This window comes from Lathyrus oleraceus, chromosome 6 (genome assembly GCF_024323335.1).
Source record: "Lathyrus oleraceus cultivar Zhongwan6 chromosome 6, CAAS_Psat_ZW6_1.0, whole genome shotgun sequence".
NCBI lineage: Eukaryota > Viridiplantae > Streptophyta > Magnoliopsida > Fabales > Fabaceae > Lathyrus > Lathyrus oleraceus.
In genome coordinates, this window is record NC_066584.1 from 315110861 (window position 1) to 315255039 (window position 144179).

At 35.4% G+C, this 144179-nt stretch overlaps 2 protein-coding genes, 1 long non-coding RNA gene and 1 other non-coding gene across 17 annotated transcripts; 2 read left to right on the forward strand and 2 right to left on the reverse strand.

The window, feature by feature from the left end:
- Nucleotides 1-45557: 45557 nt before the first annotated feature.
- Nucleotides 45558-98070, reverse strand: LOC127098559 (myosin-9). 14 transcript variants are annotated; one of them, XM_051037186.1, is made up of 35 exons: nucleotides 97833-98070; nucleotides 96420-96548; nucleotides 91113-91256; nucleotides 90883-91028; nucleotides 90643-90799; nucleotides 90458-90516; nucleotides 89956-90115; nucleotides 89732-89881; nucleotides 89499-89635; nucleotides 89273-89419; nucleotides 89042-89143; nucleotides 88838-88895; nucleotides 88653-88754; nucleotides 80432-80469; nucleotides 80124-80250; nucleotides 79876-80046; nucleotides 79601-79732; nucleotides 78918-79027; nucleotides 78735-78795; nucleotides 78305-78482; nucleotides 77948-78153; nucleotides 77756-77875; nucleotides 66902-67000; nucleotides 55501-55599; nucleotides 55116-55340; nucleotides 53600-53739; nucleotides 53349-53415; nucleotides 53237-53249; nucleotides 53097-53144; nucleotides 47863-48116; nucleotides 47621-47776; nucleotides 47050-47239; nucleotides 46413-46550; nucleotides 45934-46260; nucleotides 45558-45828 (listed from the first exon to the last, which is right to left on the reverse strand). In XM_051037186.1, exons 1-27 carry the CDS (start codon nucleotides 97833-97835, stop codon nucleotides 53391-53393), a joined length of 3225 nt encoding a protein of 1074 aa, XP_050893143.1. In that variant the 5' UTR covers nucleotides 97836-98070; the 3' UTR covers nucleotides 45558-45828; nucleotides 45934-46260; nucleotides 46413-46550; nucleotides 47050-47239; nucleotides 47621-47776; nucleotides 47863-48116; nucleotides 53097-53144; nucleotides 53237-53249; nucleotides 53349-53390. The 14 variants fall into 14 exon arrangements, with proteins under 14 accessions (XP_050893143.1, XP_050893141.1, XP_050893135.1 ...); XM_051037184.1 differs by having other exon boundaries at nucleotides 53097-53166; XM_051037178.1 differs by adding an exon at nucleotides 46800-46845 and having other exon boundaries at nucleotides 53097-53249.
- On the forward strand, nucleotides 59154-59846 carry LOC127098562 (uncharacterized). Its single transcript, XR_007793377.1, has 2 exons — nucleotides 59154-59270; nucleotides 59446-59846. It is a non-coding gene; the product is annotated as an uncharacterized LOC127098562 (long non-coding RNA).
- Nucleotides 98071-104261: 6191 nt separating the features above from the next.
- LOC127098563 (GRF1-interacting factor 1) lies at nucleotides 104262-105898 on the reverse strand. Its single transcript, XM_051037191.1, has 4 exons — nucleotides 105474-105898; nucleotides 105299-105375; nucleotides 105000-105084; nucleotides 104262-104857 (listed from the first exon to the last, which is right to left on the reverse strand). The coding sequence occupies exons 1-4, from the start codon at nucleotides 105555-105557 to the stop codon at nucleotides 104483-104485; spliced, it is 621 nt and encodes a 206-aa protein (XP_050893148.1). The 5' UTR covers nucleotides 105558-105898; the 3' UTR covers nucleotides 104262-104482.
- Nucleotides 105899-118176: 12278 nt separating this feature from the next.
- Nucleotides 118177-118282, forward strand: LOC127098803 (small nucleolar RNA R71). Its single transcript, XR_007793498.1, has one exon. It is a non-coding gene; the product is annotated as a small nucleolar RNA R71 (small nucleolar RNA).
- Nucleotides 118283-144179: the final 25897 nt, after the last annotated feature.

A 144179-nucleotide genomic window follows, 5' to 3' on the forward strand; every position in this document is an offset into this window, starting at 1 on the left:
TTCAACATTTTTTTTCTATTTTAATAAAAAAAATTCTTTTTCTTAAAAAAAAACTGACTCGGGAAAAATAAAATGACAAAACCAATCAAACCTCCCTTGGGTTGCCTCCCAAGCAGCGCTTCGTTTAACGTCGCATGGCTCGACGGGACACCTCATACTCAGATGAGTTTAACAGTTTCAATTGGTCCCCCTTCACCGGGATTGTATGGTTTCAACCTCTGACCATTAACTTTGAAGGTGTCGCCATTCTTCTCATTTTTAAGCTCTATTGCTCCATAAGGAAGTACTTTGTTAATGACGAACGGTCCAGACCATCTTGACCTCAATTTCCCTTGGAACAGCTTCAACCTGGAATTAAACAGCAGTACAAGTTGTCCCTCCCGAAATTCCCTCTTCTGGATCTTTTGATCATGCCATTTTTTTTTGTTCTTTGTAAATTTTGGCATTTTCATAAGCTTGATTCCTGAATTCTTCCAACTCATGAAGTTGAAGAATTCGGGATTCACCAGCTTTGAAAAGATCACAGTTGAGGAATTTGGAGGCCCAGAAGGCTCTGTGCTCGAGTTCGAGTGGTAAATGACAAGCCTTACCGTAAACTAATTGATAGGGGGACATACCTATTGGTGTTTTAAATGCAGTCCTGTATGCCCACAATGCATCATCCAGCTTTACTGACCAATCTTTCCGAGAAGCACTTACCGTCTTTTCTAAGATCTGTTTTATTTGACGGTTGGATACTTCCACTTGCCCACTCGTCTGGGGGTGATATGGTGTGGCTATCTTATGTTTGACATTATACTTCTTCAACAGATTCTCCAAGAGTTTATTTATAAAATGCGTACCTTGGTCACTAATTAAAGCCCGTGGTACCCCAAACCTAGAGAAGATGTTATGCCTCAAGAACTTCACCACCACTTTAGCATCATTTGTTGGTAATGCCACAGCCTCTACCCACTTTGACACATAATCGACCGCAACCAATATGTAATTCTTACCAGATGATGGCGGAAACGGTCCCATAAAATCAATACCCCAAACATCAAACAGCTCCACTTCTAGCATGGAGTTTTGCGGCATCTGATTCCGCTTTGTAATGTTACCTATTCGTTGGCACCTATCACATTCTCGGACTATAGAATTTGCATCCTTGAAGAGCGACGGCCAATACAAACCCGATTGGAGGACTTTTGCTGCAGTTCTATCTCCACTGAAATGTCCACCATACTCCGAATTATGACAAGCTTTCAGAATGTCGGCTTGCTCTCTTTCTGGAACACATCTTCTGATCAAACCATCCACTCCCTTTTTATAGAGAAATGGATCATCCCATAGGTATAACCTGCAATCATAAAGAAACTTTTTCTTTTGGTGAGAATTAAAGTCATCAGGTATAACCCCACCTACCACATAGTTGGCATAGTCAGCAAACCATGGTATCTCCTGAACAGCAAGTATTTTCTCATCAGCGAATGTGTCCTGAATAGGATGTTCCTCCTCCGTTTCTTTGATTGGGGACATGCGAGATAAGTGGTCCGCGACCGTGTTCTCGCACCCCTTTTTGTCTTTGATTTCCAAATCAAACTCCTGAAGGAGGAGGATCCATCTCAAAAGTCTCGGCTTTGATTCCTGCTTAGCAAACAAATACTTTAAAGCAGCATGATCAGTATACACAATAACTTTTGAACCAAGCAAATACGATCTAAATTTGTCAAAAGCATAAACCACGACCAACAACTCCTTTTCGGTAGTTGCATAATTCATTTGGGTCGGGTTAAGGACATGACTAGCATAATAAATCACATGCAATAATTTGTCCTTTCTCTGTCCTAGGACAGCCCCCACAGCAAGGTCACTTGCATCACACATTATTTCGAAAGGCAAGGACCAATCGGGGGCGATTACAACAGGTGCACTGATCAACTTACTCTTTAAAGTTTCGAAAGCTACCATGCAGTTTTTATCAAAATTAAATTGCTTGTCCTTGACTAGCAAATCAGTCAATGGTTTGGCCACTTTTGAGAAGTCCCTGATAAACCTGCGATAAAAACCTGCATGACCCAAAAAACTCCTTATCCCTTTTTCATTCACCGGAGGGGGGAGGTTAGCTATAACCTCCACTTTGGCTTTGTCCACTTCAATTCCTTTGTGGGAAATTTTGTGTCCTAGCACAATTCCTTCCTGCACCATGAAATGACATTTCTCCCAATTGAGAATAAGGTTAGTTTCCTGACATCTTTGCAAAACAAGAGACAAGTTAGCTAAACAATTATCAAAAGAAGAACCAAATACAGAGAAATCATCCATAAACACCTCCATATACTTTTCAAGCATGTCGGAGAATATAGATGTCATACACCTCTGAAAAGTAGCTGGGGCATTGCATAGCCCAAATGGCATCCGTCTGTAAGCGAAAATACCATAAGGACATGTAAATGCAGTTTTTTCCTGATCTTCCGGGGCTACAGCAATTTGATTGTATCCCGAATATCCATCCAGAAAGCAATAATACTCATGACCTGCAAGTCTTTCTAACATTTGATCAATAAAAGGGAGAGGAAAATGATCCTTTCTTGTTGTTGTGTTCAGTCTTCTGTAATCGATGCATACTCGCCACCCTGTCACTGTGCGAGTTGGGATCAGTTCATTCTTTTCATTTAAAATTATTGTGGTTCCTCCTTTCTTTGATACCACGTGCACTGGACTTACCCACGAGCTGTCAGAAATGGGGTAAATCATTCCCGAATCTAACAACTTTACAACCTCTTTCCTTACCACTTCTTTCATTGCTGGATTTAACCTCCTTTGTGGTTGTACTACTGGTTTCTGATTATCCTCCATCAGTATCTTATGCATGCATACTGTGGGGCTAATACCTTTTAAATCCTCAATAGTCCACCCAATAGCACTTTTATGTTTCTTTAGTACCTGTATCAACTTTTCCTCATCTATTGCATTTAGCTCAGAACTGATAATAGCAGGATAATTTGTTCCAGATCCTAGAAAGACATATTTAAGATTTACAGGTAATTGTTTTAATTCAAAATTTATACCTGGTTTACATACCTTTTCATTTTCTGATTCTGGTGAAGATCTCAGATCCTCCCACCGGCGTGGTTTGGATTTCATCCAAAGAGGTTGTGTATCCAGCATGGCAAGCACTTCTTTTTCTTTTTCATTATCATTCTCTTCAATCTCTCTGACCGACAGACTAAGAACTCTTTCCAATGGTAATTTAGGAAACTTCCTTTGCATTGTGCTAGTTACCATTTGATCAATTACTTCCACAGAGTGGTTGTAAGAACAAAAATTGTTCTACAACAGATTCCATGATTTTGATGATAACAAAGGATGAAACCAAAAATGGCACCCTAACGAAAAGTTTCTAAGTGTGCAGGGTTCTAAGGAAAGAAGGAAGAAATCATCAGATACAAAATCTTATCAGATACAAATTATCAGAAGACCAGGAGCATCTGAAGTAGAAACACGTTCAAGAAAGTCTAACTCTGAGCAAAACAGCAAAATATCAGAAGCATCTGAACAAGAAGTACGCTCTAGAAGTTCTAACTCTGAACAACCGTATGTCAAACTCCAGAAGCTCTCAGCGCTATCTGAAGAAACCATCAGAACTCAAAAGAGATCAACATCAGAAGTTAGATAGCAAGATTCCAAGATTCTCAGAAACATGAAGACTCTGATCATGGATTTGCTAAATAAAGGAAGAGTAACGTTAACTTCAAATAAAGGTATGGAAATGGATTTCCTAATACAGAAAGAGACGTTAAACTCCAAATTCAAATGAAAAGGAACTATATTTGGAAAGTAGTCATTCGAGGAGAGAAAGTTGTCTTGGCAAGAAGCTATATAAGTTATGGCATTAATTCAAATTATTGGCCATCACCCTCAACGACTACTTCACTCCTATATATAAAGGACTGCAAATCAACATTAATACTACAAGCATATACTGAAACATCAACACACATAAAAACGTTTTATTCTCTCAATCTTCACAAAGCTTTTGCTTAAAAACGTGAAACAATTTGTTCTTACTGTTGTAATATTTGCTTATCTTAGAAGCACTCTAGATTACACAAGTATTTATCTTTGTTGTATTTCCTCAAGTGACTCTGCGCAGTCTGTATACTTGAGAGGACTAAGAGATCTTTTTCTTAGACGTTGTTTGTAATCAATCTTTCAAGATTAGTGGATTAAGTCCTTGTTGAAGGCAAAATCACCTTGGCCGGGTGGACTGGAGTAGCTTTGTGTTATAAGCGAACCAGTATAAATTCCTTGTGTGATTTTCATTTTGTAAAAGCGCTTATTTTCCAAAACAATTCAAACCCCCCCTTTCTTGTTTTTCTCACCTTCAATTGGTATCAGAGCTCCGGCTCTGTTATTGATTTTCTAATCAAACACTTAACAGTGTAGAGAGATCCAGAACGAGAAAAACTATGGCTCACACAAATGAAAAGGATAGTTACAATGCTAAGCCTCCTGTCTTTGATGGAGAGAAATTCGATTACTGGAAAGATAGAATTGAAAGTTTCTTTCTAGGCTATGATGCTGAACTCTGGGACATTGTCACAGATGGATACAAACCTCCTGTCACAGAGGATGGAGCTGAAGTTCCCAGAAGTAAGATGTCAGATGATCAGAAGCGAGTTTTCAAAAATCATCACAAGGCCAGAACCATACTCCTCAATGCTATATCTTACAACGAGTATGAAAAGATCACCAACAGAGAAACAACCAAAGACATACTTCACTCTCTGAGGATGACTCATGAAGGAAACTCTCAGGTCAAAGAAACAAAGGCTCTGGCGCTTATCCAGAAATATGAAGCTTTCAAAATGGAAGATGATGAAGCCATAGAGGCAATGTTCTCTAGATTCCAAACTCTGATTGCAGGTCTCAAGGTTCTAGACAAAGGATACACAACTGCAGACCACGTCAAAAAGATAGTCAGAAGTCTGCCAAAGAAATGGAGACCCATGGTTACTGCTCTGAAGCTGTCAAAGGATCTGAACAATATCAGTCTTGAAGAACTTGTCAGTTCCCTCAGAAGCCATGAGATAGAACTAGAGGAAGATGAGCCTCAGAAAAGGAACAAGTCTGTAGCATTAAAGTTCAGATATGAAAGACGCAAACCTGACAGAACCAAAGCTCTCCAGACAGAAACTGAAGATACTGATGACTCTGAACCAGAAGATTCTGATGATGAAGAAGAATTGTCCCTCATGACCAGAAGAGTTAAACAACTCTAGAAAAAGAGGAACAACAACTTCAGAAGACCAAGACCCAGAGGGGATCGATCAGAATCAACCTCAAAAGGTAAAACTAACAAAGATATTACTTGTTATGAATGTAAAGAAACAGGTCACTACAGGAATGAATGCCCCAAGCTAAAGAAAGACAATTCTAGAAAAGAAAGCTTCAAGAAAAATACCTTCAGGACAAAGAAAGGATTAATGGCTACCTGGGATGATAGTGAATCTGGGTCATCAGAATCTGACTCTGATGAACAGGCCAACGTGGCACTTATGGCTACCATATCCAGAAGCAGCTCAGATGAAGAATCTGAAGAGGTATTTTCTGAACTCTCTCGATCTGATCTAGAATCATGCTTGTCAGAAACTCTTAGCTCATATCAGAAATTAAAACAAAAGCTTAAAAACATAAAAGGCTGTCTTAAAGCAAAATTTGAAGAATGTAGCAAGCTTGAGATGACAATTTTAGCGCGGGAAGATACAATCAGATCTTTAACATTAGAAAGAGATGGAGCAAAAAGAAAAAGCTTAGAATTAGAAGAAGCGTTGTCTCAAGCACCACAAACTTCAAATAAATTAATTTATGAATACGAAGAAGCCTTTCAAGAATTTCTGAAAAATGGAATAGGTAGGAGTATTATGGCATCCATGATTTATGGAGTCAGTCAGAACAATAAAAAGGGAATTGGGTATGATCCTAAGGAAGATAAAACTCCTGCTAGTGACCAACTTAAATCTCCATTTTCGTATCATTATACACACACACAAGAACAAAAATTTGAAAATGCTAGAAAACCCAAAGTTATAAGAAACTCTGGGAAAACTAATCAGAAATGACCCAAGAGATTCTGGGTACCGAAAGATAAGATTATTTATGTTGCAGATATCCTATGCAGCAAAGTTCAGACACCAGTCATGGTACCTGGACTCTGGATGCTCGCGACACATGACGGGAAGAAAGTCTATGTTCCAAAGTCTGGAACTTAAAGACGCTGGGTTTGTAGGCTTCGGAGGAGATCAGAAAGGAAGGATCAGAGGCTCCGGAACTATTGGTAATGGTACTCTTCCCTCTATATCTGATGTCCTTTACGTAGAAGGATTAATGCATAACTTGTTATCCATAAGTCAATTAAGTGATAACGGTTATGATGTAATCTTTAATCAAAAAACATGTAAAGCCATTAATCAGAACGATGGCTCTGTCCTTTTCACAGGCAAGAGGAAAAACAACATTTATAAAATTAATCTTTCTGATTTAAAAGAACAAAATGTTAAATGTCTGATGTCGGTTCATAAAGAGCAATGGGTATGACATAGACGCTTGGGCCACATTAGCATGAGGAAACTTTCTCAGCTAAATAAACTCGAGTTAGTCAGAGGCCTACCTAAACTAAAGTTTTCTTCAGATGCTCTATGTGAGGCATGTCAGAAAGGAAAATTTTCAAAAACGTCTTTCAAAAAGAAAAATGTTGTTTCTACCTCTAAGCCTCTGGAACTTCTCCACATCGACTTATTTGGTCATGTGAAAACAACATCAGTCAATGGAAAGAAGTATGGACTAGTTATTGTTGATGATTATAGCCGCTGGACATGGGTGAAATTTCTAAAGCACAAGAGTGAGTCTTACTCTGTATTCACTAGTTTCTGCTCCAAAGTGCAAAAAGAATTTGACTCAAAAATTATTAGAGTCAGAAGTGATCATGGTGGGGAATTTGAAAACAAAGATTTTGAGGAATTATTTGACTCTAATGGAATATCCCATGATTTCTCCTGTCCTAGAACTCCACAACAAAATGGAGTTGTAGAGAGGAAGAATAGGACACTCCAAGAGATGGCCAGAACCATGATCAATGAAACTAATGTGGCAAAGCACTTTTGGGCAGAAGCTGTAAATACAGCGTGTTACATTCAGAATAGAATCTCTATAAGACCTATTCTGGAAAAGACTCCCTATGAATTGTGTAAAGGAAGAAAACCAAACATTTCATATTTTCATCCTTTTGGATGTTCTTGCTTTATCTTAAACACTAAAGAACATCTGAACAAGTTCGATTCCAAAGCACAGAAAGGTACTATGTTAGGATACTCAGAACGCTCTAAAGGCTACAGAGTATACAACACAGAAACCAAAATTGTGGAAGAATCAATTCATGTCAGATTTGATGATAAGCTTGACCCTGAAAAGTCAAAGCTAGTTGAAAATTTTGCAGATTTAGAAATCACTCTTGCAGGATCTAATAAAGCTCCAGAAGTAACTGTCACTCAGAACTCTGAAGAAATTAAATCCCCAGAAATCCCAAAGAAAGTTAAAAGTCGTATCAACGTATCTGAAGATTTGATTCTGGGAAACAAGGACGAACCTGTCAGAACCAGATCTACCTTCAGGACCTCTGAAGATACTCCTCTGGGACTAGTATCTCTGATTGAGCCTACGTCCTGTGATGAAGCACTTCAAGATAACGACTGGGTTTCAGCCATGCAAGAAGAATTAGATCAATTCACAAAGAATGATGTCTGGGATCTTGTTCCAAAGCCCAGAGGCACTCACGTTATTGGAACCAGATGGGTATTCAGAAACAAGCTGAATGAGAAAGGAGAAGTCGTCAGAAATAAAACTCGACTGGTAGCTCAAGGTTATAGTCAACAAGAAGGTATTGATTATAATGAAACCTTTGCTCCAGTCGCAAGGTTAGAATCTATTCGTCTTCTTGTATCTTTCGCTATAAACCACTATATCAAATTATATCAAATGGATGTCAAGAGTGCATTCCTTAATGGTTATATATCAGAAGAAGTGTATGTCAACCAACCTCCAGGTTTTGAAAATCCAAATTTTCCAGAACATGTTTTTAAACTTAAAAAATCTTTATATGGACTTAAACAAGCTCCCAGAGCTTGGTATGAACGTTTAAGCAATTTCCTTCTGGAACACAATTTTATCAGAGGGAAAGTTGACTCCACACTCTTCTGTAAGAACCTTAACAATGATCTCATGATATGCCAGATATACGTTGATGATATTATTTTTGGTTCAGTTAACGCCTCTGTTTGTCAAGAATTCTCTGAGTTAATGCAGGCAGAATTTGAAATGAGCTTAATGCAAGAACTAAAGTTCTTTCTGGGAATTCAAATTAACCAAACTTCAGAAGTTACATACGTTCATCAAAGCAAATACATTAAAGATGTTCTAAATAAATTTGATATGGCTGACTGCAACTCTGCAAAAACTCCCATGCATCCGACATGCATTCTTGAAAAGGAAGAAGTAAGCAAAAAGGTTTGTCAGAAGCTCTATCGAGGTATGATAGGCTCTCTTCTCTATCTGACTGCTACTCGTCCTGATATTCTCTTTAGTGTCTGTCTCTGTGCCAGATTCCAATCAGATCCTAGAGAATCTCATTTAACAGCAGTTAAGAGAATTCTCAAATATCTGAAAGGAACTCCTAACCTGGGCCTGATGTATGAGAAAACATCAGAGTATAGACTTTCGGGTTACTATGATGCAGATTATGCAGGAGATAGATTAGAACGAAAAAGCACATCTGGAAATTGCCAGCTTCTGGGAAACAATCTGATATCCTGGGCTAGCAAGAGACAGTCAACTATTGCTCTATCTACTGCAGAAGCAGAATATATCTCAGCATCACTGTGCACAACTCAGATGCTCTGGATGAAGAATCAGTTAGAAGATCTGCAAATCTTCGAGAGTAACATTCCTATCTTCTGTGATAATACTGCTGCCATTTGTCTAAGTAAGAATCCCATTCTACACTCCAGAGCTAAGCACATTGAAATAAAACATCATTTTATCAGAGACTATGTTCAGAAAGGGATAGTAACATTGAAGTTCATTGATACAGATTATCAATGGGCAGATATATTTACTAAGCCTTTAGCTGAAGATAGATTTCTTTTTATCTTAGAAAATCTGAACATTCAAAATTGCCCTGAATAAATTGTGCCTCTGAAGATGTAAAATGAGACTCTGACATAAACAAATGTGCTTCTGCCTCTGACTCTGATACTTCTACCAAGTTAAGAAGATATCTGAGTTAGAAATCTCCAGAAACCAATCCCTTGGTATTCCTGAAGATCAGATACATCAAAACACGTGGAGCACTTAGCGTCTAACCTTGGAACTTCTAGACAGTTGTCCAGAAGAAATTCAAAGGCCAGACGATTGAGATCTCCTCGAGCAGTGTGCATACTGTTGGGATTAGACATTCATTAATGAGCCTTAATCATTTTTCCCCAAGCGTGCTAACTTGTGTTTGTGCCAACGCTGAATTGTATGTCGTTTTGCATGTGTTTTTCGTTTAGGGTATTTAAACACTCCTCTCACATTTCACACACTTATCACTCTCACTCACTCTCAAACCCTCTCTGAAGCATTTCTACAAACACTTCATCTTCATCTTCTTCTTCATCAACTATGGATGCTCAACAACAACAAGTTTTTAACTTCTCTCAACAAATGGAATCCAACCCCACTGCCCAAAGTTCAAGCATTTCCACTCCAACCGTTACAGGGGTTTCCATTACTCCAGTGTACAAGGAACCCCATGTTCTTGATCGTCAACCTCATATCAACCTAGCAACTCCCTTTGAGGGACTGGATGTGTTATGTGAAACACTGGTGGACTTCGACAACATGAGGAGAAATGGAGTAGATCTTACTGAAGAACTCCGTCAACAAGGGTGGGAAAACTACTTTCAAAGGCTTTATGGTCCTGTTTACCCAAATCTCATCAAAGAATTCTGGAGATTTGCTGACGCTGATGACCATTTCATCGTCTCCTTCGTATTGGGGGTAAAGATAGTGATTACTGAAAAGTCAATTGCTTCTTTATTGAACATGGAGAAAGATGGAGGAATAAGGATTTACAACATCAACCCTAGATCAAGGCACGTTGCTCAGGAAATAAATCCAACCATTTTCAAACTCAACACTGAAGGCAATCCTTCAAAGAACAAAGAACTTCATCAGAACCTCAGAGTATGGCTCAAGATCATTCTGGGAACCATTCATCATCGCCCAGCATCAAACTCCTCTGACTACATCAATACAGATCAAAAGTGCATTCTTTATTGCATTCACAAGGGTTTGAAGCTCTGCCTTCCTGCACTACTCTTCAGATATCTCAGAGACTCTGTAAGGGAGACAAGAAACAACATGAAACCCAGAACCTACATCCCCCTGGGAAGACTTCTGTCTGATGTCTTCATCGAAAATGGGCTTGTAGATCATCTGGAGAAGAACAAGCTTATGGAAGATCTGGCAATAGATACTGGAAAGCCTCTGAACGCCAGAAATCTCAAGAGCATGGGAATCTTGAAGAAGATTCAAGTCAGACCCACAATGGACACCTCCTGGGATGCCTTGAAAGATCAGAGGAAGCTGCCCCATGGTCTTGCAAGGTTCTATAAGAATGAACCCAGAGACGCTATCCTCTTCTATATGCAGCGTCTGAAGGATGAAGGAGTCGACATTTCTGACTTCAGACTGGATGATTGTCTAGATTCAGAAGAAGATTTTGTTAGGCTCAAAAGAGGTCCCTCTTCAAAGAAGTCTTCAAAGGCAAAGAGAGCAAGGCTAGGAGAAACTTCTGAAACAAGATCTCCAGCACCTCTGCAAGTGACTACTGGTACGTCTGCTCCCTCTATTCCCTCTGAACATCTTATGGCTTCTTCTAATCCTCTCCCAACACCACCTATATACACATCCTCTGAAACCCCACCTTCTACAACCAGAACCTCACAACCTCCACCCAATTTTAATATCGCTTACACTACCACTTCCTCTTCATCATCTTCAGACCCAGAATCACCTCCATACCTTATCCTTTCCTCTGACCCAGAACACTCTGACCCTAGCTCTCCAACCCTAGCCCAAATTCAGGCTCAAAACCTTGCTTCACAACAACCAACACAATCTGAAGTAACTTCATCTCCCCCAGAACAAACAACCAACATCCCTTCTGAAGACCAACCTTCTGAAGATCAACCCTCTGACCTCCACACCTCTGATATCACCCTGCCAAACACCTCCGCTGAACTTGAACCTGAACCTGAAGCTGAACCTGAACCTCTAACACTAAACCTCAGCCCTCCAACCTCTTCACCTCATACCTCTGAACCTGACCTTTCTATACCTACCCTTGAGGAAGCCATAATGCTGGTCGCAGGGGCTTCAGTACAAAAGGTCAAGTCTCTGACCATTAACTCTGAAGTCAGTGATGATCCTGATTCTGTAAGGACATACTGGAACAGAGTCATTGGCTGGATGACCTCTGAGGCTTTTAAACTGAAGAACATCTCTGAGCAAGTCAGAAATGGCTACATCAGAGATGCTGAGGCAAGACTACAGGAGAGACTTGCAAGAGAAGCTGAAGAAAAAGCCAGAAGGCTGGAGGAAGAAAAAGCAAGGGAAGCTGAAATCCTAAGGGCAAAGGAAGCTGAAGCTAAAGCTCTGGCCGATGCTGCTGCTGCTGCCGAAGCTGAAGCACAGGCTGCTACTGAAGCTGAAGCAAAGGCTACTGCTGAAGCTGAAGCAAAGGCTGCTGCTGAAGCACAGCAGGCTCTGACTCAGGGGGAGTCCTCATCAGTTGTTCCTATGGTTCTTCAGACGCTGGAAGAACTGAAGAAAGATCAGAAGGAACTCCGTGCCAGAATGGATAAACAAGACTCTGTCAACGACAACATTCAGAACATGCTAGCTCAATTGCTTCAGAGAATGCCTCCGCCTCCCAACCCCTAGGCACTTAGGATTTTTGTTTGCTTGTTGTTTTGCTTTCTTTGTTTCTGATGTTTACTTGTTCTTTTTGACCTTGTCTCTGTTGCCTTTTTATCTGAATACAATGTTTTTCTCTTGAATTATTTTTTGCTATGTCTTTTTGATTCTGACAAAAAGGGGGAGAAGTCATTAATAGCTCTGATGAAAATACTGTCTAAAAACCCTAAGCACTCTGCAACATATTTTTCTTAAAAATAAATTTATCTAACACTAGACTTAAGAAATTGCAGAAGGTATCAAGAAACCTCATTGCTTGGAAGCTCTGGTAAGAACTTCTGAACTCCCTAGCCTATCTCAGGGGGAGCTCTTGTCTATCTGATCTGATATTGTTTACGTTTCATCTGCTAAATAAGTTTGTTTTATCATCATCAAAAAGGGGGAGATTGTAAGAACAAAAATTGTTCTACAACAGATTCCATGATTTTGATGATAACAAAGGATGAAACCAAAAATGGCACCCTAACAAAAAGTTTCTAAGTGTGCAGGGTTCTAAGGAAAGAAGGAAGAAATCATCAGATACAAAATCTTATCAGATACAAATTATCAGAAGACCAGGAGCATCTGAAGTAGAAACACGTTCAAGAAAGTCTAACTCTGAGCAAAACAGCAAAATATCAGAAGCATCTGAACAAGAAGTACGCTCTAGAAGTTCTAACTCTGAACAACCGTATGTCAAACTCCAGAAGCTCTCAGCGCTATCTGAAGAAACCATCAGAACTCAAAAGAGATCAACATCAGAAGTTAGATAGCAAGATTCCAAGATTCTCAGAAACATGAAGACTCTGATCATGGATTTGCTAAATAAAGGAAGAGTAACGTTAACTTCAAATAAAGGTATGGAAATGGATTTCCTAATACAGAAAGAGACGTTAAACTCCAAATTCAAATGAAAAGGAACTATATTTGGAAAGTAGTCATTCGAGGAGAGAAAGTTGTCTTGGCAAGAAGCTATATAAGTTATGGCATTAATTCAAATTATTGGCCATCACCCTCAACGACTACTTCACTCCTATATATAAAGGACTGCAAATCAACATTAATACTACAAGCATATACTGAAACATCAACACACATAAAAACGTTTTATTCTCTCAATCTTCACAAAGCTTTTGCTTAAAAACGTGAAACAATTTGTTCTTACTGTTGTAATATTTGCTTATCTTAGAAGCACTCTAGATTACACAAGTATTTATCTTTGTTGTATTTCCTCAAGTGACTCTGCGCAGTCTGTATACTTGAGAGGACTAAGAGATCTTTTTCTTAGACGTTGTTTGTAATCAATCTTTCAAGATTAGTGGATTAAGTCCTTGTTGAAGGCAAAATCACCTTGGCCGGGTGGACTGGAGTAGCTTTGTGTTATAAGCGAACCAGTATAAATTCCTTGTGTGATTTTCATTTTGTAAAAGCGCTTATTTTCCAAAACAATTCAAACCCCCCCTTTCTTGTTTTTCTCACCTTCAGTGGTTTGTACACATATCCTCTTTATGTTTCATAGTATCTCGGACATCAATTATGAGCTCTTCATCATATACCTTTAGGGTCAAGGTACCTCCCTCAATGTCTATCATGCATCTACCTGTTTCTAAGAAAGGTCTGCCCAGAATCAGAGGTATCTCTTCATCTTCTGGCATTTCCAAAATTACAAAATCAACAGGAAAAACAAATTTATCAACTTTGACCAGAACATCCTCAACTACCCCAAAAGGTCTCTTCACTGAGTGGTCAGCAAATTGAAGTGTCATTCTGGTATCTTGAACATTTCCAATTCCTAGCTTCCTGTAAATAGACAAAGGCATAAGGCTAACACTAGCCCCCAAATCAATCAGCGCCCTTTTAAAAGACCTATCTCCAATGGTACACGGGATGGTCACAGAACCTCTATCTGGCTTCTTTACTGGAATCTTCATACCCTGCAAAATAGCACTACAAGTTTCAGTTAATATAACAGGGTCAGTGTCAGTGGTGCGCTTCTTGGAGATGATGTCTTTCATGAACTTCGCATAGATAAGCATCTGCTCGAGTGCCTCAGAGAATGGAATATTGATTTCTAATTTCCTGAACAACTCCATGAATTTCTGAAAATTTTTCTCATCTTGCTTCTTCTTTTTGTTTCTTTGTGGGAATGGAAGCTTAATGATGGGTTTTGGTTCAGGTAGCTTTTCTTGTACCACCGGCAGTGTCACACTTTCTTCCTCAGGTGGTGTCTTGTTTTCTAAGATTTCCAGGTTCACTTCAAGCAATTGATCTTCTTCTTCATCCTTCTTCTTAAGATCTTCAACAGATTTCCCGCTTCTTGTTGTTACCGCACTCACATTATTGTGCTCCCTCGGATTTGTCACTGTTGCACTAGGTAATGCGCCTGGTGTTTGGGAATTTGTTATCTGTTGTGCTATCTGACCCAATTGAATCTCCAGATTTTTAATGGATGCATTGGTGTTCTTCTGATTATTCCTGGTTTCTTTCTGAAATTGCATACTCTGAGTTGCCATCTTCTCTATAGCAATCTCCCAATCCGCTTTCTTAGGTACTTGTTGCTGATAAGGTTGCTGTTGGTACGGTGGTTGTTGTTGTGGAGGTCCTTGGTTCTGAATATTACCTTGCTGATCTTTCCAAGAGAAATTAGGATGATTTTTCCACCCCGGATTATAAGTATTTGAGTAGGGATTATTCTGCCTCAGGTAATTTATTGCTTGCACCTGTTCTGCGGTTGCAACACAATGCATGGTAAAGTGTGGTCCACTACAAATCTCACAAATCATGGTCGGAACCGGTTGCACTTGAGCAACAATCTGGGTACCTAAATTCATAGCTTTCAATCTTCTTTCAACCTCAGCAGCAACCTGGTCTTCCATTTTCACTACCTGATTTGCTAATTTCAAGTCAATTTTTCCCTCCGGCTGATTCACAGTACGGTCATATAATTCCAAATGCTCATTCGCTGCAATAACTTCGATGATCTTTTTGATACCGGTTGCTGTTGAAAAATTAGATGAGCCACCAGCAGCTGTATCAATGAGTTGCTTAGTCTTCATCTTCAGCCCGTTTACAAAATTCTGCATTTGTTCAGTTTCATCTAGATTATGTGTAGGACATGCAACTAAACATCTCTTGAATCTTTTGTATGCATCTCCAAGTGTCTCTCCGTCTTTCTGTTTAAAATTCACAATTTTATACCTCTTACGGATATACACAGAAGCAGGAAAATACTCGTTCAAGAATGTTGTTTCCATTTGTTGCCAAGTAGTAATGCTTCCTGCAGGTAGGGAATCGAACCATTCCTCAGCGTCCTCAGATAACGTGAATGGGAACATGACCAATCTCTTTGCCTCTTCAGAATGCCCATCAATTTTTAATGATGTAGTCATAGTCAGAAACCTCTGCAGATGCTTGTTTGCATCCTCATTGATCTTTCCTGCAAAAGGTTTGCTTTCTAACTGACGGATAGTTGAGGGGTGTAACTGGAAGTGAGCAACATTAACAGGTTGGTTAACAATGGTCAACCGCACTGCTGGGTTATTCTGTCTGCCATAGTCACCTAAAAGTCTTTCCGCTGGGGGTGGGTCTGCAGCCATGTTTACAGTGTCTGGATGTGAATCTGTGTCTGACTCAGATTTTTCGGAGTGAACAGAGACTGGTGTGCCAGGTGTGACCGGTTCTTCGGTGTCAGAGTTTGCCAGTTTCTTTCTTCTAGCTTCTCTGAGCTTTGCACGCAATGTTCTCTCTGGTTCTGCGTCAAAATGAAAATCAGCTGAGGCCTTACCTCGCATACACAGATTAGAAAGAAATTAGTTATAATAACAATAAAAATAAAAATAAAATTAGCAGTAAATAAAATTTTGGATGCAGAGCAACAAAATTCTAATTGAAAATAAATTAATAAACTCTATTATCTTTGGCAGTCCCCGGCAACGGCGCCAAAAACTTGATGGGAAAATAGCAAGTGTACTATTTTTCTCACTGTAGAAATAAAAGGGAAATTCCCCGTTTGTCGATCTCAAGGACTGCTTGACGACACAAAGTCTATAGATTGTTTCAATTAGACAAAAGCCTTTGGTTTTTGTGTTGTGATTAATTATACTACCAATTGCAGATAAATAAAACAAGTAAAAAGGTTGAGCGAGATACAAATGAGAGAAGATTGCTAGGGTTTGGTGAATGAAACTTCTTGCAACAGATATAATTTATGAAGGTTTAGACAATATTCCTATCCAATTAAGTCCGGTCCTCCAGATTATCTATTCCTAATTCCTTAGTGAAAAGACCTTTGATTATGTAACCTAATTACTATGTCCATAAATAATTAAGTTCATACTCAAGCATTCAAATATCAAGAATTACCGGTCAGATAGAAAATCCCTAGTCCTAGGTTATTTTTACTATCCAAAGTTCTTATCCAGATCAATGAATAATCGCTGTCCAGCTTAAACTATTCATATTACTCATCATTCGTTGGTCCGACGAATAAAGCATAAAGAACAGTAATAAGAACAAATCAAATGAAAAGAAGAAATAATCAATGCATTCATAAACATCAAATCTGTCACATTCAGAATCAGGGTCATCCCCCTAGCAATGGGGGGTTTAGCTACTCATAATCGAAATAAAAACAAAGATTAACATTGTTGTCATTACAGAATTTCGTGAGGAATCAATCTTCAATCGTCGGGAAACTCTTGAACATATGAATCCTTTGATAATCGTAGAGTCTCCAACTCTCAAAACGCGTCTCTTTTCTCTCCAAATCGTCCAACCCCCGGAAAATCGTGTTCTGCCCTCTTAATAGCTATTCAGTTGGACTTTTCCTGATTTTGTGCTCCATACGCGTACTGAGCTGTCCCATACGCGTACTGCACGTAAGGCAGCCTCTGATACGCGTATTGCCCAGGCTGGTACACGTATTGCCTAGTCTGGTACGCGTACTGCCCAGTCCCATACGCGTATCACCAGAGGCTTGCTATTTTGCTTGATTTTCCATCCCTCTGGTCATATGCGTATGCTATGCGTACTAGGCAGGTCCATACGCGTATCATGTAAGGCCATACGCGTATGGACAACAGGTTCTCCAAAAAATGATTTTTTCTTCCGTTTTCTTGCTCGGGCTCAATTTCGCATCTGACGTTTGATTCCCTGAGCTTCCAAACTAGTTTTTTACCTGCTAACATACCAAAAAGTGTAAAATATCCTCAAGAAACTCATAAGTAACAACACACTTAATATTATAGAATTGAGCTTATATCCAACTAAAAATGCTTCAGTTTACACAGTTTACCTGACTTATTTACGGTTAAATAGTGGAATGTCTAGCATAAATGGTGACTGATCAGTGGACCATTGTCATGCTTTTTCTCATTTTCATCTAGCAATTGCATTGGGCTTAGGAACCTCCTAGAAGCATTGTGGAGCACATGATCACTTGAGCTTCAAAACAAAAAGAGTTAGTAACATATTTTTGTGCTTTTGGTTAGTAATCAAATAATAAAAGTAATAACATACAATACAAGCATGCTTGGTGATCTCAAATCACTCAAACAAGTCCCAACCCTAGGGTTAAGGAGCCAAACATGCTATGATCCTCGAGGCAATGCACTTGTGCAATAACATGATGCCATGAGGGATCTTAGGGTAAAAATTAGGGTCTTAAAGTTACACATGACGGTGTTCCACCACATGCAGACCCTTTTCCAGGAGGGCCCTCTAACACCTCTTTACTGATATATATACTATAAATATCATGTTGTTGGGCATGTCTAGGCCGGAGAGGTATTTTTTATATATATTATAGAGATCGTGTTTATTAATATTTGAATCAAATAAAGGCAATGTTAATCTAATCAAAATGAATATGAATTCATAAAAAATACAAACTTAGGACAATAGAAACATGCAGAGAAGATTTCGGAGATGCATCGGTGAATTCACCCCAGAAATCCCCGCAAATGCATCTTCGAACTAAACTTTTACAAAAATATTCTTTGGTGTGTTCAGAGATGCTTCTAAGAAAAAATCTAAAGATATTTTTGGATTTTCAAAGATATGACCCATACCATAAGAATGAAAAAAGAAATTGTCATTTTTTTTGAATAAAGTGTGTAACCATATAATTCTTCGAAACTTATTAACAACTTATTACTTACTTATATTTGTTAATGTGCACTTGCTAAATATTTACAGTTAAACTTACTATTTGAAAGTATAAACTTTGAAGTATAAAATATTGATTACCGTTATTTCTATTTTAAATATGCAATGTTCGTTTTGAATCTTGTGTAAATCTTTGTGATTTTTTATTTAGTTATAAGATGTCAATGTAAGGTCATATTTAACAAGAATATTCTTCGTTTGATTTGCGACCAAAAAAAAACATGAATGAGTTTTGGAACAACCATCATTTAATAAACTTACAACATTCTTATAATTACTATATACAATTATCAAACATAAACCTTCACTCCAACTTATCTTATGACTACGATAGAATCTCTAAAATTATGCTTCCACCACAAATACATAATTTCCATTTCCATGATAATATCAAAGAAGACCCTCACAAGATGCATGATGTCGCATTTTAGAATGAGGCATAAAATGTAGGGATGAAGCAACCCAAGTGATGTTAGATGTGCTTATTTGAACAAAGTTGGTATGTATATAATTCTTTTACTTAAGTTGTTTTGATGATAATAATATAAAAGAATAATTTAGCACCTGATATTGTATAAGTGTGTAGATATTCATATCATATCAAGCAAAGTCAAAAAAGATATAGATAAGATCTTTTAGGGCTCATATTATGTCCATCAAAGTGCAATTTAGTACTTAATATTTATTGACAATAACTACAACACATAACATGATTGCCACAATGAGCATTAATCTTTTGATATTTATTGTCAACTAACATTAAGTAAAACACTGAGTGGGGGAGTGAATTGAAATTGAAAGTAGCTTAAGTGTTAAATGCATATGACCTAAATTTGAGTCCAATTGATTTTGTCATTGTTAACGTTGAAAGACTTCATCACACCCCTGTTTGAGAATGGTTTTATTTAATTAACTTTACATTTGGTATTGCTTTGTCTTCTTGTTTTTTTTCTTTTTAGGAGCCGTTGTTGAGATAAAGAGGAATAAGGTTATGTATTGCTCTTTGTCTTCTTGTTTACTTGAATTTTAAGTCTTCTACTTAGGGAATTTTTTTTATTTTCTTTTTATACATTTTTCTAAAAAACATTTCCAATCATTTTGTCTATTTTAGTATAAGGAGATGATGGGAAATTGAGACACAATAAAAAAATCAATAAGTAGTGGATATAAAATTCCTCACACTTGTAGGAATCTTGAGGATCAACAACAAATATAAGACAATAAATCCGATTAAATTTTCATAGGTTCAACATAGTCAAACAAACTTTGACTAATTTTCTCACAAATTTTTAAAACCAGAAAGCAATTAAAACCAATTAAAAACAACCAAAAATAGCATAATATGAATCACAATCTCAAAACAAACAAGAAATTGCTGAGACTATTCATTGACTTATCATGATCCATAGATGCTATGAAAATATTTTTGTATTTTTCTAAAGTCAGAAAGCATTTTAAAATGAATTAAAATTATTAAAAACCAAATAATTCATGAAAATTATCAAATGAGGTCACAAAAGTAATTAAAAATCATAAGATGAAACTAGATTTTTCAAGAAAGAATTTAAAGTTGGTCTCATATTTTTCTGACCTCGTATGATTTTTTTATGAATTATTGAAAATAGAATGAATTAAAAGAAAATAAAGAGAAAATGAAATAAAGCGAAAAAAGCTGAGCCACCGGATCCGTCTCATTAAATGACGTGGCGTGTTACACGGCCTGGATCCGAGGGTGCATGATGTACTCAAGTCAGCAGCGAAACACAATGAATTAAAAAAGTAATTAGAATGGATGCACGAGATTAGATCGTGAGGGAGAGATCCAATGGATGTGATAAGTACACATGGTGGTGGTGGTGGAAACCACCACCTTCTCGGATCAACCAAGCAGAATCCGGCCAGATATTGCAGGAAAACGAATCTCATCAAAAATGAAAAACAATGGCATGGAAATGAAGCTTATGTGATGTAGATCATCATTGTACCATTAGATTCCTCTCATTCTTCCTATATTGAGAGAAAAATGAAGGATAAAATCATGGTGTCCACACGAATTGATCTTGAAATGGAAAATTAAATGCACCAAAAGTTTGCCTCAAGTATGAGGACTTCAAAGAACCACAAAAACACAAGAATACTACATTGAATTGTGAGTTTCATATCCAAACAGTTTAAGCTTATACATTCAAAAATGATGAATTCCTGGCCACGAATCCTTCAAGCTTTTTGCTCCTTTTTGATCTCTGAATATAGGGAAGATGATTGGCTAAGGAATCTAGCTTTGAAACTCAACTAATGTTGCTGAATTTCAAGCTCGAAAATATTGAAAAATGGTGAGTGATTCCTTTGGTGAGGGTTGTGGTTTCAATTCAGAAGCATGTGGGATCTCTCAAGGGTCTTGAAATGAATGAGAGCAAGCCCTTATTTATAGGTAAATGCATCTGATCATCACACTTTGCTCATGTGCATGAGAATTGCAATTTTGAATGCATGGGCCTTTGTGGACGTGTGAGAGGCCCATGAATGGTTGAAGGGACTTGTTGAGCTCATGTGGAAAGCATGTGGTCATGCACATGGAATGGAAAAGGCTTGCATCTCAAGTTTTAACATAAAATGTCAAAAATACACATAAATGAAGAAAAATTCGAATCTCTCAAATGGTAGATCCAAATGACTATTGTGATAATGGTTGGAAAGCTCTTGAAATAAGGAATAAAAGTCATGTTGGTAAAAAAACATTTGACATGTTCAAATTGATCAAAACTGGCTTGGAAAGTTCAAGTGTAAAACATGTTCAAATCACTTTGAAAAAGTCAACCAAAAGTAAGCTTGATTAAACCCCTCTGACCTTATGATAAAAGCTTCAAATGAAAACGTCTCCAACATAAAAGTTGTATATCTTTTCAATAAAGCCAATTTAGACTCAAAGTTTACATCATTTTGATTTTCTATGACAAAGTTATGGGCATTTGAATTTGGGTACTTTTTCAAATTCAATGAATTAGGTCAAAGATGACCTATAATGTTTTGCAATGGAACATGTATTTAATTTAGTATTATGAAATTGTGTTCAATAGAAAATTTGAATTAGACATCTCAAGCTTTCCAATTCCTTCAGCCCCACCTCAAAATCATAAAAATTGAGAAAGTTATGCCCTTGGCAAGTTGACCCAAATTTAGGATTTCAGCCAAAATGACCTATAATGTTTTGAAATTAATGATGACCTTCCAAGCTTCAAATGGATTTTTGGTGAACAGGAAAGTTGTTCATATGTTTCTTAGGAACATTTTTTCTTTTGAGGTCATCTTCATTTCACAAACACATCAAAAGTTATAGCTCATTGAACCTCAACTTAGTCAGATGACTTAACTGATCAACTTTTCAAGGTCAAACTTCCAATCTTGATGAATAAATGATTGAAGGGACTCAAATAGGCTCATATATTCATAAAATTATAAATTAAATAACTTCCCTTGATTAAATTTGATCAGAGGTTGAGATTGCTTCATGGGAAAGGCACAATCAAAGCATGGTGAAATTAGGGTTTCCTTGGGAAACAATCTTCAAGCCCTTTGGGTTATCTTGATCAAATTGGCAAATTTAGATACTTGGGAGACATATATGATGATTAGGAACTTTGTGGACCATTGTCATGCTTTTTCTCATTTTCATCTAGCAATTGCATTGGGCTTAGGAACCTCCTAGAAGCATTGTGGAGCACATGATCACTTGAGCTTCAAAACAAAAAGAGTTAGTGACATATTTTTGTGCTTTTGGTTAGTAATCAAATAATAAAAGTAATAACATACAATACAAGCATGCTTGGTGATCTCAAATCACTCAAACAAGTCCCAACCCTAGGGTTAAGGAGCCAAACATGCTATGATCCTTGAGGCAATGCACTTGTGCAATAACATGATGCCATGAGGGATCTTAGGGTAAAAATTAGGGTCTTACAGTTACACATGACGGTGTTCCACCACATGCAGACCCTTTTCCAGGAGGGCCCTCTAACACCTCTTTACTGATATATATACTATAAATATCATGTTGTTGGGCATGTCTAGGCTGGAGAGGTATTTTTTATATATATTATAGAGATCGTGTTTATTAATATTTGAATCAAATAAAGGCAATGTTAATCTAATCAAAATGAATATGAATTCATAAAAAATACAAACTTAGGACAATAGAAACATGCAGAGAAGATTTCGGAGATGCATCAGTGAATTCACCCCAGAAATCCCCGCAAATGCATCTTCGAACTAAACTTTTACAAAAATATTCTTTGGTGTGTTCAGAGATGCATCTAAGAAAAAATCTAAAGATATTTTTGGATTTTCAAAGATATGACCCATACCATAAGAATGAAAAAAGAAATTGTCATTTTTTTTTGAATAAAGTGTGTAACCATATAATTCTTCGAAACTTATTAACAACTTATTACTTACTTATATTTGTTAATGTGCACTTGCTAAATATTTACAGTTAAACGTATTATTTGAAAGTATAAACTTTGAAGTATAAAATATTGATTACCGTTATTTCTATTTTAAATATGCAATGTTCGTTTTGAATCTTGTGTAAATCTTTGTGATTTTTTATTTAGTTATAAGATGTCAATGTAGGGTCATATTTAACAAGAATATTCTTCGTTTGATTTGCGACAAAAAAAACATGAATGAGTTATGGAACAACCATCATTTAATAAACTTACAACATTCTTATAATTACTATATACAATTATCAAACATAAACCTTCACTCCAACTTATCTTATGACTACGATAGAATCTCTAAAATTATGCTTCCACCACAAATACATAATTTCCATTTCCATGATAATATCAAAGAAGACCCTCACAAGATGCATGTTGTCGCATTTTAGAATGAGGCATAAAATGTAGGGATGAAGCAACCCAAGTGATGTTAGATGTGCTTATTTGAACAAAGTTGGTATGTATATAATTCTTTTCCTTAAGTTGTTTTGATGATAATAATATAAAAGAATAATTTAGCACCTGATATTGTATAAGTGTGTAGATATTCATATCTTATTAAGCAAAGTCAAAAAAGATATAGATAAGATCTTTTAGGGCTCATATTATGTCCATCAAAGTGCAATTTAGTACTTAATATTTATTGACAATAACTACAACACATAACATGTTTGTCACAATGAGCATTAATCTTTTGATATTTATTGTCAACTAACATTAAGTAAAACACTGAGTGGGGGAGTGAATTGAAATTGAAAGTAGCTTAAGGGTTAAATGCATATGACCTAACTTAAGTGTTAACGTTGAAAGACTTCATCACACCCCTGTTTGAGAATGGTTTTATTTGATTAACTTTACATTTGGTATTGCTTTGTCTTCTTGTTTTTTTTGTTTTTAGGGCAGTTGTTGAGATAAAGAGGAATAAGGTTATGTATTGCTCTTTGTCTTCTTGTTTACTTGAATTTTAAGTCTTCTACTTAGGGAATTTTTTTATTTTCTTTTTATACATTTTTCTAGAAAATATTTCCAATCATTTTGTCTATTTTAGTATAAGGAGATGATGGGAAATTGAGACACAATAAAAAAACCAATAAGTACTGGATATAAAATTCCCCACACTTGTAGGAATCTTGAGGATCAATAACAAATATAAGACAACAAATCGAACAAATAAAGGCGCTAAAGAATATTGATATTTTAACGTACAAAACCCCACAATATGAGAGTAAAAATTACGAGTCGTACAGACCAAAGAAATAGCTCCACTATAATCAATTAAGGGTACAAAAGAGTCTTAAAGTGATTCACAAACTAGTGCTAACAACCACAAATCACAAAGCAAACTAGCTTACAAATAAGAATAAAAAAAATTGAAAAACTACCAAAATATGGAGCTTCAGTGCGAAGCAGATATCTCTGAGCTCAAACTTTGTTTTGATATTATGGACGGTCAAATGTTAGATATCAGTGTTATGCACCTGCCCTCCAAATTTAAGCTCGATTCGACGGTTAACGAATTCGGGATCGTTGATTTAGTGAGACTGGTTGCAGAAAAATAGGAATAGGTTTCTCTCATATTTTCTCTCTTTTGAATCCTTATTTTCTCTTTATATCTCTCAACCCTAAATTGATCTTCTCAACTTAAATAAGTGAGATAAATGGACTAATCATATTTGGACATTTCTCTACATAAGAAGAGAGCACAAACCCAACAAATCTTCCTCTCATAACTATGCGGAGGAAATCGTCAAACCGACAATATCACAACAAGCTTCAAATTTTCCTTTTGGTAATGCTTTAGTTATCATATCGGAACCATTATCATCTGTCTTAACTTTAGCTAACTCCAACAACTTATTCATGAAGGAGAATAGCCATCCAAGGCGCAGCGGAATATAAAAATTTCTCCTTTAATGATCCTTACGAATGGGCATGATCAGTAATAGAATCGTTTCCTCTTGTGGCGATTCAAACCTTTGGTGCAGATTCCTTATAACGATCAAAACCTTGGATATAGATCCACGGGGCGATCACGAACGTTTAACGATGACAACGTCTCTACTCAGTCCACACGAACAGATTCCTTCAATCTCAGTGCTAGCTGGTACGAATGAAGGCTTTGAGTGAGAGAGAGAAAGAGGAACAAAATTCCAACTCTTTCACTTGAGTTGAGTCTGAATGGAGTGACAATGCTTCTACCCAAGGGGTTCTATTTATAGAACCACTTGTGTGGGCTTCAAGCTAAAAAAACCACTTAAGTGTATTTTGGCTCATATCTCATAATATGCCAAAATCACTTAAGTATTTGGTACCTTACCATATCGTCTCCCACTTAAGTGCACCGTACCTTACGGTGTTCATTAGTTACTCTATTTCTCATCAATCCGTCCTTAGTGTGTGACCCTGTAGGTTTTCGCGACGTTGGCAATTATATTAAATCACGCATTTAACATAATAAACATTGAGCGGTATCTAGCAACACATCACTGCTACCCAAGACACGAAAATGTCATGTGATCTGACAAAACCTCCTGTGATAATAATTATGTGTATAATTACCCCTTTGCCCTTATGTCTATATTGAACACAAGGTATAGACCGTGTCACCCTTGTCTAGTTCAATATTGGGCCCATAGACATTTATCTTGTTACGCAGGATGAGCAAATTCCATCTAGGACACTCATGTCCCTCAGCATGCTTTGTGGAGTACCCATCAACTGTCTTTATGGTTATCCAGTTATGGACAATGTTGGATCAGCAATAAAGCACTCGACTCTACATCTAGGATCCATAGTGGTTTCAGGTCGAAGAGTGGTATACACTATTATCACCATGAGAATAACTTATGACACTTTGCATAACTTTCTATATAGTATTCTTATAGCGGGTCAATCCGGTATAAATATTACTCCTAATATTCATACCTATGTTTAAGACTTGATAACTCTTTATCTATGATCCATGAGATGTGATCATCAGTCTACAAACATAATAGTCTTAATGCTTTAATGTTATCCCACTTCACACTAAAGCTCGACTACAGATACTTTAAGAATAGTGTCCTTATGTTTAATGTGTTCTCATGATTAAGTCACACTTAATACATTAAACGGACTATCTATTCCAGGGACTTTATTAAACAACCATAATAAAGAAAAAAACCTTTTATTATTAATAAATAATTCGATACAAGTGCCAAAAGTATTGGCCTCTAGGGCTTACACCAATAATTCAGAATATCATGTATCCAATGATATCTCACATCATTGTGTTTGGATCTATTATGAAAAGGCATATTCTTACCAAGATGAATAACGCTTTGACTATCAACAAATAACACATATTTGAATTGACAAAACCAAGCTCCTGCAAAAATTTCTTCAACCGCAGTAACTCTTTGCATGTTTCGGTAATAGCAATGAACTCAACCCATGTAGTAGAAAATGGTACACACTTTTAAAATATGGATTGTCAAACCACAGTTCCCCTTGCAAATTTAACCATGTAGTCAAAAGTGGACTTTCTAGAATCAATATCTACAGTCATATTAGAGTCAGAGTATCCTACTGAGTAGGCTTATATCCTTCTAAACAAAGCCTCGCAAAAGTAGTACCGCGAAGACCCCTTAAAATCTATTTTACAGGATTCTAATGCTCTTTATCTGGATTTGACAAATTCTACTGACTGTACCAACATCATGTATTATATCTGGTCTTATACAAAAATAGTTTGTTATGAGTATTTTCTATTTTTCTGTTCAAAAATAGTTTATTGAGAGAGTTTGCAATTTTCCATCCAAAAATTGTAGCTGAGAGAGGGTTTACAATTTTTCCTATAAAATATTGTAATTGATAGAGGGTTTGCAATTTTTATGTTCAAAAATGACAGTTTTGAGGGTTTACAATTTTCTCCTAAAAAATTGAAATTTAATGAGAGAATTTATAATTTTGTTTTGTAAAGATTAGAAGTTGAATAAATAATTTATGAATTTTTTTTTTGAAAATTATTGGGGTCATCACGAGGATCATCCACATTGGGTCAAGAGCAACACACAAGTGAGAGAGATATCACATATTCATCCAAAAGGTTTTGGGTGAATATGTGATGTCTCTCTCACTTGTGTTTTGCTGTTGACCCAATGTGGATCCAAAAACTTGAAAGGTCTGCAAGTGCACGCAAATATCGTAGTAATAAAAAGATCGAACCCATAAAGACCAAATGTCAATCGTATAATTATCTATCACTTTAGTGTAAATCTAAGGCTAATAGTAACAATGTTTGGTGCAAAGGAATTAAAATAACTCGTGTGAAAAATCAATTAAAGTTGAGACCGTAATGTGGCTCGCATCGACTAACAGTGCTCGCAAGATCATAATAATAATTAATTAAATTGGGATAGTATTTTCTTCGTGTTCAACGTGTTAAAATGCAAAACTTATGATTTTGAAAATTAATTACTTTTATATAATCAAAAAGTTGTTAAAAGTGAAAATATAAACTTAAAGGTATTACCGATTTTTGCTCGTCTAATACCGAATTTCGTGTGTTCGTTTATGGTCTTAAAATATCTTTTTGAAAATAATAATTTATACAATTTAAAGAAAAGTTGTTTTCGCATAGCAGTTAATTAAATTTTGAATTTTTACCTAAGTAAGATACATGTCTTGTTCTTTTGAATATAAACCAGTATCTCTGAATTTTTCTTTCGCAGTGAGTATTTAAGTTAAAAACACATAAAAAAAATTGGTCCATAAACAAATCCAATTTTATTCTTTAAATTACAACTTAAATGCGAGTGTCGGTCCTCACATTCTAGGCTCTAAGAATTTAGTCAGACATAGTGTAGCCATAACCAAAAGAGTCGTTGGAAATAAAATACAACATACAAAACATATTTAATATATTATAAGAATAAACTAAGTACATGTAAGTAGTATTATGATAAGTAGTAGTAAAAAAAACAGTAAAATAAAGAACCTATTATTGTAGTGATAATTTACGTAATAGAATATAAAATGCTCAAAAACAAGTACTGAATAAACTTTGAATTAAACTCCTAAATTCTGATGCCGACAAGATTACAATACGAACTATCTAAGAGTATATTACAAATTTTCAGAACTTAATTCTAAACTGCATTTTTCATTCGGTGTGACCAAATAAGCGATGTTACAAAACTGAAATTTCTGCTTAAAAATAAACTCGAAAGACTTGGATAGAAAATCTGAATTTTAAACACCTAATTATATAAGTAAAATTTGTGTACAAGTGTCCTAAAACGTGCATAAAGTAGTGGAGAGATGGGTGGAAATTCGGAGGCAAAGTCACAAAACGTGGCTGATTTTTCTGAACTGTAGAGAGTCATGACGAGCGACATGGCCCTGACGTCTTACCCGTCATGGATCATGGGGAGATGACGGGCGTCATCTGTGTGACGGAATACCCGTGACCTAGTTGGCGCTTAATTTCTTCAAATTTTGTCCTTCTATGCTGACGCCTTTACTTGCCACGTCATGAAGGGCGTCACCCATTCATGGAGGGCGTCATATTTGTGCATAAAGGCATTTTTGCTCCGATTTTTATTGTTTTGCATCATTTCTTCACCTGATCGCTCCAGTGACCTAAATACCTGAAATAAAGACAACGTACAAGCATAATACTATTAAAAGGAAAGGAAAAAGACTCGAATTTGCATGTGAATTAAGTCGAAAATGCGATACTTTTATGAGTTATTAAACTCCTCTACACTTGATCCATTGTTTGTCCTCAAGCAAGTTAGCTAACATATAATCGATGAAATGCAACAACATAGGAGAAAAGACATAAGGAAAAACAAAGCTTCAAAATTACTCATATGTGGCTGATAAAAATTGGTTTAGCTAAGATCAACTCGATAGGTACTAATGTGACACTAAGGATATTGTAACAACACAAACCACTCTTGTGGACACAAGTCTACATCATATGCATATTATTTCCAATCATGCCATTGAATAAAAGTCTAATGTCTCTATTTACTCCATCCTCTTTCGTTCGAGACAGTCACATTAATACTTTTTATCTTACAGACATGGCAGGCGGTTTGTTAGTGATTATGATTAAAAAATAAGATCTCATTGGATTTTCACATTTTTTTCTCTTGCTTTTTCAAAGATACATTTTATTCTTTTTGCAAGTTCAACCATTTGTTGGGCTAAATAATCGTGTGAGTGTCACCTAATTTAGTAAATGTTGTATCACATTTTATACAATTATTAGCACGAGATCATTCACTTATTATTCGTCAACCAACTCAACTCAGATGTGTGCATATACATTGTGTATGACTGGATATAAAAACTACTTTGAGGATTAATAACAAATAGGAGCTTAAGACTAGAATTCAATGGGGATTAAACTAACATGCATAATTGGGAGGCTTGAGGTGTTAGGACAATATCAATTTTGTCGGATTTTCCCAAGTCTACTCGACCTGACCTCTCAGTTTTTCATAACCTATATACTTTCAAATCAAACTAAGCATCCTAAGTTTTTTCAAAAAATTTGGTAGGGCTCAAGAAAACACGAAATTTAATAAACAACAAAAAACCACACACAAAGACTCGACATCACATGCATATGACTCAAAGCATACATTACGCTATGAAAAAAAAAACTAAGAAATAAAAATAGTAATAGCATAAAATAATCTAAGAAATCAAAAGAAATATAATAATACACGATAAAATAAATGAAAGCAATAAAATACCCCCTACACTTAAATCCGACATAGTCCTCAATGTCAATAAATAAGACCAAATGAGGGAGGTAGAACTTGATGAGAGAGAACTCAATGACGACCACGACCTCGTCCTCGATGGCATCCGTAGTGAGGAGGCGACAACTGCATACCCATACCCTTCCTAAAATGGAGCATATCCTGCATCATGTCGCCATGGTAGGTCTGGCTCTACAGGTCCATGAAATTCCTCTGCTCTAGGCCAATCATCATCCCTTGCAGCTGGTCAATCAGGTTTGATATCATATGTTGGCTCCCCGGCTGAGAATCATGCAACTGCTCCTATAACTACTGAATTATCGTCTGGATGTGCAAGTCATAGAATGCAAAGTCTGCATATGAGTCATCATGTCCACCTGTTGCTGATGCATATCACGAAATAGCAGGTCACACTCCATATCAGTATCGTTCCACACCTGCACTCGAAACCTCAAATCATCGATCTCATGCCTAAAGGTATTACAATTGTATTCAGCAACCGACTGGTAGTTAGAATATGTACCTGCATAAAGGTCAGAATAATGGTGTGATGTGTGTGCATGTGAATAATGCTGATGAGGGGAAAAGAATGGTGAGGGAGATGGAGTACAGGTGTGGTGTAAAGGTGCCAGAAAGTATTGCTTTCTCCGGTCTAATTCATCATCAGTGTCATCGCGGCCACCTGCTCTAGTGTCCATGGGTACGGGCTCGGCGGCTTCTCCGCCTCTAAATCATATAACTAGTTCCCCATAATTGTCACATTGGTGTGTGAGGGGAAAGGAAGGATACGCTCTTAAAAATCTTATTATTAACAACTAAATAATAGCTACCCTTCCTCTTATTCTTAATAAGTCTCTGTGACTGGCAAGCATGCAAGTCTAGGACGGTACTATCGTGGACGGGTACTAACATCACCAACTCAGCCTCTAAGTGCAAGGCATGAACTATATAGGTAATCAATCCGCTAATGGCGGTGGATCATCTCTTAGAATTTGAGATCGAACGCATGTGAGCCAACATGAAAGCAGTGGTATGAATCGGTATATTTTCAAACACATAGTAAGTGAAAAATAACTCTTTCGAGTTGACACTACCCTTATCATCTCTCCCAAAAATGGTATGAGCTAAAATATAATCAAAATACTGGATAGTCAGGTTATGGATGTGGGAAGATTTCTTCCCTTCCATATCATCGATAAAAACTCCAGTCAGCCTCTCCCAAAGATGGCCAAATTCCATAACCCAAGCTCCCTCCCGGAGGACCTTGCACAGGATCCATGTAATGTGTGGTATGTGCAGAAAATTAGCTATATGGTTGTGGTTAAATGAATAGTCTTGTTTGAACATACTAAATTGAATAGTCCATTGCGAGCCTTGGCTCGCGGGATGAATGATATATTTAAAAGAGCTTAAGAACTCTAGAGTTATATGCTCATATGAGGGATGTCTAAGAGCTACAAATTGATCCCAACCTAGTCTAACAAGCATAAAATGAACACCATCTAATAAGCCTAAAGTACGAAGAAAGTTTCATCAATATACCATATATGAGTGATAGTCTGCTGGTACAAGTAGTCGAAACGTTGCCTCTGGTCAATTCCTTCTTTAAAATTCGGTGGCGACTCTTCTAACTTTGCCTCTCTTTGGCATCTCTTTAGTCCTAGTTTCGTTATCGTGAAAACCCGGTAGCAACAGCTGACGACTCTGCTGGGGACACCAAAATTCCCTAAGCAAGTCTAGCCTAATTTGGGTTGTTTCTCTTTTACGTACGTGGAGATTTATTTGTTATCTACTTTTTCTGTATATATTGCTTTCTTTGCTAACCTGTGCATATTTTCTTTGTTTGTCTGTTGGTCCGAAACCCTGACTCTGTGACGAAGAATTTTGAAGGCAATAATGATTGCAAAGAAAAAACCTTGTGTGAAAGACTCTTCACCCGAGTCTGAGAGCTTAATAGGAGAGGTTGAGTAGTATTGGTCCGCGAGGTGCCTTCCTCGTTAGGGTCGTACGAGAACCTCACTTAGTGGTAGATTCTCTTAAGAGGATTGATGAACGTCGCACTTTCGGCGTAAGCATCTTTTCTTTTACTAGAGTCAATGACCCTAAGACCCCTTTTAGAACCTTTTAAAACTATGGCTAGCCTAGACCGATGGTCGTGTAGTATAGGCCACCGAGGTGCCTTCCTCGTAAGGGTCGATACGAAGATCTCACTTAGAGTAGATGACTTTGATGAAGCAGTCGCCTAGCAAGTAAGTTGACATAAGCGACTGACAGTCAAGGAAGTCCATGACTCTAGGGGCAGTGTCTTACACCAAATTTTCCAAAAGCCTTAGATTACACAAAGCGAGAACCTTGGTTTACTAAGCAGTCATTATTAACTCCATGCTTCGTCACGATGGTCCAAAACCATGAACCCATGCCTAAAAACCTGTGGAAATCGTATCACCAATTCATTCACAAATAAACATCGCATTCATCATTTGCATCTCATAAATAGAACCTTATACCACCTTCTGTTTCTACCCCACTAGCTGATTTCCCGACGTACGCTTAGAACTAGAAGCATGTCTCAAGCCACTGTGGAAGAACTCCAACAAGGCCAAGCTGCATTGAAGGAAGAGATCAGCCAACTAAAGACTCAGATGAGCTTGGTTATGGAAATCTTGCAAACATTGTTGAAAAAAGAAGGAAATCCCACACCAACCTCCAGGATGGAAATGGTCTCCCCTATGCCTTTGTTTGGCTCCATCTTACATCATGAGTTGCCTCAGGGATACCGTCCCCAACCCAAATTGCTGAGGTTTCTTAATCAACAGCTAGTGTTCGTTCCTCAACTAGCTCTGGGGAACCAAATGCAGAATTAGAATTGGTACTCAAGTGGAAGGCAAAACTCTTATGCTCAAAAAGGTAAGAAAAAATCAAAGAAGTCGGAGAAACAGTTTGACCTGATTCCCATGTCGTATGGTCGAATTCTCCCTCTTTTGCTCAACAGATCATTGTTGAATTTAAGGGTATTAGTACATCCTCCAACACCTCTTCCCTTGAACTACGACATGAATGCTAGGTGTGAGTTCCACTCGGGAGCACCCGGACACTCGATCGAGAGTTGTAAGGCCTTCAAATACAAGGTCTAGGAACTGATTGATTCAAAGGCTATCGCGTCCACACCAAACGGACTGAATATACTAAGCAACCTCATGCTTAGTCGACCAATATTTTATCGAGGTGGAAATTGTTTTCTCTAGAATCCTTTTAATCTCACGATTTAAGATTTCCACTGCTCCGCTAGTGTGTGGATGGTACGAGGTCGTTACACGATGTTTTACTCTATACTTAAGTAAGAGGTTTTCAAAATATTTAGAAATGAAGTGTGAGCCACCATCACTACTGACTAATCTAGGAGTTCCAAACCTCGGGAGTATGAGATTCTTAAACATCTAGGTTACCATGTTAGCATCATTAGTTGGATAGGCAAAGGCCTTAATCCACTTAGAGACATAATCTATAGTAACAAGTATATATGTATTCCCATTTGAGTATGGAAAGGGTCCCATGAAGTCTATACCACATACATCAAAAATCTAAACTTCCATGATAGGTTTCTGAGGCATCTCTTCCCTCCATAAAATGTTTCCAGAGCGCTGGCATCAGTTACATTCGGTGGTAAATATGTGCATGTCTCTAAAGATAGTAGGCCAATAAAAGGCCAACTTGAAGGATCTTAGTGACAGTCTTGGAGATGCTTATATGCCATCCGTAGGGCGATGAGTGACAATGGGTAATGATGCTCTCAATCTCGTCATCGGGCACACATCGACATAAAATACCGCTGACACCTCTTTTAAACAAGAGGCAGTCATCCCAATAGTACTGCTTGAGATCATGAAAGAATTGTTTCTTTTGCTGGTAGGTAAACTCTGGAGGTATTTCACTGGCAACAAGGTAGTTGATGTAATTAGCATACCAAGGCACCGATGATTTTATTACAAAAGCCTCCTCAGGTGTCTTCCTAAAACCAGAGTTGTCCGCCTCAAGAAAATCAGTGATATGGGAATAACGAGAGGCATCAACTTTGACAAAAACTATTAATCTGTCATAGGAAAAGTAATCATCAATGGGAACATCGTCACTCTCAACATTAGTAAGTCTTGGCAGGTGATCTACCACCATATTCTTAGTTGCTTTCTTGTCCCAGATCTCCATGTTAAACTCCTAGAGCAGTAGAATCCACTAAATCAATATTGGCTTTGCATCCTTTTTGGTCTGCAGATACCAGAGGGCAGCATGATCTGTCTAGACGATAATTCGGTGGAAAAGATGAAAAATAAATTTGGTGTAGTTCTGAAGCTATTTGGCAAATGATTAAAGAATCAGAATTGCAATGTTGTAAACTGAATTAAGAATGGGAATCCCTCTAGGGCCCTATCTGCTCTTATTGCTAGGCAGTAACCACCACCTCAAAGAAATGACGCTTTATAGTTCATATGTTTTAATTATGGAAAGTGGGATCATATGGATTATAGATGTAAGAGAGGGCTTAAACCTTGTGTTACCCCTAATGTATAGGTTAACCTGACTGATGAGCAATTTATTTCTTTAATCACTGAATCAACATGATCGATGAATCTGATGGTTGGTGGTTAGACAATGGCTCTGATCGTCATGTATGTTATGACCGTGCAATGTTCAAAACATACATGAATAAGAAAGTGTTGTTGGGAGTTTCCCACACCACTAATATTATCGGTATTGAAGAAGTGGAGCAGAGTCCACCTCTGAGAAGATTTTAATCTTGAAGGATGCCATGTATACTTCAGAGATTATAAATAATCTTGTTTATGGTTTTCTTCTGAAAAAATGCAGAGTTTAGTCAGTTTGTTGGGGTAGATTTGTACACAATCGCTAAGAATGATATTTTTGTGAAATTGCTATGTTTAATACTTTTGTGAATGAGATTGAAGTTTAGTTTAATAACAAGATTAAGATACTTCATAGTGATAAAGGGACTGAATATTATTTCAGTTTATTTAATGAATTTTATAAACATTTAATTGTACATGAAACAACTACGCCATATTCTCCTAAAATGAATGGTAAATCAGATAGAAAGAATAGAACTCTTACTGAACTAGTTGTTGCTATTACGTTGAATTCTAGTGCTGCATCTCACTGGTGAGGGAAAATTTTGTTAACTGTGCTATGTCCTGAATCGAGTTCCCAAGTCAAAAGATAAGATCTCTCATTATGAGATATTAAAGAAAAGACAACTAAACTTATCTTATTTAAGAACTTGGGGTTGTCTGGCTTATGCGAGAGTTCAGGATCCAAAGTGAGTTAAACTCGCTAGTAGAGCCTATGAATGTGTATTCATTGGGTATGAAATAAATAGTAAAGCATAAATGTGTTATGACCTAAATGATAAAGTGATCATATAATCAAATGATGTTGAATTCTATGAAGAGAGATTTCCTTTCAAACCGAGAAACAGTGGGGGCACTGAATCGAATCATATTCCTGTGATAAGAAACACTGAAAGCAACAAAGAAGTAGAAACAGAACTTCTACGAAGTAAACATGTAAGAGTTTCTAAAGACTATGGGCCAAATTATGCGGACTATACATTATAGGAAGATCCATCAAATCTTCAAGAAGCTTTGTCATCTTTGGATGCAGATTTATGACAAGAAGCTATTAACGATGAGATAGATTCTATAAAATCTAACAAAACCTAACACTTAGTATATTTTCCTCCTGGTTGCAAACCAATCGGTTGTAAATGGGTTTTGAAAAAGAAACTAAAACCTGATGGAACCGGTGATAAGTATCAGGCTCGCCTTGTAGCCAAAGGCTTTAGGCAAAAGAGAAAATATAGATTTCTTCGACACTTTTTCTCCAGACACTAGAATTACATCCATTAGGGTACAAATTTCAATTTATTCTATTTATTATTTGATAGTACACCAAATGGATGTAAAGACAATTTTTTTAAATGGTGACTTAGAAGAAGTCTATATGAGCCAACCATAAGGGTTTGTGATTCATGGACAAGAAAATAAGGTCTATAAGTTAGATAAGTCTTTGTATGGTCTAAAATAAGCTCTAAAGAAATGGTGTGAAAATTTTGGTAACTTAATGATATTGAATGGGTACAAAGTGAATGAAAGTGACAAATGCGTTTATTACAAATCTAAGAATCATGTTTGCATTATGACTATGTAGACGATCTACTCATATTTGGATCTAACATTCAGGTCATAAATTATGTGAAATCATTATTGTGCTACAACTTTGATATGAAAGACCTCAGAGAATTGAGCACGATTCTTTGTATCAAGATCACGATATCTGAGCAAGGAATTTCTTTGGATTAATCCAATTATGTGGTAAAGATCTTAAAGAATTATAATTACTTTAACTACATACCTGCGAGCACACCATACTATCTAAGCATAAAACTATTTAAGAACACTGATGAAAGTGTCAGATAAACAAAATATGCGAGCATCATTGGCAATCTTAGATATGCCAATGATTATACTATAACTAACATTGCATATGTTGTAGGATTGTTGCACAAGTTTACTAGTAGATCGAGTAATGAGCATTGGAACGCTATTGAGCGAGTCATGCAGTATCTTAAAAAGACCGAGTAATGAGCATTGGAACACAATACACAACAATGTTTAATTAAGAAAGTACTAATAAAAACCACTTGCATTGAAAAATTACTTTTTTCATTAACATTAGCATCTTCAACAAATAATAAACCCAAACATCTCATAAGATACACCATTGATACATCTCATAACAACAACCATTCACAAAAATATTCATGAACTTTCATCAATGAACCTATTACAATAACAATAATACAACAACCATGATGATATCAATGGCTCAAAAAACTTAAGAAGCAAATAAATTTGAAAAAAAAACATAAGCAGAAAGAAACAGAGAATCAACAAGTTGTCGCGCCTCTTCAAACACCCCTCAACCACCATGCAGAACCACTTTCTACATTTGAAGCTGCTTTTCCACCAGGAACACAACAACACCCCACATGTCAAGGCTAAACCAAGAAAAACATAAGCATAAATTCAAAAAAAAATAAGCAAAGGTGGATCTGTGAAACTCAAAGAACCGACAATACAACCAAAGTCATCGTGAAACAAAACTGGTTGTTACCTTGTCAACACCACGACCTCCACACGAGCGTTGCGAACCATCACCACAGATCCATCAATATCTCCCCCTCCCTTTTTAGATTTTGATTTTGAATCTTGATTTAATTTGTTGCTATTGATGTTCTTTAGTTATTTTACTTGAAAATGAAATCGGGTGAGTGTGAATCCGAGTGAAACCGAGAGAGCATGATGTTGATGTTGGTATATATTCGAGTAAAAAATTGATGTTTATTGTTTATTTTCTGAGAAATGGTTATGGTGAGGAAGAAGAGATGAATCTTGAGAAAGAGAGAGTTGTTTGAACCGAGGTAGAATAAGAGGTTTGAAGAGAGAGCTAATGTGGTGTTATGATAGCTAGGGTTTTGGTTTTAGGGAAGGGAGAAGAAGGAGATTTCTGAATGTTTAATAAATAAAACATAAAATTTAAAGTAAATAAAACATAAAATTTAAAATAAATAAAAAATCCATCTCAAGTAAACATAATGACAATTAGGTTGCCACATAGAAAACGCTTAACATTTTTCTGTAAAATTTAAAGGAAAAGATCAATTGTACTAACAAAAAAGTTTTAAGGGACTACAATATAACACTTTTTAATTAACGGACTAAAGTGAAACATTAAATTAAAATAAGTGTAACACCTCAAAATTTGCCCTCCTCTCTTGGGACTAGCTTAACATATTGCATATCATTTTTTTAGGTCATTAGTCATTAGCATTTTTCATATCATGTGGCTACATTGAGCAAGTCATCCTCCTAAGTCTTGATCAGAAGATAAAGAGGTTGAGATGCAAGCTAGGGTTTCATTGACTGGATCACTAATCATCTGAGGATGTGTGATTCAAATTAGGGTTTCTTGGTTCTCAAGGAGGGTTGAACTTCATCTTGGTTGCAATGGTACATCATCATCATCATGGTTTTGTCATCACCAAGAGATTGATCAGATACCTTGAGATTAGGGTTTTGACCTCTGGTCAACCCTAATCAGTTGTATTGGGCCAATCAGGGCTTGTCGAGGAGATGGGGTTTTCAATGGATGTGGGGATCATCATATGATTATATTGAGCTTATGGAAGCTAGGGTTTCATCATTGAGCCATTTCATCAGGAGTTTGAGGCTCAAGTGGATCAATGCCTGGCCAATTCATCTATCAGTCAGAAAAGTCAACTGTGGTCAACTGTGCCTGAATTGATGGATTTGAAGGTGGGAAAGGGTTAGAGACACTTCATTCATGTCTAAACAAGTTTCATTTGACATTTCAAACATCGAGAATGAAGAAAATAAAGTCAGATGGAAACTTTCCAAAAATAGAAAGTGACTTGTAATTGAAAATTGCCAAAAATGGAAAGTTTTTCTCCTCAAAATTACGTGTCTAAAAATGATTCAAATGAAATTTTGTTCAACATGAATGTTGTAGATCTTGCTCTCACCTTTCCAAAAAGTCCAAGAACATGAATTTCTCATTTATGGTTGACAAGTTATGGATTGATCATTGTCCAAAAAGTTGAATTTCAAAGTGGCATAACTTTTGATTCACAAGGCCAAATTGAGTGAGGTTTCTTTGAGCAAACTCCATTTGACATTTACTATCATGATCCATCATTACATTTCATGAAAATTCATCACATAAAAAGTCCATTTTTCAAGTGGACTTAATTTGAAAAGTGGAGGGAAAAAGTGCATTTTGAGAAATATTCATTATTTTCACTCCATTCCTTTTGCACTAGCTCACATATGCTATTTGTAACTTGCTCAAACCAGAAAATTCCACTGTTACATTGGTTTGGCCTAAGTGAGGTGAAAGGACAAAATTGGTATTTAGCATGAAATTGCATTTTCACTAATCCATCACATTAGCACTAATCATGATTACTAACATCATTAACATAACATATATAAACTAAATTGTAACTGTTTTCTGATTAGTAATAACAGAATTCAGATCTAGATCTAGAAATCACAAAAACCTCTTCACTTTCTCTCTCACTTTTTTTCCAAAAATCTCCAAAAACCTTGCTTAGATCTTCATTGATTCATCATCTACATGCATTATTGAAGCTAATTGAAGCAAGATTTCTTCATTTCCAAGCCAAATTTTGGACTGTTAAAGTGAGGTGCAACAATGGCAATTCAAGATTTCATCAAGATCGTGCGTAATTGAGCAACAAGACTTGTTCCATTCACCTATACAAGAGTCATAGCGCATCTGTTTTGCAATTTCAAGGCCAAATACACGCGAATTCATCACTGTGCTCAAATCAAGGTGATTTTTCGAATCCAATAATTCTTGAAATTGATTGATGATTTAGATAGATCTTTCTTAGTAGAGAATTCTGCAATTCGTTTCACTAAATTTGGTTGAGAAATGAGAGAGTTATGATGATTTAAAGTTTCATGCATGTTTATGTTTTGATTCGATTCTCTTAAGTTATGAAGAATTAGGACAAAATGATGTTAGATTGTGAATGTACGTTGCAAGACCTTTCTGATGATATATGGTTTGTCCAATTTGGTGGAGATTTGTTCTTGAGCATATGAATGTATGAACACGTGAAGAACATTCAAAAAATTTTTCAGAAATCATGTTTTGATCCGTTTCGGCGCTACTGTTCATACTGACTTGTGTTTGCGCGCCAGGCTTTCAAAATGGACCTCCATTCGATTCCGTGCTTCAGCATTTTTTCTTTTGGCTAGTGTATTTTATTTCCATATGCTTACATGATTCACATGCCTCCATTTCACATTTTTTTATTTTTTCATGACATTCAAAAATCCATATCTCATGAAGCAATTGTCCAAATTGAATGAAATTTTTTGTGCCATAATCCTTGTGATCTCTACAATTTAATGAATATTTTTGTGGAAATTGTGCACGTGTAAATTTTGGAATGGCCTAGGGTTTGTTTGGATATGTCATTTGTTGCACATGGCTTGGTATATTGATCATAAAATTATGATGCTTGATTGAAAATTCTTGAAATTTTGTATGCATATTATGGACTAATTCCTGGACATTTTGGTATATAGTTTGTGATTTTTGAGTTCCTGGATTGAGAGATATGACATGATCATTAGAGGTGTGACAATTTGTGTCACACCATTTCTTGTGCAACTTCATGAATTTTGTTACCATGCCATATGAACTTGGATTGAGCTGAATTTTTGCATGATTATGCTTAGGGATGTTAGGTTTACATGTGAATTTGTATGGAATTTTTGGATGTGTTTCCAATTTGATTGAGAATTTCCTTTCTGTTTGACCAAATGTGGAATTTTTGTGAGTCATGTTCTTAAATGTTTTGTGAAATTCTGGATATGCATTGGATGGACTTGAAATTTTGTGGAGTGTTTGTAGACACATTAAGGTTTGCCATGGTTTTGGTTTGGTGCATTTATCATGTTCCTACACTGTTTTATGCTTGCTTGAAGTTGATACATGAAATTGTGCTTTGTTTGGACTTGCATGAGCATGCTTTAACTTGATGAATTTAATTGACTTGCTTCCCATTGTCCAATTGATCTGAAATTTGGTGTGATTGACATGTAAAATGAATGTTGTTTATCTGTGAACTTTTTGGAGATTTATTGAATTGTTTTAGATTGAGTTTGGATTGGATCTTTCTGTTTGGTCCAATGAGGTTCTAAATTGCATGCTTTGTACTATTTGCTTCATGAAATAATAATGGTTGATGATATGAGCATGAGACCAATTGGACATGATTCTAAATTGATTGAACTTGATTTTTGATAATTTTCATGTTCTGTTTTGAATTTTTGATCCCTGTTGGACCCTAGGCTTTGTCCTAGGGGTTTGCTTCTCATGATTGAGTTGTGTTTTCAGGACAAAAGGCAAATGGAATGGAGGAATTAATGCACTTGGCTTAAGTTGCTCATTTGAATGATGTTGATTAACATTAATTTTGTTTTGTAGGTGGTTTATAATTCATTTGTGTTGAGCATTGGATTATGCTTTGCTTGATGCATTGCTTGTGTACAGTTAACTGTGTGACTTTTAACTTGTATGTTTAACTGTTTGAGCTGAGTACTGACTATGCTAGATTGATTTCAGGTACCTTAGTTGCTATAGTTCTTTGTGAAATCGCTTTGTGCTGCTGCTTGGTTGTGTAAACCAATTGAGGTAGAATCACTAACTCCATGTAGTCTGGAAGACCTGGCCTGTTACTTGGCCAGGCACCTGTCTGAAGTCCTCCTTAAGAGGCGATGTTTGTGCTTGTTTACTTTTGTCCCCAAGCAGGAAAAGACCTTTGTTAAGGCAATTGGCAGACACAAGAGGTGTGTAATCCACCTCCTGCTAATCTGTTGAGTCGTCCCTTGGCTCACATTACATGTTGATGCCTTGTGGATCCTAACCCAAGATCCATGTACAGTTGTACAATTGAGTCAGTGTCATAAGTGTAGAAGGGTTCCCACTTTCTGGACCCACACTTCATTGTCTGAAGCTCTCCCAGGCCAGGGATAAGAGCTGTGAAGTCTAATCTTCACTCACCTTTCATCTGGCTTCACCCTGACTCTCAATGTCAGGGTTAAGAGCTAACATCACCCTGATACAGTTGACTTGCTTTGGCAGTCTAACCCTTGTTTGAGCCACCTCTGTTTGGATATAGTGTGTGCTATTTGTGATTGTTTGCTCTGTTTGCTTTGCCTGTTTAGGATTAGCTTGTTGCCTGTGCAAGTTAGGATAGAAACCATAACATAGGGCAATGATGCATGATAACATCTAGGCTCGAGTCCAGCTCCCTAGTAATGTGTCTCCCTTGGTATCTGGTTAGAATTTCTTTCCCGTTCAGGGGAACTACGTCGCCCTGATCCTCATACCAGATGAGGTACGTAGGCAGGAGACCGTGCGAGGTCTCTCCGGGCAACCTTTTCTTCTTTTTGTGTGCGTTTGCTTGACAGTTGCTAGGCTCGAGTGCCTGACTCCTTAGTAACTTGTTGTTGTTTGTTCCCTCTTGTGTGCCAGGATATGGATGTAAGACCAGCGATTGGTTGTCCGTATCCTGAGTGTGTTTGTTTGGTTCGGAAGCTGATGTAAGTCCAGCGATTGGCGTTCGGGTTCCATGTTTGCCTTTTTGTGCGTGTGTTTGTTTCGGCGTGCGTGAGCCGAACTACGGCAGCTCTGATTCTCGTTCCAGACGAGATACGTAGGCATAGGATGCGATGTCCTAGCGAGCCCTCTTCCCCCTTTTCCCACCTGTGTTGTTTTCAGTGTGTGTGTGTGTGTGATGTTTGTTTTAGCAACCTTTTTCTATCGTTTGAGCGTGGATCCCGTCGAGTACGACGGACGTGAGGGGTGCTAATACCTTCCCCTTGCGTAACCGACTCCCGATCCCATTCTCTTTGGTCGCGAGACCATGCTTTTCCCAGGTTTACTCTGAGCGTTTCCTTTCCCTCTTTTGGGATAAATAACGCACGGTGGTGGCTCTGTGTTGTTTTGTTTCAGCCCGCCGGTTGTTTTTCGCGGATGCGACAATAAGGGACCAAAAGATGAATTAAACCTAGATTATATTAAGAGAGTTTGGAATTATTATGAAATTTTGATCCACATAGTTTCATTTTACTAATTCAAGAAAATTGAAATATGTTTAATGATTAGTAGATCATCTTGTTATGTTGTATGTAGCCTTCTCCTGTGATCACTTTTGAAGATGGTACTATAAATTTGAAGCTTGAAGCTAAATGGACTGATGCAGAAGATAATGAAGCTCTTGTAAACTTCAAGGCTTTGAATGATATTTTTAATGGTGTTGACAATAACATGTTTAGATTGATTAATACATGTACAGAAGTCAAAGATGCCTGGGATATTCTCAAGATTGCTCATGAAGGCACATCCAAGGTTAGGATGTCAATGTTGCAGTTCTCATTAAAAAGTTTGAAAATACGAGAATGAATGAAAATGAATTTATCTCTGATTTCAACATCAGACTTAGAGACATTGCCAACAATTCGTTTGCACTAGGAGAAAAGACGTCTGAAGAAAAGTTGGTTAGAAATATTCTCAAATCTTTGCCTCAGAAGTTTGACATGAAGGTTACAACAATCGAAGAAGCTCAAGACCTAAGCACCTTGAAGGTTACATCAATCGAATAAGCTTAAGACCTAAGCATCGAGATTAGTGTGGAATCTAATTGTTGTACACCTCTATGTTTCAGTAACTTGACATAGAAGGTTTGTCTTAGTTGAGTTGTAACATTCAACATTGTTTATTAAATTATAAACATCAATCACATGTTTTGTGATTGAGAAGGAAGTCATCAGGTTCTCATATTTAGGGGGATTCCTTAAATATAAAGACACTAGGATTGGGAAGATACTTTGAACAACATATGGTTTGTTGACTTGACTCTTGTAAGACTAAGTGTACTAATTCAAAGTAGTGAATTTCCTTTCTTGGGTAAAGTGCCCCCTAGACGTATGTGTAGTTTCATCGAACTGGATTACCAATCTCTTGTTTTATTTTACTTCCTTCTATATTGTTTTATTGCTATCTTATTATTGTCATTCTATTTTAAGAAGTTGGACAAGTTGTCTCAACATCTGGTCCAACGTCTTTCTCCTGAGGAACACAATTTCATAAATATTATATTTTTAGTGAGCATTGTGAGCTAACTTTTGAATGTTCCTTGTGATATCATTGGCATGAAGTCATTTAAATTCTTAAATATATAAAGAATTCATTGGGAAGAGGAATATAAGGGTGATGCTAAAATCACTTTTTATTCAGAGGTCGACTAGGCCAGATCACTATCGGATAGGAGATCCACTTTTGGATATTATGTTCTTATTGGAGGTAATATGATGTCATGGAGAAGAAAGAAACAAAATATAGTTGCACTATCTAGTGTTGAAGCTGGATATCATGTTATGGCAACAACCTCAAAGGAGTTAGCATGACTTTAAAATTTTCTCTTAGAACTTAGATCGGGAGATCTTCATGCCACAAAACTCATATGTGACAATCGAACGACATTCCACATTGCATCCAACCCATTTTTCCATGAACGGACCAAACACATAGAAATAGACTGTCATTATGTAAGAGACAAGGTACTTTCAAGATAAATAACTATAAATTTCGCCAAATCTGAAGACTAATTTGCTGATATGTTTACTAAGTCTCTCAAGGATTCTCGAGTGGATTATATTTGTAACAAGCATGACTCATATGACATATATGATATAATTTGATGGGGAGTATTAAGAATCTGTTAGGATCAATTTGCATTGATTAGGATCAATTAACAATGATTAACTTTAATATTGTATAAATTATAATGATTACATTACCTATTGTGTACAATCGATATGCATATAAATATACATTCAGTGTCATCTCATTAGAACACAATTACAAACATAAGTACACTTTCAACAGATCAATGTGCGAGATGATATATTTCATATTCATATTTACTCCATATGGTCATTATATAGAAGTAGACTTTCGTTCTTTCTAGAAGATATATTACTTGGAATCTTTTCTATAACTTTCTATAAATGTAACATACATTAAAAATTACAATTATTCTCTTACATTTTATTATCAAAACTAAAATTAAAAAGGATTGTTATTTAAAGCGACTTAAATTCTACATCGTTGAAAATATTTAGTTGAATGTAATAGAGCAAAGTCTTCAAGACAACGCCCATATGATGCTTTAACAAATGCTATACCAAAATACATAATGATCAATGTGTCTGATGATATATTTGAGATTCACATTTACTCCATAAGATTGTTATATAGAAGCAGATTTTAACACTCTTTTTAAAAGATATATTACTTAGAATCTTTTCTATAACTTTCTATAAATGTAACACACATTAGAAATTATACTTATTCTCTTACATCTTGTTAACAAAGCAAAAATTAAAAAGCATTGTTTTTAAACCGACTTTAGTTCATCAATCATTTGATCTCAATGTAATCTTTCACAAACTATTGTCTTTAGCTGCAAGAACATAATTATTTCTTTTTAATTATTTCATTATATTTTTTATTAGTTAAATAATCTAGTGACTAGAGTCCATCTTTTTTTATTTTAATTATTTATATGAACAAGATCGTCATTAATTTGAGTTTTCTCTATTTTAATAGATTTATTACTTAAATATCGAATCTGAACAAGATCGTCATTAATTTGAGTTTTCTCTATTTTAATAGATTTATTACTTAAATATCAAATCTATGATTGCGCCAAATTCACATAGGGATAATAGCATATCTTACATACATACATCTTAATTGACATTATTTTCAAATCCAGATGAACATGTTATAAGCTTTGGTGATGAATTTTATGGACCTTGTATGTAATTGAGTTCATATTACTCTCTCCATCTTATAATATGTGATATATTTTCTATTTTTATTTATCTTAAATTATTTATCTTTTTAAAATATCAATGTAATATTTATTATTTCTTTACACTAAGGTTATGTTTGAATATCATAAAATGAACAGAACAGAATAAAGTTGAGTGGAGTTGGACGGAACAGAATGGAGCGAAACGAATATCTCATTCCATTGTTTGAAAATTTTAGAACGGAATAAAGCAAGTTGTTTATTCCGCCCAAATTGGAGGAGAAGAAATATGATGATAAGTGATAGAATGTAATGAAATCCATACCACTCTATTCTGCTCCGCTCCATCGAATTTTAAATGATTCAAATAATGAAATATCATTCCATTCCATCTCATTCCGTTCCATCCGATTTCATCAATCCAAACAAAATCTAACTTACTCCACTACCTATTATTAATAAAATTATTTTTATAAACAGACACATTTTATCATTAAAATCAACATAATTAATCATTATTTTAAAAAAAATGAAAATCTCGAAGAAAACATCTAATATGAGACGGAGGGAGTATCAAAATACCAACACTTGAAACAAATGTTTAAACTAGCACTTTCATAGTCAAATGCATAAAGTTGCGTTTCCTGTCCAAATACATAAAGTTAAATATTTGGTCAAATACATAAATGTATACGCTCACTTTGTCAAACTCTTTTCTTCTTCCTGTATGTCTACGAGTTTGACCAATATCTATCACTACTCTCTACAACTAACAAATTCATTAAGCTCATTTGCGAGTGGAATCCCATTAGGTGCAAAATATTGTGTGTTGAGTAGAGAATTGACAATCTGTATGACCCTTGATTGAAATGAAACAATTTGTAAGGAAAATTGAATGAACATTGAAAATGAATATTAATAAAGTTTAACTAATTTACCAATGACGATGGATCTTTAGACAGACCTGCAATAGTTGGTTCTGGATCTGTCGAATGATGTAAGGATGGGAGATCATCAAAACCACTCCATATACCCGTCAACACAGTCTGACAGGTCATTTACAGGACAACAGGAAAAGATTACCTACGGTGTGGTGTGAATTTGACTGAAGGGAGAGTAGTGCCCATCCACACCCTTAAAATTTCATACTTTTATATTTTTTAGATTTTTGACTTTTTATCATAGGATTGAGATTCCATCGCACGCATACTTTAATGGGAGAGAATCCACTCCCTAGGACAACCTCCTCCACCTTTTTTTTCTTCCGGGAGAACCTCAGCTCTCCTTGATCCTGCAATAAATGGAAATATATATGTTAAAAGTTACTTTATCAAAAAAAACAAGAATTTTAACAATACATCACCACTTCCTCCTGAAGACAACTGCCCACCGGCCACGTAGTCTTCATATGTCTTAAGAACAGCCTTCGGGAAATCCATTTACCTCTGCATCATCATCTCCTATATCCTGAATATCTAGATGGAGCTCCTCCCCCTCCTGATATGGCTGCTTGCTGCTCTGAAGAAGTAGCGTGCCCGTCAACGTGCCTTTCTCTGTCAGTAGTAAATGACTGCACCATGCCTGCACATAAAGGAAAATAAAAAATAATAATGACCTACGCTAACTCTTACGTACCATGTGTGAATTGAAATTACATAAACCTATTCATGTACATCCCTGAAATGTAGAAAATGAAAAAACGCTAACTTTCCAACTCAAAATCGAACACAGAAATAACATAATCAACAAAAGGAAGTATGAAATCTCCTAAATAGAGCTCAAAATCCCAAAAAATGCATGAATGGAAGTGAGGGTTTATGAATTTCTTACTTTTGAAATGAGAGAAACCTTGCTCTACATAAATGGAGTGGAATGGCTGCGAGTTTACCCATGAAAAATGGTTGCGAATGAAGGAAGATGGTGGATAGGAATGGAAGTGGAGAGATACAGTCAGAGGAAATGAGGGAAGAAAATGAGTTTTGTAAATTTTATTTTAAAATAGAGGTAACTGATTGCCTTAAAAAAAACTGAATTTCAAGGGAAATGTATCAAATGGGAAAAATTTATCATTTATGCATACCTGAATGCATAATCCAAGAGGGATAAATTTCTTTCTTCAAGTTATCACGAATGATTCCATAATATCTTTTCCACATAGGTTGTGAACTGCTGTTTGAAAAGAAGAGCTGGGTACTCAGCTTCAACTTGTCTTAACATCTACTCCCCTGCTTGTGCTACCATTGATTAGGGAAAGATTGTTGTCCACTATCCTGCGATAATTATTCAGATCTCACTTCTGTATTTATTGTTTCACATTATCTGAACAACAAGGATTAATCTATTCAAATCACCACGTTACAGTATTTACATACTATTAGCACTTTCATTTAGCATTTTCATTTAGTTGGTTATTCAAAGTGGTTATGTGCTGAGTTGGCAAGTGTGTAGTGGTGAAGGTTCATGCCTATATTATGATCAAGGATGTATTGAATGAATCAACACATTTTGGCATCCCTTTACAAGTTACAATAAGAAGAAGATTCTAATAACTTCCTACTACACACTTCCAACTCAGCACATTACCACTTTGAATGACTAGCTAAATGAAAATGCTAACAGTGCAAATACTGTAACACAGAAGCTATGTTTACTTGAGTCATCCTCCCAAACAGGGATATTGATGAAGAACGGCAGTGCTGTGGAGCCATTCCAGCAAAACCTCTTGCTTTGAGTATGTTATGGATTAACAAGAGAAGTGTAGAGGCATTGGATAACAAATAAGCCAAAACATCATTGTTATCCTGGGTCTGAAGTCCAAATGGAAATATCAGTGACTTGAAAGTAATATGTTCAGAATAAGAGCATTAGCATGAGGAAGTTATATTTTTCACACCTCAATTGCATGGACAATAGTGGATGATACGATCAAAAGTAATAGTACCATTACCCTCAACTTCAGATGCTTGCCAATCCAAAAGACATTTGTATACAAGCAGCAATTGGTCTGTTCCCAGCAAAGCCTAGAGGATGTGCAATACATCTAATGAGTAACTCTTGATTCTCCCGTTGTTTCTCCTTTAGTGACATCAGTGATTTACCCTCTATTTCAGAGGATCCCCTCTGGTTCATTGATGGGATATGCAGTTCCTGATAAATCCAGGTGACCAAGAAAAAAGTAAAATTTATATAAAAATACCCAAACCAATCACAGATGATTTAAAACAGATTTAGTTACTGTTGTAAATATTAGATTGTAAAAAGTAATTATTTCTATTAGTAATGAGGCCCATTAGTCAAAGCCCATTAGGTCTTCTATTCTCTCTTATTTAAAGCATGTAGATGTAACATGTAAGAATCACTTTTTAATATATCAGTAAAATATTTTATAACATGGTATCAAGAGCTCTCGATTTTGGGGGATTCGCTTCCGCCTAAACCCTAGCCGCCTTGTAGCGGAGTTTTTTTTACTGCAGTTTGCAGTTTGTTGGTTTGTTTTCTCTCGATTGTCCTTTCAATGGCTGAGATTATTAACGATCAACCACCTCCACCTCCACCTCCACCTCCACCTCCACCTCCCACAAATCCACCAGCCCCATTTAATGCTAAGGATTTTGTCGTTCAAAAAGGTTATTGGCTTACCGGCAAAAATTATTTTCAATGATCTCAGTTCATCAGACGCACTCTTAAATGTTGCGACATGCTTGATCATATTGAAGGAAATCCTCCTCTGGTTACTGCTCCTAACTTCCCTTCCTGGGATAAAGATGATTCTGCCATTATTACTTGGCTTTGGAACTCCATATCTCCAGAAATTAGTAGAAATTGCATGTATCTCTCAAGTGCAAAGGCAGTTTGGGAGTATCTTCGTCGCAGTTATTCCATGAAACAAGATATGTCTGCTTGTTATGATTTAAAGAGGAAAATCTTCAACACTAAGCAGGGAAATCTTTCGATCACTGAGTATTTTGGAGTTCTCAATGGTTTTTGGATTGAGTTGGATCAGTATCAGAATTTGAAGATGGAGTGCAGCAAGGATACTGCCACCTTGAATACTGTTGTTGAGCGGGATAGGATCTTTGATTTCCTAGCAGGCCTTAATGCTGAATTTGACCCTATTCGGGTGCAGATTTTGGGTAAGGAAAAATTTCCTGATCTTAATGAAGTTTTTTACACTGTCCGTAATGAGGAAACCCGTCGTCAAGCTATGCTTCATGAACAGCCCCCGGATGTGTCAGCATTAGTAGCTAGCAAAACAACAAGACAAGGACCACCACCATCATCATCCAAGAATGTTCGTGACAAATTCTATTGTGAGCATTGTAACCGATCAGGGCATACAAAGGATAGGTGTTTCAAACTTCATGGGAGGGAGCAGGTTCTTAGCCGAGGTGGCGGTTCTCGCAACATGCACCAGTATCAGGCACATGTTGCTACACATGTCCAGGATACTGAAAGCTTTGAAAAGAGGGGAACTGATCTTTCCTCCTTCAGTCAGAATGATGTGGAACGGTTGAAATCTATGCTTGACTCCATGAGTAAGCCTTCTGGTTTTGGGTCTCTAGCAGTTACTGGTAAGAGTTTGTGTTCCCGATCTCTTACTGTTTGTGGTAATATTCCTAAGAATGCGTGGATTCTTGACTCTGGTGCTACTAATCATATGACATTTGATTCCACATTATTATGCTCTTATACCACACCTTCGAGTATTCCTTATATCACTGTTGCTGATGGCTCTCATGCTTGTGTTGTTGGCACTGGAAATATTGACTTGCAACCTCCATTCCAGTTGCAATCTGTGCTTCATGTTCCCACACTTTCCCACAATTTAATTTCCATCCATAAGCTTACCCGTGATCTGAATTGTAAAGTAATTTTTTCTATGTCCCATTGTGTTTTTCAGGACCTTACCACGGGGCAGACGATTGGAATTGCTAAGGAAAAGGAAGGGTTATACTACTTCTCTGATGACCATCCAAAGGTGTTGTCCTCCTGTTTCCAGTCTCAGTCTTCCTCTTCAGCCTCACAAATTTGGCTTCAGCACAAGCGTCTCGGTCATCCTCCATTTTATATAATTAAGTCTATGTTCCCGTCGTTGTTCTTACACCATTCTGTTGAGTCTTTTAAGTGTGATGTTTGTCAGTTGGCAAAACACAATCGTGTATCTTTTCCTTCCAGTTTTAATAAAAGTGATGAACCTTTTGATTTGATTCATTCTGATGTTTGGGGACCTGCCCCTACCTCTAATATTTTTGGTGCAAAATGGTTTGTCTCATTTATTGATGATTGTACTCGGGTAACTTGGATTTTCTTGATGAATACTAAATCCGAAGTACCACAAATATTTATCCAATTTTATAATATGGTACAAACGCAATTTGGGAAAGGCATAAAAAGAATTCGTTCTGACAATGGTAAAGAATATGTCAATCATACCTTTTCCAACTTCACTAGTAAACATGGCATTCTCCATGAATTCACATGTGTTGACACCCCCAACAAAACGGTGTCGCAGAAAGAAAAAATCGTCATTTACTTGAAGTTGCTAGATCTCTCCTTTTTCAAATGTCTGTTCCTACCTCTTATTGGGGTGAGGCAATTCTTACTGCTGCCTATCTGATTAACCGGGTCCCATCTCGAGTGTTAGGTAATCAAAGTCCTGCCCAATTTATGCTTTCACGTTTTCCATCTGTTCCTATCTTACACACTCTTGAGTCTCGCATTTTTGGTTGTGTTGCTTTTGTTCATGTTCACAAACAATATCGCAACAAATTGGATCCCCGTGCTGTCAGATGTATCTTTCTGGGTTATGCACCCAACAAAAGAGGGTACAAATGTTATCATCCTCCGAGTCGAAAATTCTTTGTCTCCAAAGATGTCACCTTTCATGAAAATGTGTCATATTTCACTCATTCTCAGTCTCAGGGGGAGAACATAAGTGACTTAGAGTCAGAGTCAGAGTCTGAGTCCGAGTTTCTGATCCTTGGTCCTAGCCTCCCTAGAACACCTATCAGTGTTCCCTCTCTTGAACCCGAGTTGTCACCTAGTTTGAGTTTGAGTCCTAGTTCAACACCTGAATCTGAGCCAGTAAGTGTTCCTGGTCCTTCAAGGCCTTCTGTTTTACAGGAATCAGCACCTCCAGCACCAACTCTAGTGTATCAGAGAAGAAGTAAACCTGACCTTCTCCAGAAACAAATTCAATCGCCTGAACCGGAGGTAAGTACTGAAAATGATTCCTCTAGTGATGATTGTGCCATTTCTGATACTTGTGACATTAATCCAGTTGATTTACCCATTGCTTTGAGGAAGGATAAAAGATCTTGTCCCTCCCTATATCGACACCCTATCTCTCAATATGTCTCCACTAAACATCTTTCCACACAATATCAAAGTTTTGTTGTAACTGTTGATTCTGTGAAAATCCCATCATCTGTTGAAGAAGCATTGCAAAATAAAAATTGGGTCCAAGCTATGGATGAGGAAATGAGAGCACTTGAAAAAAATGGTACTTGGGAGATTATTGAAAGGAAAAGAGACAAAAGTCCAGTTGGATGCAGATGGATCTATACTGTAAAGTACAAATCTGATGGTACACTTGATCGGTACAAAGCAAGACTAGTGGCAAAAGGTTATACTCAGACGTATGGTATTGATTATGAGGAGACATTTGCCCCAGTGGCAAAGATGAATACTGTTCGAATTTTACTATCTCTTGCTGCTTCATGTGGATGGGAATTGCAACAGTTTGATGTTAAAAATGCGTTCTTGCATGGAGACTTAGAGGAAGAAGTGTATATGGAGATTCCACCAGGTGTTGGCATAACAAATGGAGCTAACAAGGTGTGTAAATTGAAGAAAGCCTTATATGGACTAAAGCAGTCCCCTCGGGCATGGTTTGGAAGATTCACAAAGGCAATGATGTGTTTGGGCTATAAGCAAAGTCAAGGAGACCACACTTTATTTTTTAAACATTCACAAGGAGGAAAGCTGACTATACTTCTTGTTTATGTTGATGATATTATTGTTACAGGAGATGATTTGACTGAGAGACATTTCCTCAAAGAGAAATTATCAGCAGAGTTTGAGATGAAAGACCTTGGGCAACTCAAGTATTTCTTGGGAATTGAGGTAGCCTACTCAAAGCAAGGCATCTTTATTTCTCAAAGGAAGTATGTGCTTGATCTTTTGCAGGAAACTGGCAAACTTGGATGCAAACCTGCAAGTGTTCCCATTGAACAAAATCACAGGATAAGCTTTGAGGAGGAAAGTGACAAAGTTGACAAGGGTCAATATCAGAGATTAGTGGGAAAATTGATTTACTTGGCACACACTAGACCAGATTTGGCATATGCAGTCAGTGTGGTGAGCCAATTCATGCATGATCCGAGGGTGAGACATTTGCAGGCTGTAGACCGCGTTCTACAATATCTTAAAGCAACTCCAGGGAGAGGACTTTTGTTTAAAAGAGGTGGAAATCTAACTATGGAGACTTACACTGATGCGGATTATGCCGGATCAGTGAGTGACAGAAGATCTACGTCAGGCTATTGTACTTTTCTGTGTGGTAACCTTGTAGCTTGGAAGAGTAAGAAGCAAAGTGTAGTTGCTCGATCAAGCGCCGAGGCAGAATTTAGAGCTATGGCATTAGGAATTTGTGAGCTATTGTGGATGAAACAAATTCTAGAAGACTTAAAGATACAATGTGAAGGTCCTATGACATTGTTTTGTGACAATAAATCGGCTATTAGTATTGCTCATAATCCTGTTCAGCATGACAGGACTAAACACATTGAGATTGACCGACATTTTATCAAAGAGAAGTTGGATAGTGGACTGATAACTACATCTTACGTTCCTTCCGGGCATCAACTGACAGATGTGTTAACAAAAGGCTTACCAACAGAAAGATTCAGGCAACTTACTTGCAAGCTGGGAATGATAGATATCCATTCACCAGCTTGAGGGGGAGTGTTGTAAATATTAGATTGTAAAAAGTAATTATTTCTATTAGTAATGAGGCCCATTAGTCAAAGCCCATTAGGTCTTCTATTCTCTCTTATTTAAAGCATGTAGATGTAACATGTAAGAATCACTTTTTAATATATCAGTAAAATATTTTATAACAGTTACCAAAGATGTCTTTGCACCCATGGCAGTATGACGACTTTCAGCAGCTCTCTCCCAAAAGAGACAAGAAACCCTTTTAATCCAATGCCAAGCTTTAATTTGTTTTCATGCACATAGTATTCAAATTTCAATATGAAGAGTACCTGAACAATTGATCTGGACCATCGTGAAGGAAACTTATTAGGTGCCACGGACAAAGCTTGTTGACGTAGAACCTGATTATCTGATTCTAAATTAGTTATATTCTCTTCTGACCTGATTCTCTGAAGTAACTTTAGAGATGACTTTTGTAGTTAGCTATAAAGTCCTCCGGGAAGTAAACCTAAGTTAAAGAAAGATAAATTTAAGATAAGTTATCCAGTGAGAATATACCACATTTCACGAGAAAGAAAACCTCTACAACAGCTAAAGAATTTTAAACATTCCATTCAATATTTTCATAAAATCAATTATTTATTATCAAGAGTAGAAGTAAATCAGGGATTATTGTTCATTATATATATTACCTGGTCATTGATTCTTGGAGCTGGCGAAGCTTCTTCTCCGTGTCTTCTAACCTTTTACCTCTTTCTTCACAACAAATTCTAGCTTCAATATATTTCCTTTCATAGTGATGGGCTTTCTGTTTCTCTAACTTGAGTGAAGTCTGAGAAGATAATGACAAGAAAATATCACATACAAATATATCATCATGATATACTGCTAACAATTGAATAGGCATGTCACCATAAGCTTAGAAGGAAGTTGTGCTCCTTAGTCAGTTTTGTGATAAACTACTCCAATAGCATATTCAAAAACAAAACATTTTACTTGAATCATTACACATTAATATGTCGAATTAAAGTATATCATGCAGATGAAAATTATTGGAGATATAAAATCATTCACGTTTCTCTATCTAGCCTCTTAATTTTAAAATGATTTGTTCCTAACATGCCTACATGTTATCAGGGCCTCCATGATGGTCAATAGTTCAATCTTCATCCTCATCCTTGCCATCCACATTCTTTAGAGATGTTAATAACTAAGGTAAGTTTCAGCATAAGGTAAAGTGCACTTGATTTTTGTCCACGCTTGATGCCCATAGGGCTTATTGTTTAGGATGGATACCAACAGTCATCTGTGAAGCACCAAGCATCCTGGGTTTAGGTCTGTCCACGTGTTCAACACACGTTGGACACCGGCACATGACACCAGAAGATACATGTCAGGCACCTTAAAAAAGTGTCCAATAAAAGAAATTGACCCTGCAACACATCTTGATTATTCATTCTTCATAATTGTTCATAACCAACGGTCATCTGTGAAGCACCAAGCATCCTGGGTTTAGTTGTGTCCACGTTGGTGCCGATGTCTTATATTTTGGACGTAATGTTTGTTTTGTACCCATGTTTCATTGACGGACATCAACTATCTTTATTAAAACATAAACCGACATCAACTATTGTTGAATATCTTATTTTCATTTATTTTTCATCAATTATGAATACATTATTTTAGCTATAGAATTAATTAGGTGAAAGAATAATCATGTGAATTTACCTTACTGTTTCTCAAAATAACAAGGAGGAAACACGCCATGTTACATCCCTTCATATTGAGGATCTATACACAGTATCTCATACAAATACTTGGAATTATACTGCCAAGGTTTCATTGAGTTAGAAAAATCTTTGATGAGGAGAATATTAAGTTCTGTTAACTATCCAAGTTAAACATTATTGTATGCATATTGTCCAGGATAAAAGAATTGCTATTTTGGTAGCATCTTAAAATGGAAATTCTTTCTGTCTCTCAATCTGATAACATCAAGTCATATAGTATTTGTATATTATTCTTTCCAATTAACCAATGATTTTTTAAAAGACCCAAGAATCAATGCATCACTTTAAGAAGTATAGTATGAATCCATATCAAACTAAAATATATAGTCATATATGATTCAATTTTAAAAGCATTGTATACTGAGAGATGCATCCTTGAAATAAGGTTCACCTAACAGAAAATCATGTCTAACTTTACCTTTAGGCTCTCAACTTCCATTCTCAGTTTCTTAAACTTCTCTGGATCTTCAACAAGAACATCTGCTTCTTTAATGACAGAAGATGCTAGTTCGATAGTTTTCATTGCATTCTCTTCTCGCTCCAAGAGGAGAAGAGCATTAGTTTCATCAACCTTTTCCTTCATCTCCTGCAATGAATTCTTCAGTTTTGCTATCTCATGTGCTTTGTATTCTTCTAGATTTGTCTGCACACAATTCCAAATGGTTTTCTTCAGGGTTTACGAATTTAGAGAAAACTTGGGAACTTTCAAATATTTGGCCTTTTACACTACATTTTATTTATAATTTGTGCAAATTTGCTTTTCGAAATGACAATTGTGTAAGAGATCAGAACAACATCCTCACCCTTAAACCTTTTTCCAGTTGGAGACGCCAAGTAAGTTCCTCCACTTGTTTTTCAAGCTTTCTCTTTTCTTCTTGATGTGCGCTGGTATCACTTGCAGCCTAAAGCAAAAATTCAAACTGGTGTCAACTTAAACGGGCTTAAAAATAAAAGGGTTAAATATCTTTTTAATCCTATAAAATTTCAACATTCCAGTTTTAGTCCCTTAAAAAATTTCTTCAATTTTTTGTCTGTACAAAACTACCCCTTGAACAGTTTTAGTCCTTAATGTTAAGTCTCACTTAAATTTTTGATGATTTTTTTGCATGAATTGTAGAACATTATAAAAGTTCCTACATAAAAAATGAGTTCAACATTCAATTTCTAGGTCTAAATTATTGTTTCTTTCTTTTTGGTATTCAAAATTTGATACTTTTTCTTGAGCTTTAAAAAATTTATATTTAATTCATCTTGTGTTAAAAAACTCTAAATTATTGTGGAGAAACTTTTTATAATATTCTAAACATAATTCATTCAAAAATTTAAAAGTTAAAGGATAAGTAAAAGCGTTCCATTTCAGTATAGACGAGAACTACACTTGTAAAGTAATTTTGAAAGGAATAAATATTGAAGAAATTTACATGGACTAAAAACAAAATGTTTAAATTTTAGAGATTAAAGGAAGTGCAATCTAAGTGTAAACTAATTTTACACTATCATCCACTAGAATTATAACGTTCTGTCATGTCATGTCAGTATTTTAAAATTAAATGTGTGATTTGATGGAATATACATCTCTGATTGATTGATTGAAGGTATAAAAATATTTTGATGGAATATACATCTCTGATTGATTGATGGTATAAAAATATTTTACAGTGTCAGTGTATATTCTTTTTTTCTCTAAATTTTATAGGAATTAAAAATATATTTAAATCAAAATAAAATTAGGGAATGATATTAATGAAAATTTAAATTAAGGTTTATGCTACTTAAACAATAAGAATGACTCATAAATAAGCAACTAATCGGCTAGAACAAGGTGAGAATAGCTTTGGATTCGATTTTTCATATAACCACCAAAAAGAAGAAAGAAAGATAGGACATTGAACTTTTGCAAGAATTAATTCAGGGTCAATACAAATGGGATATTCGTGTTTGTAGTTCTCTCCAAGGTTTTTTATTTTATCGGCATCATTTCTTTCATAATTAAGATTTGACAATGGTTTAAGAAATCCAAACTTAAAACACAAACCTTCTGGCTTCTGTAATAATTACATGAGAAAAGTTAAAGCCATTATTAAAGTTGCAGGATGTGAGATAAACGGAGTAAAGAAAATAAAAAGAACCTTGAATATTATTGTTACTAACTAGATATAAGTCCTACATTCATTAAAGATAGAGTCTAAAAAGAGTTAATATATTGGGACGCCCCTCACCTTAGAAAATGGTTTTGTAGGAATGTGTTAAACCGAGTTTTAATTCTAATATGGATATGGTATTAGAACCTATCAATCTATGAAGCACAATCTCCAACACAGACATCGAGATACGACACGGGCACTTTGACACCGATTATGTCAAAAACATAGAACCCGATACCATTACATATATGATAGTATTTATCATTAATTTATCCATCTATTATTAAAAAAGTTAAAAATATTATAATCAAAATTAATATCTTTAATTATGTATTGATAACATTACAGCTAGACACCAGGACACGACAAACCGATTACGTCAAATATAAGACACCGATACCGTTACACATATGATAGTATTTAACATTCATTTATCCATTTATTATTAAAAAAAAGTTAAGAATATCATAATCAAAATTAATATCTTTAATTGTGCATTGATAACATTGTTGCAATACACGTTTAAGCCTTTTAGATGTGTAAGAAATTTGTTAAAAAAATGTATAGGGTGTCTTAAAGCCAAAAACACAATTTTTTTTACACAACACATGTCTGAATTGTCCGGCACGTGTCGTGTAAGTGTCATACAGGTGTCAGACACTAATTCAAAGAGTGTCAAAACAAAGAAAAAACCATATTTTTGGGAGACACTTGTTTGACTTTTCCAATACTTGTAAGACGTTTACGACATGTGTCGTATGGGTGTTATACAAGTGTCGAACACTGCGAGACGCCTATTCTTAGAGGTGTCGGTCCTTCGTAGCTATCAATTCATTCAGATCACACGCCGTTTATATCCACGCACTAAGTCCAATAGTGTTGGCCGTGAGAGGTGAATTGGAAAAAATCCAAGTCTCACATTCATTAAAGATGGAGCCTCAAAAAAATTTATATAGAGGGGAACCCCTCAACTTACAATTCGGTTTTGTAGAGTTGAGTTAGACATAGAATTTATCTAAAAATAGAGTCCGAAAAATGTTTATATAGAGGGACGCCCTTCGCCGCTATTCTAAAATTTGGGTTGGGCCTAACTAGACCTTATAAACACTACACAATGAAAGTGTTGAGATTGCAATGAAGACAAATCAAATTCTACAATTTATGCGGAATTTCCAACACACACTCACGCTAGGGCCTCGATTAGTCTAAAGCCTGGACGATGCGGGAAGCCTAACAACATATCTAGGATAAGCTTTGATACCATCTTAGAATTTGCGTTGGGACTAACTCAATCTTGCAAAACGGACTTGTAAGGGTTGCCCAAATTTTATAAACACTATACATGTCATATCTCTGAGTAATGTAAGTCTAAATCCACCCTTCACACCCTACACAACCACAATTCCGGCGGCTAGGGGGGACTGCAATGAAGGTGGTATTTCCAACACACACCCGCGCTCAGGCGTTGATGAGCCTAAAGTGCGGACGATGCGGGAAGCCCAACAACAGATCTAAGATAAGCTCTGATACCATCTTAGAATTGACAATTTCTTTTCCCACCCATACACTTTCTCACAAACCCTTGGTGAAAACCCAAAAATGACCTCAATTTTCGGAGATGCATCTCCGAACGCACCAATTTCCCACAAAATTGAACTCAAACGAGTAAGACACACCTATTATACTTAATTTCGGAGATGCATCTCCATATACACCATATTTTTTTTATGAAAAAGGGTGTTTTCGGATATGCATATCCGTAAAGTGCGATCTTACGATTTTATATTTTATGATCTTGTTATCCCCTCTCGACCTTACAAAAATAATTGGATAGGATCTTCCGATCTTAACTACGGTTTTATATTTTATGATCTTACTATTCTCTCCTGATCTTATCTAAGATCTAGATCTTAACAACCTAATCTTGCAAAACCGGCGGGTGAGATAAGGATTGCCCAAGTTTTATAACCTCTACACATGTCATATTTAATGTAAGACTAAATTCACCCTTCTCACTCACAATGTTGTCAAATTGCGGCCATGGCAGCGCCATGATGGATTGCAGTTGCGGATTTTCAATATAGCATCATGGAAAAGCCATGGCGTTGCAGATTTTGCATTGTGGCGTCATGACGGCCGCCACAAATTTAACATGCATGGCGGTACGCCGGAATTGCATATTTTTTATAAAATTTTAAAATTCTTATTTGAATATTTTTTTTAGCGACAAGTGTACAGACCCAAAAGAATTATAATTGTTGTTAAATACTAATAACCACCATTAAATACCCTAATTAAATATTTATAGAACCAAAACTCTACCACCTTTTCATTCTCTCGACTTTTCTTCTCTCTCGGTCTCTCTTCTCTTCTCCTGTTTCTCCAGACTTTCCGTCTCCATCTCTCTTATCTTCTTACACAACTATAAGGTACTCTTCTTCTTCAGTTTTTTTTTCTCTTTTATTTTTTATTTCTCTTTTATTCCTTCCCACCACTCTCTTTTTTGGTTCTTCCTTTTTTTTCTTTCTCCTGCTCTGTTTTTTAGTGCTGTATTTATCTCTTTTTATGTGCTCTGTTTTTTATTTTATTTTCTACTTTGTGTAGTTTTAGACAATGCCTGAAAATCAGGAAACCTTCCTAACCTCTAGTGTTGGGAAACCTCCCTAACCTCTAGGGTTGCCGGTTCAAAGAGAAGTGATCCTAGATGAAAATATATAGATATAGTTAACAAAGATACAAACTCTACTCGCTGTATTTTTTTTTCCTTCACAAAATTGATTAATGGAGGAATAATAAGAGGCTAAGACCATCTAACGGAAGGAAGTGTAATGTTCAAGCTTGCACCAAATGTTCATACCAAATAACTTTAAAGATTATGTTGAAGTTAGAGAAGAAAACCAGAGATTTAATAATGTTTTATAGTTCTGTTTTATAATGTCTTTTATAAATGAAATATTTTGAGGTGTACTTAAGACCTGCAACATCTATTTTATTTACTTTATATATGAATTCTAGTTTCATTCCTATATGATTATGTTATCTAATTTTTATGACTTATGATTTTTTACTTTTTGGTGCTATTATTGTTCTTTGTGAGTATAAATAATGTTTTTTTTGTCCGTCATGCTTCCGCAATTTTCCGTTCCGCCGTCCGCCATATTATTATGGTGAAAATTTGGCTCGCCGCAATTTTCCGCAATCCGCCGTAGACAACACTAATCCGCCATAGACAACACTGCTCACCCAACACAACCACAATTTAGGCAGGCTCGGGGAACCGCAATGAAGGAGAAATTTCCTACAGATACATACACTCAATTCTAAATAAATAGAAAATCAAGAACAAATCACAATAAGAATATTAAGTAATATAAAATTCAATATTAAACTAAAACTACAAACTATTCTAAGAAATAACTTAAGATACTCTAGTATAATAAAAGACATTTTCTAATATTTTTACATTCCCCCAAACCAACTATCTATTATCAGAACCGCGACAAATTTTCACAAATTGCATCCAAACGAAATTGCAACAATATTGGTCAGATGTTGATATTTGCTTGAAACAACCATGTTAAGTGTGGTACATGTTACAAAGTTTTCTGGAACCGGTGTCGGCTACTCAACCTTGACAATGGTTGGACATCAGATATGTCATAAATGATTGGTGCCAACAATTCAATTTTGACATTGGTTAGATGAAGAGACTACCACTATTTAGTGTGCTGAGATCAATGTGTTAAAACAGAAACACTAAGACATGCTTCTGTAAAATCACACTGTTTTATTTAATACAAAAATAATTGCAGAAAAATAGGAACAGAACGTAGAGAGAAAAGACTGAAACAAACTCCTACTAATCCACTAAAATAGAACGTGCTCAGCACCTCCAAAAAGCACTAGGTTAATTTAAATCACTAACAGAAATCCTAAATTGTAGCTAGTACACTAACACATCAGATCCAACAATTTCTCCCTTTAAACTCAGTCCCACAAAACACTAGCTTCACAACTTCTTGACTTGTAAGATCACGTAAATAATGATACCTCACATCTATATGTTTTGTCCTCTTATGCATCACTGGATTTTTTGAGAGTTTAATGGAGGAACTATTATCGCATAAGATCTCGAAGCACTGACAAGGCTTGGTGCTGAACTGTTGAAGAATTCCTTTCACCCAAACACAGTGGCAAGCACAGGATGTTGCAGCTACATACTCAGCTTCGGTCGAGGATAAAGTGACTATAGCTTGTTTTCGTGAACTCCAACACACAGCTGTTTTTCCTGTCGTCTATATCTCCGGCATAATCGCTATCAGTATATACCTTTGGTATTGAGTCAGATTCCCGCTTATAGAAGAGACCAAAATCCAGAGTGCCCCTTAAGTACCTTAAAGCCCTCTTAGCAATCTGCATATGATCTTCTCTAGGTTTGGCCATGAAACGAGATATTAAGCATACCACATACATCATATCAGGTCTGGTGACTGTTAAATACATAAGGCAACCCACGAGTTGCTTGTTTGTAGTAGCATCCACATCTTTGCCTTCTCCTTCAATTGAGAGTTTGGTCCCTGGTACTATAGGATTTTTGACAGGATTGCAGTTCCACATTCTGAATCTTTCAAGCACTTCCTTAGCATACTTCTTCTGACATAGATGGATTCCCTTCATGCTTTGATGTACTTCAACACCAAGAAAGAAACTCATCCTCCCTAGATCAGTCATCTCGAATTCTTGTTTCATTGATTGCTTAACCTCTTCACACATCACATCATCATTCCCAACAAAAATTAAATCATCTACATAAAGGCTTACCATAAGCAATTTTTCTCCAACACTCTTGCTGAATAAAGTGTGATCATGGCTTCTTTGCCCCTTATGTCTGAAATAACTTTCAATTCGACTAAACCATGCTCTAGGAGCCTGTTTTAGGCCGTAAAGAGCTTTGTTAAGTCGATAAACTTTGTCTTCCTCACCTTTCTTGACAAATCCTTCTGGTTGATCCACATACACAACTTCCTTTAGCTCCCCGTACAAGAAAGCACTCTTTACATCCAACTGATACACTGTCCATCCTTTTTGTGCAGCAACATCGAACATAATTCTTATAGTGTCCCATCGAGCAACTGGAGCAAAAACTTCATCATAATCGATCCCTTCCTTTTGAGCATACCCTTTTACAACCAGCCTCGCCTTGTATTTATCGACCTGTCCATCCTCATTTAGTTTTGTTTTGAAAACCCATTTGACCCCTATAGTTTTTGCTCGAGCCGGTAGAACCACAAGCTCCCAAGTATTGTTCTTCTCGATAGCTTGTAATTCATGCTTCATTGCCTCTATCCATTTTTCTTCTTTGGCCGCTTCTACAAAATTTGGAGGATCATTGTGAGAAGAAAACAACACCATACCTGCGCCTATTTCTTCTTTCGAAAATTCTACTCCACTCTCATAGTCATGCATCCACGCGGGTCTTCTTCTGTTTCTTCTTTGAGGCATTTTTGGATCAAAATCTGGTGCATCAGAATTTTCAGAATCTGGCTCAGCTGTTGCAGGCTGTTTTTCTTGTTGTTCTTCGCGGTCAGCCTCCACCTCTTCTTCGTGTTCTCCCTTAGTTGTTCTTCCTTCATCATTGCAAGCCAGAATATCAGATTTTGACTCGGTTTCCGCTGTTTTCCAGTCCCATTTCCCTTCCTCTTCAAATATAACATCTCGACTGATGACTATTTTATTTGATATTGGATCAAATAGTCGATACGCCTTTGATTCCTCGTTGATCCCGAGCAGAATGCATTTGTGACTTTTATTATCAAGTTGTATCCTATGTTGTTCAGGGATGTGTACATGACCAATGCAGCCAAACACCCTAAAATGATCAACACTTGGTTTGACCCCACTCCAACACTCTTCTGGCACCATGTCATTTACAACACTTGTCAGACTTCTATTTAGCACATGCGATGTCCATCTTGCAGCTTCAGGTCAAAATTTCTTTGGCATTTCTTTCTCTGTGAGCAAACATCGAACCATATTCATTATGGTGCGATTTCTTCTTTCAGCTACTCCATTTTGTTGTGGAGTGTAGGCAGCGGTTAATTGTCGTCTAATCCCATGTTCCTCGCAGAATTGGTTGAAGGAGTTTGAGGTGAATTCTCCTCCCTTATCCGTCCTTAAACAGCATATATACTTTCCTACTTCTTTTTCGACACGACTTTTGAACCTTTTAAACATGTTAAAAGTTTCACCTTTTTCTATAAGAAAGTATATCCAAGTCTTGCGGGAAAAATCATTAATAAGAACTAACATGTACCTTTTACCACTATGAGATGTAGGAGATATAGGACCGCATAAATCTGCATGAATTAGTTGGAGTTGTTCTGAGGCTCTCCACTTGCTCCTTTTTGATATAATCTCTCGATGTTGCTTCCCAACATTACAAACTTCACATACCCCGTCCGCACTTTTGAGTTGTGGTAACCCTTTGACCATTCCTTTATACTGCATGGTGTGAATGGCTTTGTTGTTTAAATGCCCATAGCGCTTGTGACTTCCCCTCCTTCTACCTTCACGCACTTGCTCGAGAGAGGTTTCCTAAATGCAAACACAATGAACAGTCGATTCGCAGTCATTCTAGTGTTCATAATTAGGCCTCTTTGAGGATGGTAAACTTTGCACATCCCTCCTTTAATACGAATGTCTACTCCCTTCTCTTGTAGTTGCCCAATGTTTAAAAGGTTGCTGGATAATTCTGGAACAAAGAAAACATCAGATATCAATTGAGTTATGCCCTCAACTTCAAATCTGATATTTCCTTTTCACATAACAACCAATTTTGAGTTATTTCCCAATTTTACGGTGTGCCTGAAGCTCTCATTTATTTCACAGAACCAACCTTTGTTACCTGTCATGTGGTTTGAACAACCAGAATCAAGAAACCAAACTCCCTTGTGTCCATCACCTTCAACTTCTGCTAGTGTCATCAGCAATAACTCTTCACTATCATCAAATTCAACATAGTTTGCTTCCCTTCTCATACTCGGACACTCATATTGGAAGTGTCCCAGCTTGTGACACTTGAAGCATTCAATAGTAGTCTTGTCGTAACCTGGCCTGGTTCTTCCTCTCCCTCTTGAGTTGTTACTGCCTCCTCTTGGATAGTTGTTCCTTCCTCTACCACACCCAAAGTAAGAGTCATGCTCTACCTTTAGAACCTGCTCTTCACTTTTCTTATGGCACACCTTCTGCTCGTGTACCAGTAACAAGCTCTGTAGCTCATCAATCATAAGTTGGTCGATGTCCTTAGATACTTCAATCGAACACACAACAAAGTTGAAATTCTCTGTTAATGATCGAAGTATCTTTTCGATGATTTTAACGTCTCCCATATCTTCTCCACAATTTCTCATATCATTTGCAATAACCATTACTCTTCCGAAGTAATCAGTTACCGATTCTCCCATCTTCATCTCCAATGTTTCGAAAGTCCTTCGAAACACCTGCAGTTGGGCACGCTTCACTCGTGCACTTCCCTGGTACTTGGTTTTCATTGACTGAAACAAACTCCTACTAACCCACTAAAATAGAACGTGCTCAGCACCTCCTAAAAGCACTAGGTTAATTTAAATCACTAAAAGAAATCCTAAATTGTAGCTAGTACACTAACACATAAGATCCAACACAATGGCTAGAGAGCGTACCATTAGAGATAAAATTGAGATGGGGTAGAAAGCACAGTGAAAAGAGTGTAAAATTGAGATGAGGTAGAAAGCACACTGAAAAGAGTGACTTTAACATATGATCAATTAACAATTTGAAACTTACTGCAAGACTTGACATGTGACTCCCTACCCGACATCGATGATGCTAACAAACAACCTCAAACAAAAAGATCCAAGAAACCGAACCAGAAAAAATACACTAACAAGACGGATACCAAGCACCAAGAAACGTACAAAATGTATGCATAGTGTGCAAAATGCACAAAAACAAGTTTGGAATATAACAATAGTACTTTTTCTTTTTCGAGCAAACTTCAAAACCCTATTTTATTTTTCAATTTGGGTTGTGGGTGTCCAAGTCTAGTCACAAAACCCTAGCCATCATACTCTCAAATGTAGTTGTCCCATTAAATGTCCAACGAACACGGCCTTACGTGTCACGACAACTCCACCATCAGATTTTTCGGAACCCCTTCTTTTCCTGGCTCAGTTGGAACGACTATCAGTCTCTGGATTCCACATTTAAGGCGTGTTTCTGAGGTTTCTTTGCTTTTTTATGATTTTTTTATAGTTGTGAATGCGTTCTGGTGGATTTTCTATCGTGTTTTGGTATTTTGTCGCTGATTGCATCCAAACGTCTATTGCTTCAGTATTTTAGGTCCTTGGTCACGATATTTTCCGTCCGTTGTGCATATTTGGACACTGCTCTTTTGAAGTGTTTTTAAGTGTTTCAATATGTCTTGTTAGTGCATTTCTCTCTGGTCCAATTTTGCACATCTTTTAATTTGAGGTTGTTTATTAGCAATATTTATGTCGGGTATGTGGTCATATGTTAAGTCTTACACTCAGTTTCAAGTTGTTCGTTGATCATTTTTTCAAGTCACTGTTGTCACTGCACATTGCCATTGGTCATTGGTCATTGCAACAGTATCTAATGGAAGGCTTTCACTCATTGGTCTCAGCACACTCTCAATAATCTAAGTTGTCCAACTATCGTCAATGTTGATTCACCAGTACTAATCACACTTAAGTTTGTTATTTCAAAAAAATGACAACATCTAACCCAATACCATTACAACTTTGTTTGGATGCACTTCGTGAAAGTTCATTATGGTTTTGATATATCTGATCTTTTTTTTTAAGTGTCATTTTTTTATTTTTTACCTATACTAAGAAAGTTAATCATTATTATTACTTTTCAAACAATAATTTTCCTTTGACCTAAATACCTTCAATTATTTATTACATTCATTTTATTTTTTTTCCCTACGTAATAATTATCTAGGTGTAATTTTGACAAAAATCCAGTTAATAGTACCTTGAATTTAGCAGGTGACAATTAAAAAGGAACAATTTTTTTTCAAGAAATGGGGGAGGGAGTAAGTTTTAGTTTGAGAGGGAGTTATGGCAGTAATTTATCTCAAGCAATTCAAATCATCTCATAGCATTAAGAAAAGAATTGCAGGACAAACATTGAAGAAGAAACAGCACTAATATCACAACATGATGTCATGATAAGTCAAAGGAGAGAGAAAATGTATCAAAAACCGATAAACACGGACTGTTTGAACTGGAACCCATGTTACCATGGTGCGAAATGGAAAACTGGTGACAGGTCTAGAACCGAGATGGAAAATTGATCCAGGCCTCTGAAGATACTCGTCGGAAGAACACCAAACGTGCCTGAATGCACGTCTGTGACGGAGTGTGGATTGAACGCAGGGCTGTTGGAAGCGTGTGCGCACGTATGGGAAAGTTTCTAGACCTAAAATTTTCTGGGCTGCGTAGATTAAAAGATCTGCAAAAAAAAATCGATGGTGGCAACGGCAGTGATAGTTGCTGAAAGTGATGGCAGCTAGAAAAGGGGAAACTATTGTTATATTCCCAAAAAATAAAGAAAGGAGGGTTCAAAAAATACAAGGATACAAATTTAAGAGTGGTCTCAAATTTTCAGGAACATGGCAGCCAATTAGTGGGGTTGAGTTCCTCTCCATTTTCCTAAAGAAATGAAGATGTCCATTACTCTGAAATTGAAATTGATCTTTGTAATAGGTAGAATATTTGGTTTTAGTCCCTCCAATATTAGTGACATAAAGACTAAAATTAAATAGTTTGCATATTACGGACACTAATTTTTAACCAATCCAAAGATATACTTTATACTATAAGATTACAAACTATCCTAGGAAATAACTAAATATACTCTAATATAATATTATAGATATTTTTTAATATTTTTAAATATTTTTTAATATTTTCTTTTCGAAATGGCAATTGTATAAGAGATCAAAACAACAACCTTCCCAGTTATATCTATCTAAAGAAAAGATATATCTTACCCTTAAACCTTTTTCCTGTTGGAGACACCTAGTACGTTCCTTTACTTGTTTTTGAAGCTTACTCTTTGCTTCTAGAAGTGCACCAGAATGTGTTGCAGCCTAAAGCAAATGGAAACAGCTGTCAACTTAGATGAAATAAAAAAAAAAAAAGGAAATGATATAATGAAAAATGAAAAATGAAAAATGAAAATAACGTTCTTGCTACTTAAATAATAAGAATTATTCATTGATAGAGATAGAATAGATAGGGACTTATTAGTTTCAATGCCTAACAATACTGAGCTGGATTTAAATTGTTGCAGTTTGTTATAGCTTTCTCACTCTCTATGTATAGAGTGGTCATTGTATTACTATCATTATTATGAAATACAATGACAGACTTCTAATTGTCTTCTCTAACTGGATTATGAGTTTCTATCATGGTATCTAGAGCTTTCTTTTACGATCTAGCCAAATGCTTCTATGGATCCTCTGTTTTCGTCTTTGCAAGTGAAGCTTTCACACTTGATCTCAGTAAAGCTTGATGACAAGAACTTCCAGCAGTGGAAGCAACAGATCGACGGTGTTGTTCGTGGTCATTGCCTGCAACGGTTTGTCACCGTGCCGATGATTCCTCAAAGGTCACCGTCCGATTCTGATTCAGCATTTCACGGTGCGAATTCTGCGTGTCTTGCTTGGGAACAACAAGACGCACTCATCTGCACGTGGCTTCTATCCACCATCTCAGATTCGCTTCTACCAAAGCTTATGGATTGCAAGCATTCATGGCAAGTCTGGAAGGAAGTTCATCGTTATTTTAATACGCTTCTCTCCACCAAAGCACTACAGTTACGATCGGAATTGCGTTGTCTCACGAAAGGAGCGCTTACGATTGCAGAACTCATGGTTCGAGTTCGTGAAATCAGTGAGTCACTGATTTCGATTGGAGATCCTCTTCCCCTTCGTAACCTAATTGAAATCGTCCTCGACGCGCTTCCAGAAGAATACGATTCCATTGTTGCAGTTGTTAACAGCAAAGAAGAACTCGGTTTCTTGATGAGTTGGAGTCGTCGCTTCTTGCGCATGAATCGCGATTGGAGAAGTATCGTAAAGCTGTCACCACTGAGCCAACAACTGTGAATCTCACACAGGTAGCGCCACCGTCTACGATGGTCACCACTGATCCTTCTGTCACTGGAGCGTTTCCTCAAGGTACGAGTCACGTGACGGCCAATGCTGAGAATCATGGCTATAGCGCGCATGGAGGTCGTTCTGGTCGTGGAGGTGGCCGGTATGGCCGTGGCGGTGGTCGTTTTGGTAAAATGCAATGTCGAATTTGTCATAAATCTGAACATGATGCTTCTATCGCTACCACCGTTATTCCAACTTTACTGGCACTATGTATCCACCTCAGAGAGCTTCCTATAATCCTTTTTTAATGCCTGCACGCCCTACGTATCAACCTTCCTTTGGTTATAGCGCTCCCAGAGCCACTCCTCCTAGGGCTTCTGCACCACAAGCTTTCTTTGCAGGTTCTGAAGCTAATTTCAACAATCAATGATGGTATCCAGATTCAGGTGCTTCTCACCATGTTACTCCCGATGCCTCAAATTTGTCTGGCTACATTTCTTTGCCTAGATCTGAGCAGGTCTTTATGGGAAACGACCAAGATTTGTCTATTAACTTTGTTGGTTCCATGTTCTTCCCTTTACCAAACTATCCTAACATGTCTCTCATCCTTCAAAATCTTTTACTCGTGCCTCACATCACCAAAAACCTAATTAGTGTAAGCAAATTTGCTCAAGATAACTGTTGGAAAATATATTATTTCCGATTTTATTATTGTCTTTAATACTACCTTTATTTTTCTTTATTCTCAATTAAGGAAAAAATAAATTGTAATAATTGTATCTTCACTATATAAACCAGCTAAGGCTGACGAATAAAAGATAACAGCTTTTACCAATTTTTTCTAATATGGTATCAAGAGCACTGGGTTAGGGGTTACCGTAAAAGCTTTCCTCAACCTATTTTTGTTGGGTTAGGGGTTACCATAAAATTTTCCTGAACATATTTTTTGTTCGACCCAATTCACATACTCTGTTAACCTCATATGGCAAATGACAACAACATGTGGCCTCCCAATCACAAGCCTACACTGGATCCAACCATGGCGACCAATCACAATCTGATTCGGGCAGTAGCCATGGAAATGGCGGTGACCGCGGAAACAGTGTACATGAGGAACCGCCGGTGGTCATAAACAATAGCAATAATGGCGACCAACAACAATCTGATTCGGGCTTCGACCGTGGAAACGGTGTACATGAGGAACCGCCGATGGTCATAAACAATGGCAATAATGACGACAACAATGAAAACAGGAACAACATTGTTTTTGGTGACAGATATTCCAACATAGGCGGTAATGATCAAGAGGGTTCCTCATACTCCCTCAAGGTCAATATCCCTAAAATGAATGAGAATAACTACAATGAATGAACTCAAATCGTTCGATTGGTATTGGATAACAAAGAAAAAATTGATTTCTTAACAAGAGCATTAGCTGAACTGGCAAAAGGAGACCCTCGTTACAAACAATGGAAGTCGGAAAACTCCTTGATTATTGTGTGGCTGGTAAGCTCTATGGAAACTGGAATAGGTAAGCCTTACATGTTTTTACCTTCCGCAAAGGATGTTTGGGAAGCTGTTAAGGAAACATACTCTGATATTCAAAACTCCTTTCAAATTTTTGGTTTAAAATCAAAGTTATGGCATGCGAAACAAGGTGACAGGAGTGTAACTGCTTATTACAATGAACTGTTAACACTGTGGCAAGAGTTAGATCTCTGTTATGATGACAATTGGAGGTGTACAGAAGACAATGTTTTGTTTCTCAAGAGGCAAGAAAATGATCGTGTATTCATGTTTTTCGCTGGGCTCAATAAAGACCTTGATGAGGTAAGAGGTAGAGTTTTAGGAAAAGTACCATTGCCAACTCTTCGTGAAATTTTTGCAAAAATAAGAAGGGAAGAGGCACGACAAGGAATTATGATGGGTAAGACACAACGAAATTCTGAATCTGAAGGCTCAACTCTGGCTATTAGGAACCTAGACGAGGGAAGAAGGTCAGACAAAGTTCCTTGGGTGATCACTGCAAGCGCAAATGGCATACACGTGAAACTTGTTGGAAGCTCAAAGGCAAACCTCCTAACTGGAAGAAGAAAAGTGGTCGTGCATTTCATACTAGTAATTCTGATCAAGGGCAGCAACCTCCTCCGTCTCAGTTTCCATTCACTACGGAGCAACTAGACAAACTGTACAAACTCCTTGAGTCTTCAACCCCTTCTTGCTCTATAACAACATAAGGTAATTCTGCATTTCTTAGTGTCAATCCCAGTCATACTTAGATAGTAGATTCAGGAGCCTCCGATCACATGACAGGTGAATCTACTTTGTTCTCTTTATATAGTCCATGTGCAAGTAATCAAAAAATAAAAATTGCAAATGGCTCTTTTTCAGCCATTGCAGGTAAAGGGTCAGTTGTGTTGTCTCAAATGTTAACTCTTAAAAATGTCCTTCATGTTCCAAATTTGTCTTGTAATTTAATATCCGTGAGTAAATTAGCCCAAGATATAAATTGTCAAACTAATTTTTTCTGATCTCACTGTGTCTTTTAGGATTTGAACTCGAGGAAGATGATTGGCAGTGCTAAGGAGAGTGGAGGACTCTACTACCTTGAAATTGGATCTGCATCACAACTACCTTCAAAAACAATAAGTTCCTGCTTTGAGTCTTTTTCTGTTTTGAATAATAAAGATGACAACATTATGGTATGGCATTTAAGATTAGGTCATCCTAGTTTTTGTTACTTAAAACACTTGTTTCCTAAGATATTTCACAATAAAAACTTTTCTTCGTTTAAATGTGAAACATGTGAATTTGCAAAGCATCATCGTTCCCAGTTTTCAATACAACCTTATAAATCATCAAAATCTTTTTCTATTATACACAGTGATGTTTGGGGCCCTAACCGTACAAGTACACTCTCTCTCAAAAAATGGTTTATCACATTTATAGACGACCATACAAGTGTATGTTGGGTGTACTTGTTAAAGGGGAAATCAGATGTTTGTCAGGCTGTAAAGAATTTTGTTTTAATGGTGCAGAACCAATTTCAAACAAATATCCAAATCTTTAGAAGTGATAATTGCAAAGAATATTTTAACACTATCCTGGATGATTTTTTTTCTAAAAAATGGGATTGTACATCAAAGTTCATGTCCTAATACTCCTCAACAAAATGAAGTGGCCGAAAGGAAAAATAGAAATTTACTAGAGGTTGCTAGAGCTCTACTTTTTTCAAATAAAGTACCAAATTATTTGTGGGGCGAAGCTGTTTTAACAGCTGCGTATTTAATTAACAGAATGCCCTCCAAAATTCTCAAATTTCAAACTTCTATTAACGTCTTCAAAGAATGTTTTCCTAGTACTCGTGTTTTAATTGATTTGACTTTAAAAATCTTTGGTTGCACAACCTTTGTTCATGAACATAAAAATGTTGGAAAACTTGAGCCACGTGCTATAAAATGTGTCTTTGTTGGATACTCCCCAACCCAAAAAGGATATAAATGTTTTGATCCAAAAAATAAGAAAATGTTTGTCACTATGGATGTTACGTTCTTTGAAAATAAACCTTTTTTTGATGACACTCATCTTTAAGGGGGGGAGATAAACAAAGACTCGTTTCAAATTGAGGACATGAGTTTTTTGAATAACTTATCTTTACTAATATCACAAAATTCTAAGTTTTTTACACCTGCACCAACAGAAAATGACCGCGATTCTTTATCTGATCCTACTCCTGTCATGAGTAAGGAATCTTGTGAATCCGAGCCTACATTTTTTCTTGTAGAAAACAATGAGAATTCTGAAAACGATGATAATGATGATCTAATTGAAATGCCACAAAATAATGAGTCACTCCAACAAAACAAATTTGAATTAGGAAACGGGACTTGGAAAGGAAAGGTTTTTGTGAAAAAGCACCATAAAGGAAAGGACAAGTCCACATCTCAACACTGCCAGAAATCTGAATCGGGGAATGATCAATTTCCTAACAAAAGAAAAGGTAAGTCTATCTCTGTTTCTGAGAGTCGTATTTTGTATCCTGATATAGATGATCCTGTTGCCAAAGGCTTTACTCAGACCTATGGTATAGATTACTCAGAGACATTTACTGTGAAGTATAATTCAGATGGGTCAATTGAAAGGTACAAGGCTCGCTTGGTGGCTAAAGGCTTTACTCAAACCTATGGTATAGATTACTCAAAGGCATTTGCTCCTGTTGCAAAATTGAACACTGTCAGAATTCTTTTGTCTCTTGTTGCTAACATGGATTGGCCTTTGCACCAGTTAGATGTTAAGAATGTCTTTCTTAATGGCGATCTAGAAGAAAAAATATATATGGATATTCCTCCTGGCTTTGAAAACAAATTTGGATCAAATGTGTGCAAATTAAATAATCTTTGTATGGATTAAAGCAGTCCCCTAGAGCTTGGTTTGAAAAATTCACTCAGTCCATGAAGAAACAAGGGTACATTCAAGGACAAGCTGACCACACCTTGTTCACAAAATTCTCCCACGATGGGAAAGTTGATGTCTTGATTGTTTATGTTGATGATATTGTCCTTACTGGAGACGATACAGTGGAAATGGCAAGAGTAAAAGAGAAATTGGCAGTAGACTTTGAAATCAAGGATCTGGGATTCATGAGATATTTTCTAGGTATGGAGGTTGCTCGGTCAAAAAATGGTATTGTGGTTTCACAACAGAAATACATTATAGATTTGTTGAAAGAAACAGGAATGAGTAGATGTCGTCCTGCAGATACCCCTATGGATCCTAATGCTAAACTTTGAGGATAAAGTAATGTTTCTGTTGATAACGGGAGATATCAGAGATTGGTTGGGAAACTGATTTATTTGTCACACACCCGACCTGATATTGCTTTCTCAGTTAGTGTAGTGAGTCAGTTTATGCATTCTCCTTTCGAGGAACATCTTGAGGCAGTATATAGGATACTGAGATATTTGAAGGGAAATCCTATAAAAGGATTATTTTTTAAGAAGACTAGTGAAAAAAATGTGTCTATCTTCACCGATGCCGATTGGGCAAGTTCAGTCATAGATAGAAGATCAACATCTAGATATTGTACCTACGTTTGGGGTAATCTTGCGACATGGAGGAGCAAGAAACAAGGAGTTGTAGCAAGGAGTAGTGCAGAGGCCGAGTTTAGAGCTATTCTCAAGGTATTTGTGAAGGATTGTGGATCCTTAGAGTCCTAGAAGAACTTAAGATGAAAATTGAGCTTACATTGAAATTGTACTCTGACAGTAAAGCTGCTATTAGCATAGCTCATAATCCACTTCAACATGACAGAACCAAGCATATCGAGATTGATCGACACTTCATAAAGGAGAAGTTAGATGCGGGAATCATATGTCTACCCTTCGTGACTTCAAGTCAACAAACTGCGGATATCCTGACCAAAAGTTTGGCAAGGCCTACTTTTGAGTATTTGATAGACAAGTTGGGCATGATAGATATCTATGCACCAACTTGAGGGGGGTGTTGAAAAATATATTATTTCCGATTTTATTATTGTCTTTAATACTACCTTTATTTTTCTTTATTCTCAATTAAGGAAAAAATAAATTGTAATAATTGTATCTTCATTATATAAACCAGCTAAGGCTGACGAATAAAACATAACAACTTTTACCAATTTTTTTCTAATAATAACAATGTTTTCTTTGAGTTTCACCCTAAATTTTGTGTTGTCAAATCACAGGCTTCTTCTTCTGAAGTTCTTCTTCGTGGTTTAGTGGGAGATGATGGCCTCTACAAGTTCCCCAATCCTGCCACTCAAGTATCCAAGTCTACTCCAAGTCTTAACACATGTCTAGCTCAATCTTCTTCTATGAATAATTGTAGTTGTACTTCTTTAGCACATAGTGATGATACTTCCAGTTATATGTTTACTTGTATTCCTTCATGTAATTCTGCCTTATTAAATAATAATACAATGAGCAATTTTCCCAATGCTTCCCAAATCAATGTTGTCACTCATAATACTGATTTATCTTCTCAGCATGTTGACAACTCTTCATCAATAGCCAACAATAAATATGTTCTGTGGCATTACCAGATTAGGGCACCCACATCACCATGCTCTTACTGAAATTTTAAAACTGTGTCACATACCTATCCCTCCAAAACCTCCTGTTGAACGGTGCATTGCATGCTGCTTAGGCAAATCCCATAGGCTGCCAACTTCCTTATCCACCACTATGTACACTCAGCCCTTTGAACTAGTGGTTTGTGACCTATGGGGACCAGCTCCCATGAAATCTTCAGGTGACTACACTTATTTCCTGATCTGTGTAGATGCCTTCTCTAGGTTTGTTTGGGTGTTTCCTCTTAGACTCAAATATGACACCTTAACTCAATTCACCCAATTTAAGAAAATGGTTGAACTTCAATTCAACTGTCAAATAAAAAGTGTTCAAAGTGATGGGGGAGGTGAGTTCAGGCCCTTTACTAAGTATCTCAATGAGTTGGGTATTATTCATAGGTTTACATACCCACACACACACACCATCAAAATGGTATTGTTGAACGCAAACATCGCCACATTGTTGAAACTAACCTGACCTGACCTTACTTGTTCAGTCTACCCTCCCATTAAAATTCTGGGATCATGCTTTTGTCACAGTTGCTTACCTTATTAACGGACTCCCTAGCCCCACACTTGACAATCACTCCCCTTACTCCAAATTACTTAACAAAACACCTAACTACTCCATTCTTAGAGTGTTTGGATGCTCTTGTTATCCTTTTCTTAGGCCCTATAACTCCCATAAATTGGACTATAGATCACAAGAACGTATATTTATTGGATATTCTACAACTCACAAGGGATACAAGTGTCTTGCATCTAATGGACACATTTACATCTCCAAAGATGTTTTGTTCCATGAGTCCAAATTCCATTACTCCACCATGTTCCCTACTACTTCTCAATCTACTCCCGCCTCCTCTTCCATTCCTACTGTATCTTCTTGGTCTATGTCATTTCTCTCCTCTATTCCTGGACCTCTACAGACTGTTAGTCTCTCATCTTCTTCTTCAGCCAATTCTCAACAATCCATTCCATCCAACATTGAACATGTGTCCCCACCCAGCTTTTTGCCATCTTCTGTGCCTTCTGGTCTGTCTACTACTCCTAACACTCCCAATTCATCCTCCCCTGCACTTATTACTTCTGATCCAGCAGAAGCCAACACCATATCTCCATCTTCACCCCAAAGTCTGTCTCTTGGTTCTAGCCGTACTTCTCCAATTACAAATCAACCTTTCATCAATCCCCTCAATGTTCATCCTATGCAAACTAGGGCCAAAAGAGGCATTACTCTACCTAGACTCAATCCCACCCTGAACCTTACTCATATGGAACCAACATCTGTTAGCCAAGCATTGGCTGCTCCCCACTGGTTTCAAGCAATGAAAGAAGAGTATCAGGGCACTTATGAGAAATCAGACCTGGACCTGGTTTTAAGCAATGAAAGAAGAGTATCAGGGCACTTATGGGAAATCAGACCTGGACATTGGTGGCATCATCTTATTCCAGAAAGCCCATAGGCTGCAAATTGGTTTTCGGGACAAAAGAAAATCCTGATGGCTCTATAAACAAGTACAAGGCCAGACTTATGGCCAAAGGTTTTCTTTAAAAGGCTGGATCTGATTTCACTGAAACATTTTCACCAGTAGTTAAGCCTGTTACAGTCAGGATTGTCTTAACTCTTGCAGTCACTAACAACTGGACTATTCAACAAATTGATGTTAACAATGCCTTTCTCAATGGCACTCTTGAGGAGGAAGTATTCATGCAGCAACCCCCTGGGTTTGAAAAAACTGATAAGTCTCTAGTATGCAAGTTAAATAAGGCTATCTATGGGTTAAAACAGGCTCCCAGGACCTAGTTTGACAAACTTAAGAGTGCCCTTCTTCAGCATGGGTTTCAGGCCAGCAGGTGTGATCCCAGTTTGTTTTTGCTTAATCAAGGCAACCTTCACATCATGCTTCTCGTCTATGTTGATGATATAACCATCACAGGCAACTCTGCATCCTTTATAGACTCTTTGATCAAGCACCTTAATGCTAAATTCTCTCTCAAGCAGTTGGGAAAACTAGATTATTTTCTAGGCATTGAAGTTACACACTTGCCTAATGGATCCTTACTTCTCTCCCAAACAAAGTATCTCACTGACTTATTGGCCAAAGTGAATATGTTAAATGCAAAAGGCATGCCCACTCCTATGATTTCCAGAAGTAGACTCTCAAAAGTGGGCTCTACTGCAATTGCTGACCCTACTCAGTTCAGATCTGTGGTTGGTGCTCTGCAATATGCAACATTAACTAGGCCTGAAATTTCTTTCTTTGTCAATAAGGTTTGCCAGTTTTTGTCAAATCCTTTGGAGGAACATTGGAAGGCAGTCAAGAGAATTTTAAGGTACTTGAGTGACACCATTCATCAAGGCCTCCTTATTCAGCCAACAACCTCTGCATTTACTAGGGTTCTGTGATGCTGACTGGGCATCAAACCCTGATGATAGAAGATCTACTTCAGGTGCATGTGTTTTTCTTAGTCCTAATGTGGTGTCATGGTGGTCTAAGAAGCAGCAGCTTGTGGCCAGATCTAGTGTAGAAGCAGAGTATCGTAGTATGGCTTAGCTGGCTGCATAACTGATATGGATTCAATCACTACTTAAGGAACTACATTGTCCTTTCCAAGTGCCTAAAATCTTGTGTGACAACTTGAGCACAATCACTCTTGCTCACAATCCTATTCTACACAACAGAACCAAGCATATGGAACTAGATATCTTTTTTTTTCGTGAGAAAGTTCTCAGCAAAAACCTGGTTGTGGCTCATGTTCCAGCTCAGGATCAGTGAGCTGGTGCACTGACTAAACCCCTATCTGCAGCAAAGTTCATTCTGTTGCGTGCAAAGCTAAGAGTGTTCAGTAAGAATGACTTGACAAGACCACCACTAGCTTCTAAGAGGGAATGATAGGGATAGAATAGATAGGGACTTATTCGTTTCAATGCCTAACAATGCTGAGCTGGATTTAGTTTGTTACAGTTTGTTAGTTTGTGTAGCTTTCCCACTCTATATATATAGAGTGGTCATTGTATTACTATCATTATGAAATACAATGACAGATTTCTAACTGTCTTCTCTAACTGCATTATGAGTTTCTTTCAGTCATAAATAAACAACTTGATCAATTAGAACAAGGTGAGGACAGTTTTAGATTAGATCCTTGATATAAGTTATAACCACCAAAAATAAGAACGAAAGATCAGGGTTAGAACTTATGTATGAATTAATTCAAGATCAATAGAAATGGGATATTAGTGTTTGTAGTTCTCTCCAAGGTTTTTTATTCTATCAGCATCACTTCTTTCACAATTGAGATTTGACAATGGTTTAAACAATCCAAATTAAAAATACAAATCTTTTGGCTTTTGTAATCACATAAGAGAAGTTAAAGCCATTTTCAAATTTTCAGATCAGAAGACTATTTTATTCTGTTCTTTCCTTCCAAAATGATAAAATTTGAATGTAATTTTACATCATAAGCATAACTGTATTATTAAAAAAAAATCATTAGATAGCATCTTTCACTTATTGTGCCAGAAGTTATGCAGGTTGAGTACAATACATATTCGGTCATATATTTCTGAAAGATCTACTTTTCTTTAAGGTTCTACTTAATGTATAAGAATCATGGTAAACATAGAAATATACCATTTTCAGTTTCCTAAGTTCTCCCATAGCTAAACGTCCTCTCCATCTACATTGTGTAACTATTGAGCCTTTCTTGAGCCTCTTATAATATAAGGCCGCTTTGTGGCACCGCCACCGAGCCTGCATTTTATTGGGAGAGAGAATTTGAAATAATGAACACTACTGGAATCTAAATTAGTTCTTAACCAGAACCTGAATAATGATGGAAGCTTTGGTCTGTATCCCAAATCTGAACTCCTTGCGGGCAGCAATGGCTCTTAAAGCTGTTTGCATAGTAACTACTGACATATGAAGTTCTTTATATGCCTTCCTAGCTTCATAACTGCGTATGTTCTTTTGAATTTTCACAGCAGCAGCTTCCCTTCTCATTTTCTCAAAGAGTTTGAATGCTAGTCTTCCTACAAAAAAGTAAGTTGTGCATATTAAATTATATTATGTAGAGAAGGGAGAATGATTCACTGAGCTACACTGTTCTAATTAGACGTCTATGCTTTTAGAAAATCTATCCTCAGAAATGAATTAGGCTGTTTCACTTTTAAAATATCTGACCTCTCCACCAAGCCTGCAAATATATGGTCTTCTTTTGCAATGCAAGATAATGTTTCCGAGTTTGATGGGTCCGTATGTTCTGTTGGATAACTTTTGCTGCATTACCAAGTACTTGAGCTCTCCGAGCATCTAGTTCCGCCATCTGACCAGCTCTCAAGAATACCTTTGTTTTTCCAATCTACAACATTGGACAGCCAGTCGAACAAATTATGTGAACGTGAGAGTCAGGAATAAATATTATACACAGATGCATGTTATAAGACTACAAGATCCCTGTTGATATTTGTAGCTGAATCTAAAAAAGGTATTATAAATGAATGCTACAATGAGCATGAGTTATAGTTGTTGCTAAGGTGTTAAGAGCTTTATAATAAAACTATGCACTAGAACACAAAATCATTAATTATTCTGCTGAAACATTTCAAATTACCTGATATCCTTTAAGCCCTGTCTTTTCCAAAATCTTTTGGCAAACATTCTTTTCTTCACAGCTGCTCATAAGTGAAATAACTTGACAAATTAGAGTATGCCCAAGTTTGGCCCAAAATATTTGGTATGTCAAATCAAACTTACTTCCTGCCGGGCATAGAATATATACTAAAACAGTACGTACTTGGCTTCCGTGGCCTCCGGGGCAAAGAGACCAAATCTGTTCGCAAATTCAACGAAAGCGCGGCGTGTAGGGTATCCAGCACAACTGATCCTGATAGCCTCCAACACACCCTATAGGGGAAAGACTTAGGGACAGCTGAACAAGGGTAAAATACTTGCATAAACTACAGTTTTGTATGAACCACTATCTCTAAAGCATGGACACCTATGGGATTATGCGTCTCGCCGTGTCAGACAAGTGTTCCAAAAAAACTTGCTTTCTTTGCTTTTGACACACCTAAGACACTTCTTGGGGACTTCTAATTCACTTTTACGAGAGTTAAGGATATGTCGAAGTAGTAATAAACAGTGAAGGGGTTAAAGACATTATATTTGGTTACATTATTTTTAACTTCCCAGAACAATTGATGGATGAATGAAGATGAAAAACTATCGTATTTTGTTTAAGAACTTTTTGGTAATGAAACAAATTACTCAATTTAGATGCACATGTATATTTTAATTCTCAAAATAGATCTTTTATAGATAATGTTCATATTTAAAAAAATATAGATAATGTCCTATATTTTATTAATTAACTGTGTCGACGTGTTTGTGTCGTGTCAGTTGTCTGTGTTGGAATCTGAGATTCAAAGATCACTATACAAAGAATAAAATATAGGTAGAACATAAAAGTATACTCACACCACATCGAAGTTGATGCCTAATGTTGATGTTCTCAAAAATTGCAGGCTTGTGGAGGTTGTTTGGTTTCACACATCTAATGTAATGGGGTTCTGTAGAACTTAATGTTTCCATTAGTTGCTGTAGTTGTAGCTGCACCATTCAAATTTTGTTAGCTTCCTGATAATAAAGACGCAGATAAATTTTTGTTGACAAGAGCTTGTATAAAATTTGTTAATTGTTACTTGAGGCAGACTCCACAAGTTTACCAGTGAAGTTTAGGAAAAGAAAGATACCTTAAAACCAGAACCTATTGAAGAGAATTTGGAAGATTTGGATGTCTCTTCAGGGAGTGGTGGAAAAAGGTCAGACACAAAAGGACATTTGGAAGCAATCAATAAATCTTGATGTTCAGGAACCACATAATCCTTGTTTTTGTCTAAAAACTGATCAGATTGGTATGTCACCTGCATATTTATGATGGTGAAAATGAATAAGCAGTAAAAGAAGTTGTAGCAACCAATTTGAAGAGAGCTAGTCATACCTCTCCAGCATAATGAGCAATGGTAAAATCTGTTTGCGAAAATTTTGGCTTAATAAAGCGCTTGTTATACTTAAATGTTTGATAAAGCTTGTTTGCAAACGTTTCATGTGTTGACTTTGGAAACATGCTGAAAGAAAAAGGAAATGTAGATTCAGTATGTTATGTGACAAGAAGCTTTAGATTCAACAAAAACACACAAATCTGGATCATGCCTAATTTAACCAACCTAAAGTAAAAAAGAAGAAAAGTTAAAACCATTTAGCGAGTAATTGAAAGGAAATAGATTTTGGAAAGTAACAATATTTTACCATGCTTCATCGAGAAGAGCAACGATTCCTCCGGGTTTCTGCAAAGGCAAAAAAATCAAGGTAAGGGAATAGTAAAAGAAGGGAGGAGAACAAAAGGAAAGAAAAGCCTCGCGAAGGATTTAAATTAGGCAATGAAATAAGCCAAAAATAATAACTTAGTGGAAGACTACTCAGAAATAGAGCTTGTGTTGTAAATATGTGATTGCTCTGATGTGGGGTAGAATTGAATGTGTAGTTATTTACCATATTTCCTAATTGGCGTTTATTTGAATCAGCCTATATACGTTTATATAAGAGGGCTCGAGCCTTTCTCCACTATGTCAGAGAACAGATCTGTTGATGTTTTAGTCTTGAGTTCTCTTAATGACAACTAGTATTATGCCTGAAGATATTTAGACACTTGACTCTTGTGTTGCTGATAAAATGACTTTGTTCGTCATATATCTCATCCTACTTAGAATTTGGGTTTGCCCTAACTCATCTCTACAAAACTAACTTGTAAGATGAGGATTCCCCCACTTATAAACACAACACAAGCCATATCTCTAAGCTATGTGGGACTAAATCTACCCTTTCAAACCCAACACAATGAAGGTGTTGGGGGCTGCAATGAAAGTAAGCCAAAATACCACAATTAAGACGACTAGGGACAGACCGCAATTAAGATGAAAATTCCAACAGTAAAGCAACATGTTACTATTATTAATGGATCTCGTTTCTCTCTTATTAGAGGTTACACTTTAATGATGTTCTACCAATTTCCAAACTAACATTTTTGTTTTTATATTCAAGCTTCTAAAACATTTAATCATTATTAGTCGCAATACTATTGGATTTTATGTTTATTGTGTTTTATTTTAATTCCTTAAATCACTTCTTAATTTGTGGAGTGTCTTTATGTACTCTCACGCATGAAAAGAACATATTTTCATTGGAATAAACATACTTGAAAATTCTAGAATACTTTAAACACTTACACAAGATGTAAAATAACCTTTTTATTCTTTTCAATCTCATTGTATGGAGGATGATTGGGCATTTGCCAATGAGCAGAGTAAGTTTTATTATCTACACCACATGGAGACCGGAGATGGTACCACCAAGAAGGTGTTATTGGAATGAGTTTTATTATCTACACCACACGGAGACCGGAGTTGGTACCAACAAGAAGGTGTTAACTTCCTGTCATCACACAAGCTGCGGTACTGGGACAATTTCTCAAATACTGTTTCAGCGTAGGTGTCATGTGCATCCTCTGTTGGTCTCTTCAACTCCTTACCACGCAAGATTTCCCCCTAATAATACCATTTGTCTCTTTAAAGTTTTATGTCAATACTAATGGTCTCTCCAGTTAATTTCCGCTGACAGAGAATGGGTGGAATATCTATGTGGTTTCCTCTAAATATACCATATTTCAACTTTAGTCCCAAAATATTTCTTCAAACATCTATCCTTCTAAAGTTTTCTGTCAACACTAATGTCTTTCCGGTTAACGGTTAACCATGAATGACGTGGCAATGCCACGTGGCATGATAGTGTGGCAAAGATGATGACATGGGGTACCATGTGGTAGTCTTAACTCTTTTATGTTAATAAATTAAATAGAGACGGATATTTTGTATTGGAGATAATAGGTAATTTAAAAAAATCCCTGTATCCGAGCCCATACCCACTTGGACACCAAAGTTAGGACCCGTACCAATGCCCTATGGGTTTTTAAGTACCCATACTCGTACCCCTTACCTGCATTCCTATGAAAAATAAATAGATTAATTATAAATATCATAGCATTTTAAGTTTTTAAAAATATAAAAAGTTTTCAAAAAATTGATTGTTGAAATAAACGAACACTTATATTAAATACGTAATGACTTAATATTGATATACATTTTAAAATTGATAGACATACATTTTTATATTGTTGTAAAATATTTTACTGATATATTAAAAAGTGATACTTACATGTTACATCTACATGCTTTAAATAAGAGAGAATAGAAAATCTAATGGGCTTTGACTAATGGGCCTCATTACTAATAGAAATAATTACTATTTACAATCTAATATTTACAACACTCCACCTCAAGCTGGTGAATGGATATCTATCATTCCCAGCTTGCAAGTAAGTTGCCTGAATCTTTTTGTTGGTAAGCCTTTTGTTAACACATCTGCCAGCTGATGCCCGGAAGGAACGTAAGATGTAGTTATCAGTCCACTATCCAACTTCTCTTTGATAAAATGTCGGTCAATCTCAATGTGTTTAGTCATGTCATGCTGAACAGGATTATGAGCAATACTAATAGCCGATTTATTGTCACAAAACAATTTCATAGGACCTTCACATTGTATCTTCAAGTCTTCTAGAATTTGTTTCATCCACAATAGCTCACAAATTCCTAGTGCCATAGCTCTAAATTCTGCCTCGGCGCTTGATCGAGCAACTACACTTTGCTTCTTACTCTTCCAAGCTACAAGGTTACCACACAAAAAAGTACAATAGTCTGACGTAGATCTTCTGTCACTCACTGATCCGGCATAATCCGCATCAGTGTAAGTCTCCATAGTTAGATTTCCACCTCTTTTAAACAAAAGTCCTCTCCCTGGAGTTGCTTTAAGATATTGTAGATCAAGCACATACTTCCTTTGAGAAATAAAGATGCCTTGCTTTGAGTAGGCTACCTCAATTCCCAAGAAATACTTGAGTTGTCCAAGGTCTTTCATCTCAAACTCTGCTGATAATTTCTCTTTGAGGAAATGTCTCTCAATCAAATCATCTCCTGTAACAATAATATTATCAACATACACAAGAAGTACAGTCAGTTTTCCTCCTTGTGAATGTTTAAAAAATAAAGTGTGGTCTCCTTGACTTTGCTTATAGCCCAAACACATCATTGCCTTTGTGAATCTTCCAAACCATGCCCGAGGGGACTGCTTTAGTCCATATAAGGCTTTCTTCAATCTGCACACCTTGTTAGCTCCATTTGTTATGCCAACACCTGGTGGAATCTCCATATACACTTCTTCCTCTAAGTCTCCATGCAAGAACGCATTTTTAACATCAAACTGTTGCAATTCCCATCCACATGAAGCAGCAGGAGATAGTAAAATTCGAACAGTATTCATCTTTGCCACTGGGGCAAATGTCTCCTCATAATCAATACCATACGTCTGAGTATAACCTTTTGCCACTAGTCTTGCTTTGTACCGATCAAGTGTACCATCAGATTTGTACTTTACAGTATAGATCCATCTGCATCCAACTGGACTTTTGTCTCTTTTCCTTTCAATAATCTCCCAAATACCATTTTTTTCAAGTGCTCTCATTTCCCCATCCATAGCTTGGACCCAATTTCTATTTTGCAATGCTTCTTCAACAGATGATGGGATTTTCACAAAATCAACAACTGCAATAAAACTTTGATATTGTGTGGAAAGATGTTTAGTGGAGACATATTGAGTGTTAGGGTGTCGATATAGGGAGGGACAAAATCTTTTATCCTTCCTCAAAGCAATGGGTAAATCAACTGGATTAGTGTCACAAGTATCAGAAATGGCACAATCATCACTAGAGGAATCATTTTCAGTACTTACCTCCGGTTCAGGCGATTGAATTTGTTTCTGGAAAAGGTCAGGTTTACTTCTTCTCTGATACACTAGAGTTGGTGTTGGAGGTGCTGATTCCTGTAAAACAGAAGGCCTTGAAGGACCAGGAACACTTACTGGCTCAGATTCATGTGTTGAACTAGGACTCAAACTCAAACTAGGTGACAACTCGGGTTCAAGAGAGGGAACACTGATAGGTGTTCTAGGGAGGCTAGGACCAAGGATCAGAAACTCGGACTCAGACTCTGACTCTGACTCTAAGTCACTTATGTTCTCCCCCCTGAGACTGAGAACGGGTGAAATATGACATATTTTCATGAAAGGTGACATCTTTGGAGACAAAGAATTTTCGACTCGGAGGATGATAACATTTGTACCCTCTTTTGTTGGGTGCATAACCCAGAAAGATACATCTGACAGCACGGGGATCCAATTTGTTGCGATATTGTTTGTGAACATGAACAAAAGCAACACAACCAAAAATGCGAGACTCAAGAGTGTGTAAGATAGGAGCGGATGGAAAACGTGAAAGCATAAATTGGGCAGGACTTTTATTACCTAACACTCGAGATGGGACCCGGTTAATCAGATAGGCAGCAGTAAGAATTGCCTCACCCCAATAAGAGGTAGGATCAGACATTTGAAAAAGGAGAGATCTAGCAACTTCAAGTAAATGACGATTTTTTCTTTCTGCGACACCGTTTTGTTGTGGGGTGTCAACACATGTGAATTCATGGAGAATACCATGTTTACTAGTGAAGTTGGAAAAGGTATGATTGACATATTCTTTACCATTGTCAGAACGAATTCTTTTTATGCCTTTCCCAAATTGTGTTTGTACCATATTATAAAATTGGATAAATATTTGTGGTACTTCGGATTTAGTATTCATCAAGAAAATCCAAGTTACCCGAGTACAATCATCAATAAATGAGACAAACCATTTTGCACCAAAAATATTAGAGGTAGGGGCAGGTCCCCAAACATCAGAATGAATCAAATCAAAAGGTTCATCACTTTTATTAAAACTGGAAGGAAAAGATACACGATTGTGTTTTGCCAACTGACAAACATCACACTTAAAAGACTCAATAGAATGGTGTAAGAACAACGACAGAAACATAGACTTAATTATATAAAATGGAGGATGACCGAGACGCTTGTGTTGAAGCCAAATTTGTGAGGCTGAAGAGGAAGACTGAGACTGGAAACAGGAGGACAACACCTTTGGATGGTCATCAGAGAAGTAGTATAACCCTTCCTTTTCCTTAGCAATTCCAATCGTCTGCCCCGTGGTAAGGTCCTGAAAAACACAATGGGACATAGAAAAAATTACTTTACAATTCAGATCACGGGTAAGCTTATGGATGGAAATTAAATTGTGGGAAAGTGTGGGAACATGAAGCACAGATTGCAACTGGAATGGAGGTTGCAAGTCAATATTTCCAGTGCCAACAACACAAGCATGAGAGCCATCAGCAACAGTGATATAAGGAATACTCGAAGGTGTGGTATAAGAGCATAATAATGTGGAATCAAATGTCATATGATTAGTAGCACCAGAGTCAAGAATCCACGCATTCTTAGGAATATTACCACAAACAGTAAGAGATCGGGAACACAAACTCTTACCAGTAACTGCTAGAGACCCAGAACCAGAAGGCTTACTCATGGAGTCAAGCATAGACTTCAACTGTTCCACATCATTCTGACTGAAGGAGGAAAGATCAGTTCCCCTCTTTTCAAAGCTTTCAGTATCCTGGACATGTGTAGCAACATGTGCCTGATACTGGTGCATGTTGCGAGAACCGCCACCTCGGCTAAGAACCTGCTCCTTCCCATGAAGTTTGAAACACCTATCCTTTGTATGCCCTGATCGGTTGCAATGCTCACAATAGAATTTGTCACGAACATTCTTGGATGATGATGGTGGTGGTCCTTGTCTTGTTGTTTTGCTAGCTACTAATGCTGACACATCCGGGGGCTGTTCATGAAGCATAGCTTGACGACGGGTTTCCTCACTACGGACACTGTAAAAAACTTCATTAAGATCAGGAAATTTTTCCTTACCCAAAATCTGCACCCGAATAGGGTCAAATTCAGCATTAAGGTCTGCTAGGAAATCAAAGATCCTATCCCGCTCAACAACAGTATTCAAGGTGGCAGTATCCTTGCTGCACTCCATCTTCAAATTCTGATACTGATCTAACTCAATCCAAAAACCATTGAGAACTCCAAAATACTCAGTGATCGAAAGATTTCCCTGCTTAGTGTTGAAGATTTTCCTCTTTAAATCATAACAAGCAGACATATCTGGTTTCATGGAATAACTGCGACGAAGATACTCCCAAACTGCCTTTGCACTTGAGAGATACATGCAATTTCTACTAATTTCTGGAGATATGGAGTTCCAAAGCCAAGTAATAATAGCAGAATCATCTTTATCCCAGGAAGGGAAGTTAGGAGCAGTAACCAGAGGAGGATTTCCTTCAATATGATCAAGCATGTCGCAACATTTTAGAGTGTGTCTGATGAACTGAGACCATTGAAAATAATTTTTGCCGGTAAGCCAATAACCTTTTTGAACGACAAAATCCTTAGCATTAAATGGGGCTGGTGGATTTGTGGGAGGTGGAGGTGGAGGTGGTTGATCGTTAATAATCTCAGCCATTGAAAGGACAATCGAGAGAAAACAAACCAAGAAACAGGATGGGTTAGGGTTTCAAAGATGAGTGAACAAAAACAAGAAGCACGATGTGCTACAACACAAAACAACAATGACCCAAACACCCAAAAACAACAACAAACTGCAGTAAAAAAAAAATACTCCGCTACAAGGCGACTAGGGTTTAGGCGGAAGCGAATCCCCCAAAATCGGGAGCTCTGATACCATGTTGTAAAATATTTTACTGATATATTAAAAAGTGATACTTACCTGTTACATCTACATGCTTTAAATAAGAGAGAATAGAAAACCTAATGGGCTTTGACTAATGGGCCTCATTACTAATAGAAATAATTACTATTTACAATCTAATATTTACAACATATATAATAATATAAATTAAAATACACAAATACATATTGTGTGAGTATGGGGCGGGGTGGGTACCAAGGTACTCATACCCACTTTTTTTTGCGAGTAAATACCCGAGCCCGTGCACGTATCCACTTTTGCGAGTTTTTATCCTACCCATTGTAAATAATTATACGGGTGCCCATTGGGGATGGGTCAAATTGTCATCCCTACTGTTATCTTTTATTCCTCAGCCTAAGGCTAGTTTATATAGTAAGAATACAATATACTTAATTTTCTCCTTAATGGAGAATAAAAGAAAATAAATGAAAATAAGTGGAAGGAATGTGCATAGATATCTATCATGCCCAACTTGTCTATCAAATGCTCAAATGTAGGTCTTGTCAAACTTTTGGTCAGGATATCTGCAGTTTGCTGACTTGAAGTCACGAAAGGTAGACATACGATTCCAGCATCTAACTTCTCTTTTATGAAGTGTCGAACAATCTCAATATGCTTGATTTTGTCATGTTAAACTGGATCATAAGTTATGCTACTAGCCGTTATACTGTTAGAGTACAATTCAATAGAAGTTCAATTTTCATCTTAAGTTCTTCTAGGACTCGAAGGATCCATAATCCTTCACAAATATCTTAAGACATAGCTCTAAACTCGGCTTCTACACTACTCCTTGTTTCTTGCTCCTCCATGTTACAAGATTACCCCAAACATAGGTACAATATCCAGAGGTTGATCTACTATCTGTGACTGAACCTACCCAATCAGCATCCGTGAAGATAGACACATTTATTTCACCAGTCTTCTTAAAAAATAATCTTTTTTCGGGATTTTTCTTCAAATATCTCAATATCCTATAGACTGCCTCAAGATGTTCCTCGAATGGAGAATGCATAAACTAACTTACTACATTAACTGAGAAAGCAATATCAGGCCGGATGTGTGACAAATAAATCAGTTTCCCAACCAATCTCTGATATTTTCCAGTATCAACAGGAACATAACCTTCTCCTCAAAGTTTAGCATTAGGATCCATATGAGTATCTGCAGGACGACATCCACTCATTCTTGTATCTTTCAATAAGTATAGAATGTATTTCTGTTGTGAAACCATAATACCATTCTTTAACTGAGCAACCTCCATACCTAGAAAATATCTCATGAATCCCAAGTCCTTGATTTTAAAGTGTACTGCCAAATTCTCTTTTACCCTTACCATTTCCACTGTATCGTCTCCAGTAAGGACAATATCATCAACATAACCAATCAGGACAACAACTTTTCCCTCGTGGGAGAACTTTGTGAACAAGGTGTGGTCAGCCTGTCCTTGTAGGCTGGTCACACAATTTCTCTCTCTTGTAACCAACTTTCATAAATGGAAAATCAATTACAACAGAAAATGATTACTCTCTCTACAGTTTCTATGAGAAACTAATATTAAGAGATACTAAGAAAAGACATTAATCTTAGGAGATAATTCAAGATATTAAAGATCTTTTTCATATATTTTAACAAAGAATTCCAAATCAAAATGAATTAGGTATGCTCAATGCCTTAGAGAAAGTGAAAAGGGAGAAAGAAAACCTTTTCAATAAGGTCCAAAACATCTTGGTTGTCCTCAAATTCAATGTAGCTCCAATCGATCTGCTCCTTTGTATATTCTTCTTGTTCCGTTTTGAACATGTGCTGAAATTCGTCATCAAAAAACCATATTAAATATGGAAATGAAAAAAAGAACTTGAAGTGCATAATTTAGTCTGAAACTCTGCCTGATTGAAGTGTTGCTGCAACTTTTCATTTGTGAAATTAATGCAGAACTGCTCAAAACTGCAGAGCATGACAAACTGAAAATAAGTTACAAAACAATGAAATTTGAAAACAAGCATATGTGGATGCTTTCATTATCTTCAGTAATGCAATCTTGTGGATGTACTTTTACAGATTGTATTCATACTTCTAAACTATAATAGTACCTGTTCAATTTGAAGCTTTCAAAACCATAGATATCAAGGACCCCGATCAAACATTTAGAATTGGGATCTTGTCCGATTGATTTATTGATCTTGTCCACCAGCCTACAGCACACACAAATGCAGCATGAATCAAAATCAGAACCCTGTATCCTTATCTTCAGTACTTTTTGTACTAATTAGATGATATAGAGGTTTAAAGAAATCGGTCAGTTCCCATTTCCAATATCCTACCAATCAAATAGCCGAGAATAAATTGTTTTTGCCAGTCCATCTCTACTGACTGTAGCACTTCCCGGATCAAGGCTCCGCTTTATAACTTCTTCTGGAGTGATCATGAGACGCTTACATAATGCATCTTCCAAGGCATCAGCATCACACCTGATTCAATGTTGACAATCATATTGAAAGGCGGTTGAATATCATATGGACAGAAGTAATAATAAGAAAGCATCCATACCTCAGAAGTTCAGCAGCTGTTTTCAAGTGGAATTTGGCTTTGTCGTCTTTTGGAATAGATGAGTCAATTTCCTTTCCTTTGGCAAAATCAATATTACCCAGATGAAGAATTGCAGCAACAACTCTGAAAATGGCTTCCTGAAAAAAGACAGCACAGGAAAGAAAAAAACAAAAAAGCAATCATTCTATATTCTCGCAAGAACAAAGCTAAATTCATGCGTGTGAAAGAAATACCTGATCTTTTTTACTTATTCCAACAATGCCCATAGCTCTACAGGTGGCAAGATACTCATGAGCATCATTTACATCAGCCAGTTCATAGCATTGTGACTGATTAAGGTAGTGAAACAATTTCGGATTTCCTAGTTTGTATTTTTCAATTTCCTGTTGGCAAAACTTACAATGAGTTTACATTATTGAATGAATCAACAAGAAGTACATTGTAGACGCAGAGCTACCTCCTGTGGTGCGGCACAAAGAAGATAAAAGCAGTGATAGTTTCGCTCAGGATCATTAACTTGACAGACCCGAGATCTCTCTAGAAGGTATGTTCGGATGGCTGCTCCTGATATTCTTCCACTCTTGTCAAATTGGATCTCAACAAATTTACCAAAACGACTGCATCATTAAGAACTTAGATAATAGCTTAGACACAAACAAATAGCATGTATCCGTTTATGATGGCAAAAACATTTCCTTTTCTTGAAAGACAATATGATAAAATTATTCAAAAGTCATCATACGAACTGTCCATACTAACATCAAACTACCTTTTGGAAATATGAATGGAGTGAAATGAAACAAACTGAAGACCAAGTTAATTTATAATATCAGACTATCAAGAAATCCTTTATCATCCATTTATCAAAAGGACAGACAAAAAAGTTAGGTTATATGTACCAGACAATCACAAACTAAAACTGATGGAATCCTTATGGCCTAGATATAAGAAAGTCCCACCTGGAATTGTTATTCCTGACAGTTTTAGCATTGCCAAATGCTTCCAGAACTGGATTTGACTGCATTCAAATTTAAAATCCTTTATAAATTACACCCAAAGTAAAGAAAATGTTATTTATAAAAAGAAAACAATAATATATATTTTGTTATGAGTTTAATTATGAGTGTCATTATTTGAATCATACTTCAAGAACTTGTTGCTCAACTGTTCTGCCGTCAGTTACAGCTCTACCACCTAAGAAAGCCAGGAATTGCATAAGCAGTTTTGTAGTTTCCGTTTTACCAGCTCCACTTTCCCCACTGACCAGAATGGAATTGCTTTTCCCTTCATTAACCATTGCCCTGATATTAATATATTCATCAATTAATATTTGCTTCAATGGTAGAAATGAGATTTGAATCATAATAAAAAATCCTAAGCTTACCTATATGCAACACCAGCAATTGCAAATACATGAGGGCTTAATTCTCCAAGTGGCACTCCCTTGTATTGTTGCATCATTTGTGCACCATAAATATGAGGCAGTTTTTGAAATGGGTTTATTGCAATCAAAACATTTCCTGTATAAGTCTGCCATAGAAATAAAGAATATAGGTAACAACTTCTTATTGATAAACTCCTGGATCTTATCGCATCAAAGGGAAGAAGCCTTACATATATTTTATTCAATTCATATCTAGCCTTTAAGTTCTGCAGGACTCCAGGCTCATGCAAATAGGACAGTTTAGTCATATCATCCACTCCACCAGGAAGAGCTTCCATATCCTTGGGAAATATTTTCGATAAATTTGCAACAACCTTGAAATAGACAAAATAGTAGTACATGTTATAGAATTCAGATGTAATATTTGGCTTGATAAATTACTGCAATACTTTTCACCTTTACCAGTCGGCAATGCAAGCGTGAGAAAGAACTAGTACTACACCAAGCAATGGAGAAATAATTATATTTCCCTAGCGTAGATTTCAGCTAGTAAATAAAAAGCAGGAATATACAAGACATGGATAAAGTGGCAAATATAGTTAATTAATTTTTCCGTAGAGAATAGTGAGCCTCTGAATACTGAGGTGGGAAGGTCAACAGTGAAAGAAATAAAGAATGTTGGCTTGTGCATCTCTTCCCTAGTCCCTTTTGGGTGTTTCTTTTCCCCTTATTTACTCTTTCCATGATAAACTTGAAACTCAGATACTGTTGACTTGCGTTGTCTTTTTTACTTGGCTGTGGAAGCATTTATTAAGTATAAACCTAGGTTGATCATGAGGAAGATATGGGGCCTAATTAATTTTGTTTTTTAGAAATAAATTATATAGACAAAAAAAAACATTGTTTCAAGATGAAGAAAAAGGAAGGGCCCAAGGCTCCCTTCAGTAGCATTTTTCCGTTCCTAAAGGAGAGTTAAATCGTCCACACCAATATTAGTCTATCTATAGAACTTTAATTGGAGTTGGACCAAAAAACTTCAATTCTTCCATGAATTTTTTGATCCATAATACTTCACAAAAACCATGGGCCACAGATCGGAATTCAGTTTCTGCACTGCTCCTGGCTACAACATTTTGTTTTTTGCTCCTCCGTGTAACTAGATTTCCACCTACAAAAGTACAGTATCCTGAGGTAGACCTTCTATCATTTATATTACCTACCCAATCAGCATCTGTATAGGCTTCAACCTGTATATGTCCTCTATTTTTGAATATCAACCCCTTTCTTGGAGTACCTTTCAAATATCTTAATATTCGGAAAATAGCTTCAAAGTGGGTTGTCCCTGGTGCATGCATAAGTTGGCTTATTACACTCACTGCAAAGGCTATATCTGGCCTTGTATGTGACAGATAAATTAGTCTTCCAGCCAATCGTTAATAACGTTCTCTATCTACTATTTCATCTTCAGCAACTGACTTTAGTTTCACATTGGGATCCATTGGTGTTTCTACTGCTTTTATCCCTGTCATCCCTGTTTCTGCGAGTAAATCGAGTATATACTTGCGCTGGTTGAGAAAAATTCCTTCTTTAGATCTTGCGAACCCCATCCCAAGAAAGTATTTTAACTTTCCAAGATCCTTGATATCGAACTCAGCCTCAAGTCTTCTCTTCAGATCACTAATTGCTTTGACGTCATCTCCTGTAATAATAATGTCATCAACATACACTATTAAGATAACATACACTATTAAAATAGCAATTTTACCTTCACATGAGTGTTTAAAGAACATAGTGTGATCTGCTTGACTTTGGATGAAGCCATGTCTCTTAACAACACTTTCAAATCTCTCAAACCAGACCCTTGGCGGTTGTTTCAATCCATATAAGGATTTTCTCAATCTGCATACTTTGTTTCTTCCAAGATTATTTTCAAATCCAGGAGGTAAACTCATATATACTTCTTCATGTAATTCACCATTTAAGAAGGCATTTTTAACTGCAAGAGAAAGAAGAATTCTGATAGAATTGGTCTTAGCAACCGGGGTAAAAGTCTCTTGGTAATTAATACCATGAGTTTGAGTAAATCCTTTTGCTACTAATCTCGTTTTGTATCTTTCCACACTTCCATCAGCCTTGCATTTCACTATAAAGACCCACTTACACCCTACTGCCTTTTTATCTTGTGGTAGATCAGTGATACTCCAAGTGTTATTTTTGTTTAGAGCATCCATCTCTTCTTTCACCTTCCAATTCGGATCACTTAATGCTTCCTGAATAGTTCTGGGCACAAACAAATTAGAAATCCTAAACACATATGCCTTGTGGGTGTGTGATAGATTGTCATATGACAAGAAATTAGACATAGGATGTTTAGTGCACATACGAGAACCTTTCCTCTCAGCAATTGTGACATCGAGGTCAGGAATATTTTTTCTCACAGAAATTGGAAAATTAATATCAGGAAAAGACAAACCAGATAAATCATTGGAGGAGTAAGAAGGACTATCATCCTTAATCAGTGTTTCTTCCCCTGTTTCAGATTCTATTATCTTAGCACTTGGGTGATTTGTAGTCACAATATCATCTAAGGCATGCAAAGTTTCCCAAAAATTATCTTCTTTATTATTACATTGACTCTCCCCTGAAGAGAATTTTTAAAAAAAGGTTGAGTTTCAACAAAGTGAACATCCATGCTTTCAAAAAAATTCTTTGTAATTGAGTTAAAACATTTGTATCCCTTTTTATTGGATGCATAGCCAAGAAAAACACATTTTTCGACTTTAGGATCCAACTTAGAACGAAAAACATTGGGGATGTAAACATAACAGAGACAACCAAAAACTTTAAGGGGAAGATCCGTAATAATACGGGATGTAGGAAAATTGTTTTGTAACACTTGTACAGGACTTTCATATTGTAACACCCGAGATGGCATTCGATTGATGAGGTGACAAGCAGTTAATAAAACATTTCCCCAAAGATACTTAGGTACATTCATAGAAAACATAATAGCTCTAGTAACTTTGAGGAGATGTCTATTTTTTCTTTCGGCAATACCGTTTTGTTGCGGAGTATCGCGACAAGTGGATTGATGAATTATCCCCTTAGTTACAAGGAATGTACTTAAATATTTGTTGAAATATTCAGTGCCATTGTCAGACCTTAGAATGTCAATCTTGGTTTGAAATTGATTGTTAATCATGTTAAAAAAATCTTGAAATCTTTGTTCAACTTATGATTTCTTTTCCATGAGATAAACCCAACACAGTCGTGTATGATCATCAATAAATGTCACAAACCATTTTTTTACCAGACATAGTTTTAATTTTTGAAGGACCCCAAACATCACTGTGAATTAAATAAAAAGGTTTGGAAGCAGAATAGGCTTTTAATTTAAAAGACACACGATGATCTTTAGCTAAGTGACAAGCTTCACAACGAAATTGTGAGGAATTTATTTCTTTGGGAAAAACAGGAAATAAATGCTTAAGATATGAAAAACTAGGGTGGCCTAATCTTTTATGCCACAACATAACTTGATTTGAAACAGGAGATGAGTTTGTACTGTTTGAACCGAAAAACGTTGTATTGCCAAACTGAATTCCATCAAGGTAGTATAGTCCATTCATCTCTCTAGCAGTTCCAATCGTCTTCCCCGAGTTCTGGTTCTGAAAAACACAAATAGAAGGACGAAAAAGAACAGAACAATTAGTGTCCTTAGACAATTTATGAACAGATAGAAGTTTACAAGCGAATTTAGGAACATGTAAAACAGATTGCAAAGTGATTTGCTCTGAAATCTTCATGCTGCCTTTGCTTGCAATACTTGAATAACTACCATTAGTTATCCTAACTTTTTCAAAACCTGAACTAGGAAAATAGGAATTGAATAGATGAGAGCAATTAGTCATGTGTTCAAATGCCCCTGAATCTATTATCCAAGGGTTAGAGTGGTTGTGGGAAGATAGTGCCCAAGAATCCTTACCTGTTTGTGCCACAGTTCCAGTAGGAATATTAAGAGATGAATTGAACTTTAGAAACTTAAGAAGGTTATCCATTTGCTCATTCGTACATGGAGACGAATCAGCCTCATTGGCCATAGGCATAGGACGGTCACCAAACTTGCCAGCCTTGCCTTGGTTTGGTCGTCCATGTAGTTTATAGCAAGTTTCCCGAGTGTGGCGATTGTGCCCACAGTAATCACAAAATAAATAAGTCTTGTCTCCACCTCATTGATTAGGAAGTGGTTTACGATTGACATGGGGAATTGCCAAGGCAGATCCTTCAACTGGTGGAGGGGCAGCTGCTGTATTTTTGCCAAGCATCACTTGCCGACGACTCTCTTCGCGACGTACTTCTGAAAAAACTTCACCAATTGGAGGGATAGGATTTCTGCCTAGAATTCGGCCACGAACCTCATCAAAATCAACATTTAGACTTGCAAGGAACTTGAAAACACGACTAACATCCACCATCTTCTTGTAATGTTTGCTATCGGCAGGTGGTATCCACTCACACTCGTTGAAAAGGTCCAAATCTTGCTACATACGTTTGAGACAATTGAAGTATTTGGTGACTGAATCTTCACCTTACCGAATTTCTCCCAATTTGAGAGTTAATTTGTAGATTTGGGATTGATTTTCCAAATCAGAGTACATTTGGGAGACACCTTCCCAAAGTTCTTTTGCAGTATCATAATAGAGATAATTTGCACCTATCTCTTCATCCATGGAGTTGACTAACCATGTCATAACCATGGAGTTTTCAGCATCCCATATATCATAATCTGCACATGCCTTGTCTGGTTGTTTTTTGTCGCCGGTGATGTAGTCAATCTTTCCTCTCCCCCTGAGATACATACGAACGGATTGCGACTATCAAAGATAATTAGCACCGTTCAGCCGAATTGTTGTGATCTGAACATGGTGGTTTTCATGGTACGTCCGGACTAATTTAGGTGTTTTAGGTTCGGGTGAGGAATGTTTGGGTGAAAGTGAGGACTCGGTATCAGACATTGTGTGGGATGGAAAAAAAAAGGACAAACAAAGCGGAAGCAAAAACAAAAAACCCTAAAGGGGTAACATAGTACAGAAATATGTTTTTTTATTTTGTATATTCTGTAACACAGTACATATGAGATATTTATAGAATATGAATTACACTAGAAAATAGGGGTAATTATTCTCCCTATAAATGTTAATCCTAAATAAGGTAAGAATAGAATGATACAGTTAATTATTATTTAATTACAATTTAAATCCAGCCATAATGAGTTGTACCACATAATCTGTTTTGATTTTGTGCTAATATTCAACACTATCTTTTTTTTTTTTTTACGAAGTGTTGTCATACAATATGCCTATTTGAAATACTTAGCCAGTCAGCGCAACATAAATTGACTGCAGAATGCAAGCCTGATTTAACAAGATTATCATTGACTAAAATCTGCAATAAGCCTACAGATGTTTCTTAAATAAATTGGTCCTCAAAAAGGCAGGAAATATAAACAGGAACCATGTTACTGGCAACCTACAAACCTTTTTTCCATCGGAAGTTTCTATTTCAGCATCCTTTCCGTTGATTTTTAATACCTGTCCGTCAATCCAAGCTACCTCTGGGTCTTCAATCCAGACATGAGAACCCACAATAATATTTTCCGGAGTCCCCTGCAGATGGAGATGAAGAATCATTATTTTTTTCCATTACAATTTGTTTTAAGATCTCACTTAAGTTCTAGATATTGATTTTTACACCACTTTGTCAGCAAGAAAAGCTAACAAAAAGTTTAGACATGTTTATCACATGTTGAGCATCTGAAAGATTAATAACTTCCAAACTAAAGTAAAATATGTACAAAATATGCCTTGTATTGTCTGCTTTCTGATTAGAAAGGACCCTTACACTGAAGTCAAAACAAAAAATATGAGAATCTTATACCACAGTTCCTACAAACAGTGAAGCCTGATAATAACCAACTGGAAACAACATTGAAAGAAAAGTCAGTTGTATCACAATTTACCAGCAGTGTGATAAGATGCTTATTTCGCAATCCATCCCTTACTGCATATTATTGGGATATAATTTGAGTTTTTCTATCTTAAAAAACCAACAAATATCTATGCACTAACACCGCAAATCAGAACCCCTACTCTAACAATGCTAATCAAAAGTGGGAGTTCGTGTTTCAAATAAAAATCACCACGGGCCACAATTTGGAATCTTGAAGTCAATGTTATTTAGAATCTTACTGTCCCAACTAAATCAATATCTCTTCTACGTATCACTAAAAGAAAAAGAAAAGTATGTGAAAAAAACCTTTTCCTGTAATTATGTATGTACATCCACTTCATACAAAAGCAAATGTGATTTGTCTACTTTGCAAGGAACCATTGGAATGATTCATAATTCATCACTTTCTTTTTTGTTTCTAATTTTGGGGCATCATCATCCTCTAGCACTACTACGTGTATGTTTTGTAAAATCGATTCCCGATAAAAGTGAGTTGATCATAAAGTAATTTATGTTTGAATAACTAAGCAAAATTTAGTTGAATAGTAAACTTCAATGTAAAATTACGTTTAAACTTAAAAGCTACAAATTCTAACTTTAAGTAGAATGTAGAATCCAGAAGACGAAATCAATTTTAATTTAGAAGAAACAAACCCCTCAAAATCATTCCAAAATCAATTGTACACCTCTACAGTTGTTTTTACCTCTTTCCAAAAGCTAAACCAAACATATGGAAATTCCAAACAATGCACATTGATCATGGAGGATCAGCATTTCAAAGAACCGCATAAATCTAAAGTTAAGACAAACTCTTCAATGGTAGATAATCTCCTAATTAACACCTTAAGAAATTCATAGTTCGATTCATCATTGACATAATCAATTTGAATCAAAGAAAGCAAAAGGAAAACGCATTGAAATTGAAAATTAGGGTACGGTACCATTGTAGAGGTCTAAGTTGAAAGGTTCATGAATTGAAGAATGAACTAGTTAGGAATTTGATCGGTAAACGCCATTTTTGATGAATTTTTTGAGAGAAATGAAAGTGAATGTGGATGGAGGTGCAGTAGCTCCGTGACGTGAAGGGACATTCTTCAACTTCGGCACCTTCTTCTTCTTCCCTTTGCTTTCGCGCCATCTCGTGGCTACTATTAACCCAATTTCTCACTTTTTTTTTTACAAAAATGAATTATTTCGCACTCTTTTATTATGAATAAATACTTAGTTCTTAAATTTTCATTTTTTAATTTGTTACATATTTCAAATAATAGAACCTTATTTCATTGTATTTAATTAATCCAAATATTTCTTTAAAGTAACATTAGACAACATCATTAAAACCTGACACGTTTAATCTAGTACATTTAACAATATATGTAGATTTTGCAATATGTGTGTTTCACATAAATATATTTATTTCTTTTCAAAAAAATTTAGGGAGAAAAAACGGTTTGCAATTTACATTAAAAATTTGACCAAAGATGCTATTTGAATAGTTGTATTATATAGATGATTTCAGATAAACAATTTAAAAAATGGATTAAATTGAAACACACCGACACTGTAAAGAGATTTTATACGGTCAGTTAATCCTAGACGTTGGATATTAAAATAAATTTGACTTTTATTTTAAAAATATATAAAGTAACGTAAACAGTGTAAATTTTTTTAATGAATTATTTAAAAAATATATAAAGTAATAAAACATAAAATAATTTGTAATGAATTATTTATTAAATTAAATGGATCGAGGTTAGAATCGTGAACGAAATCACTTTTCTTAAAAATATTTCAAATAGTCTCAAATATATTAGAGTTAGAACGCAAGAATATTCGGGATAATTCAGTTTATAATTGAGTTTGCACAAAACTGATAAAAACTCAAATGTAGGGAAGAGTGTCTAGAATTTTAGTGAAGAGAATGTACTTTTTTTTTAATCCGGAATGAAGTATTTATAGGTCATATTGATGTTGTTTTACAAGTTTGAGTCCCTTAATTAAACAACTTTCTTTTAACATAAGTTACATGCTTTTATCAAAAGTTACATACTTTTTACTGAAAGTTACATTGTTTCGTACACATCAACATTTTCAAGAGTTGTATATTTTCTTTATGCAACATTTCACAAAGTATTGCCTATTTTCGAATTCAAACTTACTGCAACATTTCACAAGTGTTGTCTATTTCTGAATGCAAACCTAATGCAACACTTCACAAGTTTCCTATTTCTAAATTCAAAAATTAACCTTCACTTTCGTATTTTCTTGTCATTTTGAAACACACTCGAATTATTAATTGTTAATAATTTACAACATAACCACTTGTTCTAATAATGACAAGATCAATTTCAAAAAAAAACAATGAATGTTAATATACTTATGTATCTTTCGATTTTAAACTTAATTTTAGTAAGGACAACACAAAGTCTAGTCGGAATGTTAGGTAGCAATGATTTTAAATTATTATTCCTTGTGATTAGACCGGTGTTACTTTAAACGCATTCTTTAATAGTTCTTCGCCTACATTTCTCGCATAACACTTATTTATGACCATATGTTTTCCTGTTTCATGAATTTTTCGTGAGAGAAACTCCAGTTCTCTCTTTAAGACGACACCATCTCGAAATTCATATAGGTGAAGTTCACTTTGTATCCTTTCCATGAGACACATATCCTCGATATTGAACTTCATTAACGATTTGAAAAAACTCAACCCTCAATTTGTAATACTCAACGTGATTATATAATATCGCATAAACATCCAAATCAACGGCTTGTTGTTACCCATTGAATCTTAGGTTACAGTTTTCTTAACTTCATATTAGGTTGCTACCATTGTTGGAACTCGTATTTAAGGAGTTTCAGTCACATACCTCTCGAGGTAGTCTTTACTAAATCTCAGGTCAATGGTTTAGTAAATGGATCAAGCAAATTATAGCTCAATCATATATGTGAATGAAATTATTATATCCTTAATCATTTTTCTCACAAAAGAATGTCTAAGTCTTACTTGTCTAGACTTTTCTTTATACACCTTTTGTATGCTTTAGGTAAAATGGTTTGACTACTATAATGTATCAACACCTCTGAAATACTGTCTTTAGCCAACGAAACTTTCAACAAAAGGTCCCTCAACCATTCAACTTCTTCACCAGCAAAAGCAAAAACCTTGAACTCTGATTCTATGGTTGAGAGAGTGATCCAAATTTGTTTCTTGTTTTTCCAAGAAATTGCACCTCCAACTAGTGTAAATATTCACCCCAAATACAAATTTATAATATTCAACACTCGATATCCAACTCGCATCGGTATATCATTCTAATATGGCAGGAAATCTACCATAATGGAGACCAAGATTTTTGGTTTTCATAAGATAGCCGAAAATCCTAATGATGGTCTTCCAGTGCTCCCCATTTGGATTGCTAGTAAAATTTATTCATTTTACTAATTGCAAATGCTATGTCGGATTTAGTACATTGCATGCACTTTCATATTTCAATTGAGACATAACTCTTCCATCATTCTTTTAAAGTTTGACACTAGGATTGAGTGGAGTACTCACTTTCTTGAAATAAAAGTGTTTGAACTTATCAAGTACTTTATCAACATAATGTGTTTGAATAAGTTCATAACCCCCGTTATTCCTCTTTACTTTGATCCCCAAAAGTGTGTCAATCAGTCCAAGATCATTCATCTTGAATGTGGGAATTAGAGACCTCTTTGTTTCTAAAATTCCATTCATCTCATTGTTAATGATCAATATGTAATCAACATAGAGACAAAGGAACATCACAATGTTCTCACACAAATTTGTGTACAAACACTTGTCATGAGAATTAAAAGAAGAAAGATTCTAGATAATCATGCATGACGATGCAATAAGGTTTTTAGGTGAAGTGAAAGATAAAATTATGAACAAAGCAGTATGATATAAATTGCAATGAGCACGTTGGTCATGCTCACTTATCTCAAATCTTCACTTGAATTTCTATGTTCAACCTTCTTGATCAACTTCATCATTGATGCGCATGACATCTTTAAAATCCTTTTATTCTTTAATAATCATTATTTTCATCAAAATTGAACTCGATATAGGATATATTCTTCACAATCTCCCTCTTTTGATGATGACAAACTCTTTGACTTTATGTTTTGAAAATGATTGAAAAGTATCCCCCTAAGTTGTGTGTCTCTCCTTAATTGGTGAATCTTGCAACGACATAGTGAAACTTTTGATGTCATTGTTTTAGTGCTTCTTTTAATCCATGCAAGGATTTGTCAGTTTTCATGTCTTTTGTTCATTACTAAGAAGCACATAACCTTTCAGTTTCTCCATGTAAATTTCCTCATCGACATCTACATTTTGGAATATTGTTTTGACATCCATTTGATGAATTATAATGTCATGCAAAGAAACTAATGCAAAACAATACTTATAATTGTCCTCGTCCTTGCTAGTGATGCATATGTGTTAAAATAATCAACACATTCCTTTTGTCTAAAATCCTTGGCTACAAATCCAACCTTATAGGGTTTAGTGTATTGTTACTGTGATACTTCATTCTAAACACCCACTTGCATCCAATGGATCTTGATCTTTTAGGTAGATCGACAAGTTCTCAAGCGTGGCTTGACATTATTAAATCCATTTTGTCTTGGATAACATCATTTCAAAAGGATTAGTCTTTTGAAGTTACTACTTATAAATCTTAGGATTATCTTCCACTTGAAGAATAATATGAACCTTATGAGCATAATTCTCTACTATTTTCTTCTATTAGATAAAAAAATAAGTCGAGAATCAATTTTGTTCGGTCTTAGATCTCTTGCTTATTATAGTTTAGGGTTGTTTTTCGATAATCAGTGACAAACTTTTGGTTTGTGTGTCAACAATCCATGGAGAACCTTCCTCATGAGGTTCTTCATTTATGGGAATCTCAAATTCCTTATCCTCCATGATAATGTTCTCAAAATTTTACATCTCATAATTCAATAGTTATATTATATTTCAAATTCAAAAGTTTATATAAGTCATTATCTATTTATGGGTGATCTTTATATGTCTTGTAATAATAAGTCTAATTGAACACAAACATCACATAAAATCCAAATCAAAACTCAATATATTGCAAATCCAAGTCATTACCATACAAATTTTTTATTCCGTATATTGCAACTAGTTTTCTATGTTTTATATATATATATATATATATTATATAATATATATATATATTATATATATATAATATATATTATATATATATATTATATATATATAACGACATTTTCAAAATATACGCTACTGTTTAAGCTACAATATGATATATTTTTATTTGTTTTGTTTTGTGTACAACAAAACAACCTCATATCATAGTTGTATATATGTTGATAAAAATAAAACAGCCACAGTTCGATCTATATGAACCAATTTATATAAACCACGCATATATAATATTACAGCAGATATTGGATTTAAATGATCTTAAATGATATAATCAAATTTGCACGATGATAAGTTTAATGGCATAACATATTTATTTATTCATTTTTTAAATGTATATGTTCCCTTTAGACACAAGACATATTCACCAACGATATCCACTATTTAAGACAACATTTAATTCCAAATTTATCGCAATTAACATCTTCTAGCATATTTATTGTTTCGAACTTAATATCCATAATGACGATTTGATATGAATTATTAGTAAAATTGAATATGTAACTTGATATTATGATTTTTGTAATACATTAATTTTTATGAGAAATAATAAAAATATATCAGAAAATTATGATATAAATTAGAATATATCTATGACACAATAGTTTATCTTTTGATGCTTGAAAATGGAGTCTTGATTATCATTATTTGATATACTTTTAGGATTGATAGTAAAATTAATTTTAATCCAATGAATCGATATTAGGATCGTGAACGAAGTTGGTTTTTTTTTAAAATATTTCAAGCACCCTCAAATATCTTAGAATCGGAATACATGAATACTCAGGATAATTTAATCTATAATCGAATTTATACAAGACTGATAAAAACTCGAATGTACGAAAGAGTATTTGAAATTTTAGAGAAGAGTATATACGTTTTTATTATGTTTTTTCGAATTCAGAATAAAGTATTTATAAAGCATATTCATGTTATTTCAAATGATTATAATTATTGGTGAAACAACTTTTTCTTTATCAAAATTTACCTGTTTTTATTAAAAAAATTGTATATCTCATTAAAAATTATATATTTTTATCAAAAGTTACATTGTTTTTTCTACAATAACTTTTTTTAAAAGTTACATATTTTTATTCTGCAACACTTCACGAAATATTATTTATTTTTGAATTCAAATTTACTATTATTTATTTTTGAATTCAAAAATCAATCTTCACTTATATACTTTCTTCTCATTTTAAAAGAGATTCAAAAATACATTTTAGAACATCCTTAAGATTATTAATAGTTAATACATAAAAAAACCATAAAAATAGTTTAAAACTTTTTTTTCATTGTAATATGTTGGATTACTAGGAGAGGGCTATTTGTCATTTGTGTAAAATGTATTCACTTTGTCAATACTATCCTCATTCATAAAAATATTGAGCTTTCAACCATATTAACGTTTTTTCCTAACACAACTCTATTTATTTTAGATTTTTAACGATTAATTAATAAATCATATACTCAAGAATATACTAAAAAAATAATATTAATAAATAAATAAATAAAACTGAGTTAAAAAAAGTAAAGATAAACTAGGAGCATGAATGTAAGATAGACAATTAATGAATTTAATGGACATACTCCAAAATAGTTTCACAGTTATAGCTTATAAAAAATCATCCGTCTAGAATCATCAGATTTTCAGCCTAAATTTATTTTTCACTTATATCACTTATTTTCATAATTAATGCAGTTAAAACATTGCAATGTTTGTTTTAGTAAGGATGAAAAATAATATATTTGTCTTATACATAGTACATGACACTAGTGAGAGTATCATCGATTAAAAAAAGGGAATAAACATGTTTTATACGAAATTGAAAAGGAAACAAAAAGGGAAATTAAAATGGACCACAGAACCCTTACACAAAAATCAAATAAGTATTATTAGGGACCACTGTTAAACAAACATGAAAGTTGAAACAAAACATGGACCACTATTAAACACTATATAGATTAAATAACCTACTCAAATAGAACCAAGAACCCCAATTAATCATTAAACAATTTGTATACAAACAACACAAAACAGATAAAATTCTTAGACAAACCTACATCGTAAATTGAAACCTAAATCATACAACACACGTCACGAGGCAGATGAACATGCATGCATAGGAAATAGAACACCAATTGAAAATGAAACCAAAACCACAACATAGTACAGAAAGAAAAATTGTTAACCTTTACACAAGAAAACACAACATGCATAAAGTTACTAGTACTAGTACACACTAACATAGCAATGTTTTGAAACATTGTCTTTTAATTAAAAACATAAAACAAACTAAACATAACATCTTAACTTAACCTTCATTAATTGCCTAATAATCCTCCTATAACTAAAAGGCATTTACCTAATTAATTCCCATCCCCAGAAGATTTCAGGTAAAGCGTTTCTCCGCCGTCGCCGGAGTGACCACTAGAGCTTCCACCGCGGCCATCAGCCGTACTTCCAATGTCTTGCTTACCGCCACCACTCAAACCGTCCCCGGTCGAGACGCGGCCGAAGTCGGGAAAACCTCCTACATTAGTCCCTTCACTATGCATCATGTGAAGACCTTGAGTTCCACTGGAATTCATGCCAAGCTGGCTTTGCAAAGCATGTTGCTGTTGAAGTTGTTGAGCATACAGTAGAGAAGAACGCGCAGCCATCAGTTGCTGCTGTGTCATCTGTTGAGCTTGTTGAGCCTGCATGTAGTGTCCTCCCTGCTGCATCATTCCACTTGAAGGATACTGCAATTTTATTTATTTTAAAATCAAAATGGAAGCAATCATTGTTGTTTGGTTAAGTGCTTTATTAGTGACCACATGTACTTGTATCAATATTATGGAAATAGCCAGGTATGTATGTATATATGTATGTATATGTATGTACCTGACCAGACATGGTAGGTGGTTGGGGTTGAGAATCAGCTATTGCAGCTAGGTACATGAGATTTCTCTGAAGCCTTGATTGGTTCCTGAAATTATAGCAAAAATCATTGTTATGTTTAGGGAAAAATCCAAGATTTTGATTTCTATAAAACCTCCCTCCCCCACACACAAGTAAAGTTATTATGCTAAAACTTGAAGATCCACTTTCCAAAAAGGCTTGTCCTAAAGTTGTAGGAGTAACTTTGTCAACGATTATATAGAACTGTCAAAATCATTTTCTTAGAAAAAGTCAGTTCTTACTCGGCACATTCGGTGAGTTTGCCAGAGTTCTGGCTTTCGACGATCTTGAGAATCAGGGACTTGTTCTCGTCCAGGTACTGTTTGAAAAAAAGAGAAAAGCAAAAAAGTGAAGAAAAGTGCCATAGGGGTGACAGAGAAAGAGAAAGAGTAACCAATGGAGTTTGAACAGAAGAACCTGTTGAATATGATCAGTGGTGACGTTGTTGGGATAGTAAGCTGCCATCATAGGCTGCATCTGCATCAGGTGCTGCTGCTGCATTTTTCAAATATCAGTGAATCCAAACAAAGGTGAGAGCCTGTGAGTGACCTGAGAGAGAGCAGGAAACAGAACACAACACAACACTCTGTGAAACAGAGGACTCTGTTTTTATCTGTCCGGATGAATGATGATGATACTAAACTACACTGTTATTAGTTGTAAATCAGAGACAATAGAGAGAGAGAAAATAGGAAGAGTGGTTTGAGGCGGTGAAGAGAGAAGAAACTCTTTCTTATCTGCAATGGCAATGAAGTGTGCCTCTACAAGTAGAAGAACTAGAAGGAGCTGCGTGTCTTTTTCTCTCTCCAAATTCCCAAAACTGTCCAACTCACGTGATACCCTCGTCATGGATGCATACCATTTGCTTGTCGTTTTTTATTGGAAAATGCTTAAAACTTGTTATTATTTTATTTTTAATTTCAAAATTGTTGATTCGTTAGTAATGTTTGTTATATTCATGTATTCAGATCATATGGATTTTAAGTTTTGTGATTTTTATTTTATAAAAATCAAAATCTATATTAATAGGATTTTAATTAAATACGGAATCATTATAATTATAAGAATAATAGATACAAGACCACTTCGATTCAAAATTGTCTTTGCTCAGTATTGACAAACAGATAGACTCTTACTATGGAGTTGTATACAAGAGTTACACAATGTGATTATCCCAATCGTTAAGATTAATTCAATGACCTCTTTTATTTCAGAAGCACTCACCATGAATGGTGTGATTTTGTATAATGGGAAATGATGTCGAATTTACAAAGTATAATTGATTTTTGATCGATAAGAAAATCACAAGGATAGAAAAGAAGAAAACAATAAGAACACAATAAAATTGGTTATAAATTGATATTATTTATTTTCTTTTTGAAATAAGATTACAAGTGTTACATAATAACAAATAACCTCTATCACCTTAATTAAGATTTGCGTTATACAATGATGAGAGACTAATATGCTATTTATAAGAAAACTAACCTACTAAACTAATGAGTTTTTACACACAGACTCATTACACAAGCTAACTTAGAGAACAAACTAACTTAAACAATTTGGCATAACAAACAGGCACAATTTGACATGCTAACAATCCTAACATACTTCAACTACATCATGTGAATAGACTTCGATGACATGCTAAGGTCCTGTCGAATCGTCGAACAAATAAGCTACCATTCGACCATACTAAAGTTCGATCTAATATCTCACAAATTTCCACCTTGAAACAAACTCTATAACATCACAAGAACAAACTAGCTTTCTTCATGCAACTTTATCAATTGCATACAGTGGAAAAAGTTGCAATTTGGTAATGTCTTGGTGATCATATCAGCAACATTGTGATCTGTCGAAACCTTCAGCACTTGGACTTCTCCACGCTCGATTACCCCTCTGACAAAATGCAACCTCACATCGATGTGTTTGGTTCGCTCATGATAGGTTGAATTCTTCAACATGTATATAGCACTTTGACTATCACATTTAACAGTGAGAACTCAACCTTGAGGTTTTAGTTCCTTAGCAAAACCTTCAAGCCACAATGCTTCTTTCAGAGCTTCAGTGAGGGCGATATATTCTGTTTCAATGATTAATAAGACAACAACCTTCTGAAGTGTTGTTTTTCAACTGATTGTTGTTCCAAACATAGTGAACACATATCCAAAGATAATTCATCTTGTGGAAAAATATCTATTTTGGTTGATGGGATAAGCCAATGTAAAATTTATCGATTCGCTTGCATCAAAGTTTCATGGACATAACCTATAAAAGCTTAATTATTTAGTGGAACTCTCAAGAAGACATCTTGATGACAAGACTAGGCCAATATTTGGTCAAACCTGTATAAATATCAGTGTCATATCTCTAACTTTATCTCTTTAAATTATGTCATTTACATGATTATTTTTATTTCTTTCCGCTGCTTTTATCTATGATTTTGTAAATACTAACACAAATTGTTTTTTAAGCAATAAAACCTTTCCATTAATCTCGATTTTTAAATACCATAATTCATCCCCCTTCCCTTTTGTGCTTGGAGTCACTTGTCCAACAAGTGATGTCAGAGCATAACTGATATTAAAGACTAATCGTCCCAAGAGAAAAATGACTACAGGCTACTCACTAAATAGACCTTCGTCATTTAATGGAGAATGGTATTGTTGTTTGAAAATGTGTTACATACAAGTATACATGTTCATTATAAAGTAGCAATTAATAAAAAGTAAGGATATCGTACCCACAAGGAATGGAACTATGGAAGTAACTTAGGTTGATTTTGTAAGTAACTATTTTTGGAAATTAAGCATGAGCAAGGTTAAAAAGAATAGTTGATTGTCACAAGTTCAGGAAAGGTTAGTGAGTGATCTAAGAGTATATTTCTACAACATCAAAATCATATATAATAGGTAAAGGGAACAAATCTCTAAGTCTCGCTTATAACCCTAAGACACATTTCTTTATCTCCTGAAATTCCTTTATAGTTGTAGTTTCTTATCTCTAAGCAAACTATATATATATATATATATATATATATATATATATATATATAATATATATATATATATATATATATATATATATATATATATATATATATATATATATATATCCTACTCGCTCAACTACTTTTATTATGAAATCCAATTTTTGTTGGATCTCTCACAACAACAAGCTTTTATCCTCTTCTAAGTTGATCATTCAAATAATTAGATTTAAACATGTTAACACATAATAAAACAAGGCATTGTCATCACACCATTTTAACATAAAAATAACATAATACTAATTTCTCATTGCTCAACAAACAAATGGTTTAGCTCATAATGAGCTGAGTACAACTTACAAAGCTGGTTTTGAAAGGAAACACTCTTAAACAAAAGATGAAAAATAAATAGCAACCTAAAAGTAATGTGATACAACTTACAATGCTGGTTTTGAAAGGAAACATTCTTAAACAAAAGATGAAAAATAAATAGCAACCGAAAAGTAATGTGAAGCCTCCTTGTGATGGATAATCAACAAGTAATGAATCCAGTCGTGTCAGGCTTCAGTAGTTAGCACTAGAAATTATGAGAAGAAGAAGCTCTATTTTCTCTCAACTCCTCATTTCAATATTATCTTCTGTGATTTTCTCTAAGGTGTTGAACTCCCTTCTCATTCCTCAACAAGGTCTATTTATAAGCCTTTAGCTAAGATTTCTTTTCCTTTTGTCTTGGATCATGGGCCCTTTTAGAATCACATCAAGCCCAATATCAATTTCAGCATATTCTTTTCTTCCCTTCAGTTTTGTTTGTAAGAAATTAGGTACTAGGAAAATTATGGGGGACAAGGGGTGCAGGTGGCACTATTCTTTTCCGCATGACGTGCTCCTTAGTGGACATATTATTGTACATTCTTTTGTCTTTTAGCACCATGAATCTTATCTATTTAGCTCAAGGGAATTCCACCAACACACAAATAGATATTTCTTTCCAATGCAATTCCTTTTTCATGCATTCCCTAGGGGTCCAACTGGTTGCTTCATTTCATTCCTTAGCCGAGTTCATATTTGTTCCAACTTGAACTCCCAGGTTCTGTCCATGATTGTCTTGCCTCAGCTCATCTGAACATAACTTAAAACAAATAATAAACATATAAAAACTACCAAAGAGAGCACATATTATGCTCTAAGCTAAATACTATAGAAACAACTAGAATGCATTAAAACAAATACAAAATGATAAATCTACTAGCTTAAAACAATAAATTAAGCTATATAATAACTCACAAAATATGGATTATCACACCCCCAAACTTGAATCATTACTTGTACTCGGGTGATGCGATAGATAACGACACAAAAACTATACCTTCCAACAACCATCCTTACCAACTCTTCTAACTCATGATTAACCCAGAATTCATCTCAGAATACTGTTTCAAAAATTGGCATAACTCAACCCTGTTGCCAATCTCAAGTGTGTATGTGTGTGTTGTGTTGTACTGATGTTACCAATCATGCCAATACTCTTTAGTTAAGATGGCTACCCTAAATTCAACTTTGGTTGTCTCATCCTATGGTCCAAGAGTTCATCTTTCAGTTTTGTAAAGGGGGGGGGTTAACTCTTTTGCTTTAGACTATTTGTTCATTGAATACTTAGGATTGCACATGCATTTATTATTATCTACAAGTTTTGCTAAATGCTCCACCTTTCCACTTTACGAGATCTCACATGTAATGAGTCCAACCTGTTACTAATGGTAAAGGTATCTATTGTTCCTCCAGCCTCGGGCACATGAACTTGTTCCTCCAATTTCAGGCACATTAACTTATTTTGAAGTGTTAATTGGCTTACTTCATTTACACACTTTTGTGTGTTAATTAGCATAAGTAGTGTATCCTTTGCGCTAAGTCTTTAAACAATAGCGTTAACCTCCCCTAACTAAATCTTACAATCAGCTCATATTCCATATTTTAAAACAATTCAATTTTTTCAAAAGGTTATCAACTTTTCTGACTACTAGAGGCGTGGTGAGGGTTATCAGCTATCAAGACCTTGTTTCCAATATTGTCACAATCCACTTAGTTTAATTCTAAATATTTAGAGTTTACTGTTATTATCAGGGGTTATGGACAATTATGTTTCTTTATTTTTTTAAGCAAGCAAGGAAAATAAGCTACTATACTAAAACTAATAAAACAAAAGCATAATTTCATTACTTGAAAGGAAATTTTAATAACAAAATGACAAAATTTAAATGGCATGACTAGGACTTAAGACTAATACATAAATGGTTAAATGAAATTGATATGTTTGGTAAATAAGAGTCATGATAGTATCTGCCATACTCCCAAACATAGAGTAAAAATATGGTCCTCACTATCATTTGGTGAGTAGTGGCACGCCATGAATCATCAACTTGTAGGGATAAGAGAAAATACCAGCTAGGCTCAAAGCCTGTTGCTTTTCCTCATAGTCTAATCCTTCATTTTCTTCTTCCTCGCTTCTTTCTTTTGTGTGTTTATTAGCATAAGCGGTGTATCCTTTGCGCTAAGTCTTTAAACAACAGCGTTAGCCTCCCCTAACTAAGTCCTACAATCAACTCATATTCCACATTTTAAAACAATTCAATTTTTTTAAAAGGTTATCAACTGTTCTGACTATTAGAGGCGTGGCGGGGGTTATCAGCTATCAAGACCTTGTTTCCAATATTATCACAATCCACTTAGTTTCATTCTAAATATTTAGAGTTTACTGTTATTATCAGAGGTTATGCACAATTATGTTTCTTTATTTTTTTTAAGCAAGCACGAAAAACAAGCTACTATACTAAAACTAATAAAACAAAAGCATGATTTCATTACTTGAAAGGAAATTGTAATAACAAAATGACAGAATTTAAATGACACAACTAGGACTTAAGACTAATACATAGATGATTAGATGAAATTGATATGTTTATAAACAAGAGTCGTGATGGTAGCTGCCATACCCCTAAGCATAGAGTAAAAACATGGTCCTCACTATCATTTGGTGAGTAGTGGCATGCCATGACTCATCAACTTGTAGGGATAAGAGAAAATACTAGCTAGACTTGAAGCCTGTTAATTTTCCTCACAGTCTGATCCTCGATTTTCTTCTTCCTCACTTCTTTATTCTGCCTAGGGTCCTGCAACATTGGATGACTTACAACATCTGTTTTATCGGGTTTTGCTTAGCAGGTGACTTGGGCTTTGCAGGAGTCATTTTCTTTTGGGCTAACTTGGATGACACATGATAACTTTCCTTCACATATGATTTCATTTTTTATGGGGTGACAACAAATGTCATTTCAATGCTCTCCTTTGTCTCAAATTCCACATCATACTTAGATTTGTATGACTCCTTTGCAAAATCCTAAATCTCATCAACAAGTTTCTCTTCCTGCTTGTCTTCCTGTTTAGTATCTGCCCCTTTGTCCACATCCTTACTTTTATCTTCACTTGGTTGATCCTCTTCAACATTCTTATTTTTTTCTTTGGAAGCTTACTTAATCAACTCATTCATGGTCCTTTCATCTTCATCAAAACTCTCCTTTTTAGTTGGTTCATTCATGTACTTATTTTTTCCAAGATTCTCCTCTATAGGCACTTCAAGAGTTTTCAACGTTTTAGGCTTCTTGTCTTTTCTTGTTGCCTTTTTGGGGTTTTCAGCGTTGTCTTCTTTGGACACACCAGAAGTGGATGCTACATGTGGCTCAAATTGCACAGTCTTATTTTTCTTCTTGTCCTTCTCCTTTCTACTTTTCTTTCCCTCCTCATCCTTGTTTTCTTTCTCATATTCTTCCTCTAGTTCCCTCAAAATGTGATACGGGAAAATGGGCTCTTCCATATCCTCACCATAGCTCCAATAATTGATTTTCTTCTGCCACTCAAATTGGTCATTGGAAAACTTTTAAAAATCCCTCTGGTCATTTTGCATCTGTAACAACACTTTTCATAACACATGGTCAGTTTCAAAGCTTACTTCTTCACCTATTGAACCTTGTCTTGCCTCCGGTTGCCTCTTTTTTCCTTTTGGCTTCATCAAAGTTTGTATGACTGCCTTGTTAAAAGCAGCATGAGGATGACACACCTCATTAGTGGCTTTTTGAGGCACACCATGCCTTTTGTAGAAGGTTGTAATCAAATAGGGGAAGTACACCATCCATTCCTTCTTTTTGGAACAACCTTGGATCTCCTACACAATTATCTTTGCTACATTTACTTCACTGAATGAAGTAACACAATTGAGTAACACCAACCTATATTTGCTCACGGTTACATTATGAGCAGTAGGGCCTAGAGAGTGCTTAACAAATTGGTACCAAACCTTTGACTCAGGGTCCAAATCCATTATTCTCATTGTCTTTTCACCACCCGCCTCAACCCATTTTGTTCCAGGATTACATAGAGATTCCATGTAAATGTTGTAATCTTGATCATTAGAAGTTTCCAACAGATTTTGGCAAGTGTCCTCAACATTACCTAAACCAGACACCAGATTTAGTGTTGCTTCAGAATATGACACATTTACTCCTCTTACCTTCACTTCGGCCTTCTTACTAGTGGTGTTTATCAAATTAGCATAGAACTCCTTCACAATTTAGAATTGTAAGGTTGTGGTTGTTTGCAAAATTGTATCCACTTCATAGCTTTGATGAGACACCATATATCTCATAGAAACCCCAAGTTTTAATCTTCCATATCAAACATGAAACCCCTCTCAGAATGCACACTCATACCAGAAAAATAATTAGTGAATCACTGATGGGCATCACCATTAATGAAGATCTATACATCAGAGAAGGTGACTAATGATGTGGCATTTTTACGAGCACAAGTTTTGTATCATTCTCCAGCATATGATGGTTCCATTGGTGAAATTAGGGTTAGGGTTATGAGGAAGGTATGGTTTTTTCTGAGGAAAAGATGAAGGAAAAGTTTAAGGAAGTAGTTCTTTGGGACGATTTCGGAAGAGAGAGAGAGAGAGAGAGAGAGAGAGAGAGAGAGAGAGTTTTGAATGTGTAAGGAGTGATGAGGGAGTTGGTGAGTTTGCGTGATTTAAAGGAGAGAGAAATAAAAATGAAAGGGTAATTTTTGAAATTTCCAGGAGAGAGGGAAAGACAACCGCTTATGGTTGATGTATTGGGTGGTTACTTGTAGCAGTGGTCATAATCATAAGGCGTGACATACAAGCCATTAAATGACCTGTCCATAAGCTGACGTCATGTACAAGGCTCCAAACATTGTCTATGTGTGTGGCAGTTTCTCTCTTATGCATTCTATTTTTCCCTATTTGCATATTTTCCTTTTTAGCATGTTGTTAGTTTCTTTCTCTTCATTATCATGTGTAACAACAAATGCTTTCCTCTACATGCATGATTCCCATATTGCAGGTGTAACATCACTTGACATCGACTCTACCAAACTTCTCAATTTATCAGCATCATCTGAAAATACAATAAACTAAAAAGAAATAAAAGTTAAGTTGGGCTTCCTCCCAATAACACTATTTTATAGTCTTGTAGCATGACTTCAATACAATCAAGATAAATAATTTAAATCCAAGGTATCCCTTGTGTTAAGAAGGGTTCTCTAAAATAGGATTTTCACTATTTGACCATTTACTTTAAATTCTTCGCCTTTTCTTTCATTAAATGAGTCCACTACCCCATGAGGATAAATCTTTACAAATTAAAAGGGACCAGACCATCTAGACTTGAGTTTTCCTAGAAAAATGTTAAGTCTAGAATTGAACAAAAGAACATTTTAACCTTCTACCATATCTCTTCTTTGGCATTTCTTGTCATGCCACCTTTTTGTTTTCTCTTTGTACAATTCAGCATTTTAATAAGAGAACAACCTATGCTCCTCAAGTTCATTAAGTTGAAGCATCCTAGCTTAGCCAACAACATTCAAATTAAAGTTCAAATGTTTTATGGCCCAAAATGCTTTATGTTCCAACTCAATTGGCAAGTGGAATGCCATTCCATAGACAAGTCTATAGGGAGACATTCCTATAGGAGTTTTGTAGGCAGTCATGTAGGCCCACATGGCATCATTCAGGTGCTTTGACCAATCCTTCCTTAATGGATTCATCACTTTCTACAATATACTTTTTATCTATCTATTTAACACCTCAACTTTCTCACTACTTTATGGATGATAGGCTGTAGTAACTTTGTGTTTGACTCCATATTTGTCCATAAGATTTTCAAACAATTTATTGCAAAAATGAGTTCCCTCATGACTAATGATTTCCCTAGGCGTGCTATGTCTAGAAAAATGTTTCTTGCCAGTAATTTGGTCACAACTTTGGCATCATTGGTGGGAGTTATTACTGCCTATATCCATTTAGAGACATAATCAACTGCAACCAGTATGTATAAATTTCCAAAAGACTAAGGGAATGACCTCATGAAGTCTATACCCCACACATCAAATAGTTATATGTCAAGGATGTTGGTGAGGGGCATTTCTTACATTATGAAGATATTCCCCATGCTTTGGCATATTGCACAATTCTTAACCAGATCATGAGAATCTTTAAAAATAAAGGGCCAGAAATAACCTGGTTGAAGAACCTTGGCGGCAGTTATAATCCCTCCAAAATGTCCTCCATATGGAGCATCATGACAGGCAGATAAGATATATTATACCTCTGGTTGATCAACACACCTCGTAAGCAGTTGATCAACACTTTCTTGTAAAGAAAGGGTTCATCCCAAAAATAACTTTTGGTCATATGGAAGAACCTCTTTCTTTGTTGAGAGTTGATGTTAGGTGGGATGTATCTGCTGACCAGGTAGTTCACAATGTCAGCATATCGTGGTGTCATTCCAAAAGTAATCAACAAAAGTTTCTCATCAGGAAAAATTTCTTGAATTAAATCGTTGTTATTTCTATGAACCTCTTATGGCAACCTTGAGATATGATTAACCACTAAGTTCCCCACTTCTTTCTTGTCTTCTATTTCCAAGTCAAATTCTTGAAGTAACAACACCTATATTATCAACCTAGGCTTAGCATCCTTATTGTAAATGAGACACTTAATTGCAGTATGATCTGTATAAATAATCACCTTTATTCATACCAGGTAGGATATGAATTTATCACAAGCAAACACAACTGCCAGTAATTCCTTTTCAGTGGTGGTATAGTTAATTTGCACTTCAATCAAAGTCCTACTAATATAGTAGATTGTATGGAACACTTTGTTGTGTCTTTGAACTAACACAACTCCAATAGCAAAATCACTGGCATCACACATCAGTTCAAAGGGTTTCATCCAGTCAGGAGCCTTCATTATAGGTGCAGAGATTAACGCTTTCTTGAGTAGTTTAAAAGCATGCATGCATTCCTGAATGAAAACGTATGGCATATCATGTTGCAACAACTGACATAGTGTTTTAGTTATCTTGGAAAAATCCTTGATAAACCTCTTGTAGGATCCATCATGACCAAGAAAGCTCTTAATTCCCTTGATATTCATAGGTGGTGGCAACTTTTCTACCACTTCTAATTTGGCTTGATCCACTTCCAACCCTTTCTTTGAGATCTTGTGGTCTAGATCAATCCCTTCCTTGACCATGAAATGTCACTCTTCCCAATTCAGAACAAGATTGTTTTCTTCACATCTAGTGAGCACCAGATCTAAATTTTCAAGGCATTTCTTGAATGATTCTTCAAAAGCAGAAAAATCATCCATGAAAACTTTCCCGGAATTCTCAATAATATCTGAAAAATGGCCATCATGAATGTTGAAATATGGCTGGAGAGTTGCACAGTCCAATGGGCATCCTTTTAAAAGCAAAAGTGCCATAAGGATATGTGAATGTGATCTTTTCTTGGTTTTCAGATGTAAGAGCTATTTGATTGTAGCCGGAATACCCATCAAGGAAACAATAGAAATCCTTATTAGCCAATCTATCCAACATCTAGTCAATAAAAGGTTGGGGAAATGATATTTTCTTGTAGCCTTGTTCAGCTTCCTATAATCCATGTAAATCCTCCAACCAGTTATAGTTCTTATGGGAATTAAGTCATCTTTATCATTGGCTATGACTATCATGCCACCTTTATTCAACATACAATGTATAAGAATCACCCACACACTATCATAAACAGGGTTAATTATTCCAGCATCCATCCATTTGATAATTTCCTTCTTCACCATGTCTTTCATGATTGGATTTAACCTTATTTGACTTTCAATGTTGTTCTTGGAATTCTCGTCCAATAGAACTCTATGCATGCAAGCTGTGGGACTAATTTCTTTGATGTCAGATATTTACCAAGCAATTTCTTTTTTATGTTTCTTCAAAAGTGTCAGCAGTTGATACTTCAGCTCCTCAGATAAATCAGTAGCAACAACCACTGACAACTTATGTCCTGCCTCTAGGTAAGCGTACTGCAAGTGAGCAGACAACTACTTAAGTTACAATTGAGGAGGGATGTCCACTGAAGGCAAGATGTGATTCTTCATATATGGAGATAATTCCAAAACTTCCATAGGCTCTGCCTCTCTACTTGGTTTACACAGAGGTCCAATTATAATGCCATCATGATGGTTGTCATATTTATCTAACTTTCACAACTCTTGCTCTAAGACATTGCTGTTTTTGAGCAAATTTTTGTGGATGATACTTTCCCAACTTGAGATCATTGAATAGTCATCTACTTCTTCATCTGGATATTGCAAAGCTTTCAGTATATTAAAAATAACTTGCTGGCCATTCACCCTCACTGTGAGTTCTCCTCTTTCCAAATCAATCAAAGTTCTTCTCGTGGCAAGGAAGGGTCTTCCCAATAGAATGAGAGTTTCCTCATAAACATTGAAATCCATGATAATAAAGTCAACAAGGAACACAAAATTGTCCACCCTTACTAGCACATCTTCAATTTTTCCTTGAGGATAACATATGCTTCTGCCTACAAGTTAAAGAGTGATTGTTGTTGGTCTAGAGACTCCAATTCCCAGTTTCTTAAATATAGACAATGGCATAAGATTAATACTTGCTTCAAGGTCACATAATGCCCTACCACCGAATGAATCTCCAATATTACATGGAATAATGAAACCGCCAGGGTCCTTTAATTTTGGAGTAATTGGGAACACTTCCTCCAAAAAGAAAGAGAGTGGGAACACTTCAACTTAGATATTTCTTGTACCAATATTTACTCATTGTCTTCTTTTGAAACTAGCTTCTCACTTGAATCAAAATTTCCTTTTTCTGATTTGTCCTGAGCTAATAGTTCTTTAGTTGGCACCTCATTTCTTGTAGAGGTATATCCTTCACATTCTTTTCCACTTATAAGAGTAATGACCTTGCATGTTTCAACATTATTGACTCCAGATGTTGTGGTTGGAGTTTAAGTAGAGCTTGGGAGAACACCCATATTTCTTGAACTAAGGGTAGTAACAATTTGACCCACTTGATTGCCTAGGTTTTTTATGCTAACTCCTTGAGATTGAAACTGATTTTTGGTCTCTTGAATGAAGGATTTCAGTATGTTCTCGAACTAGCTATTCCCTTGATTAGCCACAACATAATTTGGTGAGGAAAAACCTGGTGGAACTTATGGTGTTTGAGATGCTTGAGGTTTGAGTTGATTTTGATTGTTGCTCCATGAAACATTCTGGTGGTTTCACCAACTAGGGTTATAGGTGTTATTTTATGGGTTATTATACTTGTTGTTACCAACATAGTTAAGTGGTACTGGATTAACATAACAATCCTCAAATAGGTGGGCACTTCCATAGTAGACACATGCAACTTCTAATGCACCAGTCACTACCTTGACGAGTTTAGTTACTGACACGACAATACTAGTCGTATTTTCTTCATCATTTGATGAGTTTGAGCTACTTGAGCAGTAAGAGCAGTAGTTTCAATAACTTGATGCACTCCAGCTGGCTTTTTCTTACTAGGTGTAGGGGAAACTCTTGAAACCGACCATTGATAAGTGTTGTCAGTAATACATTCAATCAACTTATAACCATATTCATAAGATTTTGACAACAATGCTCCACCACTTAAGGCATCAAGCATATCCCTTGATGAAGGAACCAATCCATTATAAAAAGTTTCAAGTTGAATGCAGATTGGGATTCCATGAAGAGGACATTGTCTCAATAGATCTTTAAACCTTTCCCAAGCATCAAATGAAGATTCATCATCCCCTTGCCTAAAATAAGTGATTTCATTCCTCGTTTTGGAATTCTTAACATGGGGAAAGTATTTAGCTAAAAATTATTTAGCTAAATCATTCCATGTGTCTATAGAATTAGGATCCAGAGAGCTCAACCAACTCTTTGCTCGATCTCTCAATGAGTAAATGAACAACCTCAAGCTGAAGGAATCATCTGATATGCTAGGAATCTTAAACTTAATAACCACTTCCAATAATTATATCAAGTATAGACAGGGATCATCATTTCCAAAACCTGAATATTGCATAATGGCTTATGTCATTTGGAACATCATGAACTTGAATTCAAACTGAGCCACAATGATTTCAGGTCTAATGATTCTAGTGGTCATGGCATTTGGATCAAACATAACATAGTCTCTAATGTTACACGCTTTATCATTGGCAATGCCAATGATGTCTTTATCTACCACAACAACTTCTTCCTGCTCCAAATCTTCTTGCACAAACTCCTACTGGCCTTCTATGTCTATAGCAAGGACGGGAGGAAGACTCCCTGACAAATGTCTAATAAGCTGAAATCTTCTTAGAAACCTGGGAGTTCTTACAGGTTCAGAATCACCCCTGTAAACTAGGTTCAAAGTCATGCACATACAACAACCGAGCAACTATCGAGACACCAAATCATAGAAACGTTAGAAGCTCAAATGCTTAACCACAAAAAAATAGTATTAAATACAAAATCAAAATTTTAACTTGGCACTCCCCAACAACGGTGCCAAAAACTTGTTGCTTGAAAACGTGTTACATGCAAGTATACATGTTCGTTATGAAGTAGCAAGTGATAAAAAGTAAGGATATCGTACCCACATAGAGTGTAAGTAACTTAGTTTGATTTTGTAAGTAACTATATTTTGGAAATTAAGCATGAGAAAGGTTAAAAAGAATAGTTGATTGTCACAAGTTCAATTTCCCTTAAATCAATATATTAACAATGCAGAAAGAGTGTTGTGAATATATCAAGAGAGTGTAAGTTGAGCTATGATCCATTAATATCTATGAAGTAATTATGTGTATATGATGTGAAGTGTCATGCCAAGAAAGGTCACTGAGCGATCTAAGAGTGTATTTCTACAACATCAAAGCAAGTATAATAGGCAATAGAACAAATCTCTAAGTCTCTCTTATAACCCCAAGATACGTATATTTATCTCAGGAAATTACTTGGTAGTTGTAGTTTCTTATCTCTAAGCAAACTAAATGAGTGAATATCTCAATCCTACCCATTCAACTACTTTTATTATGAAATCCACTTGTCGTTGGATCTCTCACAATAACAAGATTTTATCCTCTTCTAATTTGATAATTCAAAGAATTAGATATAAACATATTAACACATAATAAAACAAGGCACTATCATCACACTATTTAAACATAACATCAACATAATACTAACTTCTCATTGCTCAACAAACACATGGTTTAGCTCATAATAAGCTGAGTATAACTTACAAAGTTGGTTTTGAAAGGAAATATTCTTAAACAAAAGATCAAAAAGAAATAGCAACCTAAGAGTAACGTAAATCCTCCTTGTGATGGATAATCAACAAGTGATGACTCCAGTCGCTCCAGGATTCAACAATTAGCACTAGAAACGGTAAGAAGAATAAGCTCTTTTTTCTCTCCACTCTTCCTTGCAATATTCTCTTCTATGATTTTCTCTAAGGTGATGAACTTCCTTCTTAACAAGGTCTATTTATAAGCCTTTAGCTAGGGTTTATTTTCCTTTATCTTGGATCATGGGACCTTTTAGAATCACATCAAGCCCAACATTAATTTTAGCATATTCTCTTCTTTCCTTCAGCTTCGTTTGCAAGAAATCAGGTACGAGGACAATTATGGGGGACAGGGTGTAGTGTGACAGTCTGTAGTGGCAGGGGTGCATGTGGCATTGCCTTTTTCTGCATGATGCGCTCCTTAGTGGACATACTATTGTACCTTCTTTTGTCTATTGGCACCATGAGTCTTATCCATTCAGCTCAAGGGAATTCCACCAATACACAAACATATATTCCTTTTCAATACAACTCATTTTCCATGCATGCCCTAGAGATCTGACTGATTACTTCATTTCATTCCTTAGTTGAGTTCAACTTTGTTCCAGCTTGAGCTCTCAGGCTCTGTCCCCGTCTGTCTTGCCTCAGCTCATCAGAACACTACTTAAAACAAGCAATAAACATATCAAAACTACAAAAGAGATAATCTATTATGCTCTAAGCTAGATACTATACAAACAACTAGAATGCATTAAAACAAATACAAAATGATAAATATACTAGCTTAAAACAGTAGATTAAGCTATATAATAACTCACAAAATATGGGTTATCAGGTATAGTTTATGGAAAGAAAAGACGAAGGTCTTCACCGAATGGATGGATTGTGGTATTTGGAAGGTTATGTAGGAATGTCCATTTGTTCCTACACACGAAGTTGATGGTGTTTCAATAAATAAATATTGAAAATAATTTAACCAAAGATGATAAAGAAAATGTGCAAATGAATTTGAAAGAGAAAATTGTCATCACTACCGCTCTCGATCTTGATGATTTTTTTGCAAGTTTCTCACCACGAGACTGCAAAATAAATATGGGACATCCTCCAAATTATACATAAAGGTACTACTGAGCTAAATATGGCAAGGTTGGGCACATTAACTCACATGTATAAACTTTTTAAAATGAAACTTGGAGAGAACATAAATCAAATGCAAACACGATTTATCCATATCGTGAGTCATATGAGAACTTTGGGAAAAAACATTTTCAAATGATAAATTGGTGGTGAAAATTCTTAGATGCCTAAACCGTAGTTGGAAATCTAAAGTCATTGCGATTTGTGAAACTAGATATTTTGTAACCATGTACGCACACACTCTTTTTTGTAAAGTGCAGGAACACGAGATGGAGTTGAAAATACATGTTGATGAAGAAGAAGGTGACAAGAAGATGAGGAAAAGTATTGCATTAAAAGCTAGTAACATCAAACATATGACATCAGAAGATTAAGATTGTCAAAGTAAGATTAATAAATACATGAAACTCATGTTTCAAAAAAAATCAAGGAGTTCATAAGGAAAGAAACAAAAATTTCAAATTTCAAGAGAAAAATGAATAAATATACGCTTTCATTACCACATGCCACCAATGTGGAAAGGAATGGCACATAAGACCACGTGCCTTCAAAACCAAAGAAGAAAACAAAATCAAAAGAAGAGCCAAGAAACAGTGAAAAGAAGTTAAGAGAGCCTACATATATTGGGATGCCAATGATGTAGAATTCTCTAACAAGGAAGAAGCAAACTTGTGTCTCAAGGAAAATCATGAAGAATATGAGGTAACCTCTTATTTCTCTTATCAAGACTTCCTTAGCATGTGTAAAAAGATAACTAAGGAAACAAGTAAATTATAACAAATTGTCTATATCTTCAAAGACATTATTTCTTCCCTCGAATTGAAAAATAAAAACTTATTGGAAGATATAAAGAGTATTAAAGAGAGATAAGATTATTTTATTTAAAACTCCTCTTCTTCTCACAAAGTCTTAGATGAATATATCAAGTGTGATCAATGTGACATTTTGAAAAGTAAAATTGATGATCTTCAAAGATAAATTCACAAAAGGAATAGGAAACTTAAATTATTTGTTAGGTAACCAAAGGACATCTTAAAACAAGGGTGGTATTGGTTATGAACCTAAGAACAACACTATAAGCTTTAGAAATATTTGCAATAATCAAACCACACCTAAATGTAAAACCATAACATGCAATTAATGCAATAAAGATGGTCATATTGCTATGTTATATATGTTTTATCAAAATGAGTCATGAAAACAAACAAGGATATCCTTCCTCGCATTTTTATAAAGACGATTGTGAACGTAAAAAGAGAAATATGTTTGCTCATAATATGTATTCCACTAACATCAAAGGATCCAAAAAGATTTGGGTACGAAAGGTCGAAAAGTCAAGTTGTAATGCAATTATGTTTGATAACTTGAATTCAAAATATGATATTGGCAGTGGTTCTTCATACAATTGAAGAAATAAATATGCTTTGTTATTTCAATCCTATAAGGAGAGAAGTTTCTTCACATAATAATAATAAAGCAAAATCGTTAAATCTATGATTTTTGGTAAGATCCCTAATCTTACCTTTGAGTTGCTCTAATAGATTAAAGTTTTATAGTACATGTTAGTTAGTATAAGTAAGTTGTCTAACAAAGGTAACAAATTGTGCTTAATTATTTTATATGCATGGTCGTTAAAACCTTGAAATAAATTTTCTTCTCCTTTTAAAACTTATTTTCAAAAAGACCATGACCATAAAAGAACTCATACATATTATCTTTGTTGAACTAACCCCTAGTAGGAAAAAGTAAGTTGTCTAACAAAGGTAATAAAGTATGTTTATTTTTTATATATGCATGGTCGTTAAAACCTTGAAATAAAATCTTCTTCCCCTTTTAAAAATTTATTTTAAAAAGACCATGAATATAGAAGAACTTATACATATTACCTTTTTTGAACTAACCCCTAGTAGGAAAAAGTATAGGTCGTTGATTGTGATGGTATCTTGGAAAATACAACTCTAGAGGATGAAGTTAAAGATCAAGAAGTAGAACATGATCATGATCAAGATAAAGTTCAAAATCATATGATTAGTGAAGAAAATTCTATAGATCATCATGATCTTCTGAAGGAGTAAATAACAACCAAAGAACATCCTATTAATAATGTAATTAGTGATATATCTAAGGGGTTATTACTTGACACTCTATTAACAAGATATGTAACATTGTGGCATTTTTTCACAAATTGAGCCAAAGGGAATTATGAAGCTTTGTGGAGAAGGAAAATTGAAGGAAATTTTGTAATAGATTTATTATTCATACATTTGGACCAACTCTCGTATCAAAAGATTTATGGAGAAGGAAAATTGAATGTGGTTTGTCGTTCCCTCGAAAGGGGGAGTTCATCTCAAGTTATCTTGAGGTTTTGAGGTAGTATACTTAATAGAGATTTTAAAAATTTGGAAAATCTGATTGACTCTCTAGTAATTGATTTATTAATTGCTTAGTAAAATAAATTTATTTTTTTACTAACCTTTGGTTGAGTTTAAAGTGTTTTTGGAGCAAAGGGATGGAAAATGCAGTACACATAGAACCCAATATCAGTCTAAGGCCCAAGGAAGATGAAAAAAAGGTTGTACAAATATTTCCTAAGGGGATATGATTATCTCCTGGAATGAATCTCTACAAGAAATAAGTAGACTCTAGAATTTCCTCTCAGTTTAGAAAGCTTCAAAGGCATTTAGTTTTTGTTCGAGAAAGAATCAAGCAGGAGAAGTTCTCCAAAGCTTACTTATCGTTTGATATCAAATCTGAATGTTGTCTTATTTAGGGAGAAGTAAGATCTTAGATCCTATTTATTTGTGTCTCACTCTAAATTGTTCTTGTTCATCTCTTTATCAGGTAATTAGTTCCTTTTACTTGAGCAATCATGTGATCTATGTGATATACCTTTTCCCGCCTTTTTTTATTATGCTAAGGGGTAGAAGTATACTCTCAGGGGGAGTAGAGTATACTCTCTACTCACATGTGATGGATTTTAACCACTCTAAAAATTATCTATGTGTCTTCTGTTTTACCACATCCGTGAGAGATGTGTAGTTCATTTTTTTAGATGCATTAGGTAAAATGACATATGTACAAGATGTATTTTAGGAAACAACACAAGATGTATTTTAGGAAACATGATGAATAAGATGTTCCAGCTTGTATTCCAGCATCTGAGTGTGATGGTGTTTATTGCTAACAAGAGTTGTTCAACTAAAGTGCTTGGTAAAACCAGTTAAGAAAGAGTTGTTTAGCTAAAGGTCTAGACATAACAAGTGAAGCAAGAGTTTTTCATCTAAAGTGCTGACATAACTAGTTACGAAATATGCTTAAGTTTGGGTTCTGACTATCTCCAGGTGTCCTTCAGAAGAGATGTGGTGTTAACTTCTTCAGAAGATGCAGATGCCTGCTTTTGGGAAGAAGTTTGTGGTGTTAATCCAAAATCAAATTGAAAAGATTTGGATTTGTTTCAGTAAAAAAAGAATTGATTGGATGTACCATGAATGAAGATTTTGTCCAAGATTTACTCTACAAAGAATATTATATGAAGAGAGTTATTTTTGGATGTTCTGGTGTCACATGTGGAACACAATGATCCAACATGTGTGTTGCAACATTTGATATATGTCAACATACATATGTTAGTGGAGCTATAGTAAAGAAAGGTATGCTATAACATCTGGTCTTTGTCAGCAGAAAAATATTAGTGTAGTTGTAGTGAAGAAGAGACACATGTGTAACACGATGTTCCAACATGTGTGCAACACGTGGCCCTGGTTTAACATGCCAATGTTGTTGAATTTAATGGTTGAAGAAAGTGAGTGAACTCTCATATTTAGGAGGATACCTAAATAGAAAGTCACTAAAATTAGGGAGAGACGTAGAAATTGATAGGGTTTGGTGTTCTTATAAGACTAATTGTTCTAATTCGAAGTAGTGAATTTTTTTCTTGGGTAGAGTGTCCCCCAGACGTAGGTGTGGTTTCACCAAACTAGGTTAATAATTTCTTATGTTCTATTTATTCCTTTTCTGCTTTATCATCTTGTATAAGTTAAGATATTTCACATTGTTGTCATACTAATATATCTTGTTGGACTAGTTGTCCCAACATCATGTTCGACATTTGTCCCCTCCGAAACAAAATTTCTATGGCATTACAGCAGGCACCCTGTTCTATTTGGTTGAGTTTCAGGGTTCTTATTTTGTTCAAGATGGATAGTTTTAAAAAAGCAGGGGTTGTTTATCAACTAAACATTTTTTATGGTTCTAAGAACCCTCTAAAGATTGTTGACAATTATGAAGATTGCGATGTCCAAGCAGAATCTAATTCGGAAGAGAATCTCAGACTTACTAAGATATTTAGTAAAGTCATAAGACAACTTGATAAAAGATCTGGGAAGAAAGTCCCCACCAATGTCAAGAACATTTAGAATAAATAAAAGGATGGTGAAATATAAAATATTAACTATTTTTAAAGATGTAGAAGGATCCAATGTCTTTATTGCAAAGAATTTGGACACATTCAAGCTGAATATACAAGGTTTCCAAGGATACAAAGAAGAACCTCAAATGTCCCAAATGATGAATAAGGTGAATCTAATCAAGCAAACAAAATTGTAGCGATAAAATACATAAAAGAGGTCTTGCAGACTAATGAGACATCAAATTTAAAGAAAATGTGTATTGCCCCTATTCAGACAACATAATGCAAAATGTTAGGTAACATGTCTCAACATCTGGTCAAACATGATTACTAGTTCATTAACTGTGTCTCCTCCATTCCCATTGATCGGTCACCATTTCCATTGAATTCCCACCTTTTATCCGGCATATTTTCATCACTTTGGTAAGATTTGTGGTTGTTTTTAGTTGTTTTAAAGTCATTTAACATGTTTCGTTAGTTTATTATTGCTTTGCATTTTGTTACATATTGGTGTCAAAAAGTCTCTTTTATGCTTCGATTTGGTAGTGTTAATGTTGCAGGTTGTTGCATAGGTTCAAAAGGACTAATAGCTGAGTGTTGGATGCTCCGGAAGGCCAAAATATGAAGATATAGCAGGTCAACACGGGCCCCCGTGTACATCAACACGGCCCGTGTTATTTGTCAGGAAACAAGCACTCAAAGAGGTAAAACAGAGGGTTAACACGGGCACCCGTGTGCATCAACACTGCCCGTGTTGATGCCTCTGTAGCTTGCTTTAAAAAACACAACTTTTGAAGATCAACACGGGCACCCGTGTGAATCCACACGGCCCGTGTTGATGGGCGCGACTGAGAAATTTTACTTTTTGTTGTGTGGATCTCCCTATTCATTAAGGGTATTTTGGACTTCTTACTGGGAGAAAAAACCATCTGAGGTTATTAGAAGACTTTGGAGAAAAGAGAAGGACACTTTTTGACGTACGAAAGAAAATATTGCACTGGAGAAGATAGCTACTACGGAGGATTTGAAGACGGAGAGATTCAAGGGCATCAACCATTGAAGACCAAAATCTCCTAATTCTTTGTAATGTTTAATTTCCATACTATGATTTCTTGGAATACTATGAGAGGCTAAACCCCCCCAATGCTAGGGGGGTGGTTCTGATTTTATCTGATGTTATGAATTCTAACCATGGATTTCCTTATTACTATGTTATGTATTTCAATTCAATTGTGTAATGTTATTATGCTTTTGTATCGGACAAATACAATTAGATCTATGACTATCAATAACAGGACTGTAATTGTTAGGGTTTTCACACAATTGGGTTTATAATTGCATCACCTAGGACTAGAAGCTTTTGTAATTCACCATAAACCTTGATATTGTTTATGATTAAAACCAATGATTAGTTAAATGGACATTTGAGTAAGAATTGGTAGTTTAATAGTTTCTTCATTAAGGACTTAAGGAAGAACATTATGAGGTTAGGTAATTGAATGTTTCATGTGTATTGAGGAAATCTTGACTTGAATTCATAACTGGTTAAATCAACCACTCACCCTAGCATGTTTTATATTAATCAATTATTCTTTACTATCTTTTTGTGTTTATTGTTATCAATTCTCAAAACCAACCAAACTATTGTGTTTTTGTTCAAATAGAATCAGAAGTAAAATAAGTATTTCCTACGCAATCCCTGAGATCGATACTTGGGAATAAAACTCCTTGTTACTACATCGGTAAAAATAGTACACTTGCTATTTTTCCGATCACCCATATACTACTTTAACGTGTATGGTAGACAACCACACCATCAACAATTGTATCCTCAGTGACATGAGAAGTTTCAAAGGCAATATCAACCAGTTTAGCTTGGCAAGCCTAATATCTTTGTTGCATGTTTCTCCCACGAGAAGTTCTCTTGTGAATATTGGTATCTTGAAATTAGTTGCATTAGAAAAATTATATGATAAAGAAACTTCACTCCTTCTTATGATAGCTATAAGAGAAAGAAATTTGTAAGGATGAAGATGGTGGCTGCCACTATAAAGCAGAATGTTGAAGACCATGTTTCAAACATCATGGAAGACATATTAGAAACTGAAATATGGTAAAGAAAATTAGAGAGTTGTTATAGAGAAATCTGTCATTACCAACCTGAGAAGTAAATCAAGATGGTTTAACATCTCACTCATACTTTTGACTTACGATATATGGAATTTATGAGACTCAAACAAGGAGTTGTCATTGAAGGGAATGTTGATGATCATGTTGGATTTCCTCCCGAAATTGAACAAACAGGAGTGGTTCAAAAGAAGAATCTAAACAAGAATAGTGAGTATGACATAACTCTCCCTATTGGAGTTCCTTCTCATATGTCCGGAGTTTTGATTAACCAAAAAGATGATAATGTGTTTGGTGAAGCTGAGATCAATGGTACTCTTAGTATATTGAAGTCCACCTACAAGTTGTATGCCAAAAATATGCTTTTCATAATACTTCACATGTTGATAAGACTGTACTAGTCGTTGGTGGAACCATGATTAATGTTCCACTCATGAATGGGCATATGAGAAATCATCATCTTATTCACATGTATGTTGGTGAAGAAACCCAGGAAACCAATATGGCAAATCAAGATGTTGATAAGGATGTGTCAAACATCCTGTCTGACATGTTGACAAAGTCCCAAATACATAAGGAGAATAATGATCATGTCCATGAATATGTTGATCATGTTGTAGATGTGGAGACATTGTGTGAAGATGTGAAAAGTAAGGATAAAAGCTTACTTATGGGTTATGCTATTAATAGCAATATATATGGATTGTTTACCAAAGGCATACAATCTATAAATGATATGATTCCTCATAATTATTAAGAGGTTGATCTTATTGATTTTGATATGGAGCAAGTTGTTACTTACAAATCAGGAAATGTTGTTTTACCTGCTGAAGAAGATGGAAGTCTGTGTGATACTAAAACTTTTGATCCTATTGTCCATCTTGGAGCCATCATATTGATACTACGACTCTCATGTATTATGAAGCTTAGATTTTACCAAATAGATGTGAAAAGTAACTTCCTCAATAGGTACTTGAAGGTAGAAATCAATCAAGTTCTTAGTAAGCATGTCAATGGCAAGGATGGTGTCATCAAGAAGAATGAATTTGTGGAAGTCAGTATTGATACTTTTATTGATGTCAACAACATGAAGAATTTAAAATTATAAGATAATGAGAATCTTAAGAGAGTTCACATGAATGTTGATGATGTGTCAAACAAGAAGGTGGAACATGTTATTCATCAAATGCAGTATGATTTTGATTTGAGCATGATAGAAGATGTAAAATGCCTTCCTAATTTTCAAGTGAAGCAAATGAAGGAATACACATATTATTCTCAAGGTATACTTGCTAGTAGTACTTGCACTCAAAGATGTCATTAAAGATGGTAATGAAGATATCAACCAGGTTGTGCCAAAAAATAGGTATGCCATGTTGGTTGCTGAGGTTCCAACTCAAAGGAAGGATGGACAAGTTACCTTTGTTAATTATGAAGTGAATAACAAGCTTGTTCAAACAAGTGATCATGTGACAAATGCTGAAGAAAATGTCCAGGACATTGTGGTCACCATAAGGAGAAAGATGGGAGGGAAGATAATTTATGTGCATGCCACCTCTGCTCACATGGATAATATGTCATTCCACTCTAAATCAAATGTTCAAAAGTGGGAGTATGTTCCTCAAAGAAGGATTATAGCTGAAAGAGAGCTAGGTGAAGGAACTCTTGATTGCATAGAAATTATGAAAGCTAATGGGCTAATAAAGACTATCACTGATTTTTGTCCTTGCTATGAAAAGTTGGCTAAATAACATAATGTGAACATTACTGTTGTGTGTAATGGTGAAGACAATAACGAGTGTAGAATGGTGCATGATAGAGTAAAGAGTGTGAAGCTTTCACCTTCAACTATTAATTAATTGGGGTAAAGCAAGGTTCCCACTTTTGATAAGATTATGATCAAGGAAAGGGGAACTGAAGAAGAAGAAGAAACTATAAATAAGGATGCAGAAGATTTTTGTTTGAAGCACTGTTTTTTTTAAGGAGCTTCATATAGATGATCAGTTATTAAACACAACGTTGTATACTGGATTTTGTTTTCCTAGGGTGATAAAAGAGATTGAGGTTAAGGATGATGGTATTCCTCATGAGTTGTTGGTGATCAGTTACAAGTTAGGAAATATGTCTCAGACTTTATGACCAACATTTGTATACCAGTTGATGTTGGAGCTTTTTCATCTCAACGTGTTGTTGCTGCCTCCATTAGTTTATGTAGGGTAGTATGATTTGTCTACTGATTGCATTGCTGACTCTAGTATGAATGTTTATACCTGGTGTATTAGGTACTAACTGTTCTGATTTTGTATGTGCACACATGTTGAAGTATCATGCCTAAAATCTAGCCCTCATTTATGTGTGGTGATATTTGTGTTAGTGGTATATGCTACTGATTATGGCTAAACTACTAAATGTATGTTCATGCATGACTGGTATTGTGATTGCATGACTGTCTGCTATGGATTTTTGTCTATTATAGTAACCAATGTCTTCTGACTTTATGCTACTTATTAGTGTTGTTGCTTCTCTGATTGATCTTCTGGATTCTGAAGCTTATTTTTTGGTTTGTGGTCCCTTCCTTAACTTTGCCAAAATGTGGAAAAAGGGATAAATTAACACATGTAGATGTGACAAGATGTTCAATCACATGTTGATGTGTAGCAATCATCTTACTTATGTGCTAATTTCGTTGTTGTTGTTTTCTCTGCTGATTCTTTTTGGTGATATGGTGTGCTACTTGTGCTACTTCATGAAGATTACACAACATAGTTGTTTTAGCCAACAATTTTGAAAGGCGGAGATTGTAGTTCCTTTTGTTTGGTTGCATTAGGTAAAAGAACATATGTACAATATGTATTTTAGGTAAAACAACATTTATGTGTTATGGTGTTTGTTTCTAAGAAGAATTATTCATCTAAAGTTCTTTGATAGAACTAGTTAAGCAAAAGTTGTTTAGCTAAAGTTTTCGACGTAACCGGTTAAGAAAGAGCTATTTAGCTAAAGTGCTTGACATAACGAGTTAAACAATAGGCTTAAGGTTTGAGTTCTAACTATCTCTAGATGTCCTTCAGAAGAGTTATGGTGTTGACTTCTTTAGAAGATGCAGAGGCCTGCTTTTGGGAAGAAGTTTGTGGTGTTAATCCTAAATCAACTTAAAAAGATATGTATTTGTTTCGGTAAAAAAAAGAATTGATTGGATGTACCTTGAAGGAAGATTTGGTCCAAGATTTACTCTACAAAGAAGACTTATATAAGGAGAGTTATTTTTGGATGCTCTTGTGTCACATGTGGAACACGATGTTCTAACATGTGTGTTATATTTGGTCTATGTCAATAGACAAATGTTAGTGCAGTTGTGGTGAAAAAGGGTGTGCTGCAACATCTGGTCTATGTCAACAAACAAATGTTAGTGTAGTTGTAGTGAAGAAGGGATACATTTGGAACAATATATTCCAACATGTGGCCCTGGTTCAGCAGGTCAATGTTGAATTTTTGGAGCAAAAATCTGGTTAAGATTCAATCATATTTGTTGCTATATTTTTGCAATGCGTTTGTGTGATTTGTTTGATAGTTGTTGAAGATCAAGTCAACTTAAATGGAGATTTAAATTTGAATTTGAATTAATAACAAATAATATATTTTGCTGAAGATCTTTATGGAGCAAATCAAATCTAACAATATATGCTATTATTCTAGATGAACTTAAATCACAAATCCAAAGGAAAAAAGCTCAGAATTGCATTGCTATTTAAGGAGACTCAAACCTCACTTTTGAGGCGTGCACATTTTGAATATACATAGTGTTAGCGTATATCTTTTGAGTCTTTGTTTGTGTTATCTTTGTGCACCACTATAGCGCCCCTTTCATATCTTAAGGTATAGAGTTTGATTTGTTAGTTGAGTTATAAATCTTTGTTCCAAGAAACTAAGCTTATTAGCTTGAGAATAAAGTGTTTCTGGTATTCCACGTTAATGGTATATTATTGTTGAATCTATTTGTTATACAACACTCTATGTTTTAGTAACTTGGCATAGTTATTGGGTTGTTTTAGTTGAGTTGTAAATTCAACAATCATTATGTTAATGGTTAAGTTGATCACTAGGGGTTATTGGTTGAATAAAGTGAGTGGATTCTCATATCTACGGATAGGCATATAACTTTATAGGGTTTAGGGTTTTTACAATATTAAATGTTCTAATACAAAGTAGTGAATTTCCTTTATTGGGTGGAGTGTCCCCCATACATATGTGGTGTGGGTTACCAATTTCTCGTGTTCTCTTTATTCCCTTTATGATTCACCATCTTGTATAAGTTAAGATATTTTACACTATTGTCATACTGATATATCTTGTTGGACCTATTGTCCCTACACCGTGTCTGACATTTGTCCCCTCAGGAACATAATTTCAAGATGTGTTATCATTATTAAAAGGAGGAGAATATGGATTTATGTGCTTGCATGTATGGAGCTAATGATACTGACGTTGTTGATTGCCTTGGTGTTTTGAGACAATGATGATGCTTGTTGAAGAGGGTGGTGATATCTTTACAACTCTCTGATGATAGTGATCAACTTAAAGATATCACAAGTCTCATCAAGTATAATTTTTAATGGTCCAGTAAAATGCTTGTATGATCAGTGTATCTGGAAATGAAACTTCAAGCTTCAGAATTTTGAAAGAGAGGAAATGTGAAAGCTTGCTTGATCGTGCCTATTTGAGCAATCAGAGTCTTATGAAAATGTGAGAGAAACTATTAAGATACGGAATCAACTTACACACACGCTTAAAACCTTGGGGAGCCTCTCTTTATTTGCTAAAATCACCTGAACAATATTTTTAAGGCCTAGCCATTTGATTAGGAAACTGTCTAATTAATTGGGAGCTATTTTATAACTAAGAAATCTATTAGCCTTGACTTAAATCAATTATTTTTCAAAATAATAGATTATAGTTAATCCCCTAATCGATTATTTTTTTCTTAAAATGCTCAAAATTGTTTGGGACAAAGCTCTAAATGAATGGTAAAGGCTAAATCTCAAAAACTTATATTTGTGGCTTGAATAATCGATTATGGGATTGATTCAGACCATGAATTGTTTTCTTTTTTAGTCTAATTTTCTCCTATATAAAGAAGACCTCTCCTCATTCAAAATTACACAAGAATTCTAATTTTCCTATTTCTTAACATTTTATCATTCTCTTATCTCTCTTTAAATATTTTCCTTCACCAAAGTAGCCTTAGCCCCTTATAAGTGAAAACTACTTGTGAGGAAAATGTCGTATTGGTGTCGTGCCACTGTTTATTTCAAGAGTGCAATACTTTTGAAGAATCGAGTTTGGTTCTTGAGATAAATCATTAAAAAATCTATGTTTTGTTTTATAGAACTTAGCCTGCAAAAGTTCTGTTTGGTTACTTAGATTAGCCAGTAAAATCTCTACTTGGTTCATGAGTTCATCCCAAGGAAAAATCTCTCTTTGATTAAAGGATAAGTGAGTGTAAAATCTCTCAACTCGATTGTATCAAATTTTTACGGGCATAAACTGTAAAAGCTTAAGTATTTAGTGGAAAAGAAGTTCTCTTGGGGACAAGACTAAGCCAACATTCAACCCAACTTGTATCAACCTCAGTGCCATCTAGCTAACTATATATCTTTAAATTCTTTCATTTACATTAGTGTTTTTATTTATTTTTGCTTCTTTTATCTCTGATTTTGTCAATACTAACACAAATTGTGTTTTAAGTAAGAAAATCTTTAAATTAATCACGAATTTTAAAAACCACAATTCACCCCTCATCTTGTGCTTGGAGTCACTTGTCCAACAAACTCTTCACATGACGAAGAACGGGTGATTAGAAAGGATATGCTAGACAAAGGGAACTCGCTTTAGACCAAGAAAAATTTGGTCTTAGTGGTCACTCTAGCACCATGAAAATTTGTTGCAAGGAACACCTTTTTTGTCAAGGAGAGTTACCTAATTGAATAAAATCGCAACTAAGTAGTTTTCACTATGTGCTTTTTTAGATTTTTTCATAATTCATACAATGTAATCACTTTGTTTCCCAGATAATACACAATACACAAGCTCTTTGCTGGAAAATGATCGTTATATCATTATGTGTATGATATGCGCAGTGTTAATATGCATAAAGCCTAAATAATAAATGATAAATGGGTGTCTTATTGTAAACATAACAAGTGTGCAACTAAAGTAGTCAAACCCCGAATTCGAGAAGTCACGTGATCACATATTCTTAAATCTGAATCATAAAGGTGGGGATTCAAGTTCACCTTTCTCTTGGTAGCCAACATTTTTAGAGCGTATAAGGTGAAGCCACATCTCATGTTTGCCTCGAGCCAAGTTTTCACTTAGGGGTAGGGAAAAGGAGCAGATCCTTGGGCAACCACACTCCTCATAAAAGTCCAATAACTCAATCAAAAATGACCTTGTGGTGATCACAAGAGACCAAGAGCACCAGCCTTAGAACAAGGGCGATAATAATTGAAGGATGAACATTGCTTTATAAATAGGGGGAATAAAAAAAAAATCATGCGAACAAGAAAAGAAACATTTCATTCACTAACAATACCCATACAAACAAACAAGAAGCCAATTGCAAACTTATAAGGTGGAAAAGGCCAAAGATAACCACTAGGCACATACAAAAAAAATATAATTGCCTACCGTGCATGTTATGCCCCAAGGATAACACTTTACCTTCCACTAGTTCCTATTCAGGATAGATCTACATCTATTCCCTTAAGATGTTCACCTCGAAGTGAAATAATTCCATGTGCTTTAAAGAATTCTCGAAAAACACATACATTATGGAATAGCCAAACTCAACAAATTTTTCATATTTTTTGGTCAGATAAATATTTTCAGAATCCATCATCTACAATTTCTCACGATCCTTTTTCAAACTCTCACATGCTTTGCTCTTAGCCTCCTCCAACTCCCCCATCATTTTATGATAAGGGTGCATAACCCTGTTCACATTAGCCATATCAGTTTATGTGTCAAATAATCTCTTTGGGGTGGAAGTTTGGGACAAATCCTTTTCTCTTATCTCGAAATCCAACTTGTTCACCTTATCATCAAGTAAACATATACACACATACATTTGCACCCCATCAACCATTTTTTTCACAAGTTTTCTTAACTCAATTAGCTCATGAAGAAGCCAACCATTTTCAACAATGATTGGATTAAGACGTACTTGGAGGACTTCCTTCTCCTTTTGAAGACTCCTAGATACCAAAGCATGACTCTTTCCCATGTCTTCAAAAGCAAACAAGACAGTCATCCTACACACTTGATATGACATTTCCTCCATTTATACTTGATGGGTTATCTCTGCCTTATTAAAAAAATATGCATAATCTTATTTAGAGGCACAAAAGCTCCATAACTATCTTAGGATATGTGATGGGAATGAATGATGAAGACATGGTTAGCGGTGAATTGGGAGAACTCCCTACAAAATCCACCCCGCCTTATCTTGACACTCATTTTCATGGTCTATTGGAGGTGGATTATCCAAGGGAAGGATCTTCATTTTTCCCCATCTTTTGAGGAATTTTTCCAAGAGTCATGAACAAATGCCTATGAATAATCTCACCATCTGACTGACGAGGGGACTATCGTGCTTGGTTACTTATATGTTAAGGAGGAATTATTTGTCTAAATTGATCTGATAGAAGAACTTTTGAAGGGTCTAGATCTTGAGGGTCGTCCCCAAGAGAAGCTTCACACAAAGGTTGCTCGATAGCAGCGACAAAATAAAGGGTGTATAATTTAATTTCTTCCTCATATGGATTATAGTTTTTAAGTAACTTGTCTTATCTGCAAGAGAAAGTAGAGGTTGACAATAATTGGAAATGACTCTCTCTAGAAAGTAGAGTGTTCGAGAAATCTCCACCCTTACTAAAGATGCATCGTATCTCCTTTTTGGTAGCTATTTCAACCAATATGTGAGTTTTGATATATCGTCTCTTTCATTTTGAAGGATCAACACTAGAAGATATCACACTCCCTAAAAAAGCCAATGCTTCCCCAAAAGGCAGTGATCTTGGTCTTAGGTATTTCTCCTCTTGAGATAGATCACATGTCTGATATATGTGTTAACTAAGTGATTCCAAAGAAAAGGCGCGCGCGGGGGCGGGGGGGGGGGGGGGGGGGGGATTGTGATATTAGGATTTTCAAAAACTTTGATTTTAAAATTGTTTATGTTAAAATATAAAATAAAGAAGATAAAGAGCAACACAATAATAGAAAATATACGTGATAGGGAAATAAGCAGCAAAATAAAATACACAACTTAAAGTAAAAGAGATAAGAGATAGAAATATCATACCATAAAACTATTATGGTTTGGCCTAAATGAATTTGCCTACTCTAGTCCTTAAAGAGTTTCCCCTCGAGATTTCCACTAATAAAATCTTGAGTTTTTTATAAGATCAACCTGATGCGTTGTGTGATCTTTATAGCTACCACATCAACATAACTGCCATAATGCGGCACATAAGACAAGGAAGTGTGGTACATTATACAATCATCACATCTACCACATTAACACAACTGTCCAAAATACAACGTATTGTAGTAAGAATGTGGCACATTTGTGCAATTCATATTTTACCTATGTGTAGAGCCGACCCAATCATATCGGAGACCCCGTTCTAATTTTAAAAATAGGCTCAAATTTTTTAAAAAATACAATTATAATAATTAAAAAATAATATCAAAAATACAATTATGTATTAATTAAAAATAAGTTTAATTATAATTATTTTGAGTTTTGATCAATCTTAATTTTTGTATATATTAAATTTTTATCATAACATTTTTTTAATTATTGAGTTTTTTTAATAACATTTTATTTATTTGTATTAATATTTATAAAAAAAAATAAATTTTTTAAATTTTGGGGCCTTCTAAAATGTGAGGCTCTGTGCTACAGCACATGCTGCACATGCACAGGGTCGGGTCTGCCTATGTGTAGTATTTTAATAACATATTATGTTCCGTAAGTCCAGTAAAAGACAACACAACGACGAATGAAAGATGTATAACACCTAAACTATAGATTTCATATATAAGTAAAAGTTTCGTTCATAGTGTAAAAGGACGTAAAATAACAAGAAAAATTTAAATGATTTTACAACTATTGAATTGTATAATTAGGTTATTTTGTAATATTTTCTCAACCCTAAAAATCAACTCCTATTTAAAGAGAATTAATACAAGAGTTTCATCATCCAATTTTAAAGATAGGAATGCAATAGACAAAGAGAAGAATGTTATTGAAGGCGGGGATGAGACTCTCAACTTTGAAGTTGGAACTTCTCCCATCAACCTTCCATTTGTACTTCTTTTAATATTTTATTTTTATTTTTGACATTGATCACGATTAGTTAATTTTCTATTTGTTGGGTATGAGCTCTTGAATTTGAATTATCATTGTATTTTGAGTTAAATTTGTCAATTTGATTATTATTATGATGTATGATTTGACTTTAAATTGCACGAAATGTGTTTTTACCCATTAGCTACACGTGAATCAATGTTTGGTCTTTTATTACAATGAAAATTCAACGTTTAATGCGTTAATAAAAAATATTTCTGCCTACATCATCTAGAATCAGGAATAAACTCTTGAAACTGTTTATATTCGTGATATTAAAAAAAACTTGGTTTTAATTATGATTCACTATAGAGGATGTGGATTGACTTTAAACTAAATGTTTATTCACTAAGAAATCATGGATAAATAATATACAGAACCAATCATTATACAAAGTGAGAAAATTCATTGATAATGTTAATTTAGAATATTTGGAGAAAACAAAAGTAGTCTCATCCCCAACATTTTTAATCATACGATTTTATTATTATTATTATTATTATTATTATTATTATTATTATTATTATTATTATTATTATTATTATTATTATTTTCCCTTTAGTCCTTCATTTATCTATTCTCATACATAAGAAATCTTTGTTCAACTATTTAAAGGAATGAAAATATTATAAGATTATCGATCTTCGAGTTCGACACTTATTAGCTTTATCATTATTTTATTAGTTGCGAGGCTTTTATACGCTTGTTAAAATCACAATCAAGTTTTTGACGGTGTTTTCAGGGACCTCAAATTATTTATATAATTTTAATTTATGTATATTATTTGAAATTTTTTGCTCTGCAACAATTTTTATTTGTTTTTATTTTATTTTACTTTAAGTTTATTATTTTATTATTATTAAAAATAAAAAATTGTTTTATTTAAATTTTATTTTAGTTTTATTTTATTATTATTTAAAAAAATTGGTTAGTTTTATTTTCATTTTTAATGTTATTTATTTTTGTGTCACGAATTCTTCTATATCATATTTTGCTACTAATAAGTTCTCTGAAAATGTATTGTTTTAAATCATTACAACCTTCATCTATTGTATGTTTGTCACATAAATCAAGAATTTCTTTGAAATAGGCGACTAAAAATTGTAAAGCGTATAAGAAGAGTCCATAAATAATCTTGTTTCGCTCCAAATATAGAACAAAAGAGTCCATAAATATTTTTTCCGAAAGTATGGGTTTGAAGAGAAATATGAGAAATGAGAAGAAATGTACATGCCTTAAAAGAATAATAATAATTAAGAATAGAAGAATCTGAGGTAAAAATGAAATATGAAAAAAAGAGAAAGAATGCAAGTTGAGGATGATCTAGTTTGGAACAAAATTCAGAACTCACAAATTTGTCAAGGTTTACATATCAAACAAGAAAATTATCAACAAAATAACATCCCTAATATTTTTTTGCCAACAAGGCAGATGATGATACTATGGCATTACGTAATATTGACGAGTATTTTTTACAGAATTGGTGGAATAATGAGAAAAAGTCAAGCTAAAATGATGAAGAAGTGAGGAAAATGACAAAAGGTAACGAAAGTTTGGACTAAGAAAAAAAAGAAGAAAAAGGAAGAAAAAAAAAGAAGAATTTCCACTATTTTTCACGGGGTCGCGATGCATTCGTCGTGGGCGTAATGAACATATATCGCGATCGCGATGTAGGATGATGCAGTCATGATGACAATTTTTTCTAACATATTTTTTAAACTTTTAAATAGAAAAAGATGGAGACTTTTTTTAGGGTTACAAAATCTAGAGAGAAAGTGACGACCAAGAGCTTTTGTGTGCGAATTTAGAGAGCATTTGAGCCATTTGAGAGATTATATTCCATTGATTTTGATTAATACTTATTATAAACTCATGGTAATTATTAATTTCACTATGAGTATGTTAAATATTTTAGATTAGGTCTTTTGAGATGAACCTAATCACACTATGTTGGATCATATGACTGTTTGAGATTATTTGATTTATTTTATGTTATGATTATCATTCAATTGTTCTTGTGTTCATTGCTCTTTGTGTGTTGGCGAGTGCGCAAATGATTTAGATGAGTAGTGATTATTGACATTAAGTCTACCTATCTGAATTAGGACAATTGTTGAACTTAGTAATTAACTAGGAGTAAGTAATTATGTTGTGGCTTTAAGATTAACGAACTTAGAAACACCTAGTTTAATGTTGAATTGATCTAAGAAATTAAGGAGTTGTTGTTTAAATTAGTGAGTTGCAGGAAATTGGGTGCAATGGTCTTGTTAATTCGTCATGTAATCGTAACATAATTGTTAATCATGTGATACACATTCATTAAAAGGTATATGTAAGAGATTCAATAAAAATACCTACTCGATTTTCATGATCGAAATTTACTCCGAAAGTTTTCTCGTTCTTGTTTTTATACCAATCATAATTAAAAAAACCATTTTTTTTATTTTTAAATAGCATTAATATAATATTGTATTACTTCGACGAGACTAGTACACTTACTAGTTTAGTCCATTAAGTTTTTGGCGTCCTTGTCATGGATTGTTGATATTTTCAACAAGGATATATTGTGCGATATTTTGAATTTGATTCTTGTTTTGTTTTATTTTGTAATATTTATTTTATAGTTTCAATTTCTATTTTAAATTATACTCTTATTTTGTTATGCCTGGCTCAGTGCTACTAAGGTATTGTTTGTTTCTTTATACGACGTTTGGATTCAACACAGATATCGTTAGATTCAGAAATTGGTAGAATAGTGTGTACAATTCGGAAAGTGAAACGAGAAGCAGTGTTAGAAATGGAAGAACCAAAAGAAGAAAGAGAAAAGTTGGTTAATCCACCATAACAGAAGTTGGGGGATTATTTTATGAGGTCTGTCGCTGGACATATATCCTTAGGATTTCAATCAGCTAACCCTATAACGTTTGATATTAAAAACTTTGTGCTTTCAAGTTTGAGAGATAACCTATTTGATGGGCAAGCTATCCGAGACCCGTGGGAGCATCTTGATAAAATTTATGAGACCTGCTCAATTTTCAATCCAAAAGAGGTAACTGAAGATCAAATACAATTACATTTGTTTAGTTTTTCTTTAATAAGTCGCGCTAAGGAATGGTTGCAATGTATACCAAACGATACTATTCAGGCCTAGAAACAACTAGGCGAATTTTTTTTAGAGAGGTATTATTGGAATGGTCATTTTATGGAGAGGAGAGTTGCAATTTCAAGTTTTGACCACCGACGAGTTTGAGTCATTGTCATATACGTGAGAAAGGTTCAAGTTATTATTCCATAAGTGTTTGAATCATAATATGGGTTCTATGGAACAAATGACACACTTTATCAACATGCTGAAAACACATATGAGAATGTTTCTCGATGCCTCATCTAGAGGTACATTGACATCAAAGACAGACAGTGAGGTCAAGACGCTGATTGAAAATATATGCCAGAATTAGTATAGCTCAAGTGATCGAAAGGTGAAGAAAAAGGTATTCTTGCAGTTGATTCAAACACGAAATTGTCATCTCAAATGATAAACAATTAGTTGTATCCCAATTAGCCCAAGAAAATGCGAGTCAAGTTTGGACACTCAGATGTGATTTCTATGAAGAAGGACATGCAAACGAAAACTATGTACCAAATATTGATAGCTCCAAAGCTCAATATGTGAACTTTCAAAAGAATAATCCTTTTTCTAATGTCTACAACACAAGTTAGACAGATCATCTAAATTTATAGTAGAGCAACAATCAAACCTTGAAAGCTAATCAAGAATTCTAATAGGTTCCTCAAGCACCTCAACGAAAACCATCACCTCTAGAGGAAATCTTGTCCAACTTCATGAAAGCAACTCATACAAGTTTTAAACAGGTTAAAAATACTCAAGAATACATGTTTAAGACTCGGAGGGATATGGCACAAAATCAAATTACCATGAATAAAAACTTTGAAGCTTCAATAAAGAACTTAGAGATGCAAATCGGTTAATTATTTTGACAAATGGCAACCTAAGCTAGTTCAAGTGGGGGATTTATTGGTAACATTGTGGATAACCCAAAAAATTAAACTTGCTAAGTCATTTAGTTGAGGAGTAGAGTGGTACCTTTGAAATAAAAAATGAGTGAGGAAAAGAAATAATCGAGCGAGGATGAAAAAAGGAGTGAAAAAGAAGTGGTAGTTGTAGATAAGGTTGAAAAAATTATGAAGGGAAAAAAGTGAGGTAACTATTGAGGATGAAGTTAAAGGATACGCCCTTGATCAATTTATAAATGAAAACCCACCCTTCAGAAGGACCAAGAAAAAAATATTGAATCAACCAAATCTCGAGCTCCCTAATTACATCAAACCACCTTACATGATTCTGAAGAAGAAACCAAAGAAAGAGATGGAAGTAGGTTAGTTTAAAAGTTCATGAAAAATACAATTCAATATTCCATTTTGTGAAGATATCGAATAAATGCCTCTTTATGCAAAATTCATGAAAGAGCTCTTATCGGGAAAGCAAAAGTTGAGAAATGACGAGAATATTATTTTGGATGAAAAATGCAGCGCTATTATTCAGAGGAAGCTTCCACACAAAATCATCAATCCAAGTAGGTTCACTATTCCTTGTTCCATTGGTTCACTAACTATTGGACATGCTTTATATGATTTAGGATCTAACATTAATTTGATGTTGCTATCTATGACGAGGAATTTAAATTATGATGAACCTAAGCCGACTCAGATGACTTTGACATTAGTTGATTGTTCCATCACATATCCATATAAAAGTGCTTGAAGATGTCCTTGTAAGAGTTGATGATTTGTTGTTTCCAGCTGACTTTTTAAATTCTTGACATGCCTGAAGATTCTGAGACACCATTACTGTTGGGAAGACCATTCCTAGCAATAAGTAAAGCTCTTATTAACGTGGAATTGAGTGAGCTAATTCCGAGATTGAATAAAGATAAAGTTGTATTTAATGTGTTTGAAGCTATGATACATCATTGAGATAATCCTCAATGGTATAGAATTGATATAGTTGATGAGGTTGTTTAAGAGGTAAGTTCAGCAAATACACTGTCACCACTAAGGGACCGGGTTATTCTTAATTCAATAGAACAAGTTTAGGATGAATATGATATGGAAGTAGCTGGGTGTTTACTCTAACTTCAAGCAACACATGTTGATGATGTAACAAGAAAGATTGAGGAATTAGGTGGGATAAAACATCAAAGTTAACCAGTAACCCAAAAAGATCATGAGTTGAAGAAACTTCCAAAGCACTTGAAATATGTCTTTTTAGGGGAGAATTTTTTATATTCAGCAATCATCAGTAACTCTTTGTTAGAATTAGAAGAAGATAAATTGTTAAGAGTATTAAGGGACAACAAGAAAGCACTCGGTTGGAGTATACCTAATCTCAAAGGTATCAGCCCAACCCATTTCATGAACAAGATAAAATTAGATTAAGAATTCAAGTCGGTAGTTCAACCAAAAAGAAGATTACCATGAGAGAGGTGGTACGAAAAGAAGTCTTAAAATTACTTGAAGTAGGTATGATCTACCTAATTTATGATAGTTCATGGACGAGTTCAGTGCATGTGGTCCCTAAGAATGGGAGGCATAGTTGCCCTTCAAAATGAAAAGAAGGAGTTAATTTCGACTCGAACTGTTACCGGATGGAGAATGTGTATTGATTATAAGAGGTTGAACCAAGCAACGAGAAAAGATAGTTTTCCATTACCTTTTATGGATCAGATGTTAGAGAGACTAGCATGTCAAGTTTAGTATTTTTTCTTAGATGGGTATTCGGTATACAATTAAATTGCTGTAGACCTCACAGACCTTGAAAATACCGTTTTCGCGTTCCCTTTCGGAGTGTTCTCTTATCGCATAATGTCATTCAAATTATGCAACACTCCTGGTACTTTTCAAAGGTGCATGCTTTATATATTTTATGATATGACTGAATCGTCTATTGATGTATTTATGGATGATTTCTTTGTTTTTGGTAGTAACTTTGACAAATGCCTATATAACCTTAATGATGTTTTAGAGAGATGCACCGAAATGAACCTTGTTTTAAACTGGGGGAAATGTCATTTTATGGTAACTGAAGATATACTTTTGGGGCATAAAATCTAATAGAAGGGCATCCAGGTTTGGATCAGGCCAAAATTGAGGTGATTGGAAAATTACACCTCAAATGAATGTAAAAGGAGTGAAAATTTTCCTTGGACATGTCTATTTCTATCGAAGATTTATAAAGGACTTCTTTAAGATTACAAAACCTCTTTGCAATTTTCTAGTTACGAAAAATGATTTTATTTTTTTATAATGAATGCTTTAAATTTTTCTCTATTATCAAAGAAAAGCTTGTAACTGCACCTGTGATCGTTGTACCAAATTAGGAACTTCTCTTTGAAATGATGTGTGATGCAAGCGATTACGCGGTAGGCACAGTTCTTGGCCAACACCATAATAATATTTTTAATGAGATTTACTATGCTAGTAAAGTTTTAAATGAAAATCAGGTGAATTGTACCACCACTGAAAAAGAATCACTAGCTGTAGTATTCGCCTTGGAAATTTTTTGGACATATCTAATTGGTTTGAAAGTGGTTATTTTTACAGATCATGCATCATTGAAATACCTTTTCAACAAAGGAGATTCTAACCAAGGCTACTTTGATGGATATATTTGCTACAAGGCTTTGATTTAGAAATAAAACATAAAAAGGTGTTGGAAGTGTTGTAGTTCATCACTTGTCCCATTTAGAGAATAAGGAAGTGACTAGGAAGGAAAAGAAGATTAACCTTAGTTTGATGTTATGGCTAATTATAAAGCCACAAAAAGTGTTCTGAAAGACTACACTTGACAGTAGAAAAAACACTTCTATAAATAGGCTAACCACTATTTGTGGGACGAGCCTTATCTGTTTAAGATTAGGGTTTTATTTGCAAGTGTGTTGTGGGTGAAGAAACGAAGGTCATTATGTGACACTTTCATAACTCAGCTTATGAAGGCCACCATAGTGGTGAAAGAACTGCAACAAAGGTACTTAAAAGTGGCTTCTAGTGGCCAACTCATTTCAAAGATTATAAGTATTATGTGCAAGAATGTCTCGAGTGTTAAAAAATAGGTAACATCTCAAAACGAGACAAAATGCCACTTAAAGGTATAATAACGGTGGAACCTTTTGAGTGTTGGGGAGTTGATTTTACGGGTCCATTTCCTCCATCTAAGTCTAATGTATAAAATTAGGTCTACTGTGATTATGTCACTAAATGCTTTAAAGTCATTACATGTGTCGCTAATGATGCCCAAACTATCTCTAAC

What these genes read in the sequence shown, in the direction of transcription:
- LOC127098559 (XM_051037186.1), bottom strand. An exon ending in AAACTTCCGATGGAAAAAAG is followed by an intron (nt 91,257 to 96,419) that starts GTTTGTAGGTTG and finishes GTCTATTTCAAG; the next exon opens with GTTGTTGCAAATTTATCGAA. An exon ending in ACAGCTGCTGAACTTCTGAG is followed by an intron (nt 89,420 to 89,498) that starts GTATGGATGCTT and finishes ACATTGAATCAG; the next exon opens with GTGTGATGCTGATGCCTTGG.
- LOC127098563 (XM_051037191.1), bottom strand. Translation starts at nt 105,557, where the DNA reads ATGCAGCAGCAGCACCTGATGCAGATGCAGCCTATGATGGCAGCTTAC. An exon ending in CCACTGATCATATTCAACAG is followed by an intron (nt 105,376 to 105,473) that starts GTTCTTCTGTTC and finishes TTTTTCAAACAG; the next exon opens with TACCTGGACGAGAACAAGTC. An exon ending in CACCTACCATGTCTGGTCAG is followed by an intron (nt 104,858 to 104,999) that starts GTACATACATAT and finishes ATAAAATTGCAG; the next exon opens with TATCCTTCAAGTGGAATGAT.